The following is a 144179-nucleotide window of genomic DNA, read 5'->3' on the forward strand; positions in this document are numbered from 1 at the left end:
ATCTCGTTACCTGCTCATCACCTCCCTCTGGTGCTCCATCCCTTCCTTTTCTTCCATGGTCTTCTACCCTCTCGTATCAGGTTCCCCCTTCTCCAGCCCTTTGTCTCTTTCACCAATCAACTTCCCAGCTCTTTACTTCACCCCTCCTCCTCTCCTAGTTTCACCTATCACCTTGTACTTATTCCTCCTGTTCCCCCCCCCCACCTTCTTGCCCCAACCACCTTTTTCTTCCAGTCCCAATGAAGGGTCTTGGCCCAAATTGTCAACTGTTTACTCTTTTCCATAGACGTTGCCTGACTTGCTGAGTTCCTCCGGCATTCTGCGTGTGTTGCTTTGGATTTCCAGCATCTGCAGATTTTCTCATTTCTATTATAGCAATGGTGCACAGAAGAATGTCTCTGACTGCACAACACTTCGAACCTTGAAGTGGATGAGCTACAGCAGCAGAAAACCACAATCTGTTTCCACTCCAGTACCTAATAAAAGTGATCACTGAATGTCAAGTATGTACTTTGATCAATTTTACACACCATTTCAATTTCCCTTCAGCCATCAGTTTACTGAAGAAAACAACTACAGCCCATCCACCCCCTCATCCAAGTCAAGATTCTCCAGCTCTGGGAAGATTCTTGTCTTTTCTGCACACTTTCAAATATGACAACCAGAATTCTACACAGTACTGGAGCTGTGGTCCTTTATGGAAATCAAACCTAACTATGTTTATATGGACTACCTCTGGTGCTAAATGGAAAAAAAAATCTTGCCTTGATAATCATCTCCAGTCCCAATTGTTTTCAGGGATTTTTGGATATGCACACCATTGTCTCTCTCTTCTCCTACGCTTCTCAGATTTTAAAAGTCTGTAACATGGGAAATATAATAGGGAATACTGTACCTGTTTCATAGCATTAAATTCCCAGGAACATATACCTTCAGGAAATTTAAAATTAACTTATTCACAAACCATAGTTATCAAAATATTTATTATGCATATTGCTGCATTTCAGACAAGTTCTTTGATGAGAGTTTACTGTAGAGACTATTAGAGTAGTACATACTTCAAATTGCTTTGGTGATGTTTACAATTGTTTTAAAATATTAAAAATACTGTAGTCAATCTCTTCTTAAATAATTTTCAAGAGATTTATCTAGAATGATAAATATATCAACTAGAATAACTACCAAATAGATCAGGACTCACACATGGGATCTCAGAAAGACCTCTACATTCTGAAACCATATTCAAAGTGATGCTGCTCATTTTCTCCCCTCTTATGCTCAATTAATTTCTGGGTAGAGGCAAAGGCTTGATACAGAACAAAGAATCCTTTGATTTAAGATCGAAAATGTTCCCAGAACTAGCAACAATGCATATTATAGCTAATAGAGTGACTATTCCATTTAAACAGGAGAGTAGTAATGCTTTACAAATAAATACTTCTGCTTTAAAACAAAAGTATTTACTGTTCTTTTGAAAATCAGATAAACTTTCTTATTAACACATTTTGTGCAGAAATGCTGTAAATTTAACACCCTTTTGTAGCATGTAGACTAAGTAATACAAATTTAGAAAGACCCAAACTTCAGAAAACCATTTACTTGTTTTAGAAATAGCCTCTGGAGGCAGAGTAGGAAAAAGGATAGTCGAGGCAGTACCTTTGTTTTATCCTTCACAGACAGGGTCTGATTACACCTTGAGTGTGCAAACACATCATGCTAAGATTTCTAAGCTATAAACATTTGCTTTGGATAATGCAGTTTGACATCCACTGAAAGATACTGCGCTATACTCCTTTTTTCCTTATGCAGCTAATTTAATCGACAAACAACTTAATTGCTGGATCACCTCAATTTACAAAAGTACATTTTGTTTAACTGTTGAAACAGCTAAGACACATTAAAATTTGACAATTTTAAAAACACACTGTTGATTTTTGTTTTCTTCAATCCCTATCACAAACACTGAACAAATCTGATTTATTTCTACCTAGTGACACATGGGCAAAATAACTGACCAATTCACCCTAATTTGCCACAGGGCAAATCATCTGCTAAACCTCATTACCACCTGTTGAATAAACTCAGCATTGAGTTGAATCAGAATTATATTCTCTTTTCAAACCGCTTAGTGACAAAAATTCAAATGATCAAGTCACTATTTTCATGTGAAAATATTTAAACCAATGTCTAATGCTCATTTAACTGAACCAGCACAATCATCAGTCAAAACAATTGCTAAACTGATCAATTCATGATAGGCTTATTCAAACCAGGTTTGAATCTGCCAGGAGCTTTTTCCCCAGCCCCCCTTTTATATTTATAAACTGATTGTGTTTTTCATTATGTAAGCAATTTATGAACAGTTGAGAGAAGGATCTGGAAATCTACCAACACGTGAGGCACTAATTTTTAAATCAAATGTGACAAAAGATCATTGGTGTAAAATCAACTACAGTTTTCTCTTCCCAGTAATCTCTACTGCCTTATATGCTGAGAATTTCCAGAATTTTTCTCTGAACATTTCAGATTTCTAGCATTCACAGTACTTTTTTTTTAAAAGCACCACTTGGAACATTTAAGGTAAGGGTTTAAATTCCTTTTCACTATCAGAACAGATACAAACAGCACCAAAAGGCAAGTCAGGATAATGTATAAGTTTTAAAGAAAACTCTTAACAATTTACAAACATTGTTTTCTTATATCTGGCTACTTGTCTTCTGCATGGATTCTCTGCTGGACTGTTCAACTTTACCCAGTCCATTCCTGGGTGAACTCAAGTGTGCAAAGTTTCCATGGTGCAATGGAATTTCTTTATAGTTCAGCAGATTACAATGAACATGTCAAAGGACCTTTAAAAGAATAAGCTATTGAACTGGATACCAGCGTGCCACGACAGAAAGGATCAGTTCCCTAACCTCCTGTCTCTCCCTACAATAATCTATTAAAACCCAGCAAAACCATGCTGATTACCATGATGTGCACTACTGACCAATGATTATAAGACTTGCTCTGATGGGTCCAGTAATCACTACCTGCCTTTCAAATATTACTTCTTGGCCACCATAAAAAGGCACTTCAGAAACATGGTTCATATCATTCAATGTGTGAGCATACAACAAATGAAATTTTAAAAGAAACAGAAAGCAGAATGACAGCCAAGATGACAAATATTTAAATGAACAGGGATAATCTGAACTGTGGGAACACATCTGTTAAATTGGATGCAGGATAATACAACATTATTCATCATACAACAGAACACCAACTCAGTTTCAATTCCTTAACAGTCAAGATGAAATAAGACACTTTAGGTCTAATCACAAAATGATTGTTCCACATATAGCAGATTATGTTAATTATTTCACCATTCCTTGACTCGAGACCTTCTACCGATGTAAGTGAATAATACCACACTCAAGTTTGCTGCACGCTGGTGATGTTTCAAATCCAGTGACGAACCAGCAGTTAAATCTGTTCCCAGATCCAATAACCAGGAGTTTAGACCTACATGATTCAGGCATCTTTACATTGCTGCAAAATCAATCTGTACGTAAAGCTGCCTTACGCCTGCCTGCCAACAAAAAGTAACAAAAAGAAAGTTTATTCATCCATTAAAGTAGGAATGTGCTGTTTCCTCTCCAACACCAATTCAGTATCAATTCCCAACTGTCCTTCAATTAAATGGGGAGAATTATATTTTAATATACGAATGGCTTTCCACATTATTGCAACATCATTCCGCATACTTGAATTTCCTGAGTGCTAAAAGTGGCAAAGACAAGTTGTACCTGTATTGGGGAATATATCAAATGGACAAGGTCACAAATTCAGCTCCTAGTGCACAAAACTGGATGGCCCAGACGCATAGTAGTCAGCACAATGCTTTTAAGTACACGTGACCAAGATTCAATTCCCTCCTCTGCCTGTAAAGAGTTGTACAATCTCCCTGTGACTGCGTGGATTACCTTCAGGTGCTCCGGTTTCCTCCCAGTGTATGGTGGGCAGGTTAATTGGTCACTGTAAATTGTCCCATGATTAAGCTAGGATTAAAATTGGGGATTGCTGGGTGGTTCAAAGAGCTGGAAGGGCCTATTCCACGCTGTAACTCAATAAGTATGAACTTCTGGCTGCCAAGTGAGGTCAGGAGGCTGGAACCAACTTCTCCATTAGAAAGTAACTTCAGAACCCAGGGAAGAGGAATCAAATCACATAGAACATTTTCCATATTAGGGAAAAATACAATGCATGAGAAGCATAGGGGCTCAGCAGTTAGTGCTTGCTGTCTCTTTACTACAGGGACTCAAGTTGAACAGTATACAATATGTTGGTGTGGAATTTACAGGTTCTCTACATGTTCCAGTTTCCTCCCACATCCCAAATTTGTGTGGTGGGTAAACAGACAACAATAAATTATCCCTTAGCCATAGATAAATAGCAAAAAAGGGAACTGACAGACATACATGACAGAATAAGCTGCAGTAAATCAAGCAAAGAGTGGGGAGGATGAGACTAATGAGATTATGCCTTTGAGAACTGGCATGTCTTTAGCCAGCCAAAGGTCTCCTGTGAAACAGAAACATTTAATTACGTTCCCACGCTTTTCTATTGGTGCTGATCATGTTATTAAGATGTAGCTTGGAAAACTGAACTCGTGCATTGAAAAGTTATATTCATGCTCAAACATGAAAAACACTAGATTGAGTGGAGAATCCTTAAAGGCAGGGCAAGGAAGTGATCTTGGCAGTACACTTGCTGCAGAGCAGGAGGTCCTATATAATGAAGTGCACTGAATTATCCTTTGAGGAAATTAAAAGATCAGTCATTCTACAAGATAATTCATTAAAGGCTACCAAGTAGTGCAGCAACATGAAAAATTGGTGAGTAGAGTTTAGTTCAATAACAAGTTATATTTCCATTGCTGGGCATGTCCAAGCATCAGAATGAGATCCCGAGTTTGACAGGCTTAAGTGGGGGTGGAGTGTAGTGGGGTAAAGTGTAGACTAAGTAGGTCATAACTTAATGTTTCAAAGTAATAAATCCATTAGGTTTCCTCATTAATTGAGGTGATAGACTTGATGGTGTATAGTAGTATTACATTAGAATGGGATGCGGCAGGCTTCACACCACCCGTTATTTTTTAAATGCAAATAATGAGTGACAAAAGTAAAAAAATCAACAACGACCAACATTCTTTCAATGGATACAAAGGAGGATAATGAAAAACTGCACAAGGAAGGCAGAAACAGATGACAGCACCAGACTGTAAGTAGGATAAGTAGGCAATTATTTCTATCCCATTGTTATACACTGTGCCCATTTCGACAACCCATAAACTCAACAGTTGCTAAGCACCACACCTCTATATTAGAGACTGCAAAATAACAGAACAAGCAAGAGGATTTTGTTTTGTAGTAAACACCAAAGTAAAACAGATGGGTACTAAGTAGTAAGATGCTAAGTCTGAAATAATAATGGTGTTATGTTGGTTTATATAATGATACATTATTAGTGTATCAAATTCAAACAGGTTCAATCTATAGTATCTTTCTCAACATCTAATTTTATTGGATACAGAATATCGCACTATAGGCAGAACTCTTTCATATTTAGAAGTTACAAGCTGACATGCATAAATAACAGAATTTTGTTTATAAATGCTTGCAAGAAGCATTTCCTAAATATGTAAAACTGCCTTCAATTTTGTGCTTTCTAGGAAGCTGCTCTTAAAAGATCAATGGGAATTTTGTATTTATATAAAAGGAATATTACCAACAAGAATAATAAACGTTCTCTTGATATACCTGAGTGAAAATGTTGTGTGTTTGGCTCAAAATCCATCTTGCATCTGCATCAGGAGCTACCAGAAGCTTTATTGTTCCAATGTACACTTCACTACATAAAGTCCAGAAGTGGGGATCAATTATACTATAAACACCTTGCAAGTGTTGAACCTAAAAAAAATAGAAAATTATAGTGTTTCGTTGAACTAGATGTACTGAGGATTTTTCTAAGACTTAATACAAAATTAATTGTACGCACCCGCTGGTAGCACTGAGGCAATATGTGATCCAAAGAAGGAGGTGTACGTTGCATTAAAATCCCAATGGATTGCTTTAAAAGTGGAACAACGCTGCCAGGGAAAGAGAACACAATTAGAAGATTTTCCCTTCTGTATACTACATTGATCTTAGAAATACTGTTTTTAAACTTACACAATACACCTTTTAATACAGATTGATACTGTCCACATCAGCACTATACTATCTTGCAGTAGGTACTGATTCATATTTATTGCTTCAGATGAGGCTAATTTCTGAATGAATACTTTTCATTCCAAGCAGAGCAGTGCTTCTTCACCACATGACTGCATCAGTTTGCTGGCTACAAGACATATGAAAAGACTACAAAGCTTTTGTTTAAATTATATATCAATACTAAGTAATGCAAAGTCACAAATGTCTTACAGAAAGCCATTATTTTCTGAACAGTTAATACTCCCTCAGAAATATCTATAATGTAGATGAGTGAAAGTACTATGAAGATTTTATACAGGGTGTGACTTGCTAGATTATTCAAATGATGGTAGATGTTAGAGCTGCATATACAGCTTACCACACAGATAACAGATTTGCTTGCCTGAAATTTGCACCTTTTTTGCAAAATTTAAGTGTTTTAAGCTGAAAAAAGCAACTTTGCACTTGTTTTCAACTGAAAGACTGAAAAACTATTATGGGTTACCAATTAGCTGTAGTTAGGGCAACAATAACTTCTGCCACATCTAGACAACAGTATTCAAGATAATGTAACAATTTTTTTTTAGAAGAAACATGTAATTCTTCTTAATGGTTAGAAAACAGTAAAATTAAGCAATATTTATACAAGAAAACAATTTAAAAGGTTCAGGTAACCAATAATAATCACTTCCATTATTGGAAATAAACCACATTCCTCTACTGTGCAGAATGAATGTCCTTGCCACATTAAAAAAAATTAAATCCTCAAAATCTACTTAATGTTTACTTTGTGAAAATGAATTAAAATATGCTGTGCCACAGTTAAATCCTGCTTAATAATTTAATATTGAAACTATTCCCTCATTTATTTCACTCTGGTAATTATAATTAAATTACCTTTCTTACACTTTTAGTTTGCTGTAGCCCACTTAACAAGAGAAACTAAGGAACTCAGCTCGCTTTAAATTAAAATAGCCCCACGTGCTTTGAATATAATTGTTCCTGGTTGTAGTCTTGGAGATGTTCCAATGATTAGCATACACTGTATTCTCTTAATACCTGCAACTGGTTAACTGGTTTATTAAATACTCAATGAAAAATATCCCCACTGATCACAGACAAACTTAAATTTTGCAGTATGACGGTGGTGAAAGTGTACTGAAGAGAGTTCATCATGCCAACATTCAAATGTAAATTACAATCCTGTGTTTTAGAATAGAATTTTATTTCTTACATCTACCTCACAATGAAGGAGTAAAGATTTTTATGTTGCATCTCCATCACTATGTACAAGCAATAAAGGAGTGAAATGTGGGAGGATACTCCCCCAACACTAATTAAGAGTGTATACATAATTGTTTTGTATACATGTATGTACAGTTAGATACAATGTACAATCAGATCAAAGTGTATTGATCTGATGGCCTGGTGAAAGCTGTCCTGTAGCCTGTTGGTCGTTGCTTCAATGTTGCAGTACTGTTTGCCAGACGGAAGCAGCTGAAACAGTTTGTGGTTGCGGTGGCTTGAGTCCCTGATGATTCTCTGGGCCCGTTTTTAGTACCTGCTGCTGTATATTTCAGAGATACACCAGATCAGATTCAAGGACTGATTCTAAATTGAGTAACAATGACAGGTAATGAGGTGAGAGTGCTGTTTGATTGCACTACTGCCTTTCTATCACTTTGCTGATTACAGGACAATAATGAGTAGGAGGCTTGTCCAAACTTTTTATATAGTCTGTCCATTCATGAACAAGTTTCCATTGCTATTAGAAATCAGTGTTGAAGCTATATTAGGAAGCTTAACTTGGGCATAGCTAGTGCTAGAGAATGTTTCTTAGGTCCATAATCTTTATTGATTCACATTATAGGGTGATAATATTGGATAAAGATAAATTTCAGTGATGTTGTGACACAAGGAGATGATCAAAGTGGAACATCTGCTCAAAACCTTTGACCAAAAATCTTGGGTGGCCACAAGCCAAAACTTTGCATGGGTTTAAGAGGATGTGTTCAGATCATACTGGAATAATTTTCTCTGTCCTCTTGCAAACCTTACTGATTTCAAGAGCCTGGTGTCATGAGTGTGAATGCAAATGTAAATACAATTGTCAATGCTGATGATGTTGGCCTGGCAGACAATACCGAGATCAATTTCGTTGTTCAGCAATGAGTTTGGAGGATTTTGCAATAGTATTGGTGAAAACTCACCCATATTTTGTGTTGCTGGCTCAAGTAATCCATGCCTCAAAACCATACGGCAAGGTGAGGATCACAGATCAGGAGACCATGACCTCAAACCCAGTATTAATTTTGATGGCCACAAAACCGTGCAAGTGCATTGGTGATTTCTGTTACTGAATTCTGTATTCCCAAGATATTGCAAGTGATGTTTTCTCGACCCAGTTGATGAAATTTATTGTTGGAATGCGGTGTTATGTAAAGGGTATTTAGGCTGGCAGAGGAATTTTGCCTTATAGAAACTTAGTGTGAAGCCTATTCATTCAGCGGGTTTAATAAACAAGTCAATGATAACTTGGAGCGTAGCCTCAGGTAGCCTCATTACCATCTGCCTCCTGTCTCTAATAAAGTCCCTACTGAGGTACATACATTGCTAGAGTAAAGGGTAAACAAAACTTCTTTTTGCATTAGTTTCTCAGATTCACCAAGACTGAGAAAACAGTGAATCTGACAATATCTCAACACAAAGGATAATCAGTGTAAAGGGGGTTTCTTCTTTTTCTCTTTATTACTGTTGGGAAAGGGTTTCTTTGTTTTGTTAAAAGCAGGAATGTTTCTTTGTTGCGAGAGAGTGCTGGGAGAATTGTATTCCTTTGTAAACCAAATGGAGATTAATGTTTTCTTCTGAGTCAGTAAGCTTTTGTTGACGGGCTTTTGGGCAGATCGGCACAAGGGGGTTGAGAGAGAGGACGCAATGCTGTAAGCTGGGCGAGGAACGGACCCCAAGCGGGGGTCCGAGGCCAAGAGGTACTTCGAGGAGGGGGTATGAAGCTAGATGTGCTTGGTTGACCACTCGGAGGGTCCTGAGCTGCGAGCCGAGGAGTTCGGAGGGGATCGAATGGTGGCCAGAAGACTTCAGTAATTGAGCTCCAACGGTTGTGCACAAAGTGGTTTGGACTTTGATAAGTTTGGCGCCTTTTCTTTATTTTTTCTCTTTATATATATATATAGTATCGTTATTAATCACTTAGTTATAGTAACCTTTATAAATTGTACTCATTTAATCGCATATGGTGTACTGTCTGTTTTTGGGCGAGGCGGACACATCACACAGCATCCACACCAGCTGATTACCCAGTTTGGCGGGGCCGAAGGCTGCTCCCCCTAGATGAGAACGAGCTGAGCGAGCCTGAGGCGACCCAGGGGGTTACATCAGCATTTAAATTACTAAATTAATAATCAAAGGCTGGAGTTGTACTATTTAAATTCAGTCAAAAATATAGGGAGAGAAAACAAACCACAGAATTATCATGATGCTACACTATAATGTTCTTCAGGGAAGGAAATCTGTCATACTTATCTAGTTTGAATTAATTTCACTCCAGAGGATTAGGCAAAGCCGCAGAGCACAGAAAAGGGCCCTTCAGCTCACCCTGTCCATGTCAACCATCATGTGCATCTATACTAACCTCAATTGCTTGCAGTAATTCCATATGCCTTAAATTCCTATATGGCCTCTGAAACACAAACCACTCAGTTCCACAACAAAAAGGGCTGGGAATAATTACTGTTTCAATTACCCAAAAGGCAAATCATCATTGAATTTACTTCTTTTAAACTGCAATACCCATAATAGAAAGCGAGAAGAAACAGATTTTTTCAGAATCTGGGCATTGCCTAACCACAAAAGGAAATGCTGTGAAAATGAACCCTTAAAACTTCAACAAGCAGACTAAAGAAAATTAAGTCCAAATGCAAACTAAAAAAAACTGCTATTTTCTTATAATTTCAACAGAAGTCTTTTGGAATGCACCTTGCTTTTCCCCCCCAAAATTTGCTCCTTCAAAACCTAGAGTACATCAGCTACTTTAAAACAGCTTCCCCCAAAAACTTGCAGTTAATTACGATCACTTTTACAAAGTATAAACAATATCAGCATTATGAAACTTGCAATCAAACTTCTTACAAATTATGTCAGCTCATCATAAAATAATCTGATACTCCCTTACACTACCCAATTATTCAATCACATCTAGAAAAATAAACATCGCCGGATGCTTCACAGCCTGATTGGCAAACAAAATAAAGACCAACTGACAAGGACAGCTGTATAAAGGCTTGATCTGAGAGCTAGACATTATTAGGTGGTTCTGAGATAGAGATGACAAGGATTTACAGATACCAGCCTACAGCCTTATCCATTTACAATGCACTATGGTTTTATCATTACCAAATTTTCAACAATTAACAGACTGACTGATGGTCACCATGGACCAGGCAAATAAATAATCAGATTACAAGAGTGCAGTTACTAACCACATTGCTCTCCAAAATCTTCCCATTATTTGCAAGACACAAGGTGTTTACCTGGTGCAGCAATCAGCTGCACTTGAGAAATTAGACACCATCCAGGCCAAAGCATCTGCCAACATTCAATTCCTCCACTTCAGTTGCCCTGTGCCAATGGGCTTGTGACAACCACAAAATGCAATGCCGCAACTTGCCAGGGTTTCTTTCATTGCATCCCACTCCCCCAAATATGCAACTCAGGAGAATCAAAGGTAGCTGGTGCTTAATAATGTTAATTCACGCAATTGTGCACCATGTTTTAAATATCTAGACTTAGAAATTTTACACTATTCCTTCATTACTGCCGAGTCAAAATCCATGAACTTCTTATTAACACCAAAATCAGACTACTAATCATAAAAGGACCATGAGAGTATTTTCTCTACAAGGATAGTTGGTAGCTCAAGACGGCAAACTTATAATCACCTTTGAATATAAATTGGAATACAAATTCTAGACAACAGCTACATCCACATCCTGTGTATGAATAACAAGAAAACCTCAAAAAGACAAAACCATAGTGACTGTAGCTTATGAAAACAGATCAGTTAAATTGAACAGAATGCCATCTTCTGCATCAGAATTATTAGATTATATGAATTGTAACAGTGTAGGATTAGTCATAATTTATACCTTTGAGTGAATTTTGTGCATCAGAAATGATACATTTTTCAGAGATCAGAAATACTAAAGAAAAATATACCATCCTTATACTTCATGCACTGCCAGAATGAATTACCCAAAGACGTTATATTTAAGCCACACTACCCTGACTAACATACACCTCCTGGAGTCAGGATTATTGCCTATAATAAATGCAGCTAACTTTCTTTGTGTGCATTGGAGCGTTATTCCCTTCGATCCCCACTTTCTTCAGTTTTACTAGGCACCTTCCTGTCAAATGGTGCCTGCTGTCAAGGCAGGCAATCTGATCTCACCTGTAATTCAGTTCTTAAGTCAATGTTTAGACTACAACTACTGTGTTATGTAGAAATGAGTGGCTTAGACGTAACCTGAAGATGACAGTAAAATACAGGTTACAAACAGGCACTGTTTGACTGCACCTGTACTGACATCTTCCAGGATCGAGCAAGTAAGTGACTGCCTTGTGAGTAGCCACGCTGATTTTTTTCCCCTGTTTTGTGGATTATATATCTGGGTCATTTTGCACATGTGACAAATGTACCAAAGCAGCTTATCTACATTCAGAGCCAGTTCAAGTGTAAGTTTTCAGTATTAGAGCAAGAATATGATTGGTAACATAGCCTTTATCAGCAGTTTCCTGATAAACAAGTCAAATTGACTGTTCATGGGATTCTCCAACACAAGAAACAGGTGATGGATCACTCAGCACTTCCCCTTTAAGATGGTTTCAGCCTTGCCTTAAGCAGTCACACGCAGGGCACTGTGATCAGTTGTGAATGGTCCTACATACAACCCCATCACTCTCTTTAATTAACAATTAATATGGCAGCCCTGCAGATCAAGAAATTGCTTAGCTCTGTCTTTTGCCTGTTTTTGCTCTTTCACATAAAATCATGTGCATCTCCATCCAATTAGGTGATTCGCTAGGAGTGGGAAAGGAACACATCCTTACTTGCATCACAGACCCCCTGCCCCTCCATACTCCGCAGGGATTGCTCTCTCCAGGTTTCCATTGTCTTGTCCATTGATCCTGCCCCACTTACTCTCCTTCTTGGCACTTATCCCTGCAAGTGGAAGTGCTACACCTGCCCATTTAACTCCTCCCTCACCTCCATTCCAGGCCCCAAATAATCCTTCCAGGTGAGGTAATACTTCACCTGTGAAGTCTGTTGGGATTGCCGACTGTATCCAGTGCTCCTAATGGGACCTCCTTCTACATTGTTAAGACCCTGCACATACTGGGGGACCGCTCTGTTGAGTATTTTCAATCCATCAGCAAGTCCCACTTGGTGGTGCAATTACATCAGTGCTGGACTCCGGAGCGAAGGTTCCCGAGTTCGAATCCAAGTCAGGTTGAGTGTCGAGCTAGCAACTTGGCCTCGTAAAAACAGGAATAGCTTGCGACAGAAACACCATCATGACGGTGCCCCGATAACTCAGCTGCCGAGTTAAGGGCTATTCTCCTTCTATTCCATCCGCAACAAGCAAGGATTTCCTAGTGGCCAACCTTTTTAATTCCATTCCTCATTCCCATTCTGATATGTCAGTACTTGGCGTCCTATACTGCCACAATGAGGGCACTCTCAGGTTGGAGGATCAACACCTCATATTCCTTCTGGCTAGCCTCTAACTTGATGGCATAAACATTGATTTCTCTAATTTCTGATCATTTTCTACCTTCCCCCTTTCCTCCATTCCTCACTCTTGCACCCTTCTTACCTCTACTCTTCTCATTTGTCTATCACCTCCCCTGGTGCCCCTCCTCCTTCCCTTTCTCCTATGATCCACTGTCTATCAGATTCCTTCTTCTATTATCACCACACAGCTTCTCATTTCATTCCCTCCTCTCCCCACCCACCTAGCTTCACCTATCACCTTCTAGCTTGTACTCCTTTCTCTCCTCACACCACCTTATTCTGGTTACTTGCCCCTTCCTGAAACCAGAAACATTGATTGTTTATTCTTTTTTATGGATGCTGACTGAGCTGCTGAGTTCCTCCAGCATTTTATGGGTGTTACAACCATGTATTACAGTTCTGCCAGGCTGGCATCTCATGATTGATTTGCATGCTACTGATTCTGCTGCTCCAAAATGCTCACGTTATTATACCACTGTATAAATTAATTTATCCAAACTCACTGGGTTTGAGATACAAGTGAATGCTGATGCTGGAACCTGGAGGGGAGAAAAAGGAAAAGAAACTGCTGCTGAAATTCAGCAGGTCAAGCAACATCTGTGGAGGTATCTTATACTGAATGGTTCAGGTCAAGACCCTTCACCCATACAGAGCTTAGGGGATGATAGTCACTATAAGGAGAGAGGAAGGGATGAGAAACAAGTTGGTAAATGATAGCTAGAACCAGGCTAGGTGAGAGATAATGAACTGGTTGTTCGGGGAGAGAAGAGTTTAGAAATAGTCTAGTGGGTGATTGGTGGAAACACAAGGGGAAAAATAAATGGACAGATAAACCTGGCTGTGGGGAAGAGGGAAGGAGAAAGGAGAGGGTAAAGACAATGACTGGAAGGTGACAAATGAAATCAGGTAAAGGAGAGATGATGTGCAGATGGAACCAGATGGCAGATTGAATGCAAAGGTTAGACCAAGAAAGAAACCCAGTTGTGTGAGTGAAGGGCAGATGGAACCAAGTAGTAGGGTGGGTTGGGAGGAAGAGGTGCAAAAGGCAGAAAGGGAACATAGGGTGGGCCAATAGGAGTGGAATTGGAACAAAGGCAAAGTGATTTATGAACTATAAATTTTCTACTTTCATAGCACTGGGTTGTAGACTAGATCCAAGTGTTCATACCATTAGGTTGCAGAAAAATCACATTACATTAATTGGCTAGCAAACAACCCAAAGGTATGCACATCTGAACTTGCCAAGTTCAGGAAATCCACGACGCGTGTGCTTTGCCCACCCTTACCAGTCATCCTTGGTTCTCTTTTTCTCAAGCTTGTTCTCCTCTTCACCCCCCACCCAACCCCAACAGTTAACTAGATTCATTACCCTGTTCCACATAGTCCATCTATCACCCATGCACGCACGCACACAACTTTATTTTTTCTCAGCTTGGCTTTCTCATCAGGTTACACCTGCTGACCACATCTCCCATATCCAGTTTCACTTAGGACCTTCCAGCTTCTGTCTCTATCTTTCACTGCCCTCTCCCACCTGGTTTCAACTACCCAGTTTATTCCCAACCTGTTTCCACCCATCAATCTCTAAACATCCCCTCCCCTGCTCCATCCGCCCATCATTCACCACCTGCCTATGCCTACATAAACTATCAGCCATTCTCTCACTTATTTATTCTGCCATTCTCAGGGTCATGAACCAAAATGTCAACCATCCATTTCCTCGGATACAGCCAGACATGCTGATTTCCTCCTGCAATTTGTTTTTGAGGTCAGCTCTTTGATGAGGAATATTGACATCCATTCTTTACAATTTCTATCAAGTGAACTTAGTAGAGCTACTAGGACTTGATGTTTCAATCCCTGAAAGTCGGAACTCTTGATGTTGGCAGTGGCTTGGAGTGGTGACGAGGAAGGTAGCTCAGGTGGGCACCCTCCTTCTTTGATGTTTCGTTGACAAGCCCACAACATCTCCAGAGGGCTCAACAGTGCGTCCCAGATACACCTCCCTCAGTTCCGTACCCTCCTATCTTCATCTTGCAGCCCAGTTGTTGTCTTCCCTTTTAATCCAAATCCAATTGCTGCTTTCTTCTGCTGCATTTGACAAGGACTTGATCACGTTGGAGGGAGGCACCCCCATCTTCTTCAACAGACTGGTTGTAGATATAGCAACGAATCCCCTGCATCCCACTTCTACAGGGAAAATCTTTGTCTTCCAGCCATTCTGAGCAGCTTCAGTTGCCAGTTCAGAGTACTTGGTCTTTCTCCTCTCATAAGCTTCTTCAACATCATCTCCCCATGTTGTCAATTCCACAACATATGTCAGCTTGGCTGTTGTGGACCACAGGACTATGTCTGGCTGGAGTGTTGTAGCCGCAACATTTGGGGGAAACACAAGCTTTTTCTCCAAGTCCACGTCTATTTTCCAATCCCGAGCAACCTGCAGTGGCTCTGATGACAAAACTTAGCCGAGATCCCTCCATCTCCCAGATGTCACGCCAACTGAGTTTCCTCTTTTCCAGGCTCTCCCAATTAGTCCATTGGCCCTGCTTGGCCATTGAAACGGCTCTGGCATGTCGCTCTACCTCCTCACCTCCTCCACCATGGGCCATCTCTTCTGCACTGATGTTGTTTTGTGCCATTGAGGAGCCTTTGGGATGAGCCTGACACCAGCTCTCCCATGTTGGACTTGGCCAACCACATCCCTGAAGTGAAGAGCAGACCTAGCACTCTGAACAGCTTCAGATGGGGTCCACTTCCTCACCATTGCCACACAGGGGGCCGCTGTTCAAATAACAGTATCTTCAGATTCAGTGAGGGTAATGACCAACCTTGCTTTGGTGCACTTGTATTCTTCCACAAGACTTGTAATTGGTAATTCCAATTTGCCGTTCCATACAGTCCAACAGGACTTAAGCATCGTGGTAGTCCACTTTCTTGAGCTTTTCCACCTTGTTGATGGGGATTTCATATACTGTTAAGAGCTACATGAACTTCAGGAGTATGCCGAACTGGAAGCACCACAGCTTGAGTTTTCCTGGCAGCAAGGTCTCATTGAGGCAAGCTATGTATGTGATGGTATCCTTTTTGAGTTGTTTAAACTGCTAGGTGTCGTTGAGCTTAGCATCATACCATCGACCCAAGCTCTTCACTGGCATTCCTGAAACAGTTGGGACAAGTTTCCATCAATATGAAATCTTTGATCCGTGACTTGACCTTTGACAATGGAGATGCTTCTACACTTCCTGGGCTTGATCTTCATCCTCGCCCATGTGATGTTTTGATGAAGCTTTTGCAGAAGTCTCTTGGTGCAGGGGGCAGTTGTCATCAGTATTGTAATATCATCCATATAGGCTCGTATTGGTGGTAACCTTTGATCAAACTGTAGCCGTTTTCCTCCCACAACCCATTTTGAGGCTCTGATAATGAGCTACATTGCCACAGTGAAGGCAAATGGGGAGATGGTGCAACCCATCATGATGCCTACTTCCAGTTGTTGCCAAGCTGTGGTGAAGTCTGATGTTGTGAGACAAATTTGCAGATCCTGGAAGTCCTGACGAAGGGACTCGGCCTGAAACGTCGACAGTGCTTCTCCTTATAGATGCTGCTTGGCCTGCTGTGTTCCACCAGCATTTTGTGTGTGTTGTTTGATCCTGGAAGTAGTGTTTTACCAGATTTGTTATTGTTGAAGGCACCTGAAAGAATTCAAAAGCAGTCCTCAGCAGGGAATGAGGAACTGATCCATAGGCGTTGGCCAGGTTGAGGAACAAGACATGCAGATCCTTTCCTTCTTTCTTAGCTGTCTGGATTTGATGCCATATGATGCTGTTATGTTCAAGGCATCCCGAGAAGCCTGCTAGGCCAGCCTTTTGGATTGCTGTGTCAATGAAATGGTTTTGTTTCAGATATTTTGTAAGCCTTTGCACCAACACGCTGAAAAAGATCTTGGCCTTCTATGCTCAGAAAGTTTATTTGGCAAAACTGTTCAATGGTGGACGAATTATTTTCTTGAATTAAATATAGAAAAAAGTATGTTTACCAACACCACTATTGCAATTTACTTCATGTGACAATGAACATCAGATCACCAGATGGACGTGTCCAACATGTTTCTTCTCAAGCACCATGTGCCCACTTGTAAACAATGTGACAGAACATTGGTCAACTTTCCCAGACATGCATACAGTTTAAAATGCTACAAGAGAACCAAGTTTCATTACAAATCAGGAACAAAGCTAGATGTGAAACTGCCTAACATTTAGAACAATCACAGATGTATAACAAAAGTAGAAATGGAAGTTTCCCAGTATTTTAATTCTGAATTAATATTTACTTTTCACCTTTGAATTATTTCATAAAACCAAGACTGCTCAAATATTAAAAATTTTGAATACTGTACACACAAAGATTAGATATTGCATACAAGAGAAAATCTGCAAATACTGGAAATCCAAGCAACACACACTGAATGCAGGAGGAAGTCAGCAGGTGAAGGGTCTCTGCCCGAAACGTCGACTGTACTTTATTCCCCCATAGATGCTGCCTGGCCTGCTGAGTTCCTCCAGCATTGTGTGTGCTGCTTGGGAGACATATTTCAAGTTGAGAATGTGCCACATCAGTTCTTCACAGCTCAGTAAAATAATTTAAATTAATGAATTATAGTCATTTGATCCAAATAATATATAACAAGACAAAAAAGATATTCAGAAGCTCAGTAAATGAGCTTAAGGTTGATGAGCTTAAGCTTCAGATTTTAAGGTAGATCTTTTAAAAAGGAATTGAAGAGACAGAGGTGGTGAGGAAGGAAACCACACAGCACAGGGTGTGCAGAACTGAAGATACTGCCACAATTGTGGGATGAAGGGAAGATGGGAGCATAAGAGTTCAGAGTAGAACAGCCTAAACTCAAGTAACCATGAGATATTACAAAAAGAGCAAGAAATAAAATAAAAGATGAGTTTAAACAAACTCTGCACATCCTAAAAGATACAACAAACAAGCCTGAAGCCACTTACTGTCCAACCAGTTACTATTGCAATGTAGGGAAACATGGCAGCTGATAAAGTCCCACTAACAATAATGAAACAAGGCTAGAGAAGTTTGAAAAAAGGTGTGGGTACTAGGAGTTAATATAGGTCATTATGAACAGAGCTGATTAGCAAGTTGGACCTGAAGTATGATAGTAAACACAACTTATGAAAAGATCTTTATAGGTTAGTGGTTAGTTAAAGTAACAGTGCATTGCAACCTAAAGATATCGGACAATTTGCAGATGCAATGCATTCCAGCTCCAACTGGAAGAAGAATTTATCTGGAAGTTGAATACAAGGACGTTGAGTTTACATACCTAGTAGGCACACAGATGTGTATTATATATACATCAAGAGAATAAAAGTAACAATTTGCATTTTAGAGAAAACTGAAGGCTCTTCTTGTAACTGCAATAAATACAGGTACAAGATGATTCATCAAATTTGAGCTTTCATAAGACTGGAATGGATAATGTGATCCTTATAAGCAAAAATGACATTCTCTATTTGATTATAATAAAAATAAAGTTTAGATGAAAATGTCTTGACAAACTATCAGTTTTGTTCACATTACTAGGCACAAGACACTTAATATCTTTAATTTATTTGAAGTGTCTATGAAGAATTACAAGTAGTAATTAAACAAAATGCCAAAAATTGGCAAAATGCTAAATAAAATTAGCAAATGCAAGACAATAGTCCAATAATTTATAAAAATGCACAAATCTGAATAAAGCTTATCGTAAAATCTAATGTTTGAAATACACAAAATATCTGACTGTAATTTAAAGCTTATTTGGTGGTAAGCTGATCATTTTGACCAACCCTCAAGAGAAGAGGATTAAAGTTCAATTTATCTTTGAAAGTATCTGTAACTAGTTAAAAATTCAGATATTTCAGTTATTAATCCTGATGGAGTACAGCATTTTTGTATGTGAGAAGCAAAGCGGTTCAAAGAAAAATATCTACTACGATTATGCAGTAACATCGAAATAATAGTCACTGATACAAACAACGGTCATTTTGTCCCCATCTGATTTTTACATTAACCTAATCTCCCATTACTGTTTCTATCCAAGTTGACTGTTTTTCTCTTCAGTCAAAAGTTTCATGTTAGCTCTATACTGCCTTGTTCTAAAATGGAAACTCTTTAAATCCAGCACAGCTTATGTAATTTAAAGGAAAACTCCGTACATTACATCGTAATAGCCTGAGCACAAAGAACAGGGAAGGACATGGAAGACAGCTGGAAGGATGTACAACTGATGTACAACTCTGCATGTATTACAGCTGGAAGTAATCTATCTTTTCAACGCATCCTTCTGAACTCAAGGACTGGCTTGGGGTATACATGCCAAAAATTGCAGCTGGGAGTAAGGAAAGACAACATATTTAGCCAGTCTACTTCTGAACAGAATAATTACTAGGAGAAAATATTTTTGATTTTAAATAAGCAATCTTCTAAACTTATACTTATAAATTTTGAAAAAAAAATATGGGGAATAAAAGCTCTCATTAAGCCTTGGTCATGAACTGAATAATCTTTTTGCTTGAGAGGTCCAGAGGGGAGGGGGCAGCATCTGAATTATTACTTTTGTTGGTTCACATCATAAATTTTATCTGAAGAAAAAGTATTCTTTGCGAGAGAGGGCAAGGGTGGAGAAGGGGTGGAAGACTGAGAAATTTACAATGAAACACTGATAATCCATTATTTCATTTTCTGGAAATTCATAGATTTGGCATCTGGCTCACTTGACTTGGTTTCCTGTGTGCCATCAAGCCTCATCAGGTCACTGCTTCCTGTGCTGTCTCTAAACTCAGTAGGCCCCCTTTTCCCACACGCCCACTAAACTGATTTGAGTTCACTGGAACATTTTTCATGTCATAATCATAGTACACCTACAGCACAGAAACAGGTCCTTTGGCCCATTATTCATACCAAACTATTAATCGGCCTAGTCCTGTCAACCAGCACCCAAGACCATAGCCCTCCATACCCCTACCATCCATGTACCTATCTAAGTTTCTCCTTAAATGTTGAAATTGAAACTAAATCCACTACGTTTGCCGGCAGCTTTTTCGACACTCTTCAATACCTTGAGTGAAGAAGATCCCCCTCATACTCCCCTTAAAAAGCTCACTTTTCACCCTAACCCAAGGCCTCCAGTCCTAGTCTTACCCAACCTGTGGAAAAAACCCGCTTACAGTAACTAGTGCTGTTCCTCAGGGGTCAGTATTTCACATTGTTTGTCAATGATTTAGAATACACAATTGATAACTTTGAGGCAAAGTTTGCAGATGATACAAAGATACGTGGAGGGGTAGGTAGTGTTGAGGAAGCAATGCAATTAATTGACTTGGACAAATTGGAAGAATAGACAAAAAAAAAAATCGCAGATGTAATACAGTGTTGGGGAATGTATGATAATGCATTTTGGTAAAAGGGAAAAAGTGCAAACCATCATCTAAATGGGGAGAAAATTCAAACATTAGAGGTGCAAAGGGTCTTGGGACTCCTCATGCACGACTCCCAGAAGGCTAATTTACAGGTTGAGTCTGTGGTAAAGGTGGCAAATGCAATGTTGTCATTCTTTTCAAGGGGAATAGAATATAAAAATAAGGAGATAATGCTGAGGCTTTATAAGATACTAGTCAAGCCACACTTGTATTGTCAACAGTTTTGGGGCCCCAGAAAGGGTATGTTGTCATTGGAGAGAGTTCAGAGGGGCTTCATAAGGATGATTCCAGGAATGAAGGGGGTTAACATATGAGGAGTGTTTGGCAGCTTGGGGCCTATACTCACTGGAATTTAGAAGAATGTGGGGGGGGGAATCTACTGAACATTGAAATTGAGGGGCGACCCTTTAGAACAATTTTTTTTTGACAAGAAGTACTGAATCTGTGGAATGATCTGCCACAGACAATGGAGGCCAAACTATTAAAAAGCAAAAATTGATAGTTTCCTGTTTTGTCAAGGCATCAAAGGCTATGGTGAGAAGGCAGATGTAGGGGGTTGAGTGGGATCCAGGATCAGCCATGATGGAAAGGCAGAGCAGACTCAATAGGCCGAATGATCCGATTCTGCTCCTATGTCTTATTTATCCTATCAATACCCCTCATAAATTTTGTTTACCTCTATCAAATCTCTCCTCATTCTCCTATGTTCTAGGGATTAAAGTCCTAAGCTATTCAACCTTTCCCTATAATTCAGGTCCTCAAGATCTGGTAACATCCTTGTAAATTTTCTCTACACTACTTCAATCTTATTGATATCTTTTCTATAGGTAGGTAACCAGAACTAAACACAATACTCCAAATTAGCCCTTACCAACATCTTATATAACTTCAACATAACAAATGAACTCCTGTACTTAATACTTTAATTTGTGAAGGCCAAGGTGCCAAAAGTTCTCTTTACGACCCCATCTACCTGTGACGCCAATTTCAAGGAATTATTAATCTGTATTCCCAGATCCCTCTGTTCTACTGCTCTCATCAGTGCTCCACTGCACACTGTGCAAGTCTTACCCTGGTTTGTCCTCCCAAAGTGTAACATCTCACAATTTTCTACATTAAATTCTATCTGCCATTTTTTAGTCCATTTTTCCAGCTGGTCCAGATCCATTACGGTCACTAGATGCAAAGTGTTCCCTTGTGCAAACTTCGGTCACCTACTGTCTCATTCTTGAACAGTAAATTGAGTATTGCATTCCCTCTATTTGCAACCTCTTTGGTATTGATTAAGGAAACCTTCCTGAACACATTTGACAAGCTCATCCAGATCCCATCCAGCTTTTTACAGCGTGTCTCAATAAATATGTGGAAAGTTAAAATCACCTACTATGGCAGCCTCAAACAAGAGAAAATCTGTGTGTGTGTGCAGCTCAGATTTCCAGCATCTGCAATGCTGGAGGAACTGAGCAGGCCAGGCAGCATCTAGGAAATGTCAACTGTACTCTTTGCTTAGATGCTGCCTGGCCTGCTGAATTCCTCCAGCATTTTGTGTGTTACTATGACAACCTCACGTTTCTTACAACAGCTGCAATCTCCCTACAAATATGGTCCTCTAAGTCCCACCAACTATTGAGTGGTCTATAATATAATCCGATTAACAGTCATCCCTTTCTTAATTCCTCAGTTTCACCCATATAACTTCAATAGACAAGTTCTCCAGTCTGCCCTTTTTGACATTTTCCCTGACTAGTAATGTCACCTCTCCCACTTTGAACTCTCTTCTCTATCAAGTCTAAAAAATGGAACCCCAGATCATCAAGCTGCTAGTTCTGAGCCTCTTGCAACCAAGTCTCACAATATCACTGGGAACACCTAAAAAAAATAGAAGAATTCTAACTACTGGAGGAACTCAATGGTAGAGGCAACATATGCAGAGGGGAAATGGACAGTCAACACTTTGGGTTGAGATAGCGTCAATCCAAATGAAGGGTCTTAACGCGAAATGTCAAATCTCCATTTCCACTCTACAGATGTTGCCTGACCACCAACTTTGTTGAGCTTCTTGCTGTTCCAGATTCCAACATTTGTAGTGTTCTGTGCCTCTATGTTGGAGTACAAATAAGAGTAACATCCAATAGTTCAGATGATAGCTTAGAGGTTAACATACCGCTATCAAGCACCAGTGACCTGGGTTCAATTCCATCGCTGTTTGTAAAGAGTTTGTACAGTTTCCCTGTGACTAGTTCCATTTCCTCCAGCTGCCCTGGTTCACACCCACATTCCAAAGATGTACAAGTCAGTAAGTTAAGACCATTAAGATATAGGAACAGAATTAGGCCACTTGGCTCATTGAGTCACATGGGCATAATTGGGCAACCATCGGCTCATTGGATTGGAAGGTCCTGTTACTGTGTGGGTCTCTAAATAAATAGAACCGGCCTGTCCAACACCATTGAAGATGCTACATTGCTGGGTTTTATTGCATTTGATCAGTCAAATTCACAAGATATACAGCATAGAGACAGATCCTTTGGACTACTAATAACCACCTATACATTAATCCTATTCTATTAACTCGCCCGATTCTACCACTCACCTACGTCAGAGCACTTGCATGGTCAATTAGTCTACCAAACCACTTCTTAAGGATACTGGAAGAAACTGACGCACCAAGACCCAAACTACACAATCACAGGGAGAACATGTCAATTTCACTCAGTCAACACTCGAGGTCAGTCATTGGCTCTGTAGACTACTAGCTGCACCTCAGTGCCACTACAAATTCATATAATAAACAGAAACACATGAGAACTTTCAATATTTTTCCTTCAATTTAGAACAGAAAACAGTAAAACTGAATGAGACCCGAGAGCTGCAATGAAAAGATAGAGGGAAAAAAAAACTAATTTTCACCGTATTATCCAATATCTGAGAGACAAAGTATACAGTAATAAAATGTATTTTTCCAAAATACAGGAGTACAGGCAGCCCCCGAGTTATGAACATCCGACTTACGGACAACTCGTACTTATGAACGGAGGGAAGAGAATGCCTTCCGCCATTTAAAGTTGGATCACGACGCCATCCACCATTTTAAGTTGTTGCCATTAACACTGTGTAACTTTGTATTTGGCTTAAATATTTCTTAGCAAGATTCACCCTGACCTCCCCTTTTCCAGTTAGCATTGCCCCCACTTGTCCCATTTAACCTGTCTCAGTGCAGGTGGACTTTAGGACCTGGAGAAGCACAAGACCCGCCCATCATGGCTGCGGCTGTATTTTTTTTATTAAATGCAATCGTGAACAATAGCCAGATCAGAAATGCTGATCGTCAACTAGTTCCTAAAGAGAACTCTGATAGGCCAATCAGACGGTTCACTGCTGTTCAGCAATAGAACATAGAATTTGTAGTTTTCTGTTCTGTTAACGGAAAATGATTGCGATTGAAAATAAAGTGATTGGAAAGAGGTGAAATGCCATCGGTCATTGGAAAAGCTTTAGGCTACAGTCAGTCAACAATCAGAACAACTTTAAAGGATATGGGTAAAGGATAAAGTGAGAATAATGGAGCATGTGAAAGGCCCTGCCCCGATGAAAGCTACAATTATTACTAAGTAACGCAATGGTTTAATTATTGAAATACATACATTTCTTAAGTGTTTTATATGCATAAAAGGAAAAATATATACTATATATTAAGACAAATGTTTGACTAATTGACACTAAATAATATCGGATGTACCTATTCCTACTTACATACGGACTCAGGAACGGAGTCCTGAACGGAGTTCAGCTGCCCTACTGAAATTATGGTGGAATACAACCTTCTGCGTTAACTTACTTCTTAGATTTCTGCAAATCAGTCTCCCTGAATGAAGAAATCATGTTGTAGAATTTGGCTCTTCCAAATTAGAAGAGATCAATTTATACAGTTCTAACACAAAGGCCGGTCATGCTGACACCAATAACCCTTGTTATGCAATATACAGTACACGTATATAATAAATGAAACTCAAAATTTAAGTCAAGGGAAAATAAAACTGAAGAACTTCTGAAATCCAGTTCTGTTTGTTCATATTTTGCTTACGTGCCAGTCCTTTCACTTCTCCAGCATCGCCCAAGATGTTTTATGGCAATTAACTACTTTTAAGTGCAGTTACTAGTTGATCTCCTTCTGTACAAGAACCCTCAGATATCAAATGAAAAATTAATAATAAATCAATTTGATGGATAACCTTTGGATGAGGCATCACGTATTACCGTCCAAGTTTCGCGGGATCTTATGCAGCCACCCCACATCACAGGTAGGTCCTCAATTTAATCTTAACCAAACACACTGGAACTGCAGCACTTCAGAATCAACACAATGCTTAAATCAGGAGGATGAAATTCAATCCCACAATCATCCAATTAAATGAATATCGCGTCACCCTCGCTCATCTTCATCATTATTATCAAAATATTCCCTTTAGTTGGGAAATGAACAAAGCTAAAAGTATGGCAGGAACAGAACTGATGCCAAATACAGCCCAGCGAAAGGATGCAGTGTTAATATTAGTTATAGAAATTAGTTAAAAGTAATTTGCAAAAAAAGGCGACACATATAAAATCAAATTGAATAAAAGCTGCTTCAAAGTTCTTTGACTTTTTGATTCTTAATCTTTCAGCTATGATCAACCAACAGCAGTAATAATAATTTTTGCTGGTTATAGAACTACCCTGCTGGCCTTAATTCATTTTAAATGTAAAACAAAATACAAAATTTTGTGGAAGATTTTATAACAGTTATATGTACATAAATCTGACAAAAATGAACTACAATATTCAACGTAAATCAAGAAACTCAATTGGATCAAGTATTTAACTGGCTAGAGAAAGAACAGGTTAAAAAAATGCTATCATTGGTTAAAAATGTAAGCAGGTGACCTGAAAAATTATGTAGGAAGATTTGTTCATTCTGACATTAATCTGGAAGGACTGGTGGTTATCCTTCAGTATCCACTAGTAATGGTAGCAGATTTCAGCCATTGGAATAGGAAGAACTTGTTAAGGTACAAGAAATAGTAATTCAGATATTTGGGAATGCTGGAAGGAGGAACCCACCATGACACCATCAGCAAATAGCTTAGAGGTTTGGTAGTAACATAAAATCTGCTGGAAGAACTCTGTGGGTCAAGCAGCAAATTGTGGGAGGAAAGATTGTCAGTGTTTTGGGCCAAAACCCCGCATCAGGATAGTGCAGGTTTGATAGTGTTGCATGACCTGCCTTAGGGCCTCTTGAAACCCAGTGGGAAGTCTCTGGAATTCTATTGCACTAATCTGGAAGCACTGGAATACTAAAGCAACATGGTGCAGAAGAATTAGGGAGGTTCCTTACATTACAAGTGGTTAAAGATGCCAATAAATAGAAAGCAGTGCCTAGCAAATGGGTACTAGGTGAAGTCTGGAACACGAAAATTTGAAGTGGAGTCAAAATCTCCCATTTCTTTTAGTAGCTCAGGTGTATCATTACATTTCCTTTATGATGGAAACCAAATAGTAGGTTTAAAAGTGCTAGTGTAGAGAGCTGACTGTCAGTGTAAATGTTTATTACCATGTGATACTTTGATAGCATGGGCCTTTGATAGCAGCTGGCAACACTAGGGGGAAAAAGTAAATTACTATTTACTTTTAATGTACTTTCCAAAGATCTTTGTACAAAATGTATTTATCAACTTTATTGCCAAATTAAATAAAAATAACCAAGGTCAGTTGGGAGGTGGGCGGAAGAGATAGTGAGCAATGAAGCTAGAAAGATCTGAGTGACTAAGGGTTGCATAGCTAGTAGACATGAAATCACTTTAGGAAGCCTAATACCTACAAAAATGTTGAATGTTAGAAAGAACAATGAAACTGAGCAGCATTCACCCACTGTAGGAAACTGACCCAATGGAAGTGGGGGAGAGGGGGGTTTGGTGCAGCAAACTTCCCAGTTAGTTTTTGTAAAAATTGCACAGGAATTTAAAAAAAGAGGAAGTTACTAATTCAATAGTAATAGCTCTTTAAGTGCTTTTTAAAAAATCTAAGTGAAGTAATTTAATAAACAAAACCACGACAAGGTGACTCAGACTCATGGAATTCACATCCTGTGTCACTTGGGAACTCCAGGATGCTTCTCACATCCTGGACAACTACAGGTGCAGGAAGTTATTGTCAGCAGAAAAGCTCAATCACTATGGTTGCCGCTCACCCTGCATCACAAGAAAGTGAAGGCAAAAAGAGAATAGGCAATTGCCATTCAGACAAAAATAAACAATCAGGTAGTGCAGGGGAACTGACTTAATTAGTACAGAGTATTCAGGAAAGAAAAGAAAGACAGGGAGAAGAGTGGCAGTAATGATTAGGGAAAACATTGTAGTGCTGGAGAGACAATATCCTGAAACATTCAAGGTGCAATTACACTAACCATATTACCCTATAGGCTACATTATAAATGTAGGGGGAAAAATATAGACTGGAATAGCAAAGGGGCAAAGAGCTGGGAGGAATTTCTGAATTCCCCAGGACAGCTGATTTAATCAGCATGTTTTTGTCCCAACAAGAAAGGCATTGCTGGACTTGGTTCTGGGAAGTGAACAAAGCCAAATGCGCAGGTTATCAATGGGGAACATACAAAAGACAGCAAAAATATCATGTTTAGCTCAGCAATGCAAAAAGGATATGGAATACTCCCAGATAAGATTATTCGAAGGACCATTGAAACGAGATTGAATCAGATCTACCCTGGCTAAGTTGGATGGTTGGCAAAACTGTAATTGGACTCTCAGAGGGAAGCTTTTAAGGTGGAGATGCTTCAACTGCAGTCTAGGCAAATTCTCTTGCCTAGGGAAATCAAAGTCAGAACTTTCCGAATAACCAAGAGAGTAAGTAGAAGAGGTAAAAGAAGCATTACAAATGGCAGGCTATTAAAACAGCCTGTTTCAGGATATTGATGTTTTAAAAGAAATAGAGAGAAGGGAAAAGATGAACATCACAGCTGTACTCAGAAGGGATATAATATAAAGGGATATAAGGGATATATGAGCTCATCCACTGAGGCTATATGGATAGAATTCAAAGATAAGAAGGGTACAATCACTCTTATGTGATTATACTATAAACCCCCCCCCCCAAAAAAAACCACCTGGACATCGAGGAATAAATATGCAGTCAGGTTAGGAAAAAGTGCAAAAACAAACAGTGGTGTCATGGTGGGTGATCTCAGCTTCCCTAATATAAGCCAGGATCTTCTTATTGAAAAAGGGTTAGACAAGGTAGAATTTGTAAGGTGCATCCAAGAGAGTTTCTTAAAGCAGTACATGGATAGTCAACCAGAGAAAGAGTCACACTGGACCTTATACTGGGAAATGAGACTGCCAGGTGCCCTTTCAGTGGGAGAACATTTAGGAAATTGTAACCACAAGGCCTGAAGTATTAAGAGAACATTCAAAGTAGACCTCGGTGAATACCTGAAAGAATTTGGTAGGTTATAGATTGAGGATAGGTAGTGGAACTGTAACTGCACTGCTCTTCTGTGGAAGCAGCACAGACCCACAGAACAAATGAACTCTGTAACCATTCTATGGGTGCAAGGATGAGAAAAGAAAAGGATGTCAGGTGTTGTCCAAGTGCATCAACATGGTGGCTTATTCTCTTATATAGTAACTTAAAACACAATTATTGTTAATACCATCTTAGTAAAAGTTCAGCAACAACAATGCTTTAAATTATAGCGAACATTTGCATATTATGTAGGCCAAAAACTTAACAACAAATTAATAATACAGAAACTCTAAATAACTTACCTTATTCCTATAAGGAAAGAAATCAACATGGAGCAGATAGGATCTGCTATCATAAGGCCATAGTTCTGCATCAGAAGGGCAGATATTATAACACCTATACTGCCAAGAGTGTCTGCTACAATATGCAGAAAGACTCCTATAATGACAAGAATGGAAGAAATTCTTATGTTTTCATGAAATATCATTTTTGATTTATATATTTAAAAATTCACTGAGTTTCTTCTATATTTAGAGAAGGACCAATTGGTTTAAAAACCATTTTAGATTACTTACGATCTTTTTGGCTAAAGGTATAATGAAGAATCTGTGACAACTTTATACAAAATGAAGTGGTACAGGAGCATAGCACCCTAGCAGTTTTCAGCATCAGCAACCTGGTTTCAACTGTGCCGCTGTCTGTAAGGAGTTTGTACGTTCTCCCTGTGACTGCGTGGGTTTCCTCCCACATTCCAAAGTAGAATGGGTTAGGAAGGTTTAGTAAGCTGTGGGCAGGCTGTTTTGGAACTGGAAACACAGCAACATTTGAAGGCTGTCCCCAGCAATTCCTCGACTCTGATGGTCATTGACGCAAATGACACATTCCATTGTATGTTTTCACATACATGTGAAAAATAAAACTAATCTTATAATTCACAAACCTTCTAAAATCTGCCTATTGGGCCCTTTTGCTTGAAGTGTATCACATTGATGGTCTTCTGCACAGGAAAAAAACACAACTTATAATTGTAAAATCTGTTACATACATTAAAAGAAAATTGCTAATGAGCTGCTGTAGTTACATAATTTAAGAGTTCTAGATGTCACCAACACTTATAAATATCAATGCACTTAACCTGGTCAATGGTTAACAGGAATGTCAGTAATTAGATAATTCAACAAAACAAGTGATTGTGAGTTTATGAGGGGATGTGGGGGCAGGGGAAAAGGGGGAGTGCAAGAGACAGGCAATCAGCATTGCCCATAACTGATCACATAGCCAGCATAAGCAAATAATGAATTTAACAGTGAAAGGGGCAAAATATTAGGCTGAAGATACACCTCAAAAGGTAATGATCCCAATTCACTCTGTTGATACCTCACCATGATATGGATACAAATTCAATTACAATTCCACATAGTATGAAACCTCTAACTTGACCAAAGCGCCACCAACAGGAAAGCTAAGCACGAGGCTGCTGCTGCTTTTGTGTAAACTGGCAAGCAATCCAAAGTTGCATCCAAGTTGAGACACTTTATTCCTTGAGCTTAACAGAATAGAACTGCATGTTTCATTTACGCATTTCTCTCATATTAAAAATAGACAATGAGAATGATCAATCTAACCTTCAAACTTGCACAGAATTACTATTTAAAATATGCTCTTCCAACAAAATATTCCAAACATAGTACTTAAAATACAATTACTTCCATTTCTGCTTAAGGCACTAAGTTATGATTAGCTCACATCACCCAACTTACCAATACCTCAGTCAAACTGCATTGCTTGCATATAACTAGGCTTTCAATGCTAATAGTTTCATATCAATTAACATTTCATAAAATTCAGTGGCCTGTAAAAAATGAAAATCTAAGCCACTTTGACATTTGAACCTCATGGACTATATTACCATTCCACTAAGCTCACAATTCTCTCAAACACATGGAAAGCTCAAGTGTGTCAATGTCCTTCACTGGGCTTTTGCAAACGATGTTTGATGACACCTTGTGGAGTAAAGCATCAGAGCACAAGATGCAGCAGTTCCCCAACACTCACACAATGGATGCCAAACATGAGAAAATTTATCTAAATAATTATCTGTGTTTACTCAATTCTGTTTACAAAATTTTCCAAAACATTGTTTAATTAACTCATAAAATCTTAACCAGAATGCAGAGTTCAGGTACAATATTCTTCCTAACAAAGGAAAGAAACAGGTTTCAAGAAGAGTAAAATACAGATTTATTAGAATGTTGGCTTGTTTGGAGAAAAATAAGTACAAATACACCGTATCATTATGCAGTAATTTACATAGCAGGATTATGCAGTAAAGCTGAGCTCCAGGGACTCGAGCTTTATCTTGACCTTGAATACAGTCTCCCTGTGGCAATGAGGTTTACTTCCAGGTACTTTGGTTTCCTCCTACTTCTGAAAGACATGCTGGTGGGTGAACATTAGCCCTCTAGCACAGGTGGGCAACAGGGAAATAATGGAGCTGATGGGCGGCAAAATAATAGATTTTAGGGAAATAACTGGAGGAATGGGGTTGAAAGGAGTGGGCTGAGAACTGGCACAGGCTGATGGGCCAGGAAGCACATTCCAGATCAAATGAAAAATATGAAAATTATATTACATTATGGAAGGGTGGGAGAGAGCACAGGAAAATGATTAAGATAAATATTTATTGCAAGGTCATAAGAATAAGTTTAAGTTTAAGGAAGAGACAATATAATTCTTCAGATGATAGACCTCACTTTCAGGCTTCATAGCTGAGATAGCAATATGTCAGCATTCAATACTAGACTAGATAGGTGGATTAAAGAAAAAGAGCTGAAGAGGCATCAGAATAACATGGGTAGATTTAATTCAGCTATTCACTCTTGGAGAGTTGAATCAAATCTTCCCGAGATTTCTGTATGACCTGTGAACATATTAGTCAGTCATTGTCTGGAGGCTGATGAAACAAAAGGAATTATTTGTTGGAATGAATTTTTGACAGTAACCACCTGATACTGGACATCTAACAAAGCAAGAACCAATATCAAGACATTTAATAATTTTTATGAAGAGTCTAGTACAATACATAACTGGAGAAAAATTAATACACAAAAATTAGGAAATATACTGATTTTCTATATTTTAGCAAAGGTAACTTTAGATCCTTGGAGACTTGAAAGACATAACTCACCATGGCAGTGTTCCTGAGCATGGGAATGTCCATGCCCATGGGAATGCCCATGCTCATGGGAATGCATAGATCGATGCTCATAATTATGGCTGTGGCTGTGTCCACCATGACTATGTCCATGATTCAGCCCATGAATTCCTCCATTGAAGAGTGAATGACTATGGCCATGACCTAATGCAACAAAAATGATGTTTATAGAGAAAAAAAAATGCACACCTTTGAATTTGATAAACAAACTTAAACACAAATGTACAATGTCATCTTTAACTGTTTTAACATATGGAATGGGAATAGCATGCCATACCACAGTGTCATTCAATACGACTTGCCCTCTTGACATTGCTACCATCAAGGAAATACAGGAGCCTGAAGACACAATCTCAATGTTTCATGAACAGCCTCTTCCCCCCTGCCATCGGATTTTTGAATGGACAATGAACCCAGAAACACTACTTCATTAATTTTTACCTCTCCTTTTGCACTTTCTATTTTAAAACCTGATTCTGATAGCCACTGTGTATTTGTAACTACTCCCAATCTCAAACAGTCCAAAAGTCTATTGATAACTGAGCATCTGCCAAAAAGTTAGCAAGATTCAGAAATCTATTGGTGTAGTGGAAGGTTCTCAAAGCTTGCAGAGGGATTTGGACCAGCTGGAAAAATGGGCTGAAAAATGGCAGATGGAGTTTAATACAGACAAGTGTGAGGTATTACACTTTGGAAGGAAAAACCAAGGTAGAACATACAAGGTAAATTGTAGGGCACCGAGGAGTGCAGTAGAACAAAGGGATCTGGGAATACAGATACAAAATTCCCTAAAAGTGGCGTCACAGGTAGATAGGGTAGTAAAGAGAGCTTTTGATACATTGGCCTTTCTAAATCAAAGTATTGAGTACAAGAGTTCGAATGTTATGGTGAGGCCAAATTTGGGGTATTGTGTGCAGTTTTGGTCACCGAATTACAGGAAGGATATTAATCAGGTTGAAAGAGTGCAGAGGAGGTTTCCAAGGATGTTGCCGGGACTTGAGAAACTGAGTTCCAGAGAAAGGTTGAATAGGTTAGGACTTTATTCCCTGAAGCACAGAAGGAGGGGAGATTTGATAGAGGTATATAAAATTATGATGGGTATATATAGGTAGAGTGAATGCAAGCAAAAAAAAACCAGAAAACATGGGTTAAGGGTGAAGGGGAAAAAGTTTAAAGGGAACATTGGGGGGGGGGCTTGGTGGGAGTGTAGAATGAGCTGTCAGATGAAGTGGTAAATGCAGGCTCACTTTTAACATTTAAGAAAAATCTGGACAGGTACATGGATGAGAGGTGTATGGAGGGATACGGTCCAGGTCCAGGTCAGTGGGACTAGGCAGAAAAATGGTTTGGTACAGCCAAGAAGGGCCAAAAGGCTTGTTTCTGTGCTGTAATGTTCTAAGGTTCTATCAGTTTAAAAATTCAAATAGAGAAATTAAGCAATATTCTAACTTTTACCCTCTGCTTATCCAAAAATAAAGTGTGGACCTTGGTCAAGAATGCTAATTCAATGAGATAGCCTCTCTTTTTTCTGAATTCCAGAGAATTATACGCCCATCCTAATCAAATATCTCGCCTCCTCCCAAAAATCAATCTGGTGAAACTTGAATACAGTTTCTAAGGCTAAATTTAAATACAGAGACCAAAACTGTACAAGTGCTCCAGGTATGGTATCATCAAACCCTGCACAACAACAGCAACATCTACATTTGACTCCAATCACTTATCATGAAAGCCAAAATATCGTTTTGCCTAAATCTGCACATTAAACTTTGTAATTTGGGTATCCAAAAAATAACAGCTTCTTCCCATTTAATAATGCTTCTATTCAAATAGAAGTAGTACTTAACATCTCCCAACAATTTATTCTTGAGATAATACTTCAATTTTAAATAAGAAATAAGCATTTTTTTTTAATGTAAATTTCTTTTTCTGAAGTTATTTTGGGAACTGCAACTGTAACTCAAAATGGCTCAATGCTTAAATCTGAAAATTACTGTTTAGAATCCTGGGCATTAAATAAAATGTAACTTAAGCATGGAAAGAGTTGTTAGTGGAATGAAGTGCAATGTCATTCATTGGGTGAAGGAAGTAGAATGTCATTTTTCTCCCTCGAGGTGCAGGTTGGAGGGACTTTTAGTTTATTGTTGGTATGGAACTTCTCCTGCTAGATATGTATTGCTTCTCCTGTATTGCTCAGGTTAACAGCATGTTAAGTGTCAGATAGGAAGTGAAATGACAATGATGTAAAAAGAGCTTTGTCACTAGCCCAATTCATTTGAAAAGAAGTCAAGTAAGAGTTGCAGACATTATTGCTAATTTGCTAATTCTGATCAATTTTTCCCTCACTCAGTGTGATGAATTACAAAAGAAAAATCAAACGCCTTAGTAAATCAGGACGTATGTTAGTGGTTAGAAACATTGCATGTAATAATAAAAAGCAGCTGTGGATGGAAAGTAATTTCCCATCTAAGCCTTTCCATGATATCAGTATTATTCTGCCTAACAACTCCAATAGTTCCAGGTTTATAGAACTGTCCCTTACCACCGTCATGCGAATGTCCATGGCCACCATGTTTAAATACAAAAATGCCAACCAAATTCACCAGAAACCCAAGCACAGATACAGACAGCAACCGTTCATGATGCACTTCAGGGGGTTCCAAAGCTCTCTGAAAAATAATTGAGATGAAAGAGAACTAAAGTTTGATGCACCTTACAAGTAGAAGCAGCATGGGAAATGGCACATCCCACCAAATGGTAATAACAGCTCCCGATCTCTAACACACTGCTACACAGGACTTAGCTTGAATATAAAAAGTAGTCAAATGTAAATGATCTTTTACTCTCCCCAAAAGTTAAGTCATTTTATATACTAAGATTTTAAACCTCTTCAGGATAGGCATCCCTGGAAGAGACTTCACAATGTAGTAACTCAATCACAGACAACAGAAAATCTACAGATGATGGAAATCTGAGCAACACACACACAAAGTGCTGGAGGAAATCAGCAGGCCAGGCAGCATCTATGGAAAAGATTGCATCTGTAAGTTTTCTCTTGTTTGTGACTATATATAACAAGAAGTAGTTGTCTTTTCCAGAGTTATTATGTCTTATTCTCCTACAATTCAAAAACAAACCATAAATTTTGAAGAATAATTTCCTAGTCATAATTATTTCTTTATATGGCAAAGATCTTAAACTTTCTGCTGGAATCATTTTATTTTATAACCAAGTTTTTGCCAATTATACAATGGAAGCTCCCAGATTACATGGAAACAAAATTACAGGTTGAACACCATATATCCAAAATTTTGAACACTGACATGATACCACAAATGGAAAATTTCAGAAGGTACAGGGAAAGGTCCCAGGCGACATGCAGGTTTCTGCACACCACATACAGATCTGATGAGTGACCTCCCATACCCTGTGGTGGCCCCTGTTGGATCCAGTTAGTTCTCAACAGCCATCATAGCCAGATCTTTGTGCATTACCCATGTGTTTTGTGCTTATTCTCTGCTTTATGTTGTGAAGATATTGTTGAAAATGCCAAGGTCTGCAGTTACCCCTATGGGTAATAGTGAAAATAAAAAGAAGAAGCAGTTATATTTATCTATAATATAGAAAGTTAAATGGTTGGAAAAACTTGACAGTGGTTTAACTATGAAGCATCTGACAGAGAATGGTGCTGGAACAACCACCATCTACAACCTGAAGAAACAGAAGGGCTAACTGTTAAAAGTTCTATGCTGAAAGATAACAGAAGCTAATGAAAAATAGAAAAACACTGCACAAGGCGGAAAAATGAAGATTTCGATCATGTATTCAAAAAGTGGATTCATGAACAGAGTGAACACATGTCTTTTAATGGTATGCTGATCACAAAACAAGCAAAGATCTATCATGACAAACTGAAAACTGAAGGCAATTGTGAATATTCAGCAACCTGGTTGCAGAAGTTTAAGAAAAGGCACGACATTACATTTTTAAATATTTGTGTTGATAAAGCATCTGTTGATTTTAAAGCAGCAGAGATTTGATTAGCTTGCCAATATTCCCACTGATGAAAATTAAACACACTGAACGGCTGCATCTGTATATAAGTGTGATGAACAAGTGTAAGACAAAGACTGCTTACAGGTAGCACATAAATTCAGAGTCAGAAATGATGGTGATGCCAAACAGCCAATGATTGTCTAGCCTGGGCAGCTGAGGCAGTGATAGCTTACCTTTCTGATGGTTCAATGTACGCATTATTGTTTCATGCACAAAACAACCTTCAGGGTATATGTACAAGCTGCATATGTAATGCAAAAGGAATTTGTGTTTAGGCTTGGGTTTCATCCCCGAGGTATCTCATTATATAGATTAAAATCCAAAATACTTCTGGCCTTAAGCATTTCGAATAGAGGGTGCTCAATCTATACCAACATTCAAAAAGACTACAGAAGAGATAACACATTTTATTAGTCAGTTATTAAGCAATCAACAAGGCTTCACACCCATATTGAAAGTGATATCTGTTAGGAACAAAGTTAATATTTCCAAAATGATACAGGGCTGGTCCATCACCCATCATGCACTAAATGGGAATAACAACCAACAACTACATAGTTAAATAAAACAAATGGGATTCTAGCCTTTATAGCACAACATGCTGAAAAAAAACACAAGAATAGGGACAAAATGGACCAAAATCTATAGCAACCAGAGGTAGTCTTGTCACTTGTGCAACTGTAGATGTAGTAATTACAAATCTGGCACATAATTCTGGGCATAATTTATCAATCTATTTTTAAATAGATTTAAAGAAAAATTTTCAGGCGTGTTTTCTTTTAACAGGGATTTTGAAGTAACCTGAATGACATTATCAATATTTCAAACAGTAAATTAAAAATAAACGTGGACAAGATGCAAGCAAAAACAGAGCATTGATCAACAAATTAATTAAATACAGGTGTAAGCATGGTAGCAGTCTGTTTTGGCATTCTTTAATCATACCTGCTTTGCATCCTAACTCCATCTATCCATCTTGATTCAATCATCGTTGCCTAACAAGAAAATCTTACTTTGAAACGTTCAGCTGACTTAGTATTAATAGGTTTTGGTAGAAGAGAGCACCAGATTTCCACAATTCTTTATACATAGTCCAATTGAATGGCTCAATTCAAAAATTTAAGCTTGTATTCCCTTGCTGCAGATTTTCTGAAGTTTCACCCTCTGGTTTGCCCATCGATTGTAAATACCAGAATCAGGTCATGACTTAATATCTTACCTTGAAAAAAATTTGCAAGGCTGGTTCTCAATTTAACCATTAAGCACAAAAATCATTCTGGGAATCTGTGCTGCTCTCTCCAAATAACAAATTAAGCCTATGCATATTGCTAGAACTAAATGCAAAACTACAAATGGCACCCACCCCCTTGCATTCCAATTACTTTGGGATAAAAAGCCAACATTCCAACAGCCCTTAAAATTAGATTTTGTAACGCTCACTAGTCTATAACAACTTCTGAACCTGACCTTTAATTGCTCTTCTACAGTGACAAATTCCTTGTCATTTAAGAAATATACCAGCTTTTGAGGTCAACAGTTGGGAACTTCTCATTTGTAACAATAAGCTACAAAACCAGAAAGAACAATAACTCCAGATACATCTCTGTAAATGGATGCATGATGAAAGATGGGAGAAAGGTATTGACCAAGCATAGATCTGATACATATAGGTAATCCAAACACCTCCCTCCATGTTACAACAGACTGAACATTATTCGTTTTATTTTATTTAGTGTTACAGCATGGAGTAGGCCCTTTGAGTCATGCCACCCCAGCAATCCCACAACAAACCCTAACACTGTCATCACAGGACAATTTACAAAGACCAATTAACCTACCCACTACATCTTTGTGCTGTGGGAGGATGTACAGAGACCCCTTGCAAAATGGTGAACTCAACTCCGGGACACCCCAAGATGTAACAGCATTGCACCAGGCGCTACAATACCATGGCACCCGTATAATTTATAAACTTTATATTTCTCCAATGAAAAACATTTAAGTGAAAAGACAAAAATGCCACCAAATTTTAAAATGACCACTTCTTTTGGCACTGTGGCAATATTGCCAGTTATTAAACTGTCCTCCCTTACTGTAATTACAGTTTTAAATAGTTGCTACAAGGATTGATTCCATACATATTATCCTTTACCCTAAATAAAGGAGGTTAAAGAGGTTACCCTCATAAAAAATGAGACCAAGCAACATAGATGACAACCAGATTTCACTCCAACATGAGCTCAATGACTTTTATGCGTGCTTTGATTGTCAAAATATGGAGGCATCTTCACAGTCCTCAATGACCCTGTGATTTCAGTCTGAGGCTGACATGGGAGCATCCTTCAGGAGGGTGAACCCACGGAAAGCATTCAGCTCAAATGGGGCACCTGGCCAATTACTAAAGACCTTTACTGATCAACAGGCCGGTATCTTTAACCTCTCGTTTCGGCAGTCTGAGATACCCAACAACTTCAGGAAGGTTTCAATTATACCGGTACCTAAAAAGAATGTGGTAACCTGCTTCAATGACTATTTGTCCAATAAACAATACATCCACTGTGTGAAATGCTTTGAGAAGCTGGTGATGAAAGACATCAACTTCTGCCTGAGAAGCAAATTGGATCTGCTCCAATATGCTTACTGTCACAACAGGTCAACAGCAGATAACATTTCATTGGCTATTCACCCAACTCTGGAACATCTGGGCAGTGAAGATGCATACCTCAGATGCTCTTCATTGATTACAGCTCAGCATTCAATACCATCATCCCCTCAAAACTAATTAATAAGCTTCAAGTCTTGGGCCTCAATACCTCCTCGTGTAATCGGATCCTCGATCTCCTTACTTGCAAACCCAAGTCAGTTCAGATTGGCAACATCTCCTCCGCAATATCTATTAGCACAGCTGCACCAAAACCCTGTGTGCTTAGCCCCCGCTCTACTTGCTTACACTTATGATTGTGAGCCCAAGCATAGCTCCAATGTAATATTTACATTTGTTAATGACACTGCTGTTATTTGCATAATCAAAGGTGGTGATGAATCAGTATATACTTTTGCAAGAAAAAGTTTGTGAACCCTTTGCAATTATTTGGTTTTCTGCATTCATTACTCATAAAATATGGTCTCATCATCATCTAAGTCATAATAATAAACAAACACAATTTGCCTAAACTAATAACACACAAACAATTGTACTTCTCATGCCTTTATTTAACACATTGTTTAGTCATTCAGCATCCAGGCTGGAAGTAGTATGTGAACCCTTGCATTTAATAACTTGTAAAACCTCCTGTAGGAGCAATAACCTCCAGCTGTAGCTGCTGATCAAACTTACATAATGGCAAACAGGAATTTTAGACCATTCCTCCCGACAAAACTGTTTCAGTTCATTAACATTTCTGGGATACCTTGCATGAACAGCCGTTTTCAGGTCATGCCAAAGCAATTAAGTTAAGGTCTGGATTCTGACATGGCCATTCCAAAACATGAATTTTCTTCTTTTTAAACCATTCAGTTGTTGATTTATTGTTGTGTCTCGGATTATCGTTGTATTATTCAACTTCTATTAAGCTTTCGGTGACAGACCGCTACTCTAAAATTCTTCTGTAAAATGTCTTGATACCATTTTGAATTCATTGTTCCCTCAACAAGCTGTCCAGGCTCTGAGGCAGCAAAATAGCCCCAAACTATGATGCTCCTTCCATCATGCTTCATAGTTAGGATAAGATTTTGGTGTTGGTGTGCAGTGTCCTTTTTCCTCCAAACAGGTCTTTAGAAATGCTTTTGTAGCCTTTTCCAGCTTCATGCATCTCTACAATTTTTCTAAAGGTCCACTGGAAGCTGTTTTGATCAGGACATGGTGCACACGAACAGATCTTTGAGAAGAGCAGGCTCTGTCAGTAACCTGACTTTGTGTGCCTTTTTAAAAAAAAAAGGACAGGGCACCTCCACAACCGACACCTCTAATTTAATCTCACTGATTGGAACAGCTAACTCCGAATAGCTTTTGTATAGGCATTACCCCAGAGGTTCACATACTTTTTTTTTGACTGTGATTATTTAAATGGTTTACTCAGTATTGATGAGTAATACAATAGTTTGTGTGTTATTAGTTTAGGCATATTGTTTGTCTAGTACTTTGTCATATTAAACTGTCACAAGTGGACACCAATTATCTTCTGGATAAGGTAGAGTCAAACTATGGTTTTTGCTTAATTATTATTCACACCAAGATCTGCTGGTGGCATGATTAGACTTGACAAAGGTTACTCCATCAATCAAGTAGCTCACCCACTGAGTAGTTGAAGCTACACAAAAATAATTAACTATCACAGGGAGCAGATATTTCATTAGAAATACAAAGTTTTCAGGATAGGGTAAGTAGAAGCGAAAATGGAAGACGCTACTGGAGATAACACAAGGCATAAACTTGCCAACGACAACAATTGGATTAGCGTTTTGTAAAGGCTCTCGATATTTTACTGCACACTATTCTCACAGCACTGAACACAGTATAATTAACCAATTCTCTATGATTGCCTACCATCGAAGTCTGGTCTTGAAAAGAAAGATTTGCTGAGGTGGTATTGGTGCAGAAAACACTAGCAATAGAAATTTACTGGAGGAGAGCTGGAACAAACAGGAATAACTGCAAATTTGGAGGCATCTACCAAGAAGGTGGACATCTCAAACTCTTTACAAAGTGGTAGAGATATGTGCTGTTAATATCTGCCTCATATTCCAACAGGTTTCTAATACACAGTACAATTTTGAACATATCCAACCGCTTGCATAAGCTATTGAGTCACTTGAACAGAAATGCTGACAACAATTTCAGCTCGTGGTCTTCTGCTCAGGTCTGAAAATAACCCTCAAGCCCAAAAGTCTAGATATAATCAAATCTATATCTTTATGTTACATACACCCCCAAAAATACATCCCCTCTTTAGAGCAGAGGATGCCAACTTGGATCCATAGACCCCTCCCTTGCTTTAGAGGTGAAAGCGAGAACACAATGTAACATTGTTTCATAAATCTAGGAAAACAGATCAATATGCAAATAAAAGAATTGCAGATTGCAAATAAAACCAAAAAGATTTTAGAAATAGAGTCAAGATTTGACTGCCAATTATCCCTTGCAAGGCCCAAAAAGTAATCAACTGAGAGCAAGTTTCTGCAGCTTGAACATAACCATATTTTCACTAACCAACCTCTATTCCTTCTGAAAAAATGAAGAAAGCTGTGAAGATCAGAAACAATCCATTCACAAATCCAGCCAAAACTTCTGCACGGACATATCTGCCAAAGGGAACAAAATACGCACAGTGTAACACCTTGTACCTCTTGACCAGGAGCATGAAATGTTACATTTTCTCAAAAGTTGGTTAAGAAGGTTGATACAAATAATAGCATAATCAAGACAAACCAAATGCTTGTCTGAGAATTCCTTATTTAGTAACTTTCCCTCCCCCATGTTGTCTAGACATCATTTGCATTGTCATGTTCAATATAGTAAAAACTTAGTTGCATTTTAATTTATTTATAATTCATTTTGTCTTCAAAATTTGAGCATTTCTTGATCCAAAATCTGAATACATTACATTAGCAAAAGAAATAAATAATGCCATTACTATGAAATCCAAGTTAAGATGTAAGAAAATGCAAAGAATTTAAGGGTCTCTCTCAATGGTTCATCTTATGATGCCCATAAGCTATCCATATCCAGCTGACTCTATCTCACATAAAGGAACTTTATCAGTAACATTAAGATATTTGCAATTCTGGACAAGCATTCATAAACTTAAGAATATTTCAGTAGTGGGTAACTTGTCCCTTTGAATTTGCTACAAAAATTGTTAGACTTACACTAAACCACTTTAAATTCATCTCTCCAGCAATATCTTTAGATTCTCTTAGTATACAAAGATAATTAACACTGATGTGGAATATACTCAATGGTTCATCATCCCAAGCCCCTTATAAGAGGCAGAGAATTCCAGTCAATTACTTGAAATAATTTCTCCAGATCTCAGTTCTAAATGACACCCCTTTTACTCAGGAACTGGGGATAACCTTAGAAAGGTCATGCAGGAGAAACATCTACCAAGCTAACTAATAGACCAGATCATCCTTCAAACTTGAGTGAGTGTGAGTGAGTGTGAGTGAGTGTGAGTGAGTGTGAGTGAGTGAGTGAGTGTGAGTGAGTGAGTGTGAGTGTGTGTGAGTGTGTGTGTGAGTGAGTGTGTGTGAGTGAGTGTGTGTGAGTGAGTGTGTGTGAGTGAGTGTGTGTGAGTGAGAGTGAGTGTGAGTGTGTGTGAGTGTGTGTGTGTGAGTGTGTGTGAGTGTGTGTGTGTGAGTGTGTGTGTGTGTGAGTGTGTGTGTATTTTTTAATTTTTTTTTCAAATAAACACAGATCTGGCTGCAGTTCTCTTGTTCTAAAGTTCCAGGGCACTCTTACTTAAGGAAAGAGACTGTAGCTGGACACCATCCCCACCCCCCACATTATCTTTCTGAAATTCACATAAAAAGATACCCAGGTCTTCCTGGAATTCTGATTTTCCATTTACTTCCCTGCCTAATTGGGTATCTTTACAGTTTTCACACCATGTCCCATCTGCTTTTTATTTTACCGCTAACTTTACAATCTAATTCCCTTACGAGGCCTTTTTAAAACCCATTTGTTCTATTTTCTGTCTGTTAACCAGTTCTCTAACCATACTAATATATTACCGCCATCCATAAACACAATAATAAATGAGTTCTCTTAAGTTTTGTGAAAATTGAAACCAGTATTACATCATTTTAGGCTGGAGGGAACTTATCAAAATTAAATGAACAACGCTCTATCACTGAGTTATGAAAGAGTTCCATGTTGAAATGGAGTTGTGATACTTACAACAGAAATAAAGAAAAAAAGTTTACCCTTGAGCTTGTGGTGATAAAAGGGAAGAACTTAAACCCTTCCAAGGGAATCAGACCAAACTCTTGTCTAGATTGTTTATTCCACTAGTGCAAGAAACGCCCTAAAATCTAATTATATTTCAAATGAAGCTTTAAAAAACACACAAGTGTTAAACAATATTTGTGTACAGCTACATAATTAAATATCAATAAGCACTCTTGTTCTTACCCGTAGGAAAAGGTATCATTTGATCTCCATCTAGAAATCACGGATGCTGCCAATCCAGCCAGAAGAGCAGTGCAGTCAAAGAACATATGGAATGAGTCCGAAATGAGACCTAAACTAAAGCACAACACACGAGAGTCACATTTGCAACAGAACTCCAGAAAATTCAATCTTCTGTGATTTTTGTAACTGCCACTTTTACAGAATTGTAATTATTCTCCATCAGCCAAGTCTAGAGTCAAGTCTAGAGTCTGAATAGCATGAGAGGTGCTACTGAATGCATTACTAATATTTTTATTGCTGACACACACGGCCCGAGAGGGAGCATTAAGCACTTTGAGTCCATACTGGCTCCAAACTGAACAATTCCATAGATTACAAGACACACCAGCAGAATTAGACCACTTGGCCCATTGAGACAGCTTCACCATTCCATCAAGGCTAATTTACAATCTCAACCCCATTCTCCTTGTAACCTTTGACACCTTTACTAATCAAGAACCTATCAACCTCCACTTTAACTACACACAATGAATTGGTCTTCAGAGCTGTCTGATGCAATGAATTCCACATATTCACTAGCCTTCAGCCAGAGATTCATCCTCACAACTGTTCCATTCTGCCTCTCCTGATTTCCTTGTTACTCTGCAGTTTATTCTTTCTCACAAACCAATCAAATCCCTAATTTGCTGCTTAATCAACAGTAACACATTTGTTTTGTTTAAATTCAGACAATGGTTTAAAGTAGGTCCGGAAAACAATAATATACCATGTTAAACTTCCATTGTACATCGCTCCTACTTAAGAAATAGCGAGCTAAAGTGAAAGGTAATAAACTGCAACAAGGGAAATGGAGGAATTACTGCATTGATGCTCAGAACAGTCACACTGCAGTGGAAAGCGGAGAGTTTGTTGATCTATGTGGTTTTTCTCTAGGTGCTCCAGTTTCCTCCTACAGTCCAAGGACTTAGCGATTAGTAGGTTAATCAGTCATTTTAAATTGCCCTGTGATTAGGCTGTCCTGTTAAATAGGTGGGTTGCTGGATGGTGCAACACTTTGGGCTGGAAGGGCATATCTCCAATAAATAAACGAATGAATGACTGAATTTGGCAAAATCACTGTCGAAGAACCATATACCAGGGATTTATGAAAGGCTGAGAGGAATGTCCCACGAATCGGCCCTGGTCAAATGTACAATCTAATCTCGACTCAATGTCACTGCAGGATAAATAAATATAATTTTTAAAAAATTATTTAAAAGGTACAGCTCAAAATAGACCCTACCAGACTTTCAAGTCACGCCCTCCAACAACATCCTATAACCCTGATTTAACCATAACCTAATCACAGGACAATTTACCTACCTGGCAAGTCTTTGGACTGTGGGAGGAAACCAGAGCACCCAGGGAAAACACACTCTGAATTACTGGGTATTGGAAGAGAGGTAAAATAAAGATCTGGCATTGAGGAAGGACTCAGTAATTACGGAATATACAGTCAGCCCTCCATATCCACAGATTCCGCACGCACGGATTCAACCGTGTATCGGGAAAACCCAGAAGTTTTCTCTCCAGCACTTGTTGTTTGAGCATGTACAGACTTTTTTTCCCTCCTAAACATTTACATTGTATCCGGTATTATAAGTAATCTAAGTAATCAAGAGATGATTTAAAGTATACGGGAGGATGTGCATAGGTTACCGCGGATCGGGAATCGCAAAAAGAAAACAGAAGTTCTCTAAGTCAGAACAGGTACATCTGGTATTATTTAACGTCAGTTAGTCAAACGTTTGTCTTACTATATGGTATATATTTTACCTTTCTGTGTATATAAAACACTTAAGTAACATATGTATTTCAATAATTAAACCATTACTAATAATTGTAGCTTTCATTGGGGCAGGGTCTTCACATGCCTTCATTATTCTCACTTTATCCCGACTGTAGCCTAACGCTTTTCCAATGACCGATAGCGTTTCAGCTCTTTCCGATTACTTTATTATTTCCACTTTATTTTCAATCGTGATTGTTTTCCGGAACAGAAACACTGTGGGTGGCAGGTCCCAAGTTCCGCCGGGTCCTAAAATCCACCGCACTAAGACAGGGTAAAAAAGCTCTGGTGCTCCACCTGAAGTCCACCGCACTGAGAAAAGTTAAATAAAGTCCGGAGCCAGCTCCTAAAGTCCACTGACTTGAGCATCCACGTTTTTTGGTATCTGCGGGGGGGGGGGGGGGGGGGGTCCTGGAACCAATCCCCTGCACATAAGGAGGGCCAACTGTACACTTAATTTCTCAAAAGACATGCAATTGGTATAGGGGTTGGTGAACAATTAACATGCAGTTGAAGGACAGGTGTGGAAAACACAAGTCTGAGGAAACATCTGTACTGATGGAATGGAATAAACATCCTACAATAAAGGTAAACAGAAGCACAACAAAGTTTAATGCTTTCAAGAATTCAAAAAAATCCAAACAGCCCAAGCATAAACAAGTAAGAAGTAATCATAGTTGCAGCATTAAAAGTGGAATAATGATGGTATCATAACAGATGGGTTATGGAAGAGACACCCAGAAAATCATTGACATTTAAGAGGAGGTGCAATTAAAAATTAGTTTAACTGTTCATGTATCAAGTGTTAATAGTGAAATGAGTTACTGGCAATCATGTATGGGGAGGAACCAGACTTAGCAATGATCAGTAAGGAATGGTTACTGAAATTGGTTGCAAGACATAACGTTTAGAAAGCATAGAGAAAAAAAAGGGGAGATGGAGTAATAACACTGATAAGAATAATGGCAATAAATCGAAAGTGGGTTTGAGCTTGGGAGGTTCTGTGAGTCATTTAGGCAAAGGACTGAGGTGTACCTAGTAGACAGTCTGCACTGAAGCCACTGTGGTGGAAGGAATCATTGAAAAGGGTGATTGATTAATACTAACCAAACAGGTGCTGCATCTAAAATGGTGACTAGCTTGTTAAGTGTTGTTGGAACTGCACACCAGCCAAGAGGTGTGCATTTCAAATGACTACTGACTTTTAAAACTTGTACACAAAAGAAAGGCTTTATCAGAATCAGGTTTAATATCACTGGCATGTTGTGTTGTTTTGCAGCAGCAGTACATTGCAATACATAATAAAAACTATAAATTACAATTAAGTATATTTTTTAAAAATTAAATAAGTAGTGCAAAAAGAGGGGAAACTACTCAGGTAGTGTTCATGGGTCATTGCCCATTCAGAAATCTTCAGTGTGAGATGAGATGAGTCAATCTCTGCAAGATGCCCAGACTGATCTGCTCTTGCATACATAATGTTTATGTGGCTGACCCAATGCTGTTTCTGATCAATAGTGATCGAAGATGCTAATCACAGAGGGTTCATGCACTGTAATGCCACTGATTATCAAGGGAAAGCTGCAAGACTTTCTCTTGAAGGATGGAGGGAGGGAGAAGGGTGGTGGTAATTGTCTGGTACTACTGTGGCAAAAAAATGTTACTTCCACTTATGATCCATACCAAAGTATTGTCTAATATTTGCTGTATAGCATGGACTGTGCAATCATCAGTCAGTATACACAATTCTGATGGAAGGAAAACCTGTGGTAAAGCGAAAGAATGCTGCCACATTGCCAATCAGGCAATGGGCCGAGATGACTGACCGCCAACAACTATACCCATTCTCCTGATGCAGAAAGTGAACAGTTGCCCAAGAATAAAGTCCATTAAAGAACCCTAAGAAGCAAACTTTTCTGATCGATAATGCACCTCCTCCACAATAATTTTTCACATCCAGAGATTAGTAAACATTGTCAAATGTACTCACGCAAATAAATCTATTGATTACATGCATGTAAACGGATTATTAATGTATACTGCTTTTAAGAAAAGCATTTAAGTGAGCAGAATTATTTGAAATTTTTTTTGATGAACAATATTAATCTTAAATGTCCAGAGTATTTAATACAGCAAAACTAATAACCCAGATCAAGCCTTGGATCAAAATATTTTTGAAGTGGTTATAGTGGTAGAATGGAACCAAATTTCAGCAACAGGCTTAACAGAAATTGTGCAGCAACTAAAGAGGTGAAAATGGTAATGAACAAAATACTAAGCAGCAGGAAATAAAGTTGCTTTCTAATAATGACATCATACAATTTGTAAATGAAAAGACCAGAGCATTGAGCAGAAGTAGAAGAAAGGCCATTTCTATAGCAGCCTCTTCCTTCCATAGTTACCCATGTTAAGAAACAGCTGTATCATTTAATTCAAAACTATTTCAGAATCAGATTTAGTATCATTGGCATATGTTGTGAGATGTAACTTTACAGCAGCAACACAATCAAATACATGTTAAATAAATATAGTGAAAAAAACTGAGTATACATATTTAAGTATATACATGTCTATTACTTAAAATAAGTAGTGCAAAATAACAAATAAAAACAAAGTAGTGAGATAGTGTTATTGGGTTCAATGTCCATTTAGGAATCAGATGGCAGAGGGGGAAAAAAGCTGTTCCTGAATCTCTGAGTGCATGCCTTCAGGTTTCTGTACCTCCTTCCTGATGGTAACACTGTGAAGAGGGCATGTCCTGGATAGTGGGGATCCTTAATAATGGACATCGCTTTCCTAAGGCACTGCTCTTTGAAGATGTCTTGGATACTATGAAGGCTGGCACCCATGATAGAGCTAATTTTACAAGTTTCTGCAACTTGTTTTGATCTTGTGCTGTAGCCCCCCCCCCCCCCCCCCATATCAGAAGATGATGCAGCCAGTCAGAATGCTCTCCGTGGTACATTTGTAGAAATTTGAGTGTTTTAGGTGACAAAACCAAATCTTCTCAAAACTCCTAATGTGCTGTAGCCACTGTATTGCTGTAGTTATAAAGAAGGCAAGATGTTGCATCCAGGTTAGGTCCTCAGAGATTTTGTCCCAGGAATTTGAAATTGCTCACCTTTCCACTTCTGATCCCTCTAGGAGGATTGGTTTGTGTTCCTTTGTCTTACCCATCCTGAAGTCACAATCAGCTCTTTGGTCTTGCTGACATCGAGTGCAAGGTTGTTGCTGCAATATCACTCAACTAACTGGTATATTTCACTTCTATATGCCCTTTTGTCACCATCTGAAATTTTGACACAACAGTTGTATCATCAGCAAATTTATAGATGCTGTTTGAGCTATGCCTAGCCATACAATCATGGATGTAGACAGGGTAGAGCAGTAGGCTTAAGTACACAACCCTATGGATCATCAGTGTTAAATGTCAACAAGGTGGGGATGTTATTTCCAATTTGTGCAAATTGCAGTCTTCCAGTTAGGAAGTCAAGGATCCATTTGTAGAGGGAGGTAGAGGTCTAAGTTCTGGAGCTTTCCAATCAGGACTGTAGGAATGATGGTGTTAACTGCTGAGCTATAGTCAATAAACAGCATCCTGACATAGGTACTTGCACTGTTAAGGTTACCTACGCTGCGTGGAGAGCATTTGAGGTCATGTCTGCCATAGACCTATTGTTGGCAATTTGCAGTGGGTCCAGGTCCTTGCTGAGGCAAGAGTTGATTCTGGCCATGACCAACTACTCAAAGCACTTCATCACCATAGATGAGTGCACTACTGGACAATAGTTGCTGAGGCAACTCACACTGCTCTTTTTGGTATAATCGTTGCCCTTTTGAAGCAGATGGGATCTTCTGACTGTAGCAGTGAGAGATAGAAAATATCTTTGAATACTCTCACCAGTTGGTTGGCACAGCTTTTTGGAGCATTACCAGGTATTCCATCTGCTTTGTGAGGGTTCACCCTCTTGAAAGACTGCCTGACACCAGCCTCCGAGTGAGAGATCACAGGGTCATCGGATGCTGCAGGGATCCTCATAGCTGTGGTTTTATTCTCCCTTTCAAAGCAAGCATAAAAGGCATTGATCTCATCTGGTAGTGAAGCATCACACCATTAATGATGTTGGGTTTTGCTTTGTAGGAAGCAATGGCCTGCAAACCCTGCCAGAATTGACTGCATCCAATATCACCTCCAAACCTCACTTGGAATTGCTCCTTGGCTGTTGAAATAGCAAGTCATACCTGGTTTACTTATACAGACCTGGATCGCTAGACTTAAATGCCACATATCTAGCCCTCAGCAGACTACAAACCTCCTGGTTCATTGATGGCTTTTGGTTTGGGAATGCCCAGTAACTTTTTATTGCAACACTCATCCACACAGATTTGAATGAAGTTGGTGATAATTGTGGCATACTCATCCAGACTCCAAGATGACTCCCAGAACACAGTCCAGTCCAGTGATTCAAAGCAGTCCTGTAACCATTCCTGTGCCTCCCTAGGCCATACCTTCTTGGTCCTCACTAATGGTGCTGCAAGTCTTCGGTCTCTGCCTATACTCAGCGAGTACAAGTACAGCTAGGTAATTAGACTTACCAAAGTGTGGGCTGGGCATGAGATAGCACCGTAGGCACTCTTGAACTTAGTGTAACAGTGGTCCAGTGTGTTACTTTCTCTTGTACTCCAGGTGATTTGTTGATAATAATTATTTAGTGACTTGATCAAGTGGCCTGGATAAAATCTCCCGCAAAATGCTGGGGGAGGCATCAGGATGTGCTACTTCATGCCTGGTGATTATATTGCTCTGTTTGTCTAGAGCCTGCTTGACACTAGCCTGAGATAGAATGTACATCATGACCAAAAAGATCACTGTAATCTCTCATGGCAGGTAAAATGGCCAGCACTTAATTGAAAGGTATTCCAGGTCCAGCAAACAATATTGGGACATCACTGATACATTAGAACACTGAGAAGTTGGATCATGAGGCATACACCTCCACCTCTGCTTTTGAGTGACTCGACTGACCTGTCTTGACGATATATCATGAAACCATCTATTTGAATTGCTGCGTCCAGCATGGAAAGGGTTAACCAAGATTCCATACAGTAAAGGATACACACATTCCTAACGTTCCTCTGATACAGCATCCTAGCACTGAGATCGTCAATTTTATTTACCAGAAACAGCACATTTACCCTAGCAAGACAGTTGGCATCAGAAGTCGAAAATCTCGTCTCTTTAAATCTGCCATCAGACGAGCACCTTGACACCAGCAGTGTCTTAAAGGGGTTGTGTGCTGGCCAGAGTCCAGTCTATTTCTGCTGGTTTTAAGCAGAAATAGATTGTTTAATTGCATTAGAACTTCATCACAGATTGTATACATCATTGATGCAGTTATGGCTCTCAGACATAGCAGGCTAAAACGAGAACATTTGATGTTTTCCATCATTTTCAATGAGATCTGCTGTGAGGGTAGTCCATGAAGTTGGCGCCCCAAAAGTAATTCTGCAGATATCTGTGATTTTGTCTTATTCATAGAGGCATTCTCCTCCATAACTGGGAATCAACAGTAATTCTCCCAACTTCTCATGTCCACACAATGCTTTTGGTGGCTAAGTGAAATAACAGGAAAGGAATTAGCTCCCACAGGCCTTGGGAGGGACCATCTTAACTGATAAGTTGATTATCAGAAGGTTTGTTCTTCAGACAGTATTAATATTAAATGGATGAGAACAGAATTCTTGAGTAATGAATGTCAAATCCAAAAGAGTTCAGGTGGAAGTCGTCAACAAGGGCTAATTAGGTTGCAATAGCAACTATGTATTATAAATTCCTTATTGATACAAGGTATTTTAGTTATCCAAAGGCCTTGAAAATCACTCCTTTTAAAAGGGAAAGGTCTTCGTTGATTTTCGTTATCACTTCTACTCAGTTTTTCACATTTTTACTCAGCTGATTTAAGGTTCACGCACAACCCAGTCTAAACTAACATGCTCATATCTTTCTTGTTCCTCAGTTCCACCCATATAGCCTCACTAGATGAGTTCTCCAGTCTGTCCTGACTGATTACTGCCATGACATTTTACCTGACTTGTACCTTGACAAATCCCCCTTTAATCCCTCCTGCTCTATCACATCTAAAACAATGGAACCCTGGAATACTGAACTGCCAGTACTGCTCCTCCTGCAAGTTTCAATAATGCCTTGTGTTGGTTCATGCCTTGAGCTCATCTGCCTTTCCTACTTCTTGCATTGAAACATACACAACTCAGGATATTAGTCCCACCAAGCTTAACCATTTGATTCCTGACATTGAAACCTGAACAACATCTGTTTCCACAACCTCTCCACTATCTGTTCTTGCACTCTGGTTCTGTCAAACTCGGACATTAAAACAACACCACAACCACTTTCAAGAGGATATAAAGAGCTAAAGGCAGTGTTTCAAAGAACAATGCTAACATTTTTCTTCAATTATCAAAGAACCTTAATACCTCATATATTCTTTGAGAGCCCTTGCTGAATGCAAATTGCCTTCAACAATTACAACATTACATATCAGAAGTATTTTTGGAAGTAAAATATTTAAAGTTCTTAGAGGTCATGAAAGAAGTCAGATAATTGCACATTTTAATTTTCAAAAATGTACCAGATTTATCCAAACTGATTTTACAAAGCTTTCAAAAGATTTATTTTTATTTTACTTTATTTAAACTAGGCATGGGTGCCAAGATTTATATTTGCTGCCATTCAATAATTAAATGAGGATCTGTTGTGTGCTGACTCACTGAGATGTGCCTTACACCCACTTTCTTTGATAGTGTCATTCAACCCGGGGGCTCCTCAATTCCCCACATAGACTGTACCTTATCCTTGGGCAAAAATGGAGGTGGAGGGACTTCTTAATCAACTCCTCATGATACACAGACTTAAAGGTTCTGGCAAGCTCTTGCTCACCCAACTTGGAATATCCAAGAGCCCAAATACCCTGAAACAATCATATACAACCATAAAAGATGTTTACTGAACCATCCCTCATCCCTACATTAGTGAAGCGGACCACATGACGGTGTTCCTACTCTCTGCTGAAATGGGAGAATTCAGAATATAAAGTCATACAGTGCTAACCTGAGGAAACAAATCAGATTCGAAAAGAATATTTTGTGCCAATAAACTGGTCCATGTTCAAATACTCAGCTACCAGCCTAAATGAGTATGTCACTACTATTATCAACAAATGTTTTGACAACTGTGTACCAATATGGACAATCTAGGTGTTTCTAAACTGGAAACTATGAATGAACCTGTAGACCTAGACTTCACTTCTTAAGTCTAGGTACATAGTATTCAAATCAGGTGACTCTGATCTTTATAAGAAATCAAGGACTGACCCCCAGAAAGCTATCAAATATGCTAAGAGACAATACCAGCACAAAATCAAGTCTCAGTCTAACCATACCATAACAGGTTACAAAGCAAAGTCAGACAGCATCACTCATCCCTTTCTGATGAACTTACCACACTCCATTTGAACAGAAGTGAATGAGTATGTCACCACCCACCCTGACAGTCTCCAGTTCACCTGAATCGACAGTCACCATCACAGACACAAGATCAGTCTTTCACAGAGTGACGTGTGGAAAACACTGAGCCTAGATGGTGACCCTGGCTATGTCTTTAGATTCTATGCTGATCAGCAGGCAAGGGTATTTGCAGACATATCCCTGCTGCAAGCTGTGGTTCTATTTTGCTTTAAGAAGACCATAATCACCCGGAATCCAAGAAAAACAGGATAACATGCCTTAATTGTATATTTAACACTTCAGTAATATTGGAGTAATATTGCAAATTTGTTTGAATAAACATTCTTTGTTGTTTACATATAACCTGTAAGGAATTACGTAAAAGTACGTGAATGGCGTAAGTCATTACACCGCCACATCATACCGTATATTCCGGAGTATAAGCTGACCCCTCCATTTTCAAGGTTGAAAAAGTGACATTTTCATGTATAAGCCGATCCTTTTTGTAGAGGTTTTTGATTTAACCAGAAAAGATCACAAGATCTCACATGCCGGTACTCAGCTTTGCCGGATCTGGAACCAGGAAATTTTGTGAACTAGTACCTGCTTAAAAAAAAACCAGGCCTACACATTGCAGAGCATTATAAATGAATTCTCAATAAATAAATCAGGGAGGGAAATTTTGGATTAGGTCTCCAATGGTAAAGAATCCTCAGAATTGTAACCCTCGCAAAACCATTTAGTGCCCATCATAATCTCGTTACGTCTACTCAGTATTGAGTTTGCGACGCCATGTACAAAAGATTAAAACAAATGCGATATGATGCTGGCTTCAAGCTGAAGGTTGTTGATTTTGCTAAAGGAACAAATTATTCTGCAGCTGCTAAGAAGTTTAGTGTAAATGAGAAACAAGTGAGAGAGTGGAGAAAGGTAGAGGACACGCTGAGGGAAATGCCACAGACTAAATGTGCAAACCGCAGGAAAACCTGCCAGTGGCCAGAACTGGAAGAAAAAGTTTTAGAGTGGGTGAATCACCAGCGATCAACCAGACACATTGTTACCAGAGAAATGATTCGAGTTCAAGCGTTGAAATGGGCCGAAAAACACCGTGAGGTCAGCGAAAATTTCAAAGCTATGCAAAGTTGGTGCACCCGATTTATGAATAGACATGATCTTGTGTTGAGACAAAAAACAAAGATTGCTCAGAAAATTCCCATAGGGTATTGTTTACATTCAAGAATGCTGCTGGATGGACGAAACGGATTGCTTGAAGTGGGTTAAAGAGGTGTGGCGCTGACGTCCCGAAGGTTTCAGGAAATAAAAGTCACTACTTGTCTGGGACGTCTTCAAAGCACACTCGTCAGGTGAGACAAAAGCGGCATTGAAAGCTGAAAATACAGACATTGCAGTCATCCCCAGTGGCTTGTTTGATCTCCGTGCTCTAGCCACTAGATGTGAGCTTAAACAAATCATTCAAAGAATTCATGCGACGACAGTGGAACGAAATTGACTCAAAAGCAGCCAAAAAATACAACCTGCCTTCCGTGTATTCGTTTCTCCAAAGTTGGCACTCTGTGTATAAGCCAACCCCCTAATTTTAGGACCAAAATTTAGGGCCAACTTCTCAGCTTATACACCGGAATTTATAGTACTTGCATGCCTCACTAAAGAGAAAATGAAGAATACACATTTTCCCAGTTTCCCATGTTTTTCTGTCAATTAATTTCTGAAGTTACAAAACATTACAGTGGCATCAAGCAGGTTTTAAAAGGAACCCAAAACGACTACCAACCTGTCGAAGCGTAGCAAGATGTACAAGTTTTTTTTTAAAAGCACAGCATGCTTTTGTCCCTCAGAATTGGGAAGAGAAAGAAAATCCAGTTTAACAAAAATAGCAGAAAATGGATGAAATTCATGGTTCATAAACAGTAATTATTATTATTAATACCAAATAATAATAATCGTATATTAAACAAGCAGAAATGGCTGGCTGCATTGGAAGGATTGTGCAATTCGATTGTCCAAAAGATAACTGGGTGACAGATTAATGAATTGAGCATTATTTTGAAGTCATGGAGATTTTAACATGCAGGTAGATTGGGAAAATCAGGTTGGTAATGAATCCCAAGACAGTGAATTTGTTGAATGCCTACAAGACGGCTTTTTAGAGAGGTTTGTCGTTGAGCCTATTAAGAGATCAGCTATTCTGGATTGAGTATTATGTAATGAACTGGAGACGATTAGGGAGCTTAAGATAAAGGAACCCTTAGGAACCAATGATCACATATGATTTGAGTTCAACTTGAAATTTGATGGGGAGAAAGTAAAGTCTGATGTAGCAGTATTTCAGTGGAGTAAAGGAAATAACAGCAGTATTAAAGAAGAGTTGGCTACAGTAAATTGGAAGGAGATGCTGGCAGGGATGACAGCAAAGCAGGAATGGCATAAGTTTCTGGGGAAAATGGGGAAGGTCCAGGATAGATGTAAACGAAGAAATATTTAAATGGCAAAGTAGTACAACAGTGGCTGACAAGGGAAGTCAAAGCTAATATAAAAGCAAAGGGGAGGGTATACAACAAAGCAAAAATTAGCAGGAAGAGAGGATTGGGAAACTTTTAAAAACCTACAGAGAACAAATAAAAGAATCGTTAGGAGGGAAAATATGAAATACGAAAACAAGCTAGCAAATAATATCAAAGTCAATAATAAAAGCTTTTAAGTATATAAAAAATGCAAGAGATGAGAGTGAATATAGGATCTCTGGTAAATGAGGGCAGAGAAATAACAACAGGGGTCAAGAAAGTGGGAGATGAACCAAATGAGTATTTTGCATCAGCCTCACTGTGGAAGACACAAGCAATGTGCCAGGTATTGAAGGGTGTAAGGGAAGAAAAGTGAGCGCAGTTACTACAATAAGGGTGAAGATGCTCAAAAAGCTGTAAGACCTAAAAGGTACACAAATCACCCGGAGCAGATGAACAGTGCCCTCAGGTTCTGATAGAGGTAGCAGTAGATTTTGTGGAGGCATTAGTAATTATCTTTAACACAAAGTACACTGCAGATGCTGTGGTCAAATCAAGACGTACAAAAAAGCTGGATGAACTCAGCAAGTCGGGCAGCATCCGTTGAAAGAAGCAGTCAATAATGATCTTTGGATTCTGGTGTGGCTCCGGAGGACTGGAAAATTGCAAATGTCACTCCACTCTTTAAGAAAGGAGGAAGACAGCAGAAAGGAATTTATAGACCAGTTAGCCTGACCTCAATGGTTGGGAAAATGTTATAGTTCATTGTTGAGGATGAGGTTATGGAGAACTTGGTGACACAGGTCAAGATAGGACAAAGTCAACATGGCTTCCTTAAGGGAAGATCATGCATGACGAACGTGTTGGAATTCTTTGAGGAGACTACAAGTAGGATAAAGGGGATGCAGTGGGTGTTGTATATTTGGACTTTCAGAAGGCCTTTGACAAGATGCCACATGAGGCTGCTTACCAAGTTAAGAGCCAATGGTATTACAAGAAAGTTACTAGCATGGTTAGAGCACTGCCTGATTGGTAGGAGACAGTGAGTTGGAATAAAAGTATCCTTTTTAGGTTGGCTACCACTGACTAGTGGTGTTCCACAGGTCGGTGTTGGGACTGCTTTTTATGCGGTACAACGACTTAGATGATGGATAGATGGCTTTGTTGCCAAGTTTGTAGATGATATGATGATTTGTGGAGGGCCAGGTAGTGTTGAGTGAAAAGGAAGGCTGCAGAAGGACTTAGGTTAGGAGAATAGGCAAGAAAGTGGCAAATAAAATACAATGCTGGAAAATGCATGGTCATACACTTTACTAGTAGAAATAAATGTGCAGACTATTTTCTAAATGGGGAGAAAATCCTAAAACTTGAGATGAAAAAGGGACTTGGGACTCCTTGAGCAGAACATCCTAAAGGTTAGCTTGTAGGTTGGGTCAGTGGTGAGGAAAGCAAATGCAATGTTAACATTTATTTCAAGAAGTCCGGAATGTAAGAGCAGGGATGTGATGCTGAAGCTTTATAAGGCACTGGTGAGGCTCACCTTGAGTATTGTGAACAGTTTTGGGCTCCTTATCCAAGAAAAGATGTGCTGGCATTGGAAACAATTCAGTGGAAGTTCACACGGATGATTCTGGGAATGAAAGGGCTATCATATGAGGAACATTTGATGACTCTTGAGTCTGTACTCGCTAGAATTTAGGATAAGGTGGGATCTCACTGAAACCTTTTAAACATTGAAAGGCCTAGACAGAGTAGATGCGGAAAGGACATTTCCCATAGTGGGGGGAGTCTAGGACAAGAGGGCACAGCCTCAGGATAGAGGGGTATCCATTTAAAACAGAAATGCAGTGAAATTTCTTTAGCCAGAGTGTGGTAAATTTATGGAATTTGTTACCACAGGCAGCTGTGGAGGCCAGATCATTGGGTATATTTAAAGTGGAGATTGATAGGTTCTTAATTGGACATGGCATCAAAGGTTACAGGGGGAAGGCCAGGGAGTGGGGCTGAGGAGGGGAAAAAAGGATCAGCCATGATTGAATGCCAGAGCAGACTCGATGGGCCAAATGGCCTAATTCTGCTAAGTCTTATAGCCTTATAAATGAATTAGCCAATGAAAAGTGAGTGCCAGTGTTACTGAGTGCAGTTGGTGGGAATTTCTTCCACTGAAGAAATCTAAACAAAGGTTACAATTCTAAGTATTCCTGCATTACTTGCACATTACCTGCAAATTTCATTTTGGCTGTTTTGGTTGAAGCAGTTAAACTTCTAAGCAAACTGTTTCAGTCATTCCACACAATGAGTTTGAACTGCATTTCAAAGTTTCTGAACCAAAGCCTGTGGATATCTAAGATCTTATACTGGAGAAAAGATCATTCCTGTGGGAATGGCATTCATAACAAGCCACACTGGGCTAGTATGTGGCAAAAACAGGAGGGATTGTGGGATTGTGATTGGTTGAGACAACTACAACTTGATTAGAAATCCGTCCACTATTTGCATGCCACAACCCCTGCAATAAAGTCAACTGGAAGTGAATTAATAAAGGTCTTGAATGATGCAACTGCCAAGGATGGGATTAGCCATTGAGCTAGATTGCATGGAGGCTGAGTGACGGCCCATAGACAATGCCAGTGGTCCCAGCAGCCAAGAATAATGGATCTGTCAGGACCTGTGGTGATTTTAAGATCACCATCAACCTGGTACTGAAAGTAGATCAATACTTTCTTCCTAGGAACGAGGACATCTTCGCAAACATTTCTGAAGGAAAACACCTCAGCAAAGTGGACTTAGCTGAGGCCTACCTATAGATGGAGATGGAACAAGTCCTAAGTGTTTCTCAAAGGGTTTTATCACTATAATAGACTAATTTTTGGAGTAGCAGTTGCACCTACACTCTGGCAGAAAGCTTCAGACAAGGTGTTGTAAAGCTGTCCAGGTATTTGCTATTGGATATTACCGGTGAGGACAACAAGGAAGTGCTCTGAAATCTCAGTGTTTAAAAGATTAGAAGATTATGGGCTTGGAGCACAATACAAGCATGATTTCTTTAAACTATGCATCACATCATTGGCACAAAAAGATTACACAAGTGCACTGAGAAAATTCAAACAGTAGTGGATGCCCCAACACCAAAGGATATGTCAGTTACAGTCCATTTTAGGATTTGTCAATTACTATAAGAAGTTCCTGCCAAACCTGGCTACTGTTCTTCACCCCTAATCTCATTACTGAATATTGGGAAGAAATGGCAATGGATAAAGCAGTGAGAGATGGCTTTCAAAAATGTAAAGAAATGGTGAAGTCAGACACAGAACTTATACATTATGATCCAATTGGCCGGCGAAGTTTGCCTGTAACGCCTTGTCTTATGGTATACTGCACGTACAGTCATGTCACATTAAGAGTGATGGAAATAAATGCACCATAGCCTTTGCATCACCTCCCCTTACTGCAGCAGAGAAAAATTACATACAGATTGACCGAGAGCTCTTGAATCTAGTTTGGGGTGTAAAACGATTCAACCAGTACTTGTATGCAAGAGTTTACCCTTGTTACTAATCATCAACCACTAGTGTCCATTTTCAATCCACAGAAGGATATTCCCCATGAACAGCAGCAGCACAAATGCGGAGATGAGCTCTGTTTCTTGAAGGACACAATCACAAGATTGAATTCAAGAGGATAACTTATCATGGAAAAGCTGATGGATTGTCCTGTTTACCCATGAAAAAGAAAATAACTGAAAAATTTACAAGAGAACACTCCTCTTAACATATACTCCCTGATGGATTTCAAAATTCTCCCTATTATGGCTGAGATGATCCAAAGGGAAACCAGAAAAGATCCCCCACTGTCATGGCCACCCAAATTGACTGGAATGTGCAGCAAAAAATCCAGTTCCACCATTTATACCAGTGCCAGGATGAATTTCCCTTGACAGGGTTGCCTTATCTGGGAATTGAGAGTCGTTGTATCATCCAAGCTGAGAGCTAAAGTGTTAGACGAGTTACATCTAGGCATGGCCGAAATGGAAGTGTTAGCTTGAAGCTGTCTGATGGCCTGGGGTAGATCAGCAGATCGAGCAGCTTGCCATGCACCATTTGGATTGACAACATGTCATAAAGATGCCAAGAGCAGTGCTTCTCCATCCCTGGGAATGGCCTGCATGCCATAGCAGAGGATTCATATGGGTATAGCCATGAACACAAATTTCTTGACAGTAGTGGATGCAGCTACAAAGTGGCCAGCCTCACACATTGTGGATGTGTTGAGAAGTTTTACTGTGTACTGTATCAGCAGTTATGGTCGAAATGACAATAAAAAGTGACTTGACCCGAAGCTTCTTCTCCAACATTTAGTCAGTGACAACGGACAGCTTCAGCTATGCAGGTATTGATGACTTCTGCTTTACAATGCTATTGATGACAACTCCCATTTGCCTATGACTGAGAACCAAACCAGCAAAGTTTGGATTTATCCTGCTTTTTGTGGACTAACAAATGCAGACATTTTTTTATTGGTTTATTGGTACAGCGATGACATGAAACAGCTTGGCTGGAAATATGGTTAGTTCAGGAACAAAGACTTCCGTACTACATTTAACATAAAATTCTGGAGGAACTCAGTGGCTCATTGACTGTCTATCTCCCTCCATACAGGTACAAGAAAAAGTTTGAGAACCCTTTGCAATTACCTGGTTTTCTGCTTTACTCATAAAATGTGGTCTGATCTTCATCTGAGTCACAATATCAGACAAACAAAATCTGCCTAAACTAATACCACACAAACAGCTGTGCTTCTTCTCATCAATACGGAGTACACCATTTAAACAATCATAGGATAGGGTCAAAAAATATGTGAACATCTGTGGTAATGCCTTCTACAAAAGCCAATTGGGAGTCAGGTGTTCCAATCAATGAGATGAGATTGGAGGTGAGGGCTGTCGAGGTGCCCTGCCCTATAAGAAAGACGCACAAAGTAAAGTTACTGTCAGAGCCTGCTCTTCAAGAAAGATCTGCTTCTGTGCACTATGCCTCGATCAAAACAACTTTCAGTGGACCTTAGAAGAAAAATTGTAGAGATACATGAAGCTGGAAAAGGCTACAAAAGCATTTCTAAAGACCTGAATGCTCATCAGTCCACAGTAAAAGAAATTGTCTATAAACGGAGGAAATTCAGTACTGCTGCTACTTTCCCTAGGAGTGGTTTCCCTGTAAAGATCACACCAAGAGCACAACGTGCAATGCTGAAGGAGATGAAAAAGAACCCAAGGGTAACAGCAAAAAACCTGCAGAAATCTCTAGAACTTGCTAACATCTGTTCGTGTGTCCACTCGAAGAAAATGAAAAAGAATGGTGTTCGTGGAAGGACACCACAGAGGAAACCACTGCTCTCCAAAAAAAAAATCATAGCTGCATGTCATACACACAGAATGCTGGAGGAACTCAGCAGGCCAGGCAGCATCTATGGAAAATAATACAGCTGACGTTTTGGGCCGAGTCCCTTCATCAGGACTGGAGAAAAAAAAGTCTGCAAAAGACCATCTGGATGTTCCACAACACTTCTGGGACAATGTTCTGTGGACAACTGAGACAAAAGTTGAACTTTTTGGCAGAAATGCACACGGATATGTTTGGAGGAAAAGATCACTGCACAGCAACACTTAAAACCTCAATCCAACTGTCAAGCATGGTGGAAAGAGCTTCATGGTTTGGGGCTGTTTTGTACAATGAATTCAAAATTGTATCAAGGCATTTTACAGGAGAATGTCAGGGTAGTGATCTGTCACCTGAAGTTTAAGAGAAGTTGGATGATGCAACAAAGCAATGATCTAAAACACAAGAGCAAATCAATAACAGAATAGTTTAAAAAGTAAATTTGTGTTTTGAAATGGCCAAGTAAGAGTCCAGACCTTTAACCTATTTGAGATGCAGTGGCATGTCCTGAATAGGACTGTTCCTACAAGGTATTCCAGAAATATTGATGAACTAAAATAGCTTTGTATGGAGGAATGATCTAAAATTCCTCCTCAACATTGTGCAAGTCTGCTCAGCAGCTACAGGGAACATTTGGTGGAGGTTATTAAGTATAAGGGTTTACATACTTTTTCAGCCTGGATTGTGAAAGATTAAACAATCTGTTCAATAAAGATATGAAAAAGTACAATTGTTTGTGTTATTAGTTTAGGCAGGTTGTGTTGTCCATCATTGTGATATAGATTAAGATTGGACCACATTTTATAATTCATGCAGAAAACCAGGTAATTGCAAAGGGTTCACAAACTTTTTCTTGCAACGGGTTCACAAACTTTTTCTTGCAACTATAGATGCTACCCGACCTGCCAAATTTCTCCAGCATTTTATGTACTGTTCCAGATTCCAGCATCTGCTGGCTTTTGTGTCTCCAGTACTACAGTAAGATGTTACCTGGCCTCAAAACTTTTCTTGTATTCAGTGGCTAAAGATATTTTAAAATGTTTAAGCTTTATTTTGACACCAATATTTGGGAGAAAGTACAAAACGAATTTGTTCTTTCTACCTGTGACCACATGGGTTTCCTCTGGATTATCTGATCTCCTCCCACAATATAGATGATTTACAGTCTATGCGATAGTTCTGTCCCTGAGGACTCTCTATAATCTGAATTTTCTAAGAGTCAGAAATGTCTCTTTACTCATCTATATCATATTGCCTTGCAGTCATCTTAAATTCTTCCATTGAGACTTCATCCTAACACTACTCATAATTAAACTAATGGAATATATATTCAGTTCTTAACGAATACAGAAAAACATTTTATTATTATTATGAAAATTTAAAACTTGAGAAAGCTTTACATGAAATCATATTTGCATAAATCAGGTCCTCCATAACCCAACGTACTAGGCTCAACCATTACTGAGGACTGGATGTTCTTGGACACTCCACCTGTATTACCATCCATGAACGGACGTGGTATAACTGCCGTGTTTTGGTTAAACTTATTGATTGTGATTTAAACCAGGAATACATCTATTACATATGGAAATAACACATCCCATTAAAGAGTTTCGATTTATCTTGATGAACCAACACACAATTTAGATCAGATGTATCTAATTTTTTGTTTACATGTCCTTTCCTCTCCTGGTTAGCTGCCATAATTACATAGGTGGTGACTACTTCAAGTTAGCAAATTCACAACAAAAACAGATAACATAAAAATAATCACACCACAAATAAACTGACATACCAGTTTGATTATATTTTCCAATTAACAGTAAGCCAACAGACTATTTGGGCATTAAGGTGCAAATACCATGAACCATCAAGGAAAACTTTCCATTAGATATAGAGTACAATGCAAAAAAAAAGGTTCAGGAGAACAGCTTTGAGACCAGAATATACCCTGACTTCACCCATCACTTTCTTTCTCAGGTATACATCAAACCTCCATTTAAACATCTGTAGAATTATGTACAGAAGAAATACATATTTAATGTCTTGGTGCTTGCCAAGTCTAATAACCAGACAGTTTTAGATAAATCTGCAGCTATTCGGTCCATTTTGCCCATCCCTGTCAAAATCAAATGATCAACTTGAACATCCACAAGGATTTCTGTCTCAATCACTCAGGGAATGAATTCTTAACTACTAACTTTGAGTAAGAAAAATAAAAACAACAGAGGTTATCAACTGTTTCCTAGTTAATAACCACTCTAACAGGAACTAGGACTTCATTGACAAATTTTACATATTTCTCCTACAGCCTCCAACTTCCAAAGACTGGCCAATCTTTCCTCATAACCGAACTTCTCCATAAATGGCAACAACCTTACTGATTTCCAGTACTTGCATTTTGTTCTCATCACTTCTGCATCCTCTCATATCCTCTTTGGTGTGGTGACCAGCACAACTCAGCATTCTGTCTGTGGCCTAACCATTGCTTTATACAGCTGTCACATTTCCTCTGTAAGCCAGCCAAAAATGAATACTACATTACATCTGCTTAACATCTACTTGCCACACTACCTAAAGGTATCCGATCATAGTCTCCCTAGGCACCCTCATCCTCTGCACTCTTAGAATCCTACTGTTTACATACAACTCACTCCTTAGTCTTTTTCCCCCAATTCTGTGATCAGTCCATCAATACATTCCAAATCAGCTACATTCTGCTTCATTACCAACTACACCATCAGCTGTCACCTATAAAATTATTTATGAAGGGCATAAAAAACACAAAATGCTGGCAGAACTCAGCAGGCCAGACAGCATCTATGGGAGGAGGCCAGTACATTTGTTAAAATAATTGACAGAGATGGGAAAATACGAAGAACCTGGCTCAATCCAGGGTTCCTGTAATTCCTGTCTGCGAGCAACGTACATGGCCTTTCCTCTACTTCCTCTTAGAGAGAGCAACGTGGCATTGCAACGGAGGTTGTCTTTCCCGCTCTCCCTCCACTCACCTGTTGCTCCAGATCCCATATAGGAGTTCCACGAAGGCAAAGGAGAGGTTGAGCATGAGGAAGAAGAAGAGGTTTCGAGATGTGGAATCCGACAAAATGGACCTGAAAAAAGAAAAACATGCGAGTTTGGCAGACAGTCCGATCCTGACACCCATGCCCATGTTCCAGCTGTAAGACTCCGGCCTCGATTCCCCGTCCCGGACCCAGGGCCCATCGCTGGAGCCCAATACACACCCAGCCCCCTTCAGTCGAGCCGTCCATCCCATTCCCCCCACCCCCCCAACCTACCTGAACCAGCCCGACACCTTGCGGAGCAGATTGAACCGTGGCGGCTTATATTCATCGTCCTTTATGGAGAGGGGTAACATGCTGCTCACAGGACGCAGTCGCCGCTCCACGGCAACTGCACCTACAAGGCACTCGCCGCAACTTCCGGTCGCCCAGTGGAACGGCCTCGAGCCGACGGCGTCCAAGGCGCAAGCGCGAGCGGCAGCGCCGGGCCAGCCCCCTCCCGCCGAATCGACACCACAGAGTCATAGCAAAGTCTGTTCGGCTCAGTGGCGAACGGTTTAAACCGCCTAGACCCGCACCATAGGCATCTTCCAAACTCCTCTTACACGTTGAGCTCACATGCGCTGACAGCTCGTTCCACAACCCCCTGAGTGAACCCATGACCTCTAATTGTCTCACCCAAACTCAGTGGGAAAAGCCTGTTTGCAATTACCCTATCAATACCCCTCGTAATTTTCACTGATATTTGCAAGGAACGAAATGGGAGAAGCGTTCCCCTGACACAAACTGACTCCTCCTCTTCTTAGGCAGTCACTCGGGATTGTGTGTGTGTTATATAGGAGAGAGAGAGATTGAAAGATTTTCCACCTTGCATGGTTGTGGTCCAAGGAACACTCTTCATATGACAACCCATTTAATTCTGGAATAATTTTTATGAACTTCCTTTGGACCCTCTCCAGTTTCAGCACATCCTTTCTTATATAAGCGGCCCAAAACTGCTCACAATACTCCAAGTGAGGCCTCTCCAGTGCTTTATAAAGTCGTAAGTATTACATCCTTGTTTTTATATTCTAGTCCTCTTGAAATCAATTTGTCATTGCATTTGTCTTCCTCACTTCAGACTCAACTTGCAAATTATCTTTAGGGAATCCTGCACAAGGGCTCCCAAATCCCTTTTCACCTCAGTTTTTTGTATTTTCTCTCCATTTTGAAAATATTCAACCCTTTCATTTCTTCTACCAAAGTGCATGACCGTACACTTTCCAACACTGTATTCTATCTGCCATTGCTTTGCCCATTTCCCAAAACTGTCGAAGTCCTTTTGTAGCCTCACTACTTCCTCAAAAATACTTGCCCCTCTGCCTATCTTCATATCATCTGCAAACTTTGCAACAAAGCCATCAATTCTATTATCCAAATCATTGTCATATAACGTAAAAAGAATCAGTTTCAACACTACGAGTCCCTGGCAGCCAGCCCGAAAAGGCTCCCTCTATTCCAAATTTTTGCCTTCCACCAATCAGCCACTGCTTTATCCGTGCTAGAATCTATCCTGTAGTACCATGGTATGTAACTTTTTAAGCAACCTCAAGTTATAATTCATTTTATAAATGACCTGGATGTAGAGGCAGAAGGATGGGTGAGTAAGTTTGCAGATGACACAAAGATTGGAGGAGTTGTGAATGGAGCTGTAGGTGCTTGAAGGTTACAAGAGGATATAGACAGGCTGCAAAGTTGGGCAGAAAAATGGTAGATGGAGTTCAATCTGGACAAGTGTGAGGTGATGCATTTTGGAAGGACAAACCAGAAGACTGAGTATAGGATTAATGGTCAGTTACTTAAGAGTGTGGATGAACAAAGGGACCTTGGGGTTCAAATCTTCAAGGTCGCTGCACAGGTTGATAGGGTACTTAAGAAGGCCAATGAGTTGCTAGGCTTCATTAACAGGGGGATTGAGTTCAAGAGTAGAGAGGTCATGTTGCAACTCTACAAATCTCTGGTGAGACCGCACTTAGAGTATTGTGTTCAATTCTGGTCACCTCATTATAGGAAGGATGTGGAAGCTATGGAGAGGGTGCAGAAGAGATTTACCAGGATGTTGCCTGGATTAGAGAACAAGTCATATGAAGCAAGGTTAGCAGAGCTGGGACTTTTCTCTTTGGAGCGTAGAAGAATGAGAGGGGACTTGATAGAAGTCTACAAGATTATGAGAGGCATAGGTAGGGTGGATAGTCAATACCTGTTTCCCAGGGCACCAATAGCAAATACCAGAGGGCAAAGGTACAAAATTAAGGGAGGGAGGTTTAGGGGAGACATCAGAGGTAAGTTTTTTTACACAGAGGGTTGTGAGTGCCTGGAATGACTTGCCAGGGATGGTGGTGGAGGCTAAAACATTAGGGGTATTTAAGAGCCTCTTGGACAGGCACATGGATGAAAGAAAAATGGAGGGTTATGGGGTAGTGTGGGTTTAGTACCTTTTTAAAGGATTATATGGGTCGGCACAACATAGAGGGCTGAAGGGCCTGTACTGTGCTGTAGTGTTCTATGGTTCTATGTGTGGCACCTTGTCAAAGGCCTTCTGAAAATCCAAATACATAACATCAACCAATTCTCCATTGCCTATTCTACTTGTTATTTTTTCAAAGAATTCCAACAGATTTGTTAGGCAAGATTTCCCTTTGAGGAAATCATGCTGGCTATGGCCTATTTTATCAAGAGTCTCCAAGTACTCTGAGAACTGAGTCTTAATAATCAACCAACATCTTCTCAACCACCGAGTTCAGACTAATTGGCCTATAGTTTCTTTTTTTCTGCCTCTCTCCCTTCTTGAAGAGTGGAGTGACATTTGCAATTTCCAGTCTTCTGGAACCATTCCAGAATCTAGTGATTCTTGAAAGATTTTTACTAATGCCTCCATGATCTCTTCAGCCATCTCTTTCAGAACCCTGCAGTGTACACCATCTGGTCCAAGTGATTTATCTACCTTCAGATTTATCTACTTTCAGTTTCCCAAGAATCTTTTCTCTAGTTATGGTAACCTCACTCAATTCATGACCCTTGCCACCTTGAACTTCCATTATACTTTCAGTGTCTTCCACCGTGAAGATGATGCAAAGTACCTATTCTGTTCGTCCACCATTTTAGTGTCCCACATTACTACTTCTCCAGCATCATTTTCCAGCTCTCCGATATCCACTTGGATATAGAGTGGATGTTACACATTATATCTCTGAAAAAACTTTTGGTAATCTCTTTAATATTATTGACTAGCTTACTTTTATATCCCATTTTTTCCTTCTTAATTACTTTTTTAGTTGCCTTCCATTGGTTTATAAAAGTTTCCCAATCCTCTAACTTCCCACTAATTTTTGCTCTATTATATGCCCTCTCTTTGGCTTTTGTGTTGGCTTTGACTTCTCTTGTTAGCCATCGTTGTAACATCTTTCCTTTCAAACACTTCTTCCTGTCGGGATGTATGTATCCCCTGCCTTAAAAATTGCTTCCAGAAATTCCAGCCATTGCTGCTCTGCCATTGTCCCTGCCAGTGTTCTCTTCCAATCAAATCTGGCCAACTCCTTTCTCATGCCACTGTAATCCCCTTTATACTTATGACTATGAGGCTATGCACAGTTCCAATGCCATATTTAAGTATGCAGAGGGCACCACTGTTGTTGGCCACATCAAAGGTGATGGTGAATCAGCATATAGGAGAGAGATTGAAAATCTGGTTGAGTGGTGCCACAATAACACTCAACTCAGTGTCAGCAAGACCAAGGAGATGGTAATTGATTTTAGGAGGAGGAAATTGGAGGTCTACGAGCCAATCTTCATCAGAGGAGCAGAGATTGAGAGAGTCAGCAACTTTAAATTCCTCGGTGATGTAATTTCAGAGGGTCTGTTTTGAGTCCAACAAATGTAATTATGAAGAAAGCACATCAGTGCCTTAAACTATGTCTGTTTCATTTGAAATCTGTGGAGATTCGGCATGACATCTAAAACATTGACAACCACTATTGGTGTGTCGTGGAGAGTATATTACATAGAACATAGAAATTTACAGCACATTACAGGCCCTTCAGCCCACAATGTTGTGCTGACCATGTAACCTACTTTAGAAACTGCCTAGAATTTCCCTTGTGCATAGCCCTCTATGTTTCTAAGCTCCATGTAATTATCTAAGAGGCTCTTAGAAGACCCTATTGTATCCAGTTCCACCACTGCCCCCAGCAATGCATTCCACACACCCATCACTCTCTGTTGTGAAAAACATATGTCTGGCATCCCTTCAGTACCTATTTCCAAGCACCTTAAAACAATGCCTCCTCATGTTAGCCATTTCATCTCTGGGAAAAAGGCTCTGTCTATCCACATGATCAATGCACCTCATCATCTTAAACACCCCAGTCAGGTCACCTCTCATCCTCTGTTGCTCCAAGGCCAAGTACACTCAACCTGTTCTCATAAGGTACTCCCTCCAATCCAGGCAACATCCTTGTAAATCTCCTCTGCACTCTCTCTATAGTATCCACATCCTTCCTATAGTGAGGTGACCAGAACTGAACACAGTACTCCAAGTGGGTTCTGACCAAGGTCTTATATAGCTGTAACATTACTTCACAGCTCTTGAACTCAATCCATGGTTGATGAATGCCAACACACCATACGCCCTCTTAACAACACTGTCAACCTGTGCAACAGCTTTGAGTGTCCTATCGACACAGACCCTAGGATCTCTCAGATCCTCCTCACTGCCAAAAGTCTTACCATTAATATTATATTTTGTCTTCAAATTTGACCTACCAAAATGAACCACTTCACACTTACCTGGGTTGAACTCCATCTGCCACTTCTCAGCCCAGTTCTGCATCCTATTGATGTCCTGCTTTAACCTCTGAGAATCCTTCAGATTATCCACAACACCCCCAACCTTTATGTCATCAGCAAACTTACTAACCCACTCTTCCACTTCTTCATCCAGGTAATTTATATAAATCACAAAGAGGAGGGGTCCCAGAACAGATCCCTGCAGAACATCACTGGTCACCAATCTCCATGCAGAATACGAATCGTCTACAACCACTCTTTGCCTTCTGTGGGCAAGCCAATTCTGGATCCACAAAGCAAGGTCTCCTTCGATCCCATGCTTCCTTACTTTCTAAAGAAGCCTGGGATGGGGAACCTTATCAAGTGCCTTGCTGAAATGCATATACACTACATCCACCGCTCTATCTTCATCAATGTGTTTTGCTACACCCTCAAATAATTCAATCACGCTCATAAGGCATGACCTGCCCTTGCCAAAGCCATGCTGACTATCCCTAATCAGATTATGTCTCGCCAAATGCTGATAAATCCTGTCTCTCAAGGTCTTCTCCAACAACTTGCCCACCACTGACTCACTGGTCTATAATTTCCTGGGTTATCTCTACTCCCTTTCTTGAACAAGGGAAAAACATTTGCAACCCTCCAATCCTCTGGTACTTCTCCCATCCCTATTGATGATGCAAGGATCATCACAAAAGGCTCAGCAAAAACCTCCCTCGCTTCCCACAGTAGCCTGGGGTATATCTCATCCGGTTCCCGTGACTTACCTCCAGCACATCCTCTTTCTTAATGATTTCAATGATTTCAGTCCACTGTAAGTCACTCCCACAATTGCAAAGGTCTTTTGTCCTGGTGAATACTGAAGCAAAGTATTCATTAAGTACTTCTGCTAGCTGGTCTGACTCCATGCATGCATTTCCACTATTGCACCTGATTGGTCCTATTCTCACATGACTCATCCTCTTTCTCTTCACATACATGTAGAATTCCTTGGGGTTGCCCTTAATCCTTCTCACCAAGGCCTTCTCATGGCCCTTTCTGGCTCTTCTAATTCCATTCTTAAGCTCCTTCCTAGCAACCTTGTAATTTCTAGAGCTCTAACAGTACCTAGTTTCTTGAACCTTTTGTAATCTTTTCTTTTGTTCTTAACTAGATTTTCTGCATACTTTGTGCACCATGGTTCTTTAACTCTACCATCCTTTCCCTGCCTCAATGGAACATACCTATGCAAAACTCCACGCAGATACCCTCTGAACATTTGCCACATTTCTTCTGTACATTTCCCTCAGAACATCTGCTCCCAAGTTCTGGCCTAATAGTATCATATTTCCTCCTACCCCAATTGAATGTTTTCCTAAATTGTCTGCTCCTATCCCTCTCCAGGAATATGGTGAAGGAGATAGAGTTGTGGTCACTACCTCCAAAATGCTCTCCCACCGAGAGATCTGACACCTGACCTGGTTCATTTCCCAATACCAGATCAAATACAGCCACTCCTCTTGTTGGCTTATCTACATATTGCATCAGGAAGCCTTCCTGAACACAGCTAACAAACTCCACCCCATCTATATTGACTGACTGCATCACGGCCTGGTATGGAAATACCAACGCCCTTGAACAGAAAATCCTACAAAAAGTAGTGGATTCAGTCTAGTCCGATATGGGTAAAACTCTCCCCACCATTGAGGACACCTACATGTAGCACTGTTGGAGAAAAGCAGCATCAAGGACCCCTACCACTAAAATCATGCTCTCTTCTTGCTACCACCATCCGGAAGGGGGTACAGGAGCCTCAGGACTCACACAACTAGGTTTAGAAACAGTTATTACCACTCAACCATCAGGCTCCTGAACCTGTGGGGGCAACTTCACTCACCCCATCACTGAACCGTTCCCACAACCTCTGGACTCACTTTCAAGGGCTCTTCATCTCATGTTCTTGATAGATATTATTATTATTATTATTATTATTATTATTATTATTATATTTTCTTTTGTATTTGCATAGTTTGTTGTCTTTTGTACATTGGTTGTTTGTCAGTCCTGTTGGGTGTGGTCTCATTGATTCTATTGTATTGCATTGGATTTGCTGTTTATGCCACAGGAAAACAAATCTCAGGGTTGTAAGTGGTGACATGAAGGTACTTTGATAATAAATTTAGTTTCAACTTCGCTCTCATGGACATCTTAACCAACTGACACTTTTGACTCATTCATTGAAGTATAAGTGAGAATTGATCAGACAGATATCAAATAGATAACCATAATGGCAAGCTTTTGCATCTACTGGAAATCTGAAGTCATGACAAACAATGCTGGGAAAACTCAAGCGATATCCATGCAAACTGGAACAGTCGCACATACAAAATGATGGAGAAACTCAGCAGGTCAGGCAGCATCTGTAGAGGGAAATAAACAGTTAATACTTTGGGTGAGGCCAGTCATCAGTGGGATCTTTTAAAGCAGCAAATGCAGAGAAAATTTTCTTTTCTTATGTGAGGTCTGTGAACCAGAAATACGAAGGAGCTGGTTCCCCGAAACAATCAATCAAAACTAAGAGTGATGCAGAAACTTGCCCATAAAATTAAAAAAAAACAAAGTTATAACTTGAAATAGTATTGTTACCAGCGGTGACCTCATAGTGTCTTTAATTGGATGCAAGTGTGAAGTGAAGTTTTTCTTTTCTCTTGCAGCGAGAAATCTGTAAATGGGATTAAAAGTGATTGACAGAAGCAATGAGCCCGGGGCGGGCGGCTGGCCGCGCATGCGTTCTGCAGGCTCAGGTGCGAGTTACGATTCTGGTTGTAGATGTGGGGCCGCTGTGTTATGAGGTGGGTTCTGGCGACCGTGAGGAGTGGATCTGCACTGATTATAAATATGCTATCCTGGTTGTTCACTCTGAACGAGGTGGGCGTGTGCGGTTGTAGGTGGCGAGCTATTGCTTTCTCTTTCCTTCCCCCCTTGTGTCTGTTTTGGGACTGCACTGTCCATTTCCTCGAATTGGGAGATCAGCGACGCGGGCTCCGATGTTGAGGCCTAAATATATGGGCTGGCAGGAAAAGCCGAAATCTGGGATGTTTATTGCAGCTCCGCAGTGGTGCTTTGGGATCCCTAGTTACTACCACGCACTCTTCTGGTCAACGGGACGCTTTATTTTCTATGTACAGCATTCCTCTTCCCTTTGATTCATTCACTGCAATGAGTACGCTATTATTTTCAGTCCATATGTTATCCTTACGCGTTTTCGCCGCTTTCGCAAATTGAACAGTGTTCTTGTGATGTAAATGCATCCCAATGCAGACAAGCTAGCTACCCCTTGATTTCCAAGCAGCGTTTCTATGGAAACTTGCTCTGAAAGCTCTTCTGCAGTTCCTAAAGTGCTAGGGCATTTTGAAAAACGAGGTCATAGCATGTTCCGACCTTAAGCTAACTGAACTTGGTTTGAATACTGTTCTTGGCCCCGGCTCCTCTTTCATTACTGGGTAAAACAATATGATGGAAATCTGAAATTTAAAAAAAACGAAATGCAGAAAGACATGGTTAATGTTTCAAAGGCTGGAACTCTTCGGAAGTGGGATGAGTAAAAATTGCTGACGTGTTTGCTATAGAACTAAATTATCTAGACATGGGAAACTGACAGGTGAATACAATTCTGGAATTACACCATAGCAATCTTGGTACTTGTCAGTTTTTAAAAAATAAACAGCTTTGTTAAAAGAAAATGACAAGCAACTTAGGTGCTTTGTGTCTTTATGAAAAAAAAACAGAAATAACATGGAATGTGCATAAAGAAAGAATTGTTCATTCCAAGTAAGGAATAATAATGGGTTTGATTTGCCAATCATGTCCTCATGCCATCCAGTTTGGACAACTTTGGCCATACTATCTAGGTCGATATAGGAAATAAGACTCGCCTTAATGCAGTATGTGCCTAAATCAGATGGGTATAATTATAGGCCTTGCAAGACAATAAAAATTTCTTCTTATTTCAGATGTTACCAAAAAAAATTATTTAGAGATACAGCACTGTAACAGGCCCTTCTGGCCCAGTGAGCCCTAGCTGCCCATTTAGACCCGCGTGACTGATTCACCTACTAAGCTGTAGGTTGGGAATATGGAGCACTGGGAGAAATCCCACGCAGTCACTGGGAGAATGTACTAACTTCTTACAGTGGCAGGTGGTTGTCGCTGTAATAGCATTGCACTAACTGCTGCAACACACTGCTAGTCAAATACTTTAAAACTTTTTTTATGTTTAGTTTATTCATTAGACCTTTTAGTAGAATTGGAGGAGATCTGTCTCAGCTAAGTTCATTTGGAATCTGGAAGTGGGGTTTTGTGAATCAGAATTGTTTTCAGTATTTTACTCAAAAACTGTTTGGCATTCACAGATTCACAAGACGGTTGTTTGGTGGTGGGACTCTACCCTCTTATTTAGTGATGGCTGTTCTAATCGTTCTTATTGTGGGAGCTGTCTTGACCACCTTATTGCCCAAAGTTGTGGAAAGTGGAGCTACTGTGGTCCGTAGAGAGCAGGACGTGCACAGAATCGACACTCGTAATTCATTCACCATCGTGATGCAGACTTACAACAGGACGGACCTGCTTCTTAAACTGCTGAATCATTATCAGGCCATTCCAAACCTGCATAAGATCGTTGTCGTTTGGAACAGCGTTGGAATAAAACCTCCAAAAGATTTATGGGATTCACTGGGGCCACATCCTATCCCAGTTATTTTTAAGGAGCAGATGGTGAATAGAATGCGAAATCGACTGGAGCCGTTTCCTGAACTGGAAACCAAAGGTAAATAACTATTGTAATGTTAATCTTATTCCTATCTGACTTATCTTTATATCACCTTTTATTTAATGTTTTATCTCTGAAATTGTTTGAAATACAATTTTTACAGCAATTGTCTGTGTAATTAAACCATCCTTCAATGGGGAAAGAACAGCCTTGAAAAACATTCAGCGCCAAGTGTCCAGCTAATATTTTGCATGAGTTGATCCTTCCCTTTTACTTAAAGGTGCTGTGTTTCTTGTCCTCAGTCACAGTTTAGATCTGCTTTGAGTGGTTTAGTTTCTGGAGTGGTGCTGTTTTTCATCTAGAGATAGGAAGAGTGGCAAGTTGTGATGAAGACAATTTAATGATAGCTGATTCAGTAGTGAGTAAGCAGAAACTTGGCAGATGAAGTTTAATGTGGGGAAGTCTGAGGAAATGTACTTAGTAATAATAGGAACCAAAAGGGAGATTTTCATCTAAATAGGGAAATGATTTCAAATTAAAGGAGTACAGAGGGATCTACATATTGTTTGTGAATCACAAAATGTTAGCAGGTGCTACAAGTTGTTAAGAATGCAAATAGCATACTGGTCTTTATTGCATGAAGTTGGAGTTTAAAAATAGTGACGGGTTTGTTGCAATTGCGCAGGGTGTTGGTGAGTCCATGCCATTTTGACCCCTTGCATAAGAAAAGATAATCTGGCCAGTGCTGTAGCACTGGACTTAGAGGCGAGTGATCCTGGGTTGGAATCCGATCGGCTGCTTACACGCTTTACAGCTGAATGGGTTGAGCGTCAAGCTAGCAACTCGGCCTCGTAAAAAGAAACAAACAAAAATGCTAAAGAAACAGCAAGGTTGCCACCCAATGCACCACAAGGCATGGAGAGGAACAACATAAGAAAGGATGTTACATCATTTGAGGCAGTCCAAAATCAGATTCATCGTGCTAATTCCTGGTATGAGAGCAATGCCCTAACAAAAAACGCTAAATAGGTTACATATTAGGAGGTTAGAAGAAAGAGGAATAATCCTATTGCAGCATCAGATCCTCTGGGCAAGAGTTGAATGTTGACATATTTGCATGAGTTTCAAATGGTGGGACATAGATTCAGTATAAGGAGACAGTTATTTAAAACCAAAGTAGGTAGAAATTTCTTCTCAAGAGGGTAGTAGAAACTACCCCCCCCCCCCACCCAGAGAGTTGTGGTTTCTAGCTCAATAGAAGTATTTAAAGTGAAGATAGACACTTTTCCAAAAAATTGAGGGCTACAGTGACAGAGGAGGAGTTGAAACCTACAATATGTTAGATCAGCCAATATCATACTGAATGATGATGCAGACCTGAGCGATCTGGTGGCCTACTTTTGCCACCATATTTTCTTGTTTTCTTTTCAGAAATGTTTCAAAGTCTCCTAATTTATTTTTCAAGATTATGATTAGAATTGATTCAAAAACTTCATTGTGATGCAGTGTTAAAATCTGAGTTGACATTTAAGTAGGCAGTTAGCAGTATGCTGAAAAGAAAATCTTCACCCTAAACCATTGGTGTCTGAGCATAACCTACCATCATATGAAACCATTAAACTGGCTGTGAAAATAAGTTCAACACAGCAATAGAAAAATAATGCGGGTGGGCGAGGGGTAGTCAGTGGACAGGGTTGACTATCTACAAAATGAACAAAATTGGAGTGGGAAGTAATCCAGAGCTTTTTGGATTTCCAGTATCTGCAGATTTTCTCTTGTTTGCTTTTATAAATTCTTGGTTTCTGTTTAATCCTTGAGGCATGTTGAGAATTCTCTGATGTCCATGTTACTAAAGCACTAACTTTTTGTTCTTGCTGACAGCTGTTTTGATGGTTGATGACGATATTTTAATTAGTGCCTATGACCTTGATTTCGCCTTTTCTGTGTGGCAGGTATGTTTTTAAGTATTTCCTGATTTGGAGGATAACTTGCTTAAAGTGCAGAATGTGTTAAGATATCAAATAAAAATCTTTTAATTTTTTTTCGAATTAGCTTGCAAACATATTGTACTGAACCTATCTCCAATTTGTGCTTCTGTTAAAGAAAAAGTTGAAACCTGATAACATTCGTAGAAAATCCAATCACACGGGAAACGATATCTTCATAATAAATTGGGATAAGCTAACAAAAGTCTTTAATATTTGCACTCTGTCAAAAAGTAACATAAGTGTAATAACTAAGGATAATTTACATTCTCACTGTAACTCTGTTAACTCTTACATTTTTATGGAGTTAATTTTAAATATCAGGTTATTGAACATTCGGTCGAAAAATTTAATGATCCAAGGACCTTTATCACTAAAAGGTTATTGTACTGAGATTTTTAAAAAATTCCCACAATCAATTTCAGTTTATAGAGATTTTCAGGTAAATATTACTCTTTGACATCCCATAAGGATCTTCTAAAATCCCAGAGGTCAAAGTGGCAGAATTGCATGACACTGAATCTCAAGTGACAAGATCAAGATGCACAAGAGGGATGATTCTCCCCAGTGCCCACATTAACAAATTTCTTGTCACATGCTGGTGATAATATACCTGATTCTGATTCTGAGAGAATTTTAGCAATGCAGAAGATTGTTATATGGCCCCTTGAAAATGTCCAAAACTATGACCTTTGGGCTAACTACCCTGAAGTCATCCACTTTTTGTCTTCATACTTTTCAAGTACAGGTATTTAGCTAGGTTTTCCAGTCCTATGGTACTTTTGTAAGATCAGAGGGTTTTTGTAAGATCATAACCTCTGCGTCTACCATCTGCCAAGGCGCAACATTCAGATTCTGAGTATTTCAGTTCTTAACCTCATCAATTTATTTCTCAAAAGATGAAGATATTTAATTACTCTCTATTGTTTTACTATCGTCTAACCTAAAGAATGTTGCAAAATATCTGTATAACTCCTTCACTTTTATTTCCATAACTATTTCCTCATTCTCTACACGGCTGGATGCAGGGGAAAATGCAACAACAGCTGTAGAGGAGGGGTTCATTAATGAAAGATTAGATCATACTGAATTGTTAACTTTGGGAAGCTGGTGGTTAAGAAGAAACCTCATCAATATATATAAAATATTAATAAGTATTTGATTGAAATTTAAACCAGATTAGCTGTGATGGCAGTTACTTTTTGTGTGAGTAATTTTAAAAAGCATGTTCTTGGAGTATTTTTTTTTTTACTCAGCATTATTTTTTTGTTTTTCAGCAATTCCCAGATCAAATAGTGGGCTTTGTTCCTCGAAAGCACGTCACAACTTCTTCAGGAGTTTATAGTTATGGCAGTTTTGAGCTCCAGAATGCAGCAGGTAGAATTGGTGACTACTATTCCATGGTGCTAATTGGAGCTGCATTTTTCCATGCTGGTTATCTTGAGAAATTTAAAGTCCAGCTCCCAGCTGTCCACAATTTAATAGACAAAACACAAAATTGTGATGATATTGCCATGAACTTCATAGTTGCAAAGTACACTGGGAAGCCATCAGGAGTGTTTGTGAAGCCAGTGGACATGAGGAATCTGGAGAAAGATTCCAATAGTGGTTTCAGTGGGATGTGGCACCGTGCAGAGCATCTGCTCCAACGATCATGGTGTTTGAATCAGCTGGCTGCTATCTATGGCAGCATGCCTTTGAAATATTCCAATATCATGATCTCACAGTTTGGGTTTCCTAACTATGCAAATCACAAAGAAAAAAGCTGAAGCATAGTTTTGAACAACTGCTAGTGCATCAGTTGTGATTACAAATATTATGCAGCGCGGTGGAGAAAGGACACAAACATTGGCCTCTGAATTTTGAAAGCAATGATGCTTTTCCTCTGCTTGTCCAGTGGAGAGAGATGCACTAGGAGTGAATATTTTGTTTCCACATTTAATGTGCAGGTGACATTATTGGGACAGATGCTGTATTGTGTTACTCTGTAGATTTTACAACTACTATAAGCCTACCTGTAACTGTCCTGCAGATGCTTTAATTGTGAGCATTTTGCTATTTTAACAACTATCTTTATCCTTTCTGTCTGAGGCAGTCATGGTCTTATGGAGTTTAAAACAGCTATTGCAGTTAGCGCGTGGAGCAGCCAATTTTGTATTGCTACAGTAACAGCATCTTTACCAATCATTGATGGACTGTTCTACCCATTGTTGAAATACTTTGAATGGTTATACGTGTAATTGCTCTGCTTCTTTGGATCTGCTTTATTTCACTTGTGTCTTGTAATTTTTAAAATATGTAATATTGTTGACTTGAACATTATATATTCTCAGGACACTATCATGAGTATACATTTAGTGAATTAATAAATCTTGCATAATGCAGGTATATATCTTCTCTCTTTCTATTTTTCCACTTTTTTACTCTCTCCTCATTCACCCTATCCTATGCTCCATTTCTCATATCTGTTGCCTCCATATTGTTTAGAAGAAGGAATTCTGTTTTGAAATTATTCTCAATGATTTCTTTTCCCCTTTATCAGTCCTGAAGTCTTCTAACTGTTTTCCTTAGTCATTGGCTGTCAGTGCTGTTGTGGTGCAACTTTGAAAAAGCTAAGAACAATTTCACTTTATTGGTAAAATCTAGCAATCTTCATGTAATCCTTCTATTAGTGTGTATTTCTTTTCCTTGATAAATCTACCAAGGGATACCAGAAAAGAACTGTAGGTGGTAGTATACCCATGCAAATAAAGCCCTTATCTTGGATAGCAGTGGTCACAGTTCTGGGAGGTTCTCTTACAGAAAAACTGTGTGAATATCTGTAGTGAATACTTCAAATGGTATGTATGCAAGTTCAAAGTAAATTTATTATCAAAGACCATGTAGTTCACCATACACAACCTTGAGATTCTTTTTCTTCCAGGCATACTCAGTAAATCCAGGAAACATAATAGAATCAATGAAAGACCACACCCAACAGAATGGACAAACACAATGTGCAATAGATAACAAAGTGTGCAAATACAAAAGAAAGAAAAGGAATAATAATAAATGAATATCAACCAGTAGTAAATCAAGGCAATTGGACTTGCTGCGTTGTCTAGAAGATGTTTCAGCATTCATCTGAGAAGCAATCACATGAGGGTCAATAAGAGTTGTAGAGGTAATAAGAGGTCCTTTGATAACAATGTGTACATTTTGGACAGGGAGGACAGGTGGTTTGAAAGAGGGGTTAAAGAAGCCATCCTTGTCAAACTGGAAAACCCATCCCTGAACAGAGGGAAACAAGAAGAAATCTGCAGATGCTGGAAATCCAAGCAAAGCACACAAATACTGGAGGAACTCAGCAGGCCAGGCAGCATCTGTAGAAAAAAGTATAGTTGACATTTCAGGCCGAAACCCTTTGGCTGGACTGAAGGGTTTCGGGCTAAAATGTCAACTGTACTTTTTTCCATCGATGCTGCCTGACCTGCTGAGTTCCTCCAGCATTTTGTGTGTGTTGCCTGAACAAAGAGGATGGGGTAATGACACCACCTATCCACTACTTACCAGTACAGTCCTGACATCTCTGCCTGGTGTCTCCACAACAGGTCACACCTCCGTTCATGCAAAGGTAAGACTAATGACCCTCTCATTACCACTACGACTCTTAACAACCCTCATGTGGTTGTTATACCTTTAAACAACTCCCAGTTTATAAATTGGAAAACTATCCACCATGGATCAGAACTGAAGAAGCCTCTTGGATGAGTGGCAAAACATCTTCTAGATGAAACAGCAAGTCCATTTGCCTTGATTTACTACTGCTTGATACACAATTACCTTAATAGACATAAATAAGCAGTAAGTACCAAGAAGGTGAGATGAAAAAACCTTGAAAGAGAGTCCACAGGTTGTGGGAACTGTTCAGTGATGGGGGAGTGCAATTGAGTGAAGTTATCCTCACTGGCTCTAGAGTCTGATGGTTGAGGGGTAATAACTGTTTCTGAAGCTGGTGGTGCTGTGGGTCCTGAGGCTCTTGTACTTCCTTCCTGATGGCAGCACCAAGAAGACAGCATGACCTGGCTAGTAGGTCTTCCTGTGATAATGCTCTGTGTAGATGTGCTCAATGGCGGGGAGGGTTTTACCTTCACAATGGGCTGTATCCACTATTTTTTTTTTAGGATTTCTATTCAAGGGCATTGGTGTTTCCATACTGGGCCATAGTGCAACCAGTCAATACACATTCCACCAGATATCTATCGAACTTTGTCAAAGTTTTAGATGTCTTTACAAACCTTAGCAAACTTCTAAGGCAGTAGAGGCACTGCTTTGCTTTCTCTATAATTGCACCTGCCTGCTGGGCCTAGGACAGACTCTGAAATAATAACACTGAGGAATTTAAGGTTGCTGACCCTCTTCACCTCTGTTCCCCTCATGTGGACTGGCTCGTGGACCTCTGGTTTCCTCCTCCTGAAGACACCAATCAACTCTTTAGCATTGCTGACATTGAGAGAGAGGTGGTTGTGGTGGCATGACAGCCAGATTTTCCAACTCCCTCCTATATGCTGATTCAACACCATCAGTCATCGACCAATGACTGGTGTCATCAGCAATGGCATTGGAGCAATGAGCCTCACAGTCATCAGTATAAAGTGAATAGACCAGGGAGCTAAGCTCACAGCCTTGTACGCCTACTCTGATGAAGGTTGTGGAGGAGATGTTGCTAATCCAAACTGACTGGGTTTTGCAAGTGAGGAAATCGAAGATCCAATTGCACAAGGAGATATTGAAGCCAAGGTCTTGAAGTTTATTGATTAGTTTTGAGAGGATGATAGTATTGAATGTTGAGCTGTAATCGATAAAGAACATCCTGATATATGCATCTTTGCTGTTCAGATGTTTCAGGTTGAGTGAAGAGCCAATGAAATGGCATTTACTGTGGACCTGTTGTGCTGCTAGGCAAATTGAAGTGATGCCAATCACTTCCCAGGCAAGAGTTGATATGTTTCCTCATCAACCTCTCAAAACACTTCATCACAGTGGATGCAGGTGCTACTGGATGATAGACATTGAGGCAGGTTACCACGTTTCTCCTTGGGCAACAGTATAAGTGATGGTCTTTGAGGCAGGTTACCATGTCCTCTTTGGGCAGCTGAATTGTTGAATCCTGCTTGAAGCAGATGCATACCTCAGATTGCTGAATCCAGAAGTTGAAGATATCGGTGGACACTGCAGCCAGTTGATCAACCCAGGTCTTTAGTACTCGGCCAAGTACCCCACTTAGGCTAGATACTTTCCGTGGAATTACCCACCTGACGGATGCTCTCACGTCAGCCTCAGAGACTAAAATCACAGGGTCATCGGGGGCTGTGATTCCTCCATGTTTTGACTGTCAAAGCAAGCATAGAAGCCGTTGAACTCTTCTGGGAGCAAAGCCTTGTTTCACTTATGTCACTTGTTTTCACTTTGTAAGAAATAATAGCATTCATTTTGTCGAGCATCCTTCAGTGATTCAAGTGTAGTCCACAATTGCCACTTTGCTCATGAGATTACTTTACAGAGATTGTACCTGGACCTCCTGCATTAGTTTAAATGGGAAGGTTTAAACTAATTTGCAGTGGAGTGGGAACCGGAGTGATGGTGCTTGGAAGCATATGTTAAAATAGGCTATAGTCAGCATGGTTTCTTTAAGAGAAAATCTTGCCTGACAAATCTGTTGGAATTCTTTAAAGAATTAACAAGCAGGATAGAAAAAGAAAATCGATGGATGTTGTGTGTTTGAACTTTCAGAAAGCCTTTGATAAAGTGCCACACATGAGGCTGCTTAACAATATAAGAGCCCATGGTATTACAGGAAAGATACTAGTGTAAATAAAGCAGTGGCTGATGCAGGAGGCAAAGAGTGGAAATAAAGGGAGTTTTTTCTGGTTGGCTGCTGGTGACTATTGGTGTTCCATAGGGATCTGTGTTAGGACTGGTTCTTTGTCAATGACTTGGATGATGGAAATTATGGCTTTGTTGTACAGTTTGTGGATGATATGAAGATATGTGGAAGGGCAGGTTATTTTGAGGAAGTAGGGAAGCTACAGAAGGACTTCGACAGATTAGGAGAATGGTCAGAGAGGTGGGAGATGGATTACAATGTTGGGAATTGTATGGTAGAAGAAATGAAGAGGGTTGACTATTTACTACGTGGAGAGAAAATTTAAAAATCTGAGGTAAAAAGGAACTTGGGAGTCCTTGTGCAGAATTGCCTAAAGGCTAATTTGCAGGTTGAGTCTGTGGTGAGGAAGGCAAATGTGACGTTAGCATTAATTTCAAGACCACTGCAATATAAAAGTCAGGATGTAATGTTGAGGCTTTATAAAGCACTGGTGAGGCTTCACTCGGTATATTGTAAGTGGTTTTTGTCCCCTAATATAAGAAAAGATGTGTTGACATTAGAGCAGGTTCAAAGGTGGTTCATGAAAATGATTTCAGGATTGAAAGGCTTGTCATATGAAGACAGTTTGATGGCTCTGGGCCTGTATTCACTGAAATTTAGACTGAGGGGTTACCTAATTGAAATCTATCGAATGTTCAAAGGCTTCGATAGAGGACATGGAAAAGATGTTTCCTATGGTGATCGAGTCTAAGACAAGGGGACATAGCATTAGAATAGAGGGGTATCCTTTTAGAACAGAGATGAGGAATATATTTAGCCAGACAGTGTTGAATCTGTGGAATTTGTTGCCACATTCAGATTCTTGATTAGTCAGGGCACGAGGGGATGCGGTGATTAGTCAGGGAACGAGGGGATGCAGAATGAAGGCAAGAGATTGGGACTGAGGGAAAATAGATCAGTCATGGTGAAATGGTGGAACATACTTGATGGGTTGAATGGCCTAATTATACTACTATATATTATGGTATTTTATCCTACTTGGTTCCCAGACCTGAATGCCACTTATTTTGTGGGGAGACATTTATCTACATGACTGCTTGTATAATATCTGTGGTATATTCACTCAGATCCTCTGGTGAGTCCTTGAACATGGCCCAGTCCACTGACTCAGAACAATCTTGTATTGGCTCCTCTGCCTCCTGTCTTTATCTCTGGAGCCTTGCTCTTTAGCCTCGGCCTGTATGCTGGTAGCAGAAGAACAGCCAAGGGATCAGATTTCCCAAAATATAGTTTGGGCATGGAATAGTAGGCATTCCTTATCATAGTAGAGCGGCGATCTCATGTGTTGGGACCCTTGGTGCTACAGGTTATATGCTGATGATAATTGAGTAGAGATTTCTTCAAACAAGCCTGATAGAAATCCCCGACTGTGATTTGAATTGTGTCGGGTCGGCTGTTTGTTTGGTGATGACAGCATTCAATATCTTGAATGCCTGATTTATGCTGGCTTTTGGCGGTATGTGAGCTGCCGTCAGAATCACAGAGGAGAACTCTCTTGGTAAGTAGAACAGTCAGTGCTTAATCGTTAGATGTTCCAGATTGGGGGACCAGGAGTGTGACAAGACGGCTACATCTGAGCACCACAAAGAGTTTATCATGTCACACAGACCCCCACCTTTTGCTTTCTCCAAATCAGCAAATCAGCAGACTGGTCCATTTTGTGTTTTGCTGAATCCCAGTGTGTTCAGAGTGAGCCATGTTTCCATAAAACACAGAATGCAGCAATTCCTCATTTCCTTCAGATACAGCAAGCTTGCCCATAAGTTTTCAGTCTTGTTCTGTGACTGTACATTTGCTAACAAGATGCTGGGTAGAGGGGTGTCTCATTCCTCAGCATTTTAATTTGGCTTGGAGCCTTCCCCCCCCCCCCCACCCCACCTCCAGCCACGGGCAAAGTACCTTTCTCTGGTTGAAGGTGTCATTCCTGAGGGTTAACTGATGGAAGAAATAAAGATTTATGATACTGGATGGAGATGACAATAAAGTACTCTTGCTTAGATTGCACATCTTGTTGAGCTAACCTTATCCAGTCAAGTGCAAACTATCTATTTATGATTTCTATCCTGCTGAAGGTGCAAAAGCTTTGGGGGAATCAAGATGTGAATCATTTTGGAATAGCCAGTCCCAAACTTTATGACAGGGACACCATATTTATGTGTCTAGTTCAGTTAAATTTCTGCTTATCAGCGACCCTTACAGAATACTGACGGTGAGTGTGAATGGTTTGGACTTGTTTAGTAAAATAGAGAGGTTAATAAATGGACGTGTATTTTGTTAACTGGGTAGTGACTGAAAATGGATTGCAATCACTTTCATAGTGTATCCTAGGCATTTTTTGGCTCTCAGGGTGGTGGGTTCATCCTTCAGGTGTCACTGTGGCCAGTTTACTTGTCCCTGTCACCACTTGCTCAAGGCATACTGGGTGGCCCTGCTGTGTTAATACACAATGGCATTGGATGGGTAGCTGGAGCTTCTAACATGTCCTGATTGGGTGGGAATCAGGCCTTGGGCAATATAGTTCCTGTGGGATCTGTGGGGACAGGGTATGCTACAGCGGGATTATACCAGCGGGATTGCCGACATCTGGGGTCTGAGATGATCACTGTTGTGGTCGTGGCTAGAGAGAGCGCAGGAGGGAAAGAAGCACTGACTTGTGGAGGGGGAGACGGAGATACAATGCAAAGGAGATTATCAGGGAAAAGGTTTACTGTGAGAGACAGCAGCTAAGGGCAAGGAGACTAATTCTTAGGGCAAGGTCAGAGAAGAAGCAAAGTTTTTTGGGAAAATGAGAATGGCAAAACACACATATTTTAAAGAGTACACTTCAGTGGGTCATGGTTTGATGGGGGCTTGAGAATTAAGTGTAATTGAGGTGGGGAAGTTGGGGAAGGGCTCAGAAAAGCCAGGAAAGGGTAGAAGAGCAACTGAGAAGAAAGATCAGGAAATTGTGTGTGTATGTGCATGTATCAGTGTGCAAGACTCCAAATACTGTACTGTGATCCGGATACCAAAGATTCTTTAGTCCTAACGTTCACGTTTTCCATGTTTTTTTTTTAATCTTCATAGTCCACTGTTTTCCCATCTTTCCAGCAACAGAATTGCCAAACCTTATATAGTTTCACATTGGATGGGTTGTGGGAAGATGCTGAGCAATTGTTTTTGGGTCCTGGCATAGGAAAATTTAAGAATTTCTTTTAGTAGTTACAGGAGATGGATTGAAACTGTTGCTACTTTATTCCAGTCACTGGTACAGTCTTTGGACACTTGTGCTTCACTTTCATCCATGGGTTAATTTATTTAACCTTGGCTAAGTATTATTGTGCATCTGTCTGCATACTTGTCATGGCTCACCGTGGTGACGTGCAGTGGTGTCAAATGGCATTTAGATCTCTACTTTTTTTTTGCTACTCCTTTGTCTCTAATGTACTCTTCCCTCAGAATCCTTTCTGATATGAGTGCTCTTCCAGACTTGGCCTTCTGATTGTTCCTCTGTGTAATCATTCCATTATCACTGCCCATTTATTCATCTGCTGTATTCCTAAATTGTGTAATTCTGCTCCTGTAATTATTTACCTTTCTAATTTTCCTCAGTTGACTGAACTTTGTTCATCTGCCATAATTCCTGCTAATCAAGGTTTCTAGTGCTACCACATGGCCAGGGGAGGGGGGTGGTTCTGTGATGGAGAAAAGCAACAGTGAGCAAGAACAAGCCAGGGTCACCGCAGAGGGAGGGAATAGAATACTTAGTTAAACTGCATTTGATTTAATGTGGAAGATTTAACAGGTCAGGTGGACAAACTCAGCATGGAATTGGCTCTGAGGACCAGGATGATACAGCCATAACAGAAACATAGCTGAGAGAAGAGCAGGCCCGACAGCTTAGTGTTCCAGGATACAGATACTACAGACTTGACAAAGGCACCAGGTAAGTGAGGAGAGGGTATAGCCTTTGTGATAACGGAGAACATACAGCAGACCTTGGGGATGACATTATTTGGGGATTGTCATATAGCTAGATCTTAGAATCAAGAAGGGGAGGGTCACTCTATAGTGGGGCTGTGTTATATAATAGAGGAAACTTGAGGAACTGGTGTGCAGTAAATTTCCTCATAGTTGTAAGAATAGTAGAGTTGTTTTAGAAACAGAAAACCTACAGCACAATACAAGCCCTTCACCCACAAAGTTGTGCCTGAACATGTCCCTACTTTAGAAATTACTAGGCTTACCTATAGCCCTCTATTTTTCTAAGCTCCATGTATCTATCCAAAAGTCTCTTAAAAGACCCTATCATATCCACCTCCACCACTGTTGCCGGCAGCCCATTCCACGCACTCACCACTCACTGAGTAAAAAAACTTAACCCTGATATCTCCTCTGTACTTACTCCCCAGCACCTTAAACCTGTGTCCTCTTGTGGCAACCATTTCAGCCCTGAGAAAAAGCCTCTGACTATCCACACGATCATTGCCTCTCATCATCTCATACACCTCTATCAGGTCACCTCTCATCCTCCGTCACTCCAAGGAGAAAAGGCTGAGTTAATCAACCTATTCTCATAAGGCATGCTCCCCAATCCAGGCAACATCCTTGGAAATCTCCTCTGCACCCTTTCTATGGCTTTCACATCCTTCCTGTAGTGCGGTGACCAGAACTGAGCACAGTATTCCAAGTAGGGTCTGACCAGGGTCCTATATAGTTGCAAAGTTACCTCTCATTTAATTGGATATTTTAATCTCCCCAGAGTGGTAAGAGCATGGATGAGATGGAATTTGTGAAATGTGTTTAGGAAAGGATTCCTGAGTCAGTATATAGAAGGCCCTGTTCAGGAGAGTGCAATACTGAACCTCCTCTTGGGGAACAAAGCAATGGCAGACAGAGAGCACTTCGGCTCAAGTGACCGTTTCACTTATTTACAGTAATTCTAGAAAAAGTGCAGTGACGGGTCTTTCTGCCCCAATGAACCCAATTCCCTACCCAATTACACCTACGTGATCAATCAACCTGTACGTCTGTGGGATGTGAGAGGAAGCTCAAGCATCTGGAGGAAATCCACATGGTCACAAGGAAAATGTGCAAACTCCTTACAGACAGCTGTGGCACTGAATCCCGGTTGCTGGTGCTGTAATTGTGTTAAACTAACCGCTAACGTTACTGTCCCATTCATAAATTTTACATCATTCCACTAGATTTAAGATGTGATGGAAAAGGATGGGACAAGGATAAGTCCTAGACTGGAGCAGGGCTGATTTTAGGAGAATTAGGCAAGATCAAATAGAGGTTGATTGTGTGAGCCTATTTGAAGGGAAAGGAAGGAATGGCAATTGGGAAGCTTTTTAAGAGTATGCTATCGAGAGTCTAAGAGTAGCACAGTTTTCTTAGGGTGAGAGGTAAACCTGGCAAGTTTAGGGAAACTTGGCTGGCAAGAGATATTGAGATTCTGCTTAAAAAAAAGAAGGAAGCATTTATTGGGTTTAGGAAGTCTAGGACGAGTGAATTTTTCTGTGAATATACAAAGATTAAGACTTCTTAAGAGGGTAATCAGGAAGGCATGAGATGATCTAGCAGATAAGATTAGGGAAAATCCCAAGTGGTTCTACTAATATACAGTTGCAAGAAAAAGTTGGTGAACCATTTACAATTACCTGGTTTTCTGCATTCATTTCCTCCTGAAGTGTGGTCTGATCTTCATCACAATAATAGACAAACACAATCTGCCTAAACTAATAACATACAAACTTCTCATCAGTACTGAGTACACCATTTAAATAACCACAGTCTCGGTTCAAAAAAGTACGTGAACCTCCAGGGTAATGCCTTCGACAAAAGGTGTTCCGATCAATGAGATGAGATTGGAAGTGTGGGTTGTAGAAGTGCCCTGCCCCATTTTTTTTTAAAAAAAGACACACATAGTCAGGTAATTGATAGAGCCTACTCTTCTCAAGAAGGATCTATTTATGTGCACCACACCTCGATCAAAACAACTTTCAGTGGACTTTAGAAGAAGAATTGTAGAGATGCATGAAGCTGGAAAAGGCTACAAAAGCATTTCTAAAGACCCAAGTGTTCATCAGTCCACAGTAAGAGAAATTGACTACAAATGGAGGAGTGAACTTCCGGCAAAGATCAATAATTAAATAGTTCCAATTAATATCAGAGAAATATATACAATATACATCCTGAAATTGTTGTTCTTCACAGGCATCCACGAAAACAGAAGAGTGCCCGAAGGATATGTGACAGTAAGAATGATAGAACCCCCAAAGCCCCCTACTCTCCCCCTCACACACACAAGCAGCAGCAAAGCATCGATCCTCCACCACCCCACCCACTTCAGCAAAAAAGCTTGAAACCCTCTACCCCCCCAAGTATGCAATAGCAAAGCCTCCAATAAAGTCCATAATCTGCAGTACAACAAAAGCTAATTGTTCACCTGAAAATTCGACATACCACAGGCTGTCTCTCTTCCTAACAAAGGGAAAAAGAGGTATCCACTGTCCCAGTGAGAAGGGAGACATAACAAAACAACTTGGTGATTTGCAATGATAAAGTCTATTGCATCGCTTTCATATTCCGAGAATCAGCAACAAACTCCACGAGAGAGAGAGAGCAATTCACAAATATAGAGCCTCCAACACATAATCCGATGCTCCACTTTCTCCCACAACACTTCAGTCAGCGGCACTGGTATAGAGTCAGCCCATCTGCAGGGGTGCAAAATCTTGGAACCCTGAAGGTGTGTTCGTCTTCTGGGCCACATCCTTGGGATTCCGAAAAGTGGCCAGTCACGAGCCCCCAGCCCTGGGTCACACCAACACAAAGAACTGAAGTTTGAGTGTGAACTGAACTCCAGGTCAGGGTTTTCAACAGAACCCCGCCCACCCTGCAAAAGAAAGAATTGAAAGTAGAAATTAAGCTGTTTGCGCAGATGAGCTCAAAGCAGCTGCTGTTGAGTGTCATTGTAGCTCACAGCAAGAGCACAACATGCAGTGCTGAAGGAAGTGAAAAAGAACCCAATGGTAACAGCAAAAGACCTGCAGAAATCTAGAACTTGCTGAAGTCTCTGTTCATGTGTCCACTATAAGAAAAACATGGAACAAGAATGGTGTTCATGGAAGGATAACGGAGGAAACAACTGCTCTCCAGAAAAAAAACATTGTTACATGTTTCAGGTTTGCAAAAGACCGCCTGGATGTTCCACAATGCTTCTGGGACAATGTTCTGTGGACAGAAAAGGCAAAAGTTGAACTTTTTAGAAGAAACTTTTGGAGGAAAAGGGTACTGCACACCAACATGTCATCCCAACTGTGAAGCATGGTGGAAGGAGGATCATGCTTTGGGGCTGCTTTGCTGCCTCAGTGCCTGGACAGCTTGCTATCATTGAGGAAGCAATGAATTCAAAATTATATCAGGACATTTTACAAGAGAATATCAGAGTAGCGGTCCACCACCTAAAGCTTAGTAGTAGTTGGATAATGCAACAAGACAATGATCCGAAAGACAGAGTAAATCAACAACAAAATGGTGTAAAAAGAAGAAAATTCATGTTTTGGAATGGCCAAGACAGAGTCCAGACCTTAACCCAATTGAGATGCTGTGGCATCTAGAAAACTAGATAGTTGCAAATAGTTGACTAACCTTTTCTTGCAACTGTATCTAAGAGTAAAGGGGCGATTAGGGAGAGACTAGGTCCCCTTAGAGATCAACGGTGCTGCTTTTAACCCTTTAAAGAGAAATTCATGCTTGCTAAAGGGATAAGGGAAAGAAGTTGTAATGTTTTGGAGAAAATTAGGTTGGATAAATAACTGGGCCTGACTCAATGCATCCTTGGAGTTTGTTGGAGGCTAGAGAAGAATTTGCAGAAGCCCTTGTAGAAATAATTGAGTCACCATTATCCACTTGCATGGCAATCTGAATGTGCAAGAATGTAAGAAGCTGTAGAGAATAATGGACTTTGCCCAGTTCATCATGGGCACATCCCACCCCACCACTAGTAGTATCTAAAGGAAGCACTGCCTCAAGAAGTCATCAAAGATCCCAATATCTGGGCCATACCATTTTTTCTCATCTACCATCAGGCAGGAGGTACAGAAGCCTGAAGACCCACACCTTCAGGATGAAGAACAGCTACCTCCCTTCAACCATTAAGTTGTTGAACCATGATGGACTAGGCTATGTCTGTTGGCATCTGCAAACTCTTGCAGTCCTCTGTTTTGGAATTGTTGTTCCAGGCCATGATGCAACCAGTTTGTACTTTGTAATGGTGCATCTGTAAAAGTTTAGAGCATTTGGTGACGTCAGATTTTAAGCTTCAGTGGAAGTGGAGGTGCTGAAACATCTTTAATGCATCTACACTTTATTAGGAGCTTCTGTGCCAGATGAAGTGGATGAAGTGTTCATAGTCTTCTGCTGTAGCCCATCTATTTCAAGGTTTGGCATGTTGTGCATTCAGAGATGCTCTACTCTTACACCACTGTTGTAACACATGATTATTTAAGTGACTTTTGCCTTCCTGTCAGCTTGAACCAGTCTGGCCATTCTTCTGACCGCTCTGATTAACAAGCCATTTTCATCCACAGAACTGCTGCTCACTGAATATTTTTTGTTTTTCATACCATTCTCTGTAAACCCTAGAGACTGTTGTTCATGAAAATCCCAGGAGGTTAGCAGTTTCTGAGATACTCAAACCATCCCGTCTGACGCGAACAATCATTCCACAGTCAAAGTCACTTAGATCACATTTTTTCCACATGTTTGGTCTGAACCACTGTTTGCTCTAGGGTGCATGGCCACGCAGTAACTGATAATGGTCCCATGCTCATACCTTCTGTTGCTGTGCCGATAGAATTTTATATAATCTTAAAGTAATTTTAAAATTACACTAATAGAATGTTGAAATTTGTTTCATTCATTCTATAATTAATTATGTATTAATATAATGCATAAATTTTTCAATTAGAAATATACCATAACTTCTACTTTGAAACATTTTAGAGCTTCAATGTATTTGCATTGTCAGTGTTTCAAGTCACAACACTGTTACAAATTGTGACAATAAACAGAACGGAAGTTGATAGCTCGTTGTTAATGAACCGCTGGCCCACTGAACGCCAACGCCATCTAGTCAAAGCATTTACCTTTGCCATTGCGCCTGTCAGTTGTTTTGACTGCCTAACATCCTTTACGTATGTTGCTAGTTATGGTTTGTGTTTGTCTGATGCCCATATTATGGAAAAACATGCTTGTGTAGGAGTGTTGTTATTCCCCCATTGGTACATGCATTGAGCTCATCTAGAAGTGGTGTGTCATTGACACTAATGCCATCCATTTTCATTTGTAAGAAGTGATGGTGCCCAGGCCAGAAGTATTGCGTGTCCATCTGCGACTCCAGTTCAGTCTGGGTCCAGTTCAGTCACGCTCGCAATGGCCTTCCAGAGGTTGTACCAGGACATTGTATGATCCTGAATTGGATGTCCTAAACACTAGATTGCCCGTCCTAAACAGCACATAACTGCCTTTGAACAAATTATGAGTCTCCTGGTTCACCAGAGGTTCTGATTGGGTTAAGACTTGATGTCTTTGAGTGTATGCACTTGTTCACACAGCTGTTTATGTAATCAATGACAAATGTGGCATATTATTTATGTCTACTTTGAACATGGCCCTGTCCACTAATTCAAAGCAGTCCTTTATTCACACTTATGCCTCCCTTGACCAATGTACACTCCATTGGTGCTGTGCTCTTTTCTCTCTGCCTGTACACAGGAAGAAGCAAAGCTGGGTGGTTGAATGTACCAAAGAACAGAAAATATTCCTGATGGTGGTCTAGCAGTGAGTGAGTGTGATTGGTTCTCTTGTGTTGAAGATGGCATGTTAATTCTTATTAGGCAGAGGTTTAAAGCCTGTCCATTTTAAGTCCCTAGTAATGATGATGAAGGTATTGGGCTATGCTGATTTCATGGTTGTTATCATGGTGCTTGGTTCCTTATTGACATCTGCCTGAGGTGGGATGTAGAATGCAGTCAGGATGTTGGCAGAAAACTCACTCAGTAGATGGAACATTTGGCACTTCACTGACAGGTTTTCTAGGTGGGGATCAGGAATGAGACAAGCCCATTACATTCAAGTAACATGATGAGTTTATTATAAAACAAACATCATCACTTCTTCCTTTTCTGGATACTGCTATCTGGTCCATACAGTGAACTGAAAATCCCTTGGATCAGTCTGCAAAGCTGAGCCATTTCTTGTGGTGATATCTCTGGGGAGCTCAGTGATGTGTCTAAAGTATTTGAGTACAGGCTGACCACCACAAATCTGGAACAATTGGGACCTGTGCAGTGCCGGATTAGTGATTTTGTTGAATCACAGGTGGTTAACATAAAGCAATTTCATCCACACGGTTGACCTGCTCGGAAGTTAAATTTTTGTCAGAAATTAACTTGTCAAACTTATTAACAAATCCAGCATCTGCTTCCTTGTCTACTGCCAGTTTTTCCACCACATGCTGCAGGAAATTTTATGCCATGTCACTGTTTGAAACACTGAAGCCACCCTTCACTATAATCACACTCGTAATCCAGCCCTAATTCTTCATGAAATAATTTTGCTTGTTCTTTCACCAGTTCTACAGCTTTGCTGATGTGTATTTAAACCACTTTATCTCGTTGTGAACATCTCCCACCTTTCATTGTTTACCTTATGCACATCTGGTGTTTTTGATTCGCTGACGGCAAAGAACAAGAGCAACTTTTCTAATTGTTTTTTTATATCATGAACTGTGGAAGAGCCAATGTTATGCAACCAAGTTGCGTATACTTCTCACAGGCACACTGTAGTTGAGTTTTTTCAAAATTTCCACCTTATCTTGTAAAAATAATGACTAGTGCTTGGACCTTACACCATGAGAAGCACTTCCTTTATTCAATGAAAACATGACTTGGGCTAGATGAGATCAGATTATAAAAATAAATGCTGAATAACAGAGAAACAACTTGCTTCTTTTGAAGACCGTGCCAACATCTAATAGCACTGCCAAAACAGTGACGACAGGTTGGCGCAGCAACACTGGAAATTAGGCTGGTGAAAGTTATGAGCAAGCTATTAGTGGAACTGAATGACTAATTGCCGGATTCAAGGTGGTTGAAGTAGGGGCTAACAATTACTGTACTGAAAACATTCAGCTAGATGCTTATGGTACAAGTCAGTGTCATGACATGATGATTTATCAAACTATGTGAATTTTCTAAAAAGCTGCAGATACTGGGAATCTGAAATAAAAACTGCTAGAAAGATTCAGCATTAGTGGCTTCTCTATAGTTGATGCCTGACAGGCTGAATATTTCCAGCATTTTCAGTTTTCCTATTGGGGTGCACAATGAAGTAGCTGAGGACAGAGTTACAATGCTCATGTGTTCAGTAATTCAGTAGGATAACAAATGTCACCGCAGGTATTCTCAACGTAGGCAGATGATATCTAAGAAAATCTGGTCTCCGATCTGAATGTACCTCGAAAGATACTTATCATTCAGTTGTCTGTGTCTGGAAGGAGTAATTGTCAGAAATATTGGAGTATGTTATAGTGGATAAATGTCCTACCCTGACTAAATCTGTCCCGGGATACTAACGGAAATAAGGGAGAAGATAATGAGGCTCTTGCAGGTTCTTGTTAGCCATGGGTGAGAAACCAAAAGACTGGAGGATTGCTATTGTTTCCTTACTCAAAAAGGGTTGCAGGGTTAAGCCTGGACACTATAGAGCGGTGGGCCTTGCATCAGTGGTAGGTACGTTTTTGTTTGGGAGAGATCATCTCTAAAATGTGATCATCTTTTTAGGAAATGACTAAAATAATAAAAGTGGTGCAGTAGACACTGTTTCCCTGAATTTCTGTAAAGCTTTTGGGATAGTCAAACACGGTAGGTTGGTTCAGAAAATTATGGCATAATGCAGCCACAGTTTTCAGGCTTTTCCAAGTGGACCTTTTTAAGGTTAATAACATCAGCTATCTTCCAGTTTTCTAGTTCCTAAGCTGCGGCTGATAAAGATATTGAGTCTCAGCCAATGAAAACAAGCATTGAATCTGGCAAACTGGATCCAAAATTGGCTTGCTTGGTGATGGAGGGCAAAGGGCAATGATGAATGGGTTCTTTTCTGACTAGAAATCTATATCAAATGGTGCGTACTTTTTTATTGTTATAAATTACTTCTACATCTTTCAACATCAACACGCAGCCAGTGCTCAATCAGCACACTGTGGTCTGATTGGTAGGTTTTCAGGCAACACAAAACTTTGTAGAGAACAAAAAGGTTGTTCCAATGTGACAAGAGATTATTGGATTTAAGTCAAGACAAGTGTGAGGAAATGCGAATTAGGAAGTGAAATTCTGATTAGAGATGTAGAGTAAATGGAAGGCACCTTTTGACGTACTAAGGTACCTTGAGTGTACATCAGTAGCTTATTGCAAATAGTGCCACAGGTGGGTAGGGTGGTGAAAAGGGCACTTGGTATGTTTGCCTTCATGGTGCGAGGTACTGAATACAGGAGCTGCAATGCTATGTTACAGCTGTAGAAAGCATTGGTTAGACTACATTGGAAGTATTGTGTACATTTATGGCTACAACATGGCAGTAATTAAAGATAAGCATTAAACTGCAGAAGTGCTTCAGTAGGATGTTGTCTAGAGTGAAGACCTGTGATTACAAGGAGAGATAGGATAGGCTGGAATTATTCCCATTGAAGCCTCGGAGGCTGAGAGTGACCTTAGGAGCTTGAAGAGATTTGGTTTGTCAAATAAAACACAATGTACCGTGGAGAGCATTCTGACTGGTTGCATCACCACCTGGTATGGGGGGAGGGGCAAATGCACAAGATAGGAATAAGTTGCAGAAGCTTGCTAAATGAGTCAGTTTTATCATGGGTAGCAGCCTCCATAGTATCCAAGACACCTTCTTAGGAAGGCGGTGTTCATCATTAAGGATCCCCACCACCCAGAACATGCCCCCTTCATGTTGCTACCATTGGGAAGGAAGTGCAGAAGCCTGAAAGCACACACTCAGTGAGTCGGGAACAACTTCTTTCCCTCTGACATCCGATTCCTAAATGGACAATGAAGTCATGAACACTACTTCACTACTTTTGTTTTAACACAGGTATTTAATAGACATGTACAGTATTTACTTAATGTAACTCAGTTTTTTTTCTCTATGTTTATCATGTATTTCATTGTTCTGCTGCCGTAAACAAATTTCATGACATATGCCGGTGATATTAAATCTGATTCTGATTTACAACATTATGAGAGGCATAGACAGTGTAGATATCCCTTATCCCAGGGCAAGAGAGTTGAGAACCAGAGGGCAGAATATTAAGGTAAGAGGGGAGAATTTTAAAGGAGATCTGAGGGTAAGTTTTCCACACAGAACAGGCTGCTGCACTATTACAATGTTAAGAGCATTTGAACAGGTGTTTGGAAGAAAAAAAGGTAGAGGGATATAAGCCTAATGCAAACAAATGGGATTAGTGTAGACATCATGGTCGACATGGATGGGGGTGTGTTGTAAGGGCCTGTATCTGTGCTGTACAATTCTAAAAATTGAGGTCAGTGATTAGAGCACAATGAGCAGAGACACAACATCCTTCACTACATTTAAATTTATTATTTGCTTAAATTCAATGAGTGAAGTAGAAAATTGCATGACTTTGAATTATGAGCTGGACATCAGTTCTTGTTGAGCGGGAGTTTGTAGAAGAATTAAGATAGTTAATAAATTTGCTCATCTTGCAACATCAACGCAAGAAGCCAATGCCCGATCAGGACACTGAAGTCAGTGATGTTAGAGAATGAGTGTGAACTACACAGTGGAGATCAGACTGGATAAGTAGCTGCTATGAGGTAGAGTTGTAGCAGGTGAGCAAACAGTACAAGGGAGGTCAGATTTACCTATACAGGTATTTACAGTAAGGCAGCAACAGTAATTCAACAAACCTTTGAGAAATATGTATGGTTATGATCAGAGGTTCCAAGGGAGCCATCTCTGCCCACTTTATTCCATCTCTCTTTAAAACTGTAATGCTGATTTTGTATCCTCTTCTCCCACTCCAGCAATCATATCCTTTCTATATCAGGACTATATAATTCAAATATAGCCTAACCCGGTGTAATATGATGCCCCAGTTCTCAGAATCAGGTTTAATATCACCAGCATATGTCATGAACTTTGTTGTCTTTGTGACATCAGTACAATGCAATACATGATAGATTTTAAAAAAACTCAAATGCAGTAAGTATATTACATAGATAAATTAGTGCAAAAATAGAAATAAAAAAGTAGTGAAGGAGTGTTCATATGTTCATTGTCCATTCAGAAATCAGATGGCAGAGGGGAAAAAGCTGTCCCTGAATCGCTGTTTGTGTGCTACTGACTTCTGTACCTCCTTCCTGATGAGGACAAGGCATGCCCTGGGTGATGTGGGTCCTTAATGATGGACACTGCCTTTTTGAGGCATCACTCCTTGAAGATGCCTTGGCTTCTATGGAGGCTAATGCCCATGACGGAGCTGACTAATTTTACAACACTCTGCAGGTTAAGAACTGGTGCGCGTTCCCTCGTCTTCCCCTTTCTGAAGTCCACAATCAGTTCTTGTTTTTTATGTCAAGGCCAATGAAGGCAGGCAGCCCACATGCCTTACTCAACAGTTTACCCAGCTGTGTTACCACTTTAAGGGATCTACTGACTTGTACCCCAGTATTATTGTTATCAAAAGCCCCTTGGGTCCTGTCAGTCTGAGTTTGTCCTAACCTTGTTTGCCTTTGTAAAATGTATCACCTCATGTTTATCAGGATTATATTCTATTTGGCATTGCTCTGCCCAGCTTTCCAACTGATCTATGGAGGAACTTGTCAGGTCATGCAATACCCACTGGGGGGAAAAAAATAAATATTTTGACATTTCAGGCTGAGACTCCTTCCCGCCAAACTGTCAACTGTTTATTCCTTTTCATAAATGTTGCCTGACTCATTGAGTTCCTCCAGCATCTGCAAATTCCCTTGGGTACAAATTGGAGAAGTCCACTAGAGGGAAGCATTGTACCACAGGTTACAGTGAAGAAACAGCAAGTTCCAAGGAGTGGCACAAACCTCCATAGAACGCTCTAAAACTTGAACTCTTGGACCTTCTAATGAATTTGAACTGGCCACATATGAAGAAAGAACAGAAATTAGATTGAATTATGGCAGATCCGTTTAACAAATAGACATAACCAAACATAAAATAGACATGCAGTCATCCTGCTGTCCACAAACTTACCCTGAACATTTGAAGTGACACACCCTGAGAAATACTAGTAAGGAAAACTTATACTGTAAACAGCATGCCTGTGTCCTGGTGTAAAGCCACAAGGGATGTCCAATGAAAACGTTTTCATGAAGCAGAACCCTGGAGTTGCCGACATCAAAGTCTGCAAGGCCTCTTTTACCTAACATCCTGCAAATTCCTATTGTTAAGCACATCTGACTTAAATATCTGAAGGTATAGAACTTGTATAGAAAGTACAAATATTTCAATACTAGAAATAAAATCAGCAGTACTTTTGAGAAACCCAGGACAGAACTTAAACAAAATGTTCCAGCTCCTTAACTCACTAGTTACTAGTGCAAATTAGGTTTGACTCGTTGAAATGTGTAAAACTTAGCAGGGACAATGAGTTGTCAGAGAGGTTCCATACACCCACCAACTTGGATTTGCCAGGGATCTCCACAGGTGTTGGTAACACAGACGGTTAGGTGTTGATCTGCCTGAGTGATGATGTGGGGAGGAGCCATGTAGGCAACTCTTGCGTCATAAATAGTTTCAGGTCTCTCTTCCTCTGGTGAAAGTGGCAGATTCTGCAGTAGTAGCTGCTTCAACCTCACTGAGTGAGTGAGTGAGTGAGTGATAATGAATTGACTCAAAGTGACTAGAAGAATTGTAACTGTGCTAACAGAAATTAACAGCAGGTTTTAAATCTCTGTTGTATTTTATCACACTCATGGAATCACCAATATCATGCAGGAAAAAAAATCCCAGTTCTTTACAGTGAATACCACTTCACTGAAATTCTAAAACATGCAGATCTTCCACAGCCAAGAACAGACAGCTAGAATAATTTACAACCACCATTAAGTTATGTAATATCACAGAATCTTGCCCAAGATACACAACTATACTGATTACTCCAGACTGCCCTAGCCTCACCTTCCCTTTATTCCATGCCCCCATCTTCATCTCCAATCAGATTCCATCACCTTCAGTCCTTTGTCACTTGCACATCACCTTCCCATATCTGGCATGATTCCCACTTCCACCTCTTCCTTCTCCAACCCTTCTCTCTGTTTGTATTCCGGTCACTTCCCCCTATCTTTCAGTCCAGATGACAGGTCCCAACCTGAAGTGTTTCCATACCAGGCCGTGATGCAACCAATTAATATACTCTCCACCACACATCTATAGAAAGTTAGTCAGAGTTTTAGGTGGTATGCTAAATCTTCGCAAACTTCTAAGGAAGTAAACATGCTTCTAAGGTGCTAATGTGTTTTCTTCGTAATTGAACTTACATGCTGGGCCCAGGACAGATCTTCTGAAATGATAACATTGAGGAATTTAAAGTTGCTGACCCTCTCCACTTCTGATTCCCTGATAAGGACTGTCTCATAGAACTTCCAATTTCCTTCTCCTGAAGTCAATAATCATCACTTTGTTATTGCTGACATTGAGTGAGAGGTTGTTGCTGTGGTACCACTCAGCCAGGTTTTCAGTCTCCCCCCCCTACCTGCTAATTCGTCACCATCTTAGACTTGGCCAACGACAGAGGTGTTGTAAGCAAATTTAAATGTGGCATTAGAGTTGAGTTTAGCTTCGCAATCATAAGTATAAAGTGAGTAGAGTGGGGAGGCTAAGCATGGAGCCTTGTGGTGCATTTGTGCTGATGGAGATTTTGGAGGAGATGTTATTTGCCAATCCGAGCTGATTGAGGTCTGCAAGTGAGGAAATTGAGAATATGTTGCACAAGGAGATATTGAGGCCAAGGTGTTGAAGTTATAGATTAGTTTTTAGGGGATGATAGCATTGAATGCTGAGCTATGATCAATGAAGAACATGCTGCTATATGCATGTTTGCTATCCAGATGTTCTAGGGTTGCATGCTGTTGCCTTCTTGTGATGGTAAGCAAATTGGAGCAGATCCAAGTCGCTTCACAGGCAGGAGAGTTGATATGCTTCGTCACCAACCTCTCAAAGCACTTCATCACACTGGTTGCAAGTGCTTTGGGTTGATAGTCATTGAGGCGGGCTCCAACGTTTTTCTTAGGCACTGGTATAATTGAAGTCTGCTTGAAGCTGGTGAGTACCTTAGACTGTCAAAACGAGAGGTTAAAGATATCAGTGAACACTCCAGCCAGTCTCCGTGGGTTCAGCCTCATGAAGGATGTCCTAAGTATGTTGCCCAATATGTCTTCCACATTCTCAGCCATTTCATTGATTCATCTTTGAACAGAATTGTCGCTGAGTGCAGTCGCTTTAATGATTTGGTCTGGTGACATATGTAAAACTGTACCCAGAACCTCCCTTACTGCTGGCAGAATCAGTTCTGCTCCAATTGTGTGGGGCTCTCCAGATTTAGCAATGAACAATGAAATGTTGTATGAAGCATGCAAACTATCACTGTTTTGTTGTGAAGTGCTGACACACACTTTGAAGTGTTTTTCAGTTCTAACAGTTTTTCACAAAGCCAAGTTCCTGTTTGCTTTATCAGATTGTATTCTCTTCAAATGTTCAAGGAGCCTGGATGGTTTCATTGCCTCAATTGGAGAAAAAACACACACACAACAGACACATTGGCTGCTCTTGTTTGCTTGGTGCTGGTATAAATCCATCTTTCATATATGTCACACTGTACAGTCTACACTTATTTTTCATATGGTCTGCTTCTACTTTTGTCATTATGTCAATCTGTCAATCACCTATTGCTTAAGTCAAACCTCGTGCTGCAATCAATAAAGGGGATGGTTATGGCATCATCATAGCTCAGGCAAAACCTGACCCTCTGCTTGAAGGTATATAAAGACTAGAGTGATATCTCGGTTGGGCCATGAGCTAGAGAAATGCGGTCAAGACTATTCAATTCTGAACTCTACCCATTGAAAGCCATAACTTAATTCACAAGAATTGTGTAACTGCATGATTAGAGTATGGGAATCATGCCAGCTAACAATGTACTACAATAGTGAATGGCAGTAATGCATAACCAGGCCCAGAAATAACATTATTTCTTACTTCAGGTTTCTCAAGATATGACGGATACAAAACGTCACATTGCTTTTCAACAAATATAATGTGCTTTGAGCAAAGTCTAAAAGAATGGTGGGTTAGCAAGTGATGAGGTCATTATGTGATGATTGTAATAAATTATTAGGCACCAAGGATCAAAGGATTTTAATAAGTAATCAATTTCTTAAATTAAGCCTGTAATCCCTCAGCTGTCGTCCTTGTTACCATGTAGTCCTCCTACCACTCTCTTTAATTTTGTTGTTCCCACTACCCCCAGCAGAACGATATCACCCACTTTGGGAACCACTGATTTAGAGTCATATAGTGAAAGAAATGGAACTAGGCCCTGCTGGCCAGTTGCTTCAAACTGATCAAAATGCCCCAACCAAGATGGTCCATCTTCCCAGTATTTGGCCATAATCTTCTAAGCATTTCCAATCCACATACCTGTCCAACTGTCTTTTAAATTTGTTATTGTACTCCTCAACCACTTCCTTTGGCAGTTTGCTGCACAATGATATCACCCTTTTTATACACAAAAAAGTTGCCCCTGAAATTTTTGTTAAATCTCTTCCCTTTCATCTTAAACCAATAAACACGAGGAAATCTGCAGATGCTGGAAATTCAAACAACACAGACAAAGTGCTGGTGGAACACAACAGGCCAGGCAGCATCTATAAGGAGAAGCACTGTTGACATTTTGGGCCGAGACCCTTCGTCAGGACTAACTGAAAGGAAAGATACTAAGAGATTTGAAAGTAGTGGGGGAGGGGGAAATGCGAAATGATAGGAGAAGAGCGGAGGGGATGGGATGAAGCTAAGGGCTGGAAAGGTGATTGGTGAAAGTGATACAGAGCTGGAGAAGGGAAAGGATCATGGGACAGGAGGCCTCGGGAGAAAGAAAGGGGGAGGGGAGCAAAAGAGGGAAAGCAGAAGTGGGGGGGAGGGAAAGATGTGCTTGGTGGTGGGATCCCGTTGGAGGTGGCGGAAGTTACGGAGAATTATACGTTGGACCTGGAGGCTGGTGGGGTGGTAGGTGAGGACAAGGGGAACCCTATCCCGAGTGGGTAGCGGGTGGATGGGGTGAGGGCAGATGTGCGGAAAATGGGAGAGATGTGTTTGAGAGCAGAGTTGATGGTGGAAGAAGGGAAGCCAAGCACATCTTTCCCTCGCCCCCTCTTTTTGCTTTCCGCAGGGATCGCTCCCTACGCAACTCCCTTGTCCACTCGTCCCCCCCCCACCCCATCCCTTCCCACCAATCTCCCTCCTGGCACTTATCCTTGTAAGTGGAACAAGTGCTACACCTGCCCTTACACTTCCTCTCTCACCACCATTCAGGGCCCCAGACAGTCCTTCCAGGTGAGGTGACACTTCACCTGTGAGTCGGCTGGTGTGGTATACTGCGTCCGGTGCTCCCGGTGTGGCCTTTTATATATTGGTGAGACCTGACGCAGACTGGGAAACCGTTTAGCTGAACACCTATGCTCGGTCTGCCAGAGAAAGCAGGATCTCCCAGTGGCCACACATTTTAATTCCACATCCCATTCCCATTCTGATATGTCTATCCATGGCCTCCTCTACTATCAAGATGAAGCCACACTCAGGTTAGAGGAACAACATATACCGGCTGGGTAGTCTCCAACCTAATGGCATGAACATTGACTTCTCTAACTTCTGTTAATGCCCCTCCTCCCCTTCTTACCCCATCCCTGACATATTTAGTTGTTTGTTTTCTCTCTCTCTGCCCATCACTCCGCCTGTTCTCTATCTCCCTCTGGTGCTGCCCTCCTCCTTTCTTTCTCCCAAGGCCTCCTGTCCCATGATCCTTTCCCTTCTCCAGCTCTGTATCACTTTCACCAATCACCTTTCCAGTTTTTAGCTTAATCCCACCCCCTCCGGTCTTCTCCTATCATTTTGCATTTTCCCCTCCCCCCACTACTTTCAAATCTCTTAGTATTTTTCCTTTCAGTTAGTCCTGACGAAAGGTCTCGGCCCGAAATGTCGACAGTGCTTCTCCTTACAGATGCTGCCTGGCCTGCTGTGTTCCACCAGCATTTTGTGTGTGTTATCTTAAACCAGTGCTCGCTTGTTCTTGATTCACAAACTCTGAGAAAGTGATCAAGTGCATTCACCTTCTCTTTTCCCTGCATGATTTTATACTCTTCCATAAGGTCACCTCTCATTCTCCTAGATGAACAAAGAAAGTCATAGCCTGTCCAAACATTTCCTATAACTCAATCACCCAAGTCCTATAGCAGAGTGATTAAAACAGAATGTGATATTCCAAGTGCGGCCTCACCAGCATCCGGTACATCCACACTTTTATACTCAATGCCTTGTCTTATGAAGGCCAACGTGCCAGAAGCTGCCTTCACCACACTGTTTACCAGTGACTACCGTCAGTGAACTATGTGCTTGTACTCCAAGATCCCTCTGTACTACAGCACTCCCAGGGCCTTATCTTTTACTGCAAAAATCCTACCTGGATTTGACTTTTAAAAATACAATGTTCCTTAGCAGATTTATACTTGATTTTTTTTCCCATATGCATGTCTGCTCTGCCTAGTGGATTGACTTAATTTTTCTTATATGTTTGACTTTTCCCCCACCACATCCCCCCCATCGCCCCTCACCATGCATCCATTCAGTACCCCATTCCTCTGTCAAATCAAACACTCCTCATATGATAAGTCTTTCATTCCCGGAATCATTTTTGTGAATCTCCTTTGAACCCTCTCCAATGTCAGCACATCCCTTCTTAGATAAAAGGCTCAAAACTGCTCACAATACTCCAAGTGAGGACCCATCCTGTGAGTTAACCTTTAGGGAAACTGGAACAAGGACTCCCAAGTTCCTTTGCACCTCAGATTTTTGAATTTTCTCCATTTAGAAAATAGTCTACATTTTATTCTTTCTATCAAAATGCATGACCATACACTTTACGACAATATATTACATCAGCCACTTCTTTGCTCATTCTCCAAATCTAATTCCTTCCTTTGCTTCTACCTGCCCCATCCAGCTTTCTTTGTATCACTCACTAGCTTAGTCAAAAAAAATTCAATTCCATCATCCAAATCATTAATGTGTAGCATAAAAAGTGGTCCCAACATTGACCACTGGTAGCCAATCAGAAAAAGCTCCCTAAGTTTCTATTCTTTGACTCCTGCCAATTAGCCAAAGCTCTATCCATGCTATCTTTCCTGTAACAGCATAGGCTCATAACTTATTAAGCAGCCTCATGTGTGGCACCTTGTCAAAGGCTTTCTGAAAATCCAAGTACAACACATCCCTTTTCTCGCCTTCTTGTTATTTCCACAAAGAATTCCAACAGATTTGTTGGGCAAGATTTCCCCTTAAGGAAACCATACTGGCTTTGGCTATTTTAATCATGTGCTTCCAAGTATCTTGAAACTTCATCCTTAACAATCAACTTAAACATCTTCCGAACCACTGAGGACAGACTAACTGGCCTATAATTTCCTTTCTTCTGCCTCCATTTTTGAAGAGTTGGAGTGACCTTTGGAATTTTCCCGTTCTCTGGAACAATGCCAGAATCTAGTGATTCTTGAAAGATCATTACTAATGCCTTCACAATCTCTTCATTTACCATTTTCAGAACTTTGGGTTGTAGTCAATCTGGCCCAGGTGATTTATTTACCTTCAGATCTTTCAGCTTCCCAAGCACCTTCTCTCAGTAATAGTAATTGCACAATCTTCTCCCCACGGATGCCTTCAAACTTCCAGCATATTGCTAGTGTCTTCCACAGTAAAGACTGATACAAAATACTTCAGTTTGCCTGACATTTCCTTGTCCTCCATAACTACTACTTCAGCATCATTTCCAGTGGTCTAATATCTCTCAGCTTTCTTTTACTCTTTATATAGCTGGGAAAAAAGTGTTGGTATCTTCTTTGATATTATTAGCTAGCTGATGCACCATCAATAATTCACTCTGGGACGTAAAGGCGAGATAATCGGCTTTTATTGACTGGAAGAAGGAACAAGCAGTGGTTGACCACCATACTACATCCTGGAGACTGAGGGCTGGGCTCAGGCCTCAATCACCTTTATACCGGGGTCTGTGGGAGGAGCCACAGGAGCAGTCAGCAGGGGGCATGTCCAGACAGGTATATGTAGTTCACCACATTTACCCCCCCTTTGTTTTAAAAAGAGTCCCCATGTGGCGAAGTTTCTTACAGGTTAAGTCTATCAGGAGGTCGAATTTGTCGCTGCGATCTATGTAGCACCGGCTGTGATTGTACAGGTGCCGGTGGTGATCGCACCGGAGACTGAGGCTGTGCAGGTTCCGGCCTAACTGGAGGTGTCAGCCCACTAGGCGTCAGTGATCCCTCACACATGTGCGAGGTGCCTGGTATATACGCGTACGAAACGCCCGGTATATGAGTGTCGTGAGGAGTCTGTGTAGGGCTTGGTGTGTGTGGTGTCACCTTGGGTACAGGGTTCATAGTTACCAGGGAGTGTTCGGGGGTAGTGTTCTGCTGCTCCTGCGGGCGCCAGGTCGCGGATGGAGACCATGTCCTCCCGCCCATCAGGTAAGACCACGTAGGCATACTGGGGGTTCGCATGTAGAAGATGAACCCTCTCGACCAGCGGGGAGTATTTATTACTCCTCACATGTTTCTGGAGCAGCACTGGTACTGGGGACGTCAGCCAAACTGGTAGGGTGGTCCCAGTGACAGACTTCCTGGGAAAAGAGAATAGGCGCTCATGAGGGGTGGCATTGGTGGACGTACATAACAGGGAGCGGATAGAGTGGAGTGCCTCAGGGAGGACCTGCTGCCATCGAGAGACTGGCAACCCTTTTGACTTAAGGGCTAAAAGTGTGGCCTTCCACACTGTGGCATTCTCCCTCTCCACCTGTCCATTTCCCCGGGGATTATAACTCGTGGTCCGACTAGTAGCAACACCCCTAGCTAGCATGTACCGGCGCAGCTCATCACTCATAAAGGAGGACCCTCTATCACTGTGGATATAGCAGGGATATCCGAACAGAGTGAAGAGCTGGCGCAGGGCTTTTATGACGGACGTGGTAGTGGTGTCGGGGCAGGGAATGGCAAAGGGGAACCGCGAGTATTCATCGATAATATTGAGAAAGTAGACATTGCGGTCGGTGGAGGGAAGGGGGCCCTTAAAGTCAACACTCAGTCGCTCAAAAGGGCGGGTGGCCTTGACAAGTTGCGCTGTTTCAGGATGGTAGAAGTGCGGTTTGCACTCAGCACAGATTTGGCAGTCCCTGGTCATCGTCCTGATGTCCTCCAGGGAGTACGGCAGGTTCCGGGCTTTCACGAAATGGTAAAATCGGGTGACCCCCAGATGGCAAAGATGTGCATGCAGGGTGTATAGCTGGTCGAGCTGTGTGCGAGCACACGCTCCCCTGGATAGGGCATCAGGGGGCTCATTGAGTCTGCCAGGCCGGTACAGGATGTCAAAGTTGTTGGTGGAGATTTCTATTCTCCACTGCAAAATTTTATCATTTTTGATTTTGCCCCGCTGTTGGTTGCTGAACATGAATGCAACCGAGCGCTGGTCGGTCAGCAAGGTGAACCTTTTGCCAGCAAGATAGTGCCTCCAGTGCCTAATAGCTTCCACTATGGCCTGGGCTTCTTTCTCCACCGCGGAGTGCCGAATTTCAGAGCCTTGAAGGGTACGAGAAAAGAATGCTACTGGCCTGCCTTCCTGATTGAGGGTAGCAGCAAGCGCGAAATCAGAGGCGTCTCGTACTAGCAGCTCTGCATGCTGTTCCGCCGTGAGAGTTTTGCAGTCACAAGTTCGGACGAGTGTCTGTAGGGCTCGGAGAAATTCGGCGCCCAATTCTCCAGGCCACTATCGTCGGGTAGCTAAACGATGTCTTGCGTAGACGGTGTTCACCGGCCGCAGGTACTGTCTTTTGAGGGCGTCCAGTGCCCCTACATAGGTCAACAGGTCCCTGATAAATGAATAAACTTTTGGGGTGACCCTCGAGAGGAGAATTCTGCGCATAACAGCGGGGTCAGTTGCACGAACCTCCTCCAAGTATGAGTGGAAGCATGCAAGCCAGAGTTCAAAGGCAAGGGCTGCTTCAGGGTCTTGGGGGTCCAGATCCAATCTTTCTGGATGTAAAACATTTTCCATGTTTTAAAACTTCCAGTCAATAAAATTGATGCACCATCAATAACTCACTCTGAGACGTAAAGGCGAGATATTGGCTTTTATTGACTGGAAGAAGGAACAAGCAGTGGTTGACCACCATACTACATCCTGGAGACAGAGAGGCCGGGCTCAGGCCTCAATCGCCTTTATACCGGGGTCTGTGGGAGGAGCCACAGGAGCAGTCAGCATGGGGCGTGTCCAGACAGGTATATGTAGTTCACCACACTAGCTTACCATATTTCATCTTTCTCTCCTTACAGCTTTTTAGTTGCCTACTGTTGGTTTTTAAAAAGTTTCCCGATCCTCTAACTTCCAACTATTTTTGCTCTATTATATGCCCTCTCTTTTGCTTTTATGTTGGCTTTGACTTCCCTTGTCAGCAATGGTTGTGTAATCCTGCCTTTAGAATACTTCTTTAGTATGTATCTGTCCTGTGCCTTCCAATCAACTTTGACCAAATCCTCTCTTGCCTCTAATTCCCTTTATTCCACTGTAATATTGCACTGATACATTTGACTTCAGCTTCTCCCTCTGAAATTGCAGGGTGAATTCTATCATATTATGATCACTCCCTCCTATGGGTTCCTGTACTTTAAGTTCACTAAACAAATCCGACTCATTACACAGCACCCAATTCAGAATAGCTTTTCCCTTAGTGGTCTCAACCATGAGCTGCTCTAAAAGCCATCTCATAGGCATTGTACAAATTCTCCCTCTTGGGATCCAAAATCAACACCAATCTGCTTTTCTTTAATCTACCTGCATATTGAAGTCCCTCATGATTGTCATAACATTTTCTATCTGTCATTGTAATTTGTAGCCCATATCCTGGCTCTTGTTCAGAGGCCTGTATATAACTCCCATCACGGTCCTTTTACTCTCGCAGCTTTTTAAACTTTACTCACAATAAGTCTACATCTTTTGATCCTGCCACATCTTTCTAAGGATTTGATTTCATTTATTACCAGCAGAGCCACGTCACCTGCTTTGCCTGTCCTTTCAATAAAAATCTTTCGTACAATAACCTCTGCTACTCCTTTAAAACATTGAAGTGGAAAACACCTAGATTTGGGAATTTGATATTTTGTGCCAATAGTTTGTTCATCATTGTTAATTTATGTTGATTATATGGTTAGTCCTCATCCTTGATTCAAAATTAGCATCAATGAAGTGAGAAGCAAGAGTCAGTGGCTCAAGTTGATCACTTTTATTTGGAATTGAGTTAGAAATATTGACTCTAACCAAATCTATCGCAACAGTAGATATTTAACTGTCTCAGATTTCTTCCTTTCAAACGCAGCATCAAACTCAGTCACATCATGGCCACGATTTAACATAATAATAAATCTTAAGCAATGAACTAAATCTGACACATTAATCATTTTTAAAACTGATGTGGCCCATCCTTCAGTTGGTTCCCAGAGATGCTTTTGAGGGAAGACTATGCAAAACACGTGCAAGAAATTTGGTGTGTTTTATCAGCAGACTGATGTGTTTTCACTACCCTATATGAAAGATAAAATCGGCCATTAAAACCATTCTTACTCTGAGCATGTTATCTAATCTCTGAATTTATGCATTCCAACATTTTGTATCCTGTACTAGGGGGCCTAATATACAATTATCTTCAGTACAAATTATTTTCAGCTTAGTGAAACATTCTTTAAAATGAGCAAAGCCAGGCGAGATTGGCAAAAAGATACGTTAAAACATCCTCCATTATGAACCTAATATTTTGCATGTAGCATCTGTTAGCTTGATATTCCAATGCTGAAAATATATAAAACTTCATTGCTGCTTGTCCCACCAAGTTGTTGCAGTCCTGTTATACAAATTGGACATCACTCTCTGTTTCTCCATTGATCATCCAGCACCTCCTTGATGATAGGGGAAGCCATCAGGCAAACAGCTGAGTGTGAGAGTGACAGTGCAGATGTTTGCTTTGTATCACTCCCCCCACACTTGCCCTCTTTCCCATGACAAGTTTTTGTGGCCTTGTGTTTTGTGGCCTTCACGGGGAAAGTTATTTTAAGGTCTAACTCTCTTCCAGTGATTAATCCAAAAATAAGTATAGCAGTCAGTAACACTTATTACAGCTGGCACTGGGAATTGTATCTATCCTTGCTTAATATATTGTTCAGGAGAAGAGCAGCCATAACACTATTTGAAATAGCATTTAACCAAATTTATAATTATTGTGAGGAACAACCAAACCTGGATGAAATGCAATTTCCTGCTTTTACTGGCTCCTCCTAGGAAGTGTCATTAGATCAAAGCACAACCTTTGAAACCATCATTGAAGTGTACTAACTCTGTACCAACCCCACCTCCTCCACGATATACAGGTAGACCTTTTAAATGCTGGAGATAAGTTCCAGAAATGCATATATGTACCATGCTTGTGGCTGCACAGTAGCACCAAATCTGAAAGTTAAAGATAAACAAAATAGCCATATTGAACTGCCACAATCAATCACTTGAAGTCACTTAAAAGTTTCTGTAAGGTTGAGACCTTCTTAGAATACTGCATAGTTAACATCTGGACCACAATCTGTTGTAAAAATCTATACTGGGTACTTAACATTGAGGACAGCTGAAATTTTATTAAATTAACCTTATTGTCTACAGTTATCTTTTAATGATGGAAAATGATTGTTGTAAAGCTAACATAGTTTTCTGGAACAGAATCCTGTTCCTGTTTTGATACTGAAATACAGTTGATTGATTTCAGTGGACAAAGTTTCGGGTTGGCAATAACTCTGCCTTCCCTTGGTTTACAGAACAAAATAGTTTCTGAAAGAACAGGATGTCTGCATCACTGTTTTTTGTTGATTAAGCATCTTCCAATTAGAATTTGGTTCCCTGTTGCCGTAATGGTCCCTTTGCTATTTGATTCATTGAACCATAGTATGATCATAAACTAGTTCTTTAATTATGAATGTTCTTCTTTGATGGCAGTATCAGAAAGAAATACCTTCCAATGATCATATTGCTGAAAGGATGTGAAAGGGGATAAGACATTTCAGAGCCAACTAGAAAGCAGCAAATAATTTTTTAAAAATGGGCAGGAAAGGGAAATTGAAATCAAAATGGAACAAATTAGTTCTAATACGTTACCATGAGCCTCTCTTATTATCTAATGATCTACATTTGTTAAGAAATTTGCTGAGAAATACTTTCTTACCATTATGTTCAGCTTTCATCTGGTGTTCCATCCAACTGCACAAAGATAACAATTTGCACGTAGTAACTGCATTACAGTTTCACTGATTTTGTATTGCGTGCATGTTACTTAACACACGTAACAAATCCAGCTTCTGTTCCTGCGGCATATAGGGGGTGATTATTCATTGGAGCAGGTACAACACTCATCAACCATAAGCCATTGCTTTACTTCATTATTTTCATTGTAGAACTCAGAGAAGGCAGAAGTTCTAACAATAATTTATCTGGCATCTTCCAGTAAGTTGTTCACCAACAGAAGAACCTTACATGTCATCCCTCACACAATATGGGCATTTCAGAAGTGGCGATTTTGTGTAATGGACTCTGAGAATATTAACTACAATTCAGTATGTGTCACTATCCACTTAAAGTTTAAACGGTCAAAAGCAAATTTATTATCAAAGTACACACGTCACCATATACAACCATGAGAATAAATTTTCTTGTGGGTATTCACAGTAAGTACAAAGAAACACAATACAATCAATGAAAGGCCAGCACAATATCGACAAACTACCACTTCAACAAAAGACAATCAGACAATGTACAAATACAAATTTTAAAAAATAATCATTTATTGAATCCCATAAGTGGAAGTGCCATGAATTCAACATCTGTAAAACAAAGATCATCTGCAAACAGCACTCCACTCTAGCAATAAAAGTCCAGATAGCAACTGTAGAAAGCATGGATAAAGCACATATCTCAGGAACCAGCTCTCACTGAAGGCAAAAACTCTGTGGTAAAGTACTTCATTGCCTTTTAGGAACAAACACAGCCTCTGCTCGTCTGGAGAAAAGTGTTTGAAGCCCAAAGTCAGCACAAAGGTCTTAGTCATCTCGGCAGCAATGATCCCACTCAGTAGTCTACCTCCGTAAGATGCTGAAGTAGACCCAAAAGTTCATTTATTATCAAAGCATACAACTCTGAAATTCTTCTTCTCCAGATAGCCACGAAACCAAGAAAGAAAAGAACAGCAGCATGATCGTCAACCTCCAAATCCTTCCTCCCTGCACAAGAAATGAGCAGAAACAGAACTTGCACATCAACCACCAAATTCCCTCCCCACACAAAGAAATGAGAAAGATCTGACAAAAAGCACAAAATATCATAACTATAAGACCCAAGAAAGTCCATGGTCCAAATCCATATCCAAAATGTAAAAAATCTGGGTTACATTCACCAGGTGCAGCGGTAGCTTCTCTCTCTAGCAGCCACGCAATCCCACCAGCGATCAAAAGGCGGTTTCTCCTCTCTGGCAGCAGAGTGATCCACCAGTGATCAAAAGGTGGTTTCTCCCCTCTGGTAGCAGAACAATCCCACCAGCGATCAAAAGGCAGTTTCTCCCCTCTCTGGTAGCAGAGCGATTCCCACCAGTGAGTAAAAGGCTGTTTCTTCTCTCTGGCAGCAGGGCAATCCTACCAGCGATCAAAAGGCAGGCAGCCGGCGCTCACCTTCCACACTTGCCTTGTTGTTTCAATCTCCCTTGTTGTTTTAAATCAGCAAAGAATGGAAGCTTTAATCAGCAAAGTGGGGTTGAACATCAGCTTGTGCCCAGTTCATGGCCTTCTCACCACAAGGTTCATGCATGCTGCCTCTGCCTCCCGGAATCCTCTCGGAGACTGTAGAGCGGTGAAACACTCTAACTATCTCTAAACAGCAAATCACAGGCTTCCGCAGTTCCAGAATCACATTCAAGGTGAAAGACAAATGTAAAAGACAGAAGTGAAATATATGGTTTCATGGTCGATCCAGAAGATGTCGACTTCGGGAGCATTGTCTGTAGGCGCCAGCATGAGGCGGCATCTGTAAAACGTTATGGAATACTGGATTCTGTGGCAAGTTATATGGAATACAATATCTTTGGGGATTAAAATTTCTTGTTATTTACCTATTGGTTGCAAAATTCACCTTTCTAACTGTCTCAAATTTTACAGTAAATACTGAGAAGTTTTGGAATTCTGGTTTCTGTACAAACTTATAAATCTTAAAAATGCAACATGTTCAATTTCCCTGTGTGGGCTGAATATAGCATGCAATATAAAACTTTCTGAAGGTAACACTCTAGTGTTGTGACTTTACAAAAGGCAAATAGAGTCCAGAAATTCTCTCACAGGTCTTCCTTGTGTTTTCTGCTTGTTTTGAGCAAACATCTATTACATCAAAAAAGCTGGACTTGGTGTGGTTTGCAACAAAAAGTGATCAGTTTGAAATTACGAGGACAACTGCATTAACAAAGATACTGTCTTTGAAGGATTACTAAATAAGTATACAGTTCCTTCTGGCATCCCAAACAATACCCACCATGCTATGAAGTATTGTCAGCCTCCGTGCTGAGGAAATACAGATCCCCAACCTCAATGGCAGGAGCCTGCTAAATGAGTAATTACAGTCTTGATGTCTCAAACACAATTGATGTCCCTTAAGTACTAATCTGCTCAGCACCAGGCTAGTAATTGGTCTCTTTACATACAAGTAAACACATGATTACATTTACATCCACTTTTCCAGATTAACATTCTATTCTTCAAAGTTTCGCATGAACGGCTGACCAATCAATTTGCAGAGAGAGAGAGAGCGAGCCTTGCACAGGTCGGGGAGGAGTTTAAAAAAGCATTTCATGGGGCTCAGTGCATTAGCAGCAGACCAATTGATTCACAGAGAGAGAGAGACAGCCTTGCACAAGGTGGGGAGAAGAAATTTAAAAAAAGGAGCATGTCGCGGGGCTCGGCACATTAGCTGCAGACCATTCGATTCACAATTCATTAGCAGGAGCAAGTAAAAGTAAAGCAGGCTCAAAGTGGAGTGGCCATTGTGTGAGAGGACCAGCATAGGAGCGGGAACTTGAGGATTTGGTGAGGAGGTACACATAAGTAGCAGGCAAGGCTGTTGTAGTGGTTGAATAAAAAGTTGCTAAATTATAGCTAATCAAATTAAGTAGGGATGATACAGGAGCAGGTGATGTAGCTGCATGATGTGGGAGCTGGTGGACCCCATTGTGGTTCCTGGTGACCACATCAGCAGCAAGTGTTCGCCACTGGACGGACTCATGCTCAAGGTTGATGACCTGGAATCTGAGCTTCAAACACTGCGGCACATTGGGGGGGGGGGAGAGTTACCCGATTCTCTGTTTCAGGAGGCAGTCACACCCATTAGATTAGCAGCCTCAAATCCGGTCTGTGGTCCAGGCGAGGTAGGTGGGTAGTGGGATCCAAGAGACGGTGCTGGAGGAGCCTCTGGCCTTGAGTTTGTCCAACAGGTCTGAGATTCTTGCTCCCTGTGTGGATGAGAGTGGGGGCCGTAGGAAGGATGAGCAACTTAACTGTGGCACCGTAGTTCAGGGAGCCAATCGAGGGGGGAAAGAAGAAAAATGTAGTGGTAATTGGGATAGTATAGTCAGGAGTATAGACAGAGTTCTCTGTCGTGAGGATAGAGTGTCCCGAAGGCCATGTTGCCTGGGTTCAGGACATCTTATCTAACCTGCAGAGGAATTTGCTGTGGGAGGGGAACGTTCCAGTTGTTGTGGTCCATGTGCGAACCAATGACATAGGTAGTATAAGGAAAGAGGTTCTGCTGAGGGAATTTGAACAGCTAGGGACTAAATCAAAAAGCAAAACTAAAAAGGAAGTAATCTCTGGATTACTAACTGAGCTAAGTGCAAATTGGCATAGGGTCAGGAAGATTAGAGAGTTAAATGCGTGGCTCAAGGATTGGTGTGGGTTTGAATTCATGGGAAATTTACACTAGTATTGGGGAAGGAAGGAGCTGTACCAATGGGACGGGCTCCACTGAACCGTGAGGGCACCTGGATCCTAGTGAATTGCATAACTATGGCTGTGGATAGGGCTTTAAACTAAATAGTAGGGGGTTGGGTTCAACAGATTGGAGAAGTAGGGATAAAGTAAAAAGGAGACGTGTGGATAAAGATCAAGTAAAAGCAAAAGCTGAAAAAAAGAAAAGTAAGACTGGAGTGAAGAAAAGTCAACTGCAGAAGAGTAAATTATCACAAGATTTTAAAAGCACAATGAGTGGAAGGGCACTTGAAATGAATGCCCATAATTTTCTAAACAAGGTCAGTGACTCGTGGCAATAATCAGTACAAAGGGGTATAATTTAGTGGCCATTACAGAGACGTGGTTGCAGAGTGGAGAGCATTGGAAATTAAATATCCAAGGATATCAGGTAATACAGAAGGTTAGGCAGGGAGGTAAGGGAGGTGGGGTAGTGCTCTTAATTAAAAATGAGATCAGGGTGATAGTAAGGGATGATATAAAATCCAGGGAGCAGAATGTTTAATCCATCTGGGTAGAGATTAGGAATAGTAAAGGGGAAAAATGAATCACAAGTGGAAGTTGACTCTTGCCCACTGAATAATACCATTACAGTGGCACAGGCAGCAAACCGAGAAATATCTGAGGCATGTAAGAATGGAACAGCAGTTATCATGGGGGATTTTAACTTGCACATAGATTGGGTGAATTAAGCCGGTTGAGACAGTCTTGAGGAGGACTTCATAGTATGCATCTGTGATGACATACTTGAACAGGATGTTACTGAATCTACAAGGAAACGTGCTATTTTAGATCTGGTCCTGTGCAACAAGACAGGTAAAATTAGTGATCTTGTAGTTCAGGATCCTCTTGGAAAGAGTGATCACAGTATGATTGAGTTTCTCATACAAATGGAGGGCGCAATAGTTCGATATAAAACTAGTGTATCATGCCTAAACAATGGAGACTTCAATGAGATGAGGGAAGTTCGGTTGGTGTAGACTGGGAACACCGGCTATATGGTGAGACGGTTGAGGAACAGTGGAAGACTTCCAAAGAGATTTTTCAATGAAATTAGCAAGGACAGTAAGGGTGGGGAGAGTTGGCCTTGGATAACTAACAAAATAAAAGAAAGCATCAAACTAAAAGCTCATGCATACAAAGTCGCCAAGAGTAGTGAGAAACTGGAAGATTGGGAAAACTTTAAAAAGCAACAAAGAACCACTAAGTGAGTAATAAAGAAAGTGAAGATAGATTGTGAAACTAAACTAGCACAAAATATAAAAACGGATAGTAGAAGTTGTTATAATTATATAAAGTGGAAAAAGGTGGCTAAAGTGAAAATAGATCCCTTGGAGGACAAGAAGGGGGAATTGATATTGGGTAATGAGGAAATGGCAGCGATATTGAATGACAATTTTGTGTCAGTCCTTGTGGTGGAGGATACATCTAACATGCCAAAGAGAGATGTGATGGATGCGATGGGAGGTGAGGTTCCTGGATACAATAGCTATTACTGAAGAGGTAGTGCTGAACAAACTTGTGGACCTGATGATAGTCAAGTCCCCTGGTACTGATGGAATGCATCCCAGGGCACTGAAAGAAATGGCAGAAGTTATAGTAGAGGCTTTGTTAATGATTTACCAAAATTCTCTGGACTCTGGGCAGATTGGAAGATGGTAAACATGAGGCCACTATTCAAAAAAGATATAGACAAATGGCAGGTAACTATAGGCCAGTTAAATTAACACCTGTGGTTGGAAAAATGCTTGAAGCTATCATTAAAGAAGAAATAGATCCATCACAGCACAAATTCAGCCAACGCAGGACCTGTTTGACAAATATACTGAAGTTCTTTATGGATATAACGAGCGCAGTGGATAGAGGGGAACAGATGGATGTTACTTGGATTTTCAGAAGGTGTTTGATAAGGTGCCACATAAAAGCCTTATTCATCAGATCAGGATGCATAGAGTCAGGGTGATATATTAGCATGGATAGAGGATTGGTTAAATAATAGAAAGCATATAGGTGTTACTCTGGTTGGCAATCAGTGGTGAATGGTGTGCCACAGGGATCAGTGCTGGGCCTGCAACTGTTCATGATATACATTAACAATCTGGAAGAAGGGCTCAGTATAGTGTATCCAAGTTTGCTGATGATACTAAATTGAGTGGAAAAACAAATTGTTCAGAAGATAAGGAGAGCTCCAGAGGGATATAGATAGGTTAAGTGAGTGGGCAAGGGTCTGGCAGATGGAAGACAATGTTGGCAAATATGAGGTCATCCACATTGTTGAAGAAAAAAATGGAAGAGCAGATTATTATTTAAATGGTAAAAAATTGCAGCATGCTGCTGTGCAGAGGATCTTGGGTGTGCTTGTGCATGAATCATAAAAGGTTGGTTTGCAGATGCAGCAGGCTATCAAGAAGGCAAATGGAATGTTGGTCTTCATTACTAGAGGGATTGAATTTAAGAGCAGGGAGATTAAGCTGCAACTATACAGGGTACTGGTGAGGCCACATCTGGAGAACTGCGTGCAGCTCTGGAAGGATATACTGGCTTTGGAGGCAGTGCAGAAAAGGTTCACCAGGTTGATTCCGGAGATGAGGGGTTAGGCTATGAGGAGAGATTGAGTTGCCTGGGACTGTACTCGCTGGAATTCAGAAGAATGAGAGATCTTATAGAAACATAAAATAATGAAAGGGATAGCTAAGCTAAAGGCAGGAAAGTTATTTCCACTGGTAGGTGAAACTAGAACTAGGCAACATAGTCTCAAGATTTGGGGAGTAGATTTAGGACGGAGATGAGGAGAAACTGCTTTTCTCAGAGAGTGGTGAATCTGTGGAATTCTCTGTCCAATGAAGCAGCAGAGGCTACCTCAGTAAATATATTTAAGGCAAGATTGGATAGATTTTTGCATAGTACAGGAAGAAAGCGTTATGGGGAAAAGGCAGGTAGGTGGAGATGAGTCCATGGCCAGATCAACCATGATCTTATTGAATGGTGGAGCAGGCTCAACAGGCCAGATGGCCTACTCCTCTCCTACTTATTATGTTCTTAAGTGATTTTTCAAAGTACATTTAATATCTGAGTGTATGTATCCAGTACACAACCTGAAATTCATCCTCTTCACAGACAGCCATGAAAACAAAGTAACCCCATAGAGCAATAGAAATATTGAAACCCTAAAGACCCTCCTTCCCTCACATAAGAAGCAGCAGAGAAAAAGCATCCCTCCCCACCCACACCAGCAGAAGCACCGCCATTCTCCTGCCCCCCCCCCCACTAACATATGCAAGCAACAGCAGAAGGACCAAGACTCCATCAAACTACACTCCACAAACCAGCACTTTGGTATCTCACACAGACTTTCTCTCCAGCATGGGTCATTCTTGCAACAACGAGAGCAGAGACCGGCAACTCACTGTTCCGCTGTTACAATCTTCTGCATTGACTCGCCTCTCCAAGCCTCATCTCGAGAACTGACAGGTCTTATCAATATATCACATATCCGTAGTCATTACATTGAACCAACCTAACAACAGGAGTCACATTCCACTCACAGTAGTAGAGGCAGAACATCCTCTATAGTGGAGATGGACGCACTTTGATTCAATGTATTGCAGTCTTGGTCTCACTTAAAAAACTACTAAATCACAACCTTTTTCTTTTTTCTAAGAATGTAAGAAATACAAGTTGACCCCATGTCTCTTGGCTCCATTATCAATGAGATTTAATGGTGGCCTGAAAAGCACTTTACTGACCATCCCCCATGAACATTGCACTCTTGTATAGTACAAAATGCACCTAACTCAATCTTGAATATATTCAAAGAATCAACCTCCACAAAACTAGCTAAAGTGGAAATTACAAAGATTGAGAAAACAGCTAAAAGTTCCTTCTGATCTCCATCCTAAGCACCCTGACCCCTAATTTTGTATTATTCAGTCTGGTGATCTTGGAAAGAAGCTTCAGTATTGAAATTAAAATGATGTAACAAGCCTAAATAAACATACCGTGCTTGAAACTATCCTCAAATGTTTCCATTCTATTATATTTCAAATTTAAAGAACAAATTACATTCTGGAATCACTACTTCTATTATTTTTTTCTTTTTACTCTTTATTATTAGTAGTTCCCCATCTTCAGTGGTGTTTGACCTAGATGTGATAGTAACTTGTTTTAAGTGATGACAGTTTTAAAGCCAGTCATTTCTGTCTATTTGTTAATGACCAGTTTCTTCAAGATGTCAATTTCCACAGAAATTGTGGAGCCAGTATAGTTTATTTTTAGCTGTAGCTCCAAAGTGCCTGTTATTTTCTCTACAAATATTAAATTTAATAATAGAAAATGCAAATCTCAACTCAAAACAAAACGTCTCATCACATTGATGGTAAGTGCTTTGACTGAAACAATAGATTAACACTGCTGTGATTTTAGGTCAATTGTAGACCATCAAAACTCAAAGAATGTCATGAGAAAGAGCTCTTAAGAAGGTTATGCAGTTTATTATAACAAGCAGAATCAGAAAATCAGTAGTACATGCATACTCACAGGTTTTCAGCTACTCACTTTTAAAAACAAGCAATCAGAATTCTAGAACAATCTTTTTTGGATTGAAAACATTATAAATAAAATTTACTGGAACTTGAGTCAAAATCAGTTTTAATACCACTGGTATATGCCGTGAAATTTGAAATTTATTGACTTAGCAGCAGCAGTACAATGCAATACATGATAATATAGAAAAAATGTGTGTGTATATAAGTTAAATTAAAAATTATGCAAAAACAAGTAATATAACAAAGTGAGATAGTGTTAATGGGTTCAATGTCTATTTAGGAATCGCTCAGTGTGTGCCTTCAGGCTTCTGTATCTCCTTCCTGACGGTAACAGTAAGAGGGCGTGTCCTGGGTGATGAGGGTCCTTAATAATGGACAAGGCCTTTCTGAGGCACCGCTCCTTGGAAGATGTCTTGGATATTACGGGGGCTAGTACCCAGGATGGAGCTGACTGATTTCACAACTTTATGTAGCTTCTTTCAATCCTGTGCAGTAGCAGCACCCCTGCACCCACCCACCCACCCCCCCCAGTACCAGACAGTGATGCAGCCTGTCAGAATGCTCTCCAGGGTACATCTGTAGAAGTTTGAATGTTCTAAATGGCAAACCAAATCTCAAACTCTTAATGATATATAGCCACTGTCTTGCCTTTTCTATAGACGTATCGATATGTTGGCACCAGGCTAGATCCTCAGATCTTGACATCCCAAGAACTTGAAATTACTGTACTCACTCTCTCCACTTCTGATCTCTATATGAGGATTGGTTCATGTTCCCTAGTCCTTCCCCTTCACATCAGTAGAACAGAGTGATTTAGGAATAATAGTGCATAGTTCCCTGAAGGTGGAATCTCATGTGAATAGGGTGGTGAAGAAAGCTTTTGGTATGTTGGTCTTTATAAATCAGAGCATTGAGTATAGGAGTTGGGATGTAATGTTAAAATCGTACAAGACATTGGTAAGGCCAAATTTGGAGTATTGTGTACAGTTCTGGTCACTGAATTATAGGAAAGATGTCAACAAAATAGAGAGAGTACAGAGAAGGTTTACTAGAATATTACCTAGGTTTAAGCACCTAAGTTACAGGGAAAGGTTGTGCAAATTAGGTCTTTATTTTTTGGAGCGTAGAAGGTTGAGGGGGGACTTGATAGAGGTATTTAAAATTGTGAGGGGGATAGATCGAGTTGACGTGGATAGGCTTTTTCCATTGAGAGTAGGGGAGATTCAAACAAGAGGACATGATTTGAGAGTTAGGGGGCAAAAGTTTAAGGGTAGCACGAGGGGGAATTTCTTTACTCAGAGAGTGGTAGCTGTGTGGAATGAGCTTCCAGTAGAAGTGGTAGAGGCAGGTTTGGTATTGTCATTTAAAGTAAAATTGGATAGGTATACGGATAAGAAAGGAATGGAGGGTTATGGGCTGAGTGCGGGTCAGTGGGACTAGGTGAGAGTAAGCATTCGGCACAGACTAGAAGGGCCGAGATGGCCTGTTTCTGTGCTGTAATTGTTATATGGTTTGCTGTGTACAGTGCTCCTGTATATCGGTGAGACTTGACGTAGATTGGGAGACCACTTTGCCAAGCATCTATGCTCTGACCACCAGAACAAGCAGGATCTCCCAGTGGCCACCCATTTTAATTCCATTTCCCATTCCAATAGGTCCATCCACATTCTCTTCCACTATCTGTCATAGGATGGGCATTGGGAACGGACCCAGCTGCAAAACACAGTCACTGAAGTACTAAGGAGAGGACTAGGTGTGACGAAAGCAAGGGAAGTGGGGAGGAAACGATGCTGGACAAGACACAGGCCCTGGACAAGACTAGGAGACGGCATGGGCTAGGACTAGAGTAGGAAAGTGGGACCTGGACGAGGAACTAGGAACCTGGACAAAGACTCCGAGCCAGAGACTGGACGGGGACCCGGAACCTGGGTCTTGACTTGGGCTTGGACTCCTGATCCAGGCGAGGACTGGATGTAGGGGCAGGACACGGGATTCCAGGGCTGGACGAGGACATGAAGCTCAAACTTGGTCTTGATCGAGGGAGAGCAGGAACGCAGAGCCTAGGTCGAGGGAGAGTAAAGCAGAAGCAGGGAGAGGCGTAGCTGGACACAGACACTAGCCCTGGACAAGACCAGGACTCAGGGCCTAGACTATGACTTGGACTGGAGCACAGGAACACAGTGCACACAGCACAGGGACTCCTCCTTGGGAACAGGACATAGGGCCGGGACTCATACACGGACACTAAGCACAGGGACACAAAGAGACAGTTACAAGCTCAACAATAGATAGTTCCTTCTGTTGGCGAGGCAAGGCTCTGGTCTCACTCCAGCAGCTGAACTTGACAGCAATATAGGCAAGGACACAGGCAAGGTTGCTAGCAGGGCTTCTGGCATGGGTAGCCAACAGGGCTTCAGCTCAGGCTACAGAGGGAAGGAAGGGAACAGTCCAGCCTCAGGGTAACAGCCTGACTTACCCAACAGAGGCAAGGACAGGAAGGGACAGATCCCACCATAGGGTAACAGCAAGGACAGCCTGACCTTACCCCTACAGACAGGATACCAACAAGACAAACCAGCAACCACACTCGAACCCAGGGCCACTTATATTCCAGCTCCAATATGAGAAACAGGTGCCTGTGATTAAGCCCAACTGAAACAATGGACAGCCAGAAAACCCGGAGTCTGGGGTCCATGGACCGGACCGTGATCTGGAACGCGGGTTTCATGGACTGGACCATGGCACTATCATGAGAAGGTCACACCTAGGTCTTCAACCTGATGGCATGAACATCGATATCTCAAACTTCAGTAATGCCCCCCCCCACTTAACCATTTCCTATCCCTTTTCCCTCTGTCATGTTATCTTCTTGCCTGCCCATCAACTCCCTCTGGTTCTCCTCTCCCCCATCCCACCCCTCCCTTTTTTTTTCTTTTTTCCATGGTCTTCTGTCTCTTTCACCAATCAACTTCCTAGCTATTTGCTTCATCCCTCCCCCTGCAAGTTTCACCAATTGCCTCAGGTTTCTCTCTCCCCTCCCACCACCTTTCAAATCTGCTCCTCAGGTTTTTTTTCTCCAGTCCTGCCAAAGGGTTTCGGCCTGAAAAGTCGACTGTACTTTTTTTCCATAGACGCTGCCTGGCTTGCTAAGTTCCTCCAGCATTTTCTTTGTGTGTGTTGCTTGTTTGCTCACAGTTGCTTGGGAGGCATTGTCGGGTACAATGGAAGGGCAGCAGTGCCACCCAGCTGTTTGAGCTGCCTTGATAGAATCAGTTCTCCCATTATCCTCAGGAAAATAAGGAGCCGGTTTGTTGTCATCATTTGTATGGACAAAGATAGATTCACCCATGCTTGCTATGTTGCTTGTCAAACCTTCGTTGTGAGGTCAAGGCAGGAGAGACAGGATGCTGGCAGAAACTCTCCTTGACATGGAAGCAGCTAGGACAGGAAATTATGAGACTGGGGCTCTTGTTTACTAGAATGCTAGTTCTGAAGTTGCTCACAGGTTTGTGTGCACTCCCTAGGCAGACATCTCTATGACCCGCCCCAGTGCTGACTTCTGTGCAACAGTAGCATTTGGAGGCCCCTTACATTGCTAGAGTACTTTGTGTACCTGTATGTTGCTTTTTAGCAGGGGCAGGATCTCAGGCTTTGGGTCAATTGATGGTATCTTGCTGTCTAGGGACTAGAGGTGAGTCGCTGCTTCTGGAGTGGGATGGAACTTCCTTTTATCTGGAAATTCATCACACTCAGTGAGTGTGGGGAGAGCTAAATGAGTCTTTTCATCAACAGATCGGACAATGAAGTTTCTTGCTCTTTGCCCAACCGTCTGTGACACACTTGCACATGTCTAAACACAAAATCATTCAATTCAAACTTGGACAGGTACATGGATGAGAGGGGTATGGAAGGATATGGTCCAGGTGCAGGTCAGTGGGACTAGGCAGAAAAATGGTTCAGCATAGTCAAGAAGGGCCGAAGGGCTTGTTTCTGTGCTGTAATGTTCTATGGTTCTTAAAGTGTATAAGGCGAGGTGCCGTTGGTTATGTTGAAGACATGGAGAAACATGATGAGACTTCTGCTCTGATTATCGAAGATGACATACATCCTCATCCTCTTCTCACGGTGGCCTTCCGTGTAAACACTGACCAATTAGATCTTTAAGCATGACTTATTGGCAGAGTTTTCCCCACAGACCTCAGTACAGGATGAGGTGGCAACTGAAGATGAAGGCGATTCATCTCCCTCGCTGCCATGCTGCAAGGAGGTACTTGGGTTGCTCTTCAGAGACCAGGGTAGTGGTCCACCATGAAGAGCTGCAATGTGTTTGTTGCTGTCGTATTTTCATCACTAGATGACAGTATTACAGCCCCTCGCCTGATGATCAGTTGAAGAACAGTAGCAGAAACACATGGAGTGTTTTTTAAGGAAGGCCCTTCGCTCCTCTAGAAGTTTCTCTTGGAAGCCTCTACGCTTCCAGAGAGGGTGTAGATTCTGATGTAGAGAGGACTGTTTGTTAGGATCATCCTTTTGGGCAGCACTGGCAGCCTCAGTTTTGTGCACCATGACAGGCTCTCTTATTTAAACTGTACTGAGCTAGAGATGATCATGATGAAGCTGGAGTTGTTCCTCATTTTGGCTTCATCCCGGAAGAAACTAGAGAAGAAGGGTGGGAAGCTGACTCCCTTTTCCAGTTTGTATCTAGTGCCCTCTGATGTCCATTTCTCTTGTAGACTAAAGGGGAGGGACATGATAGGTACATAGCTGAGAGTTGTATGGAGGGATATGGGCCAGATGCAGGTCAGTGGGACTAGGCAGATAAATGGTTCGGCACAGTCAAGAAGGGCCAAAAGACCTGTTTCTGTGCTGTAATGTTCAATGGTACTATGGGAGTTTCTCCAAGATTAGGACCAATTCCTCATGCTGTTTTGAGGTAAAGCTAGCCAAGTAAGTAGCCTTCAGCTTTGGTCTCCTAGCTCTTGCAGATTGGGGCTTCCTGCTAGAAATCTTGGGGAAGGACTCAAGCTTGTTGAAGAGAGCAGTCTCCATTGCCTCCATGAATCCATAGCACTCTTCCAGTCTTTACCAGACTAAACTGAGAGCAGCACTGGGTGTTCAATGCGATCTGACTTTAATCTACTTGCTTGCTCAGCAGACTTGGGTCTAAGCCACTTCACCAGCAGGTCGAGTTGTTCACTGGGATTAAGGTTAAGGTCTTCAGGGCATTGGAGGATGTGGACTTCCAAGCCCAGTAATTTGCTGGCTTATCATCGAAGGTTGAGAGTCCAGCCGTCAGTAGGTCATGACAGACTAGGAATCTCACAAGATCTGACCTATAGTGATTAGGATGGGGTTTATTAGGGGTCTGGTGCACCTTACCAGGAGGGTGAGCAGTGTTACCACCCATGTTGTACCACAGTATGTTGGACTGTTGGAGTCTTCTGCTACATGGCATCTTGCCATCATATCTGTGGGCAAGTGAGTGGCCAGTTATTAGGTGTTTTGAGATATCTGCCTGTTTGGTACAAGTACAAGCATGTGAGGGATGCAGTCTCCATTCTGTACCATTTGCATAAAAGGTGTTGAGTTGCGAGGTGTTATCCTGTGAAAGAGGAACGCTTCCTTTCAGCCCTGATTGATTGGCCTAAGTCTTCAGTGTCTGCTGGTGGGTGGGTATGACCATAAGCAGACTGGTCTTGATCATACCTCATAGTCCTCTCAGTGCAATGACAAGGTGAGTTTGATCTAACATCGTCATTGTCAGCTAGCCGCTCTATGCCCACCTCAGTGACTTTGGCTTCTGCTGAAGCCGCCTGTGCCTCCTTTTTCTGCTGCAGTGTTTCTAATGTGGCTTCCAGTCAGGTTTTCTCTCTATTTAATCCTGCCAGTCTCACTTTAATGACAAGTTCTCTTCGTGCAATCAACGCCTCAGCTAGCTATGTTTCGGCCCTAACCCGGGCTTCTAGCACTGCCATGCTTGTCGCTGATCCACTAGCCTGTCTCAATAATCTAGTTGAATTTATCGAACAGACTGACCTGGTTTTAAGGCTTCTCTGCTACTGATGTTGACCTGTTTAAGGCTTTTCTCATTTGCCGACATTTCAACTTTCAGTCGTGCAGGAGCTCGCAGAATCAATATCTATCCACTGCGGATGGAATCGCCGTTAAATGTCATTTTACAATTCTGCCCTCGCTTAAGGGTCTTACCCATTTTCTCAAGCTAGACAGAGAGATACCATAACTCCATTCCTGGTGTAGTTGTAGTTGAAGGCGGTTTTATTATTCACCAACGCATTACAGTACAAACTCTCTCAACTTGCTACAAATTGCTTTAACAACAGTGGAGAATTTACAAATAGTGAGATCTAGTAACTGGAGGTAAACAAACCACATCAGGGAAGACTCAACACGGACATTTTGTTTCAACTCAATGGAACCATCAGTAAAAACCCTGGCTTCCTCCTTGAAAACATTTTCAAACATTGACAGCAATGAAGGTGATGATATTGCATTCTAATTGTGAAAAAAAATGTTACTTAATTTGAATTATGTATTAATTCAAAACAGTTTGGATTTTATTTTTATTAAGTTGCTTAGTATACATTATTGCCTGCTTTAACATTTGTGCATAAAAATGATCAAATCAGCCTGTGTTGAGTGTAAAGTAAATTGCGTTTGATTTGGAGACACTAGACTGCAGATGCTGGAATCTGGAGCAGCAATGCTTAGGCAGCATCTATGTGGTGGGGGGAATGGAACTGTGAACACTTCTGGTCAAAATCCTGCATCAGGACTCGGTCTGCATCTTACTTGTTGGTTTAGTTTAAAAGTACATTTTCACTTGGTTAACACTTCCAGTTCCAGTTCCAGCTTCAGAAAACTCTGTCAAGCAGCTAACGGTGCCCCGAGTCCTGTTTCTAACCCAGCACACAGTTCCTAGATTTCATCCACAATTGACAGTGTCCCTCGTTCAAAGTGTTATGAATAATAGCAGAAGTTCACAGGTATTGAGAGGAAGCAGTATCAGTTTAAAAAAATACAGATAATCAACAAAGTTGCTCTTCATGAGTTCAAATAATTGGTGATACATAAGCTGCAGAACAGTCAGTGTTTTGCTCCCAAATCACACAAGGAAATCCTAAGCAACACACACAAAATGCTGGAGGATCTCAGCTAGTGAGATAGCATCCATGGAAGGAAATGAACAATCCCAATGAAGGATCTCAGCCCGAAACATCGACTGTTCATTTCCCTCCATAGATGATGGCTGAGTACCTCTGACATCTGAAAATTAGGCTTGTTTCACAGGTGAGTGCCAACAGTTTGAAATATGCCTGGGAGCCATGGGTGAGCAATATTAAAGACCATTTCACTTGAGCAGGAAACAATTTAAAGTGAACTGTTTCTGCTACATTTCCTCCAACATGAGTACTCCAGCTAATACTCCCTTCAAGACAGTCAGTAAATTTTGAGGATTATTTACAATAAAGTGCCTAAAGTTCAAATGTGCTCCTCTTTCTCTTCCCTGGATACCAGCTGTTGGTGATGTCTTTAAAACATGTTTATAATGCAACAAATATCATCTTCTGGTCTCCAAACGTACTGGCCCTGACAGCACAGCAAAAGAGATTAGATTGTGCTAGAAGTGGAAGTTCTCTTCTTTCAGTCCTTTATTTTAATGTCACAATATGTCATTTGACATTTGGTATGAATTCTTTAAGTTGGTTCTGCGATAGATGTAATATAGACCAGAAAGCACCAGTCCAACCGATCCCATTGCCGCCCCTGTGTAAGCTGATGCTATGACTCCCACAGGACTCTCAACTTTGGCTACTACGTCTTGTGCTGCAAAGAGACGGGAGGACATGTTAAAAAAAAAATCAGTAAAATGTATTTTCCTAGTACCAAAGCTCATTTAACACAATAGTCCCAGTCTTTGCTTAAGCTGACCAGTAACGTTTATTTCCACAAATTCTGTTTGTTACCTAGATTTACTGATTATTTCAACCTCATAAATGCCAGCGTCACTAAGGATTATTTTATGGAGTTCATGAAGGGCAGAATAGCTTTGCTGTTGTTTTCTACTTACTTCCTGGTGAAGCTGTTGAAGGAAATGTTATGAACAGTGGTGACTTCTTCTCTTTCATAGGCCCATTTGGAAGGTTGAGCCTAAACACTCAGAAATGGTTCTGGAGAAGATATATTTTAGCAATAATTGTTATCATTATAGATCACAATCTATAATATTTATAGATTATGAGCTTACGGAAGGTTCAAAAAACTAGGAAATGAGAGGAATCTAGAAGATAATAAGGCTAGCAGGAAGGAGCTTAAGAATGAAATTAGAAGAGCCAGAAGGGGCCATGAGAAGGCCTTGGGTTTATGTCTCAGTCCAAGGACATAAGTTCAAAAGTCTAGAAAGGCAATCAAATTCTTCTAAGAGGGAGTGTTACAGTTGAAGTTGCATCTTGGTAAATTAAGGTCTATTCCAGTTAACATAAAAGATATTCTAATAATACATTCAGTTTACAGAAGTAGAATTCTCTCCTGAATTCTTTTAAGTTATGTGCTGTTACACTACCATGCATGGCCCTTTTATATATTCAAATCATCCTTTCCTTCCCATAATACTTCGCATAAAACTTTTTCACATTAATTTTCTGTAAGCTGCACATTAATTTTCATGCATACCAAGGACATTGGGTTCTGTGTCAATAATCTGCATTCCCAGATCATTGCTGCCCTCAGGGTCTGAGTGGGTTGTGCTTTTGATTGTGACATAGTCTCCCTCCTTCACCGCAGAAGGTGTGACCGAGAGTCTGGTGTCTCTGGGGCTGCCTGATGAAAGAAACAGAGTGAAATTAATAAATTTTTTTTTAAATCCTGTGCTCCAAGAACGTTTTTCCCTGGAGTTTAGGAATTTGAGGTGTATGTAATCACGGGGGGCGTAGATAAGATGGATGGCCGCATTCTTCTTCCCAAGGTACGGCTGTCTGAAACTAAAAGTTTATGGTGAGCGAGCAGAGATTTAAAAGGGAAACCCAAGGTGCAACTTTATCCCACAGAAAAAATGGAGGGGTATGGAACCAGCTGCCAGAGGAAGTGGCAGAGGCAGGTACTGTAACAATGTGTAAAAGTCATTTAAATAGGTACAGTGTTTAGAGAGTTACGGGGCAATTGCGGGCAGCTGGGACTAGCTGGGATACACACCTTGGACAGTATTGAGTTGGGACAAAAGCCCTGTTAATGCTTTATGATTCTGACTTTAATATTAATCAATCAACATGAAACATTACGTCAATAAGATCCACGCACCCTCAACGCGAAATTCCACCTCCGTGGTATTTTTCCCCAGCTCATTTTTGGCTTCACAGCGGTAGGTTCCCGAATTCTCGATGCGGGTCGGTGAAAGCTGATATGTACTTTGGTTCTCGGCTATCACTGACCAGCCGTCGGCTGATAACTTGCTCCACACGATGGTGACAGGAGAACTGCTGTCGGCAGTACAGGTCAGCGAGGCACCCTGACCTTCCCTCACGGTGAGAGAGGGTTTTGCAGAAATGTTTGTCCTTTTAGGAGGATCTGCAGAATAAGAAGATAGTATCATTTAGAGAGTTAAAAGCGGGTTGTTTAAAATATTTAAATTAAGACGCACTCCTGTTTACATAAAAGGTACTGTAATATCATATTGAGTTTAAAGCAGTACAGTTCTCCCCTGTAGGTTCCAGACTCCCACTCAATACTTGTCCCTGAAACAACATCAGTATAATCTGACTGCCAGTTTATTATCTCACAACTCCTCACTGGAATGATGACATGTCTAAGGTATTTGGTTGGTGTGAAAGTACTTTACAAAGGCTTGAATGGTAAGAATTTTAAGATGAGATTAGCTTTATTATTTGTCACACGTGCATTGAAACATCCAGTGCGATGCGTTGTATTGCGTCCAATCAAATCAGCAAAGATGGTGCAGGGCAGCCCGCAAACGTCACCACAGTTCTGGTGCCAACACAGCATGCCCACAACTGACTAACCGAACTGGTATGTTTGGACTGTGGCAGGAAACTGGAGAAGCCGGAGGAATCCCCGCAGTCTCGGGGAGAATGTACAAACTCCTTACAGGGAGCAGTGGGAATCATACCCCAATCTTATAACTGACTGCTGTAAACTGTTGTGCTAATTGCTAGATTACCATGTGTGGCCCTTTTATAAATTAAGATTATTCTTTTCCTTCCCATAATAATTTGAATGATTTTTCCACATTGACATTGTGTATACAGCTGATTAATTTTCATACATACATTGCACTATGAGTTCTGTGTGAATAGTCTGCGTTCCCAGATCATTGCTGGCCTCACACTGATACCATCCTCCATCCGCCAGCTGAACAGCACGAGTTGAAAATGTCCCATTCTCCGACTTCAGCTCCGTCTGTCCGCTTGTAAAATTCCTCCTCAGCACAAGACGGGCAGGAGGGTTTGAGTGGGTTGTGCAGCTGATTGTGACATAGTCTCCCTCCTTCACCGCAGAAGGTGTGACGGAGAGTCTGGTGTCTCTGGGGCCGCCTGACGAAAGAAACAGAGTGAAATTTATAATTTTTTAAAAATCCTGTGCTGCAAGAACGATTTTCCCTGGAGTGGAAGTAACGAGGTTAATTCCCGGGATGGCGAGACTGTCGTGTTGAAAGATTGGAGCGACTGGGCTTGTATACACTGGTATTTAGAAGGATGAGAGGGGATCTGATTGAAACATAAAAGATTATTAAGGGATTTGACACACTAGAGACAGGAAACATATTCCTGATGTTGGGGGAGTCCAGAACCAGAGGCCACAGTTTAACAATAAGGGGTAGGTCATTTAGAACGGAGTTGAGGAAAAACTTTTTCACTCAGAGAGTTGTGGATCTGTGGAATGCTCTGCCCCAGAAGGCAGTGGAAGCCAATTCTTTCAAGAAAGAGTTAGATAGAGCTGTTAAAGATAGCGGAGTCAAGGGATATGGGAGAAGGCAGGAACGGGGTACTGATTGTGGATGATTAGCCATGATCACAGTGAATGGCGGTGCTGGCTCGAAGGGCCGAATGGCCTACTTCTGCACCTATTGTCTGTTGTGTAGGAGCCTGAGGTGTCTGTAATCACGAGGGCGGGGCACAGACAGGGTGGATAGCCGTATTCTACGGCCGTCTAGATAGATATCTATTGATCCCAGGAAATTACACAATTACAGTAGCATTAAGAGTGCAGAGATATCCAAATATAGAAATACCAGAAGAGAAGAAAAAAAAGTTACCTCAAAACGTCTAATAGGAAGGGATCATCACTTTTCGGCTATAGGTTGGCCCATTATAGAGCGTAATGGCCCAACTATCTCTTTCGGGCAGCGCAATTGTCTTACTCTAATCCTGAAAGTGCTCCTCTGTTCAGCCAAGGTGGCATGCAGAGGGTGAGAAACATTGTCCAGAATTGCCAGGATTTTCCATTGGGTCCTTTGCTCTACCACAGTCTCCAGTGTGCCCAGTTTGACTCCTCTAACAGAGCCAGACTTTCTGATCAGTTTATTGAGCCTGTTGGCATCACCCGTGTTGATACCATTGCCCCAGCACACCATCGCCTAGAAGATTGTACTGGCGACAACAGACTGGTAGTAAACACAAAGAACACTGCAGATGCTCTGGTCAAATCAACATGTACAACACGCTGGAGGAACTCAGCAGGTCGGGCAGCATCCGTTGAAACGAGCAGTCAACGTTTCAGGCCGAGACCCGAAGGGTCCTGATGAAGGAGAGGGCTGCATGCTCTAAAGGACCCAAGTCTCCTCAGGAAGTAGAGACTACGCTGGCCCTCCTTGTACACAACCTCTGTGTTGGTGCTGCATTCAAATCTGGAGGTTTATGGTGAGAGAGCAGAGATTTAAAAGGGAAACCGAAGGTGCAACTGTATCCCACAGAAAAGGTGGTGGGGTTAGGAACCAACTGCCAGAGGAAGTGGCAGAGGCGGGTACCATTACAATGTGCGAAAGACATTTAAGTAGGTAACAACACACACAAAATGATGGTAGAACACAGCAGACTAGGCAGCATCTATAGGGAGAGGCGCTGTCGACGTTTCAGGCCGAGACCCTTCGTCATTTCAGTAGATACTGTGGAGAGATACGGGGCAAACGCAGGCAGCTGGGACTAGCTTGGCTACACACCTTAGTCAGTGTGCATGAGTTGGGGCAAAGGCCGTTTCTGCTTTATGATTCTGATTTTAATATTAATTAATCCATTCAAAATGAAACATTATGTCAGTAAGATTCACGCACCCTGAACGCGAAATTCCACCTCCGTGGTACTTTTTCCCAGCTGATTTTTGGCTTCACAGCGGTAGGTTCCTGAATGCTCGATGCGGGTCGGTGAAAGCTGATATGTACGTTGGTTCTCGGCTATCACTGACCAGCCGTCGGCTGATAACTTGCTCCACACGATGGTGACAGGAGAATTGCCGTCGGCAGTACAGGTCAGCGAGGCATCCTGACCTTCCCTCACGGTGAGAGAGGGCTCTGCGGAAATGTTTATCATTCTGGGAGGATCTGTAGAAGAAGATCGAATCATTTAGAGAGTTAAAGACAGGCGGTTTTGAATGTACAGAAGTTTAAAGTGAAATCTCTGCCAGGACACTTACAGTGAATGTCCAGAGTTAGCGTTCCCTCGACTTGAAGCTCCTTATCAGTGCGCATATTGACTCGGCAAGTAAGCTTTTGTCCGGAATGCTGCAATTCTGGGGTTAGTTCATAGGTGACGGTCACATTCTGTATTTCCCCAGTGGGATCGTCGACTTCTTGAGTTTTCAATACTCCCGTTTCATTCAGCCACTGCACTGTGAAATGAGCGGGGTAGACATCGGGGACGATACATCTCACGGTGCCTTTCCTGCCGACTTGCAAACTCCCTACCGTCTCCAGAGTGACCGCGTCCCGCAGAGCTGCAGCGACACACAGTCAGACAGGGTTTGAGAAGAGAATGAACCCGGTGGCGCAGACCTCAATTCCCAATCCCCGATTGCGAATGACTCGGATTACCTCTGATAATCCGCGTCATTCATCGTTGCACTCAAAAATAGTGTGAAACTGTTAACGCAAACAAAACAAAACGCAGTCATTGGAAATCGTAAATAAAGCAGAATACTGAAGTCAGACAGTATCCGCGGACAGAGAAGCGGAGTTAATGACCTTTCCGTCAGGAGAATGAAACGCTAACTCCGTCTCTTTCATCACAGAAGCTGTCTGACCAGCTGAGTGTTTCTGTTTTTATTTAATGCAACAAGTTTACCTCTCCGCGACGAGTTTATACTCACAGTAAACATGCAGAATGGCACCCCTCTGCTTTGGTTTGGCCTCGCATTTTGCGGTACATCTGTACATCTTTTCGTCCTGCACGGTGACCGGGCCGATGGTGAGGGTGGACTCCGAGTCTTGTTCTCTGACTGCTCCTGCCAAGAGACGATCGGTTCCGAGAGTCCATTTGATTGAAGGGGACGGACAGTCCTTCGCGCTGCAGCTCAGCACCACCTTCTCCCCAACCCGGGACCACACTTCTCCTTGTGGGGTCAACTCCAAATTGAAGGCATACCCTGGGTGCAGAGGAGGAGAATGGGTAACCTTACTCGAACAACTACAGTAACAAACACGAGGAAATCTGCAGATGCTGGAAATTCAAACAACAACACAGAAAATGCTGGTAGAACACAGCAGGCTAGGCAGCAACTACAGTAACATATTTTAAAAGTTTGCGCGTTTAATGCTAGAAAGTTCACAATTTTTACGAAAACATTACAAGTACAATGTTAAAAAGCTTACAACCTTAATACTATTTACATATTTCTTCAAACAGCAGAAACTTTAATGGGCATTGGACAAAATAAGAAAAATGCACATAAACAGAACATACTAAAATACAGTGAAACGAAATTAGAAACCTGTTAGCAGGAACATCAGAGCGAGTGCCGCCGTCAGGGAGAGTTTCCAACTCGCCATGGTTCAGCGTTTGTCACAGGAGATTTAATTCTCTGCTGCAGGGGGTGTCAAATTTGAAGCTGTGAGTCAGGGCTCCGCTGCTCCATCTTATAAAGCCTGAAAGAACAGGGAATTTCCCTTCGCAGTGAAGCGTGCATTCCTAACTACATACCGCTCACAAGTTCCAACTCTTTGTCTAATTCACGATGGGATTTTCCCATTATAGTCAAAATAACTGAACAAGTAAATTCATTGCACAGGTTCTCAATTCCACTTCTGAGAAAATGCACAACTAGAAATGAATGGATTCGCAGAATTAAGGAATATATTCACAATTAGACTTTTCATATGGCTCCGTCGTTCAAAGTCAGCGCTAGTACATTGCAAGAACAATATATCTGGGTCCCTCTCCCCAGGCTCAGTTACGGATCCGTTTTTCTTTGCACGCTGCAACGGAGTAGAAGATTTTCTTCCTCTCGTGATTTTTCCCCCGATCACCCTCAACCTGTTTGCTCTGACTCTTGAGGCTTGGGGTAATGGGGTAATTACTCTTTAACCAATAGGCTGGGTCAGCGCCTCAATCAGATTTCTCTCCTCTGTTCCAAAGAGAACAACATAGTTATAGAATCATAGAATGGTTGCAGCACAGAAAGAAGCCATTTGACCAATTACGTCTGCTCCAGCTCACTAGAGCAACCCACAGCTGCATCCGCTGCCATATCATAACCCATATTCATATTCATATTCATATTCTGCACCTACTCACCGCAGAGAAAAGTATCCTTTTCTCCATACTGTCTCTCCTTGTTCTTCCTACCAGATGGTATCATCTTTCATTTCTCAGCATGAGGAGCTGAGGAAAGCTCTCAGCAGGATGAACCTATTGGACCCTTTAAGCCTTCTCCACTGTCTCCCAAGATCCTGGTTGATACTTTGCAATATTTTTCTTCACTATTCATATATCCCCCCATTGTCACACTTGCCAAACTCTGAAAGATCTATTTCTCCTATTCCTGATGAAGGGTCTCAGCCCCAAATGTTGACTAGAGTCTGCCTAACTCGCTGAGTTCCTCCAGAATTTTGTGCATGTTGTTCAACATTTCCAACATTTTTTTTTGCATCCCAGCCTTCACTTTCAGTTCAATAACTGATTTTCTTCATCAGCATGACACCCAATCTAAGTGTTTGTACCTTTAGAGTCATAGAAAAGTACAGCATAGAAACAAGCCCCTTGACCCATCTGGGCCATGGTGAACCATTTAAACTGCCAGCTCCCATTGACCTGCCCTGGAACCATGGCCCTCTATGCCTACCATCCACAAACCTATCCAAACTTCTCTTACATTTTGAAATTGAGCTTGCATGCAGCACTTGTGCTAGCAGCTTGTTCCACATGCTCATGAACTTCTAGTTTTGCCTAATTATCCCCTTAAAATTTTCATCTTTCGCCCTTAACCCATGACCACTGGTTGTAGTCCCACCCAACCTCAGTGGAAAAACAAACATGAGAAAACCTGCAGATGCTGGAATTCCAAGGGAACACATGCAAAATGCCGGAGGAACTCAGCAGGCCAGGCAGTGTCTATGGAAAAGAGTAGGCAGTCGATATTTCGGGCCGAGACATTTCATTAGGACTGAGTGAGAACTCAACAGGCTTGCCTGAACAGAAATGATCACAAATGCAAAGATAGCATGAAGGTTTCAGTCTTAACACAGGACAAACTGAGAGATATGTAGACCAAGACAAAGCTGAAGTCTTAGGGTGAGCAGGCAAGCCACTGGGAGAAACAAAAGTTGGTACAACTTCAGTTACCTAGAACCAGTCACAGTTGCTGATACTGCAGGATCAGTTGACACGTCATGTGCAGACAGACTTCGCATTGAATCAAGTCATAGATCAGGCTGGACCATCTGAGTAATATCAAGATCAAGATGTCCTAGTAACTAAAGAGGTGCCATTTGACTCTTCAAAACTGTCATGATCCAGTCCGTGAAGTCTGTGTTCTGGTTCATGAACTGGTCCATGGATCCGGACACTGGCTCTTCCGTCTGTCCTTGTTTCTGTTGGGCTTAATCATAGGCACCTGATTCTTGTCTTGGGGCTGGGAATATAAGTGGCCCTGGGTTTGAGTGTGGGGGCTGGTTCGCCATGTCAGTATCCTGTCCTTGTCTCTAGGGGGTAATTCAGGCTGTCTTTGCCATTACCCTGCGGTTGGATTTGTCCCTTCCTCTCCTTGCCTCTGTTGAGTAAGCCAGGCCGTCTTTGCCGTTACCCTGAGGCTGGACTGTTCCCTTCCCTTCCCCTTCTTTCTGTAGCCCTTGGCTGAAGCCTTGCCCTACAACCCACGCCTGAAGCCTTGGCTGCAACCTCGCCTGTATCGCGGTCAAGTTCAGCCGCCGGAGTGAGACCAGAGCCTTGCCACGCCAAGAGAAGGAACTTTCTATCATTGAGCTTGGAACTGTCTCTTTGTGTCCCTGTGTTTAGTGTCTGTGTCCTTAAGAAGAGTCCCGGCCGTAGGTCCTGTTCCCAAGGAGGGGTTCTGGCTCTGTGTTCAGTGTTCCCATGCTGAAGTCCAAGTCTGAGCTTCATGTCCTCATCCAGCCCTGGAGTCCTGCGTCCTGCCCCACGTCCAGTCCTGTTGCCTTGCCACGTCCTGTCCTCGCCTAGATCTTGAGTCTGAGCCCAAGTCAAGACCCAGGTTCCAGGTTCCTGTCCGGTCTCTGGCTCGCAGTCCTTGTCCAGGTTCCAGGTTCCTAGTTCCCAGTTCCTCATCCAGGTCCCGCTTTCCGAGTCCAGTACTAGCCCAGGCCCTGTATCCTAGTCTCGTCCAGGGCCTGTGTTTTGTCCAGCGTCTTTTCTTCCCCACTTCCCTTGCTTTCTTGTCACACCTAGTCCTGTCCCTAGTACTTCAGTGTCTGTGTCTTGCATTTGGGTCCGCTCTCAACGCTCACCTTATGACACAAAACAGGATGAAATCAGGAGTTGGAGAAATAATGGAGTGTTTGAGGAATTATGGGATGTAAAGATGGCGGCCCTCAGGTATTGAGGGAGATGTTGAATGTACAAACGTAAAGTCAAGTCAAGTCAATCACTTTTTATTGTCATTTTATCATAACTGTTGGTACAATATACAGTAAAAATGAGACAGTGTTTTTGAGGACCATGGTGCTGCGTGAACGATACAAAAACTACACTGACCTATGTAAACTAAAACAAAAACTACACTAGACTACAGACCTACTCAGGACTGCATAAAGTACACAGAACAGTGCAGGCATTACAATAAATAATAAACAAGACAATAGGCACAGCAGAGGGCAGTAGGTTGGTAGTGCGATGGCTTGGGGGAAAAACTGTTACATAAATAAACAGCTGAATGGCAGCATCGGGGATTCCGTCCATTTCTGTACTCCCGCTGAGTATTTCGTTGCCACAGATGTAGTCCAATTTAATGTCCATCGGAGATCAGAATGGACGGGAGAGCCGGCCGGCTAGGGCTTGCTTTTTTCCTGACACGGACTCCTGCCTGGTTGCCTCACTTCCACTCCCTCACAAAGTTGTTCAAACAAAAGAAAACCATGTCCTTGTTGTTTGTGTGTTAACACTCATGGTCCTGATGAAAGGTCTTGGCCCGAAACATTAATTGTTTACAACTTTCCAGAGATGATACCTGGCCTGCTGAGTTCTTCCAGCTTTTTGTGTGTGTTGCACAGTAGAAAGAGCCTGCTTGTATTTACCCTATCTATACTCCTCACCTCTATCAAATGTCCCCTCAATCTTCTACATTCCAAGGATTAAAGTCCTAACCTGTTCAATCTTTCCTTATAACTCAGGTCCTCCAGACCCGGCAACGTCCTTGTAAATTTTCTCTGCACTCTTTCAATCTTATTTACATCTTTCCTGTACAGAGGTGACCAAAACTTCACACAATACTCCAAATTAGGCCTCACCAATGTCTTGTACAACTTCAACATAACTTCCCTTCTCCTGTTCCCAATACTTTGATTTATGAAGGTACGGTGCCAAACGTTTTCTTTATAACCATGTCTACTTGTATTGCCACTTTTAACGAACTGTATTCCTAGATTTCCCAGATCCCTTTGACTACCACACTCCTTAGTGTGCTAATGTTCATGATGTAAGATGCTTGCACTCATCTGCATTAAGTTACATCTGCAAATTTTCAGCCCATTTTTCCAACTAATTCAGATCCAGCTGCAAACCACGATAGCCTTCCTTGTTGTCCACTACACCCCTAACCTTAGTGTTATCCACAAATTTACTGATTCAGTTAACCACATCATCATTCAGATTGTTGACGTAGAATCTATACAAACGAACAACAATGGACCCAGCATCAATCCTTGCTGCACTCCACTAGACACAGGCCTCCAATCAAAAAGGCAACCATCTGCTATCACACTTTGGCTTCCCTCATAAATCCAATGTCTAATGCAATTTACTGCATCATCTTGAATGCCAAGTGACTAAACCCTCTTGACCAACCCAAATGTCAAATGTCTTACTAAAGTCTACGTAGACAACATCCAGTACCTTGTCTTCATTAACTTTCCTGGAAACTTTCTCCAGAATTGTTATAAGCCATGCTGGCTATCCTTAATTAGTCCATGTCTATCCATATACTTACACACCTGGTCCATCAGAATACCTTCCAATTTCCCTCTACAGATGTCAGGCTCATTGGCCTATAATTTCCAGCTTTATTTTAGAGAATTTCTCGATCAGTGGAACAACATTAGCTATCCTTCAATCCTCTGCTACCTCATCTGTTGCTAAGGATGATTTAAATATCTCTGCTAGGGGCCCAGCAATTTCTGCACTTGCCTCCTGCAGGGTCTGAGGGAGTACCTTGTCAGCCCCTCAGGATTTATCCTCCATTATTTTCATTAGGGCAGCAAACACCTCTGTGTTCTATATAGAGTCTATGAAGTTGATGCCACTTTGCCCCACTTCTATAGACTCTGTGTCCATCTCCTGAGGAAATACAGATGGAGAAAAAATATTTAAGATTTCCCCCATCTCTTTTGGCTCCATGCATGGATTACCATTCTGATAATCCAGAGGACCAGATTTGTCCCTTTTGCTCTTAACATATTTGTAGAATCCTTTATGATTCTCCTTCACCTTGCCTGATAAGCAACCTCATACCCTATCTTAGCCCTCCTGATTTTTTCCTTAGGTGTTCTCTTGCACTTCTTGTACTCTATATGCACCCCATCTATTCCTACCTGCATATACCTGCTATGCTTCTCCTTTATTTTTCTTAACCATGGCTTCACTGTATCTTGAAGACCAAGGTCCCCTATACCTGTTATAGAAACATAGAAAACCTACAGCACAATACAAGCACTTCCATTCACAATGTTGTGCCAAATATGTACTTACTTTAAAATGATGAAGACCAGTGCACCAAATGCCTTCTTAACCATACGTTCAACCTGTGCAGCAGCTTTGAGTGTCCTGTGGACTCGGATTCCAAGGTCCCTCTGATCCTCCACAGTGCCAAGAGTCTTACCATTAATGCTATATTCTGCCATCATATTAGACCTACCAAAATGAACCACCTCACATTAATCTGGGTTAAACTCCTTTTGCCACTTCTCAGCCAAGTTTTGCAACATATTGATGTCCACACTATCCATAACACCCCAATCTTTGGGTCATCAGCAAATTTACAAACCCATCCCTCCACTTCCTCATCCAGGTCACTTATAAAAATCCTGAAGAGAAGGGGTCCCAGAACAGATCCCTGAGGCACACCACTGGTCACCGACCTCCATGCAGAATATGACCAGTCTACAACCACTCTTTGCCTTCTGTGAGCAAGCCAATTCTGAATCCACAAAGCAAGAACCCCTTGGCTCCCATGCCTCCTTACTTTCTCAATAAGCCTTTCATGGGATACCTTATCAAATACCTTGCTGAAATCCAAATACACTAAATCTACTGCTCTACCTTCATCGACATGTTTAGTCACAGAGGTCACCTCTCATCCTCCGTTCCCCCACGGAGAAAAGGCTGTGTTCACTCAACCTATTCTCATAAGGCATGCTCTCCAATCCAGGCAACATCCTTGTAAATCTCCTCTGCACCCTTTCTATAGTTTCCGCATCCTTCCTGTATTGAGGTGACAAAACTGAGCACAGTACTCCAAGTGTGGTCTAACCAGGGTTCTCTATAGTTGGAGCATTACCTCTTGGACCTATTATCTTTACCTTTTATTCTGTCAGGCACGTAGAATCTTTGTACTCTCAAAATTTCACTTTTGAAGGCCTCCCACTTACCAAGTACAAATTTTTGCCAGAAAACAGCCTGTCAGATCCATTCTGATACCATCAAAATTGTCCTTTCTCCAATTTAGAATTTCAACCCACAGACCAGATTTATCCACCATATTTTCTTTGAAACTAATGACATTGTGATCATTAGATGCAAAGTGTTCCCCAACACAACTTCCTGTCACCTGCCCCATCTCATTTCCTAATAGCGGAGCAAGTATTGCACCCTCTTTCTTAAGGACTTTACATACTGATTAAGTAAACTTCCCTGAACACATTTGACAAACTCTATCCCATCTCGGCATTTTACAGTGTGAGAGTCCCAATCAATATATGGAAAGTAAAAATCACCTAACTATAACAACTTGATGTTTCTTGCAACAGTCTACAATCTCTCTGCAAATTTGTTCCTCTAAATTCTTTAGACTGTTGGGTCGTCTATAATATAGCCCCATTAATGTGGTGATACCTTTCTTATTCCTCAGTTCCACCCATAACGCTTTACCAGTCGCATTCTGTAGTCTGTCCTGATTGAGTACTGCCGTGACATTTTCCCTGGCTAGTAACGCCACCCCTCCTCCTTTTATCCCTCCCGCTCTGTCATGTCTAAAACTTCTGAACCCCAGAATACTGAGCTGTCAGTCCTGTCCCTCCTACAATCAAGTCTCACTAATGACTGCAATTTCATAATTCCACGTGTTGATGAATACCCTGAGCTCATCTGCCTTTCCTATGATACCTCTTGCATTGAAATGTATGCAGCTCAGAACATTAGTTGCATCATTCTCAACCTTTTGATTCCTGACTTTGTCTGAGGTCTTAACAACATCTTCACTAACTGTTCTGGCACTCTGGTTCCCAGCCCATTGCATCTCTAGTTTAAACTCCACTGTGCAGCACTGGATGGATATTAGTCCCCTTCCAGTTCAGGTACAACCTTCTCTTTTGTACAGGTTCCAACTTCCCTATAAGAGAGTTCAATGATCCAAAAATCTTATGCCCCCCCCCCCTCCTAGACCAACCACTCAGGCACGTGTTAACCTGGATTATCTTTCTATTTCTGGCCTCACTAGCATGTTACATCAGTAGCAATCCCGAGATCACAATCCTGAAGGTCCTGCCTTTTAACTTAGTACCCAATTCCCTGAATTCACTTTGCAGAACCTCATACTCTTCCTAACTAGGTCATTGATATCTGCATGGACCACGACCTCTGTTTGTTCACTCTCTCACTTAAGAATGCTGAGGACTCGATCTGAGATGTCCCAGACCCTGGCACCCAAGAAGCAATGTACCACCCAGGAATCTCATTCTTGTCCACTGAACCTCCTTTGTGTTCCCCTATCACCAAAGCCCACCTCTTCTCCCCCACCTTCCATTCTGTCACAGAGTCAGACTCAGTGCCTAACCACTATGTCTCAGACTCAGACTCAGAGACCTAACCACTATGTCTTTCCTCTGCTGGGTCATTGCCCCCAACAGTATCCAAAGTGGTATACCTGTTGTTGAGGGGGATGGCCACAGGGGCACACTAACTCTTTGTTAGAGATTATTCTTCAGTTATGAGATTATGAATTATATAATTATAATTTAATTAAAATGAGAACCAGTCTTTGGGAAACAAATCTGTTTACAATTTAACTTCTGGATGTATTTTCTGGCTAGTGAAACCAATCATTGGCTATGGGGCATTCAGATTTTGTCCCATTGAAACTATGCAGAGAAAGGTAGTAGATGAAAGTCCATGTAGCTGGGATCATTGTAAATAGCAGAATAGGAGCAGAGAAGCTGTTAAGTGGCCCCCTCCTGTATTAGCACATTGTTTAATGTGTATCCCAGTCATTCATACATAATCTGGTTTGTCATTTAACATTCTGGGTCGTTGCATATTCAGAGAGAAGTCAGACTGCATGTATGGAGGGGAATAAACAGTCAATATTCTAAGCTAGGACCCTTCATTAGGACTGGAAATGAAGGGGGCAGGGAAGGAGTGCAAGAGGGCAGGTGGTAGGTGAGGGCAAAGGTGGGAAGGCAGGGATGAAGTAAGAAGTTGGGAAGGGATGGGTGGAAGGGACAAAGGGATGGGTGGAAGGGACAAAGGGCTGAAGAGAAAGGAACCTAATAGAAGAGGACAATGGAGGGATGAGGGGAACCAGAGGGAGGTAATGGGCAGGTTAGAAGAGAAGGGGTGAAAGGGGGCCCAGAATGGGGAATGGAAAAAAGAGAGAAGGGCAGAGGGGGGAATAATTGCTGAAAGTTAGAGAAATTGATGCTCATGCCATTAGGTTGGAGGCTACCCAGGTGGGATATGAGGTGTTGCTCCTCTACACTGCATATGGGCTCATCGTGTCAGTAGAGGAGGTCATGGACAGACATGTTGGAATTGGAATGGGATGTGGAATTGAAATGGGCAGCCACTGGGAGATCCTGTCTTTCGCAACAGAAAGAACAGAGGTTCTTGACAAAGTGGTCCCCCAATCTGTGACTTGCTGATTTCCTTCAATGTTTTATGCAGGTCTTTCAAGATTTCTAGCATATGCAGAATCTCTTGTGTTTATACTGTATATTCAGGGGATCTACTATTAACACTGTAACAAAGGGAGTATATTTTGGTTTAGAAGTGTCCACAACGATAGCAGTACTGAATATTCAAAGGGTTTTGCTGGTTAGAAAGTGCTTCCATTGCAAACAAGTAATTCTGTAAAATGTTGAAGTAGGTGATTACAGCCACTGAAACAGCAATTAATCATTTTATTGTTATCTTTGTATTTAAAAGATATAAAATGTTAGGAGAATGGGACACTCTTAGATTTTCTCTCTGAAGGTCTGCTGTGTGCATAAAGACACATTTCACAGTTACAGCTTCCCTGTGGCCCAGTTTTAGTCAGTCGCAATGACTCGATGACCAGTCTCCTGTGTTGATCTTAGCTGAAGATTTCTGAAAATCCAAATTCTACTCATTCCTTCTACCCTTTCCCTCTTAGCTGTTCTACTCAACCAAACTCACTAAAACTAATATTTCCTGGATTATATTCTGTAAGATTTTGCTGCCAACTGATGTTAAGCCAACAAACCAGTAAATACCTTTTGTTTGCTTTCTTCCCTCTTTGAATAATGGAATTGCATCTGGATGTTTCCAATCTGCTGGTACCCTCCCTGAATTATCTCTGCAGCCACACCATTTAAAATCCTTGATGAAGGCCATTGGCAACTGGTGACTTGTCTGCCTTTACTGTCTGATTATGGTTTTTTCATGTTTTACTATGCTGGTTGAAACTTGCCTAAATTCTTTCCAAGTTTTCTGGTCATTCATCCTTGACCCATATACTCCAGCACCGTCTACATTACTGCCTGGGAGTAAACAGGTGATTGCTTCCATTACTTCTCTTTCCATCCCTTCTTAAATATTTCCTACCCTCTCATCCACTGGAACTGTTCCTGAAGCTGTAAAGTTTTGGATGATAAAAGGAATATTTAATATCTTTATAGTCACCTCTTTTAATTCTCTGAATGTAGGGATGTTGGTCATTGAGTAATTGGGATATTTTATAATTAATACTTATTTTCTTCAATGTTTAATTTTCATTAGACAGTTGGTATTTCAAACAGTTACTTAATGCTCTCTTGTGTGAAAATAATGACAAAGTAATTGCTCAGCACCTCAGCAATTTCATTGTTTACAATTATGAATTCCCCCAGTCTTTGCTTTTAAAGGACCCACACTCATCCTTCCTTGTTTTTTCCTTTTTTCCTTTTACAATCCATCTTCATGATTTTTGTGGGTATGCTTCCAAGTTCTATCTTCCCTGTCTTTAGTAACTGCAGTATTATAAAATGTTTCAAATATCATGCCTAACTGATATTACTGGCACATTTTAAGCCTCTTCCTTGGCTACCTTTATTTTTTTCCTGTTATTCATGGATGAACACTTCCCTTTTTGGCCAACAGTGCCATAAATGGCCTATATACTTCTGCAAAATATGAAGTCAGACAGCATTTTCCACAACAGTACGTCCCTTCCCGAAGGTCTTAATTCAGTCTATGCATGAAGGGAATTAGAACATCAGCACCCAACCTGCCAGTCTCTAATGCACCTGAAGCACAGTCATTGTTGTGGAATGAAAGGTCAATTTTCAGGAGAGTAAAACCATGGAAGGCAGTTGGCTTGGATGGTGTCCCTGGCCAACTCCTTAGATCCTGCACAGATCAGCTGGTGGAGGTATTTGATGGCATTTTTAACCTCTCTCTGATCCAATCTGAGGTTCCCAGCTACTTTAAGAAGACCATTACCAATAAAGTAACATGCCTTAAATTGCGTTGAGAGACTGGTCATGACACACATCATCTTCAACTTTCCGGACAACATCAAGCCACTGCAATTCACCCATCGCTAAAACAGGTCTATGGCAGATGCCTCTCCCTGGCCCTATGTTCATCTCTGGAGCACCTGGACAGTAAAGACATCTATGCTAGACTATTGTTTATTGACTGCAGCTCCGCCTTCAATATTAAAATTCAAAGCTAACTGATCTCCATGCTCCTAAACCTGAGACTCCATTGGAACTAGATCCTTGACTTCCTGACTGACAGATGATATCAGTAAAGACAGACAGCAACACCTCCTCCACAATTATTCCCAATGCTGTCTCCCTACAAAGCTGCATCCTCAGCCCATTCCAATCCAGTGCTACAGCCTCATGGCATGGTATGGCCATTCCTGTTTCTGTGACAAAAGAATCTGCAGAGAGTTGTTGAGGCCACAGCTCAAGGCATCATGGCAACCTGACCCTCACCTTCCCTCCATAGACTCTGTCTATACTTCTAGCTGCCTTGGTAATGTAACCAGCATAATCAAAGGCACCATCCACCTTGAACATTCTCTCTTCCCCATCCCGCTTCCTCACCATTGGGAAGAAGATACAAAGACTGAAAACAAATACACCCATACTCAAGGACAATTTCAATCTCACTGTTATAAGATTACTGAAGGTTCTTTAGTAAGATCAGATGGATCTTTTCATCTCACAATCTACCTTGCTGTGATCTTACACCATACTGTCCACCTGCACTGTAACACTTTATTCGGTGCACTATTATTGTTTTACCTTGTTTACCATTGTAGTAGTAGGCCCTCTGTTGATCAGGGTTGACCATGGACATTGTGTCCTAGCTGCCTACACAAGCCAGGGCAGTATGAAACGGAGAGCAAGCTGTTGTCCGTGCAGCAGGCTCCTTCTCTCCATGCAGTTGACGAATCCAAAGGAACTGCCAATACCAATACAGTTTGCACCAGTGGCATTGCAAGAGTTGCAACATTGAACTCAACATAGGACTGCCTGAGGGACTCCAGTTCGAGAATTTTCCTTGGGGTTTACTCCTGAAGCCTTCCCCATGAATAGGTATAGCAGCAAGGCAGTGGAGATTTGAGATCAGAGTTTTCCTTCTCCCTGATGAGCTACCAGCTATGGCTGATGAGCCCCGTCTGCCCAAAATGATTGGTTTTAAGACGTTGGTAACCCACCATTGCCCTTTCACCTGTCAATAGAAATGGTTCTACTGGGCTTAGTAGCTAAGCCACATATGAAAGCAGGAGGTGGACTTGGTTTTTAAGACATTATTTGAGATGCACATGTCTGGGAGCATTAAATAGATAGTGGGAGCTTATCCCCACTACTAGCCCCCCCCCCCCCAGCTATGACAATGTTAAGGAACCTGCTGCATTTACTTATGTAATGAATTAAAAATGCAAAAGATTCTGCAGATGCTGGAAACAGACAAAATGGTGGAGGAACTCAGCAGGTCAGGCAGCATCTATGGAGGGGAATAAGCAGTCAATGTTTTGGGCTGAGACTCTTCATCAGAGCTGTAATGAATTTATCTGTATGAACAGTATGCAAGACACATTTTTCACTGTACTTCAGTATATGTAACAATAATGAACCAATTGACCAATTTACAAATTTGCATATTAAATGACCTGAAATACCTTTTGCCAAGTTTGAAGTTAAGGACTCATCAGGGGTGATTGATAAGTTTGTGGCCTAAGGTAGAAGGAAATGAGTTATTTTAACTTTCTGCATAATCATGCAAAGAGTTGAACTGCACGTACATACAATGAGAGCTGTATAACTCATCTCCTTCTACCTTAGGCTACGAACTTATCACAATCACCCATCTGTGGACAATTTCTGGAGGTCCAAGATCCGTATGCTCCACGACCACTGGACTAAGTGTGTAAACGCAGGAGGGGATTATGTTGAAAAATAAATGTGCTAGATTTTCTAAAATTGACTCCTTCTACCTTAGGCCACGAGCTTATCAATCACTCTTTGTAAATTACCCTGCAAGCTACTTTTCTACTTCCTTCCTCTGTCATAAACCTATGCTATTTAGTTTCATTAATCTCATTCCTTACTAATAGCGCAACACAATTTCCTTTTCCTTTATTTTTGACTTTCCTACATGTCAAATATCTTTAACTATTCAGTTTTGATCACTCTACAGCCGCATTTCACATAGAAATTGTATCATGGCCTTTTGCCTCGAGTAGTGCCGTAATGCATCCACCTTGTTGCAAATGCATGAGCATACAGATGTAACACTTTTCATGTTGTCTTTGTAATACTCTTCTGTACTGTACTTTGAGTCTATATTCTACCTGACTTTGTTTCTTCATCCTATTTATTTGAGCCACAATGCCGAGGATGACTGCTACTTTTCGAACTTTCCCTTCTTCCTTTATTTCTCTCTTTCCTAGATCCCATTGCCCCAACACCAATCTATCCATATAATCACAAAAAAAGCGAGGAATCCAGAAGAAGCACAAAAGATTATACTTGAAATGTGCCAGGAAAAGTAAGTGAGTGAGAAGGGCATAAACAGCACTTCTACTTTTTTTTTAGGAGATTGCATAGAGTTGGCATGTCATCTAAAATTTTGACAAAAACTTCCGTATTTGTCCACTAGAGAGTTTCCTGGCTGATTGCTTGGTATGGGAACACCAGTGCCCTGGAACAGAGAAGTCTACATAAAGTGGTGGGTACAGCTCAGTCCATCGCAGGCAATACCATCCCCAGCATTGAGCACAGTTGCAAGGAATGCTGCCGCAAGAAAACACCGTCCTTCATTATGGATTTCTTTCATTGAGGCCATGCTCCCTTTTCGCTAATACCATGAGGCATGAGGCACAGGAGCCTTAGGTCCCACACCACTGGGTTGAGGAAAATTATTATCCTACAACCATCAGGCTCCTGAACCAGCGTGGATAGCTTCACTTACTTCAATGCTGAACTGACTTATAGAATCACTTTTGAGGACTCAACAACTCAGAATCATTTATACCTTTTTAATTTATTATTTGCATGATTTGCCCTCTTATTTATTGGATGCTTATTTTCATAAATTCTATTGAATTCCTTTAATTTCTGCAAGAAAATTAACCTGAAGGTGGTATATTGTGACATATACCTTGATAATAAGTTTACTTTGAACTAGAAAGTTATGATGATAGATTTAGCTAGGAAAAATAGGAGGAGGCTACGATGGCCCAGAACCTTGGTGTTAGGCTACATCACACCGCAGTTTATCACTGACAGCAGTCCAATAGCCTATGC

The 144179-nt window shown here is 41.0% G+C and overlaps 3 protein-coding genes across 5 annotated transcripts; 1 reads left to right on the forward strand and 2 right to left on the reverse strand.

The window, feature by feature from the left end:
• Positions 1 to 964: 964 nt before the first annotated feature.
• slc30a7 (solute carrier family 30 member 7) lies at positions 965 to 63233 on the reverse strand. Of its 2 annotated transcripts, none has more exons than XM_059984625.1 (11): positions 63057 to 63233; positions 62769 to 62870; positions 42449 to 42562; positions 40530 to 40617; positions 33803 to 33929; positions 31234 to 31404; positions 28987 to 29043; positions 28349 to 28484; positions 6040 to 6130; positions 5802 to 5951; positions 965 to 3571 (listed from the first exon to the last, which is right to left on the reverse strand). In XM_059984625.1, exons 1-11 carry the CDS (start codon positions 63134 to 63136, stop codon positions 3524 to 3526), a joined length of 1164 nt encoding a protein of 387 aa, XP_059840608.1. In that variant the 5' UTR covers positions 63137 to 63233; the 3' UTR covers positions 965 to 3523. The 2 variants fall into 2 exon arrangements, with proteins under 2 accessions (XP_059840608.1, XP_059840609.1); XM_059984626.1 differs by having other exon boundaries at positions 42449 to 42557; positions 63057 to 63231.
• A 7048-nt stretch (positions 63234 to 70281) lies between these two features.
• On the forward strand, positions 70282 to 77208 carry extl2 (exostosin-like glycosyltransferase 2). 2 transcript variants are annotated; one of them, XM_059983623.1, is made up of 4 exons: positions 70282 to 70435; positions 71996 to 72408; positions 74233 to 74303; positions 75614 to 77207. In XM_059983623.1, the coding sequence occupies exons 1-4, from the start codon at positions 70413 to 70415 to the stop codon at positions 76103 to 76105; spliced, it is 999 nt and encodes a 332-aa protein (XP_059839606.1). In that variant the 5' UTR covers positions 70282 to 70412; the 3' UTR covers positions 76106 to 77207. The 2 variants fall into 2 exon arrangements, with proteins under 2 accessions (XP_059839606.1, XP_059839608.1); XM_059983625.1 differs by having other exon boundaries at positions 70380 to 70511; positions 75614 to 77208.
• Positions 77209 to 122533: 45325 nt separating this feature from the next.
• Positions 122534 to 130398, reverse strand: LOC132402079 (vascular cell adhesion protein 1-like). Its single transcript, XM_059984636.1, has 8 exons — positions 130229 to 130398; positions 129608 to 129883; positions 128936 to 129235; positions 128577 to 128843; positions 126577 to 126840; positions 125591 to 125857; positions 124967 to 125113; positions 122534 to 124120 (listed from the first exon to the last, which is right to left on the reverse strand). The coding sequence occupies exons 1-8, from the start codon at positions 130284 to 130286 to the stop codon at positions 123957 to 123959; spliced, it is 1743 nt and encodes a 580-aa protein (XP_059840619.1). The 5' UTR covers positions 130287 to 130398; the 3' UTR covers positions 122534 to 123956.
• Positions 130399 to 144179: the final 13781 nt, after the last annotated feature.

This window comes from Hypanus sabinus, chromosome 11, assembly GCF_030144855.1.
Source record: "Hypanus sabinus isolate sHypSab1 chromosome 11, sHypSab1.hap1, whole genome shotgun sequence".
NCBI classification, from domain to species: domain Eukaryota; kingdom Metazoa; phylum Chordata; class Chondrichthyes; order Myliobatiformes; family Dasyatidae; genus Hypanus; species Hypanus sabinus.

Excerpts from the sequence above, each read along its gene's own strand:
- slc30a7 (XM_059984625.1), bottom strand. The coding sequence starts at position 63,136 with ATGTTACCCCTCTCCATAAAGGACGATGAATATAAGCCGCCACGGTTC. Across the intron at positions 42,563-62,768 it reads TATGGGATCTGGAGCAACAG|TTTAGGTCTCATTTCGGACT; the intron begins GTGAGTGGAGGG and ends GTTGTGCTTTAG. Across the intron at positions 31,405-33,802 it reads TGGACATTCGCATGACGGTG|GTCATGGCCATAGTCATTCA; the intron begins GTAAGGGACAGT and ends TTGTTGCATTAG.
- extl2 (XM_059983623.1), top strand. The coding sequence starts at position 70,413 with ATGTGGGGCCGCTGTGTTATGAG. Across the intron at positions 70,436-71,995 it reads TGGGGCCGCTGTGTTATGAG|ATTCACAAGACGGTTGTTTG; the intron begins GTGGGTTCTGGC and ends TGGCATTCACAG. Across the intron at positions 72,409-74,232 it reads TCCTGAACTGGAAACCAAAG|CTGTTTTGATGGTTGATGAC; the intron begins GTAAATAACTAT and ends TCTTGCTGACAG.
- LOC132402079 (XM_059984636.1), bottom strand. The coding sequence starts at position 130,286 with ATGGCGAGTTGGAAACTCTCCCTGACGGCGGCACTCGCTCTGATGTTC. Across the intron at positions 129,884-130,228 it reads TCTGATGTTCCTGCTAACAG|GGTATGCCTTCAATTTGGAG; the intron begins GTTTCTAATTTC and ends CTCTGCACCCAG. Across the intron at positions 129,236-129,607 it reads TGCCATTCTGCATGTTTACT|CTCTGCGGGACGCGGTCACT; the intron begins GTGAGTATAAAC and ends GTGTCGCTGCAG.